Source organism: Atractosteus spatula, unplaced genomic scaffold, assembly GCF_055471065.1.
Source record: "Atractosteus spatula isolate fAtrSpa1 unplaced genomic scaffold, fAtrSpa1.hap1 Scaffold_60, whole genome shotgun sequence".
In the NCBI taxonomy this organism is placed as follows: domain Eukaryota; kingdom Metazoa; phylum Chordata; class Actinopteri; order Semionotiformes; family Lepisosteidae; genus Atractosteus; species Atractosteus spatula.
Window position 1 is genome coordinate 31,011 of NW_028296891.1, and position 134,323 is coordinate 165,333.

At 54.9% G+C, this 134,323-nt stretch overlaps 3 protein-coding genes and 1 long non-coding RNA gene across 7 annotated transcripts; all 4 read left to right on the forward strand.

Moving 5' to 3' along the window:
• Window positions 1-11,568: 11,568 nt before the first annotated feature.
• Window positions 11,569-23,419, forward strand: LOC148806032 (uncharacterized). Its single transcript, XR_016089845.1, has 5 exons — window positions 11,569-11,799; window positions 12,737-12,793; window positions 13,743-13,838; window positions 19,170-19,231; window positions 22,188-23,419. It is a non-coding gene; the product is annotated as an uncharacterized LOC148806032 (long non-coding RNA).
• Window positions 23,420-23,489: 70 nt separating this feature from the next.
• LOC148806033 (uncharacterized) lies at window positions 23,490-39,082 on the forward strand. The gene is made up of 8 exons (XM_088909678.1): window positions 23,490-23,606; window positions 27,638-27,696; window positions 29,298-29,368; window positions 32,078-32,122; window positions 35,512-35,844; window positions 35,954-35,998; window positions 36,325-36,381; window positions 36,794-39,082. The coding sequence occupies exons 1-8, from the start codon at window positions 23,490-23,492 to the stop codon at window positions 37,078-37,080; spliced, it is 1,014 nt and encodes a 337-aa protein (XP_088765804.1). The 3' UTR covers window positions 37,081-39,082.
• A 5,602-nt stretch (window positions 39,083-44,684) lies between these two features.
• Window positions 44,685-96,014, forward strand: LOC148806034 (RING finger protein 112-like). 4 transcript variants are annotated; one of them, XM_088909682.1, is made up of 15 exons: window positions 44,685-44,738; window positions 47,892-48,185; window positions 48,668-48,718; window positions 49,011-49,275; window positions 49,897-50,091; window positions 65,902-66,033; window positions 67,551-67,655; window positions 73,462-73,512; window positions 73,978-74,025; window positions 74,147-74,233; window positions 79,543-79,666; window positions 80,890-81,002; window positions 81,096-81,149; window positions 86,583-86,645; window positions 92,394-96,014. In XM_088909682.1, the coding sequence occupies exons 3-15, from the start codon at window positions 48,687-48,689 to the stop codon at window positions 92,796-92,798; spliced, it is 1,674 nt and encodes a 557-aa protein (XP_088765808.1). In that variant the 5' UTR covers window positions 44,685-44,738; window positions 47,892-48,185; window positions 48,668-48,686; the 3' UTR covers window positions 92,799-96,014. The 4 variants fall into 4 exon arrangements, with proteins under 4 accessions (XP_088765808.1, XP_088765807.1, XP_088765809.1 ...); XM_088909681.1 differs by having other exon boundaries at window positions 44,693-44,738; window positions 47,892-47,988; XM_088909683.1 differs by lacking the exon at window positions 47,892-48,185 and having other exon boundaries at window positions 44,716-44,738.
• A 7,424-nt stretch (window positions 96,015-103,438) lies between these two features.
• On the forward strand, window positions 103,439-106,611 carry LOC148806035 (fibrinogen-like protein 1-like protein). The gene is made up of 3 exons (XM_088909680.1): window positions 103,439-103,501; window positions 104,727-104,879; window positions 105,213-106,611. Exons 1-3 carry the CDS (start codon window positions 103,495-103,497, stop codon window positions 105,827-105,829), a joined length of 777 nt encoding a protein of 258 aa, XP_088765806.1. The 5' UTR covers window positions 103,439-103,494; the 3' UTR covers window positions 105,830-106,611.
• The last annotated feature ends 27,712 nt before the right edge of the window (window positions 106,612-134,323 follow it).

Consider the following 134,323-nt stretch of genomic DNA (forward strand, 5'->3'; position numbering starts at 1 on the left):
ACCACAGTGAATATCTCAATATCTCACTTTATACCACACTGAATATCTCAATATCTCACTTTATACCACGCTGAATATCTCACTTTATACCACGCTGAATATCTCAGTATCTCACTTTATACCACACTGAATATACCACACTGAATATCTCAATATCTCACTTTATGCCACACTGAATATCTCAATATCTCACTTTATACCACACTGAATATCTCACTTTATACCACACTGAATATCTCAATATCTCACTTTATACCACACTGAATATCTCAATATCTCACTTTATACCACACTGAATATCTCACTTTATACCACAGTGAATATATCACTTTATACCACACTGAATATCTCAATATCTCACTTTATACCACACTGAATATCTCACTTTATACCACACTGAATATCTCAATATCTCACTTTATACCACACTGAATATCTCACTTTATACCACAGTAAATATCTCACTTTATACCACAGTGAATATCTCAGTATCTCACTTTATACCACACTGAATATCTCACTTTATACCACACTGAATATCTCAATATCTCACTTTATACCACACTGAATATCTCACTTTATACCACACTGAATATCTCAATATCTCACTTTATACCACAGTGAATATCTCACTTTATACCACACTGAATATCTCAATATCTCACTTTATACCACACTGAGTATCTCACTTTATACCACACTGAATATCTCAGTATCTCACTTTATACCACACTGAATATCTCAATATCTCACTTTATACCACACTGAATATCTCACTTTTTACCACACTGCATATCTCAATATCTCACTTTATACCACACTGAATATCTCACTTTATACCACACTGAATATCTCAATATCTCACTTTATACCACACTGAATATCTCACTTTATACCACACTGAATATCTCACTTTATACCACACTGAATATCTCAATATCTCACTTTATACCACACTGAATATCTCACTTTATACCACACTGAATATCTCACTTTATACCACAGTGAATATCTCAGTATCTCACTTTATACCACACTGAATATTTCACTTTATACCACAGTGAATATCTCACTTTATACCACACTGAATATCTCAATATCTCACTTTATACCACAGTGAATATCTCACTTTATACCACACTGAATATCTCACTTTATACCACACTGAATATCTCAATATCTCACTTTATACCACACTGAATATCTCACTTTATACCACAGTGAATATCTCAATATCTCACTTTATACCACAGTGAATATCTCACTTTATACCACACTGAATATCTCAATATCTCACTTTATACCACAGTGAATATCTCACTTTATACCACACTGAATATCTCACTTTATACCACACTGAATATCTCAATATCTCACTTTATACCACACTGAATATCTCACTTTATACCACAGTGAATATCTCACTTTATACCACACTGAATATCTCACTTTATACCACAGTGAATATCTTAGTATCTCACTTTATACCACACTGAATATCTCACTTTATACCACACTGAATATCTCAGTATCTCACTTTATACCACAGTGAATATCTCACTTTATACCACAGTGAATATCTCACTTTATACCACAGTGAATATCTCAGTATCTCACTTTATACCACACTGAATATCTCACTTTATACCACACTGAATATCTCACTTTATACCACAGTGAATATCTCAATATCTCACTTTATACCACAGTGAATATCTCACTTTATACCACAGTGAATATCTCAGTATCTCACTTTATACCACACTGAATATCTCACTTTATACCACAGTGAATATCTCAATATCTCACTTTATACCACACTGAATATCTCACTTTATACCACAGTGAATATCTCACTTTATACCACACTGAATATCTCAATATCTCACTTTATACCACAGTGAATATCTCACTTTATACCACACTGAATATCTCAGTATCTCACTTTATACCACACTGAATATCTCACTTTATACCACAGTGAATATCTCAATATCTCACTTTATACCACACTGAATATCTCACTTTATACCACACTGAATATCTCAATAGCTCATATTTGAATATCTGAATATCTCACACTTCATCTCACACTGTGTATCCAATTTTATATCACACTGCCTATTTCATGTAATATTACAGTATCTCTTTAGCTCTTGGCATAGTGACTATTGCAGGAAAAAGACCTTAAATGATTTCAGCTAAACATCTGCGTGATAATCACAGACATGACAGACATGTGGAACCACATTCCTCATCTTGATATATGAAAACCTGTCAGGACAGGTTCCTCCTCAGCTACACAAGGATCTGGACTGAGTCCCAGACGTCACTGCCTGCCGTTGAGCGCTCAGACGTCAGAGGAAACCTCACACAAGAGAGAAGCTTCTAGAGCTAGGCAGCTTGCTCCCCCCTCCCACCCCTCTCTGTGTACAGATGTCACGGCCGTGCCTGTCCCCCAGGGTCTGACAGCAGGAAGCGCAGGCAGCCCAGGGCGAAGAGCAGTTTCCCAGCATCGTGGGGCCCCAGGCTGGAGAATGCCGGTCGTTCCTCTCTGTCAGGCGCGGCTGTCTGTGTGGAGTCTGCGTGTTCACAGGGCTTGTGCGCGGTGCTCCGGTTTCCACATCGTTAAGAATGTGTTTGTCTTCTGGGAAAACTGGTGTGTGTGTGTCCTGTGATGGACTGGTGTCCTGTCCAGGGTGTGTGAGTGTGTCCTGTGTGTGTGTCCTGTGATGGACTGGTGTCCTGTCCAGGGTGTGTGAGTGTGTGTGTCCTGTGATGAACTGGTGTCCTTTCCAGGGTGTGTGAGTGTGTGTGTGTGTGTGTGTGTGTGTGTGTGTGTGTGTGTGTGTGTCCTGTGATGGACTGGTGTCCTGTCCAGGGTGTGTGAGTGTGTCCTGTGATGGACTGGTGTCCTGTCCAGGGTGTGCGAGTGTCTGTGTGTGTGTCCTGTGATGAACTGGTGTCCTGTCCAGGGTGTGTGAGTGTGTGTGTGTGTGTGTGTGTGTGTGTGTGTATCCTGTGATGGACTGGTGTCCTGTCCAGGCTGTGTGTGTGTCCTGTGTGTGTGTCCTGTGATGGACTGGTGTCCTGTCCAGGGTGTGTGAGTGTGTCCTGTGATGGACTGGTGTCCTGTCCAGGGTCCGTCTGTGAGTGATCAGAGTGAGTTAACAGCGATCAGGGTGATTGAACACTGATCAGAGCGTTTGAACAGCGATCAGGGCGATTGAACAAGTCCCCACTGGACTGCATCCCAGAAATCCCTGCGCGCTCCCTGTATCCCGGATTCCCACAAGCTCCGAGCCGCGCGCCTGGCTCAGACGAGCTCTCGGACACCCGGACGGTAACAGGAGGCCGGTCAGACACTCCTGTCCGCACCCAGACCCACAAGGCCCCCTCCCCCGCTGACAGCCGCACCCCCCGCGAGCCACGAGCTGCGCTAAAAATAAGTTCTGGGGAAGTGGAAACACGCAGCTCCTGCCTAAAACAAACACACAGAAACCTGCTGGACCGGCCCGCTAGCGCATATACTGTGTGTGTGTGTACACACACAGTGTCTGGACTCCAGGTGTGTGTGTGTATATATATACAGTGTCTGGACTCCAGGTGTGTGTGTGTATATATACAGTGTCTGGACTCCAGGTGTGTGTGTGTATATATATATACAGTGTCTGGACTCCAGGTGTGTGTGTATATATATATACAGTGTCTGGACTCCAGGTGTGTGTGTGTGTGTATATATATACACACAGTGTCTGGACTCCAGGTGTGTGTGTGTATATATATATACATACAGTGTCTGGACTCCAGGTGTGTGTGTGTAGATATATATACATACAGTGTCTGGACTCCAAGTGTGTGTGTATATATATATACAGTGTCTGGACTCCAGGTGTGTGTGTGTATATATACATACAGTGTCTGGACTCCAGGTGTGTGTGTATATATATATACAGTGTCTGGACTCCAGGTGTGTGTGTGTGTGTGTGTATATATATACAGTGTCTGGACTCCAGGTGTGTGTGTGTATATATATATACAGTGTCTGGACTCCAGGTGTGTGTGTGTACAGTGTCTGGACTCCAGGTGTGTGTGTGTGTGTATATATATATACAGTGTCTGGACTCCTGGTGTGTGTGTGTGTGTGTGTGTGTGTGTGTATACACAGTGTCTGGACTCCAGGTGTGTGTGTGTGTGTGTGTGTGTGTGTATATATGTATACAGTGTCTGGACTCCAGGTGTGTGTATATATATATACAGTGTCTGGACTCCAGGTTTGTGTGTGTGTGTATATATACAGTGTCTGGACTCCAGGTGTGTGTGTGTGTATATATATACAGTGTCTGGACTCCATGTGTGTGTGTATATATTTATACAGTGTCTGGACTCTAGGTGTGTGTGTGTATATATATATACAGTGTCTGGACTCCAGGTGTGTGTGTATATACAGTGTCTGGACTCCAGGTGTGTGTGTGTGTATACAGTGTCTGGACTCCAGGTGTGTGTGTGTGTACAGTGTCTGGACTCCAGGTGTGTGTGTGTGTGTGTGTGTGTGTGTGTGTGTGTGTACAGTGTCTGGACTCCAGGTGTGTGTGTGTATATGTGTATACAGTGTCTGGACTCCAGGTGTGTGTGTGTATACAGTGTCTGGACTCCAGGTGTGTGTGTGTATATATATATACAGTGTCTGGACTCCAGGTGTGTGTGTGTACAGTGTCTGGACTCCAGGTGTGTGTGTGTGTATACAGTGTCTGGACTCCAGGTGAGTGTGTGTGTGTGTACAGTGTCTGGACTCCAGGTGTGTGTGTGTGTGTGTGTGTGTGTGTGTACAGTGTCTGGACTCCAGGTGTGTGTGTATATACAGTGTCTGGACTCCAGGTGTGTGTGTGTATACAGTGTCTGGACTCCAGGTGTGTGTGTGTATATATATATACAGTGTCTGGACTCCAGGTGTGTGTGTGTACAGTGTCTGGACTCCAGGTGTGTGTGTGTATATATATATATACAGTGTCTGGACTCCAGGTGTGTGTGTGTGTGTGTGTGTGTGTGTGTGTGTGTATATACACAGTGTCTGGACTCCAGGTTTGTGTGTGTGTGTATATATACAGTGTCTGGACTCCAGGTTTGTGTGTGTGTGTATGTATACAGTGTCTGGACTCCAGGTGTGTGTGTGTGTATATATATACAGTGTCTGGTCTCCATGTGTGTGTGTATATATTTATACAGTGTCTGGACTCTAGGTGTGTGTGTGTGTATATATATATACAGTGTCTGGACTCCAGGTGTGTGTGTATATACAGTGTCTGGACTCCAGGTGTGTGTGTGTGTATACAGTGTCTGGACTCCAGGTGTGTGTGTGTGTGTGTACAGTGTCTGGACTCCAGGTGTGTGTGTGTGTGTGTGTACAGTGTCTGGACTCCAGGTGTGTGTGTGTATATACAGTGTCTGGACTCCAGGTGTGTGTGTGTATACAGTGTCTGGACTCCAGGTGTGTGTGTGTGTATACAGTGTCTGGACTCCAGGTGTGTGTGTGTATATATATATACAGTGTCTGGACTCCAGGTGTGTGTGTATATACAGTGTCTGGACTCCAGGTGTGTGTGTGTGTATATATATATACAGTGTCTGGACTCCAGGTGTGTGTGTGTGTATACAGTGTCTGGACTCCAGGTGTGTGTGTATATACAGTGTCTGGACTCCAGGTGTGTGTGTATATATATATATACAGTGTCTGGACTCCAGGTGTGTGTGTATATACAGTGTCTGGACTCCAGGTGTGTGTGTGTGTATATATATATACAGTGTCTGGACTCCAGGTGTGTGTGTGTGTATATATATATACAGTGTCTGGACTCCAGGTGTGTGTGTGTATATATATATACAGTGTCTGGACTCCAGGTGTGTGTGTGTGTGTGTGTGTGTGTGTGTGTGTGTATATACACAGTGTCAGGAGTCCAGGTGTGTGTGTGTCTGTATATAGTTGTGTGTTTTTTAAGTTGTTTTTTGAGTGATAGTATTTTTCTCAGATACATAGGGGTCGAAATGATTGCCATCCCTAAAGAATATTTAAAGTAAGACCAAACAATGAGGCGTCTGTTACGACACGCTGTGCTTTTCAGCTGGCCTCAGTCTCCAGGAACTGTATTGCTGTCTTTTGCCAGGTTCTGTTTCCCTGGGGGGTCAATAGGAGGTTGCACGCAGGTCAGATCCCTTTGTCGCCCATCACCTTGGCTGAAACCAAAGAGCTCTCAGATGAAAAAGAGACAGGTGCTTGTCGACCTACACAGAGCAGGTAACGGATATTAAAACACACAACTTATGGACATTGGTGGCCTCTAGTGCTCACTATCTGTTACTACAGTCAGACACGTGAAGACTTACTTCACACACTCGCACACAAATGTACACAGACACACACAGACTGGAGAGGAGTCAGGGTATCGGCTTCAACAACAGGGCTGGGCAGCTTGTTCCCCCCTCCTGCCCCTCTCTGTGTACAGTAGAGCCTCCTGTCCTGACTGGAGGAGCTCACCCAGCTGTGTCTGGAGAGAAGCCAGGGTCTCGGCTTGTTCCCCCCTCCCACCCCTCTCTGTGTACAGTAGCGCCTCCTGTCCTGACTGGAGGAGCTCACCCAGCTGTGTGTGGAGAGAAGCCAGGGCCTCGGCTTGTTCCCCCCTCCCACCCCTCTCTGTGTACAGTAGAGCCTCCTGTCCTGACTGGAGGAGCTCACCCAGCTGTGTCTGGAGAGAAGCCAGGGTCTCGGCTTGTTCCCCCCTCCCACCCCTCTCTGTGTACAGTAGAGCCTCCTGTCCTGACTGGAGGAGCTCACCCAGCTGTGTCTGGAGAGAAGCCAGGGTCTCGGCTTCAACAGCAGGGCTGGGCGGCCTGTTCCTCGCCCTGCCCCCCTCTGTGTCAGGCCGGCAGCGTGTGGTCAGAGGCCGGGGGCTCAGCAACTGAAACCACAGTCTGTTCCTCTTCCTGCCCTGTGACGCCTCTCTCCCGCTGGAGTTAGCTCACCGCCCCTGAGCGCCGGTCCAGTCCTGTCCTGAGGCGCAGCGGAGATGGCAGCTCGTCTGCGCGGCGCCCTGGCGGTCCTCGTGATCTGTGCTTCGTCCCTCTGTCCGAGCTGTTCGGGAAATAGCACGTTTCCTTCAGCAGGTATGTGAGGCTCAGCACTGCTCTGGGTTTGATTCCTGTGGGGCTGTCTGGGTGGAGTTTGCGTGTTCTTCTCCCACAGTCCTCAGACATGCTGGTGGATTAATTGGCTTCTGGGAAAATTGACACTGGTGTGTGCACGTGTGTGTGTCTGTATCTGTCTGTCTTGTGATGTACTAGCATCCTGTCCAGGGTGTGTGTGTGTGTCCTGTGCCCATTGCTTGCTGGGATAGTGAATTTGTGTGTGTCAGTGTGTGTATGTCTGTGTTATTGAGTGTTTCTGTCTCAGTGTGAGTGTATCTGTCTGTCCTGCGATGGACTGGTGTGCTGTCCAGTGTGTGTGTGTGTGTGTGTGTGTGTGTGTGTCCTGTGATGGACTGGTGTCCTGTCCAGAGTGTGTGAGTGTTTGTGTGTCCTGTGATGGACTGGTGTCCTATCCAGAGTGTGTGAGTGTGTGTGTGTGTCCTGTGATGGACTGGTGTCCTGTCCAGGGTGTGTGTGTGAGTGTCCTGTGTGTGTGTCCTGTGATGGACTGGTGTCCTGTCCAAGGTGTGTGTGTGTGGGTGTGTGTGTCTGTGTGTCCTGTGATGGACTGGTGTCCTGTCCAGGGTGTTTGTGTGTGTGTCCTGTGTGTGTGTCCTGTGATGGACTGGTGTCCTGTCCCAGGGTGTGTGTGTGTGTCCTGTGATGGACTGGTGTCCTGTCCCAGGGTGTGTGTGTGTGTCCTGTGATGGACTGGTGTCCTGTCCAGGGTGTGTGAGTGTGTGTGTGTCTGTGTGTCTGTGTGTCCTGTGATGGACTGGTGTCCTGTCCCAGGGTGTGTGTGTGTGTCCTGTGATGGACTGGTGTCCTGTCCAGGGTGTGTGAGTGTGTGTGTGTGTCTCCTGTGATGGACTGGTGTCCTGTCCAGGGTGTGTGTGTGTGTGTCCTGTGATGGACTGGTGTCCTGTCCAGGCTGTGTGAGTGTCTGTGTGTGTGTCCTGTGATGGACTGGTGTCCTGTCCAGGGTGTGTGAGTGTCCTGTGATGGACTGGTGTCCTGTCCAGGGTGTGTGTGTGTGTGTGTGTGTGTGTGTGTGTGTGTCCTGTGGGGGGCTGGTGTCCTCTCCAGGGTGTGTGTGTGTGTGTCCTGTGTGTGTGTCCTGTGATGGACTGGTGTCCTGTCCCAGGGTGTGTGTGTGTGTCCTGTGATGGACTGGTGTCCTGTCCAGGGTGTGTGTGTGTGTCCTGTGATGGACTGGTGTCCTGTCCAGGGTGTGTGTGTGTGTGTCCTGTGATGGACTGGTGTCCGGTCCAGGGTGTGTGAGTGAGTGTGTGTGTCTCCTGTGATGGACTGGTGTCCTGTCCAGGATGTGTGAGTGTGACACCTGACCCGCCTCCCTCTCCTGTCCCAGCCTCGGGACCCGCGGCGCTGGAGGAGACGTGCGCGCCCCCGGGCTCCGCCGTGACGCTGCGGTGTGACGTCCCCTCCCACCGCGTCACCTGGTACCGGCTGCCGGCGGACCGGGCGCCCGAGCCCCTGCTGGTCAGCAGCCTCTCGGACCCGGCCGTGGACTACTACCGCTCCGGCCCCCGCGTGTCCGCGCTGCGCTCCCCCGCGGCGCGCTCCGTCCACCTGCGGCTCCACAACCTCACCCGGCGCGACGCGGGCCTGTACGTCTGCTCGGCCGAGCAGGGGGGGAGACCGCGGTTCGGCAACGTCACCCGGCTGCGGGTCCGAGGTGGGTGAGAGCTCCGCTCCCTCGGCCTTCCTTGAGGATGTCGTTCCTTTGCGTTCAGTCCAGTGGCGATTTCTGATTTAGGCACGTTTCAGTCGCGCGCATTTCTGTCACTTAGTTGGCTAGACCCCCGCTAGAATCGTGCTTTTGGGCGACGAAAATGGATTTCGCTGTAGTCGCATTCCAGTTGTGCGGTTCAATTTTGTTATAGTCCTGACCAGCTCTAGTGCAGGAGACCACATCACTCCTGTCCTGGTGTCCCTGCACTGGCTTCCGGTCAAATTCCGCGTGGACTTTAAAATCCTCCTGCTCACCTGTAAGACTCTGCATGGCTTGGCACCTCAGTACCTGTCTGAACTATTATCGCCCTGCTCTCCACCTCGCAACCTTCGCTCTGCTCTCTCTTATAATCAAAGAAGCAAAAACACAGGGAAGCAATACCATTTACAATATTTGTATTTTGATCAGTTAGGTAATATTGAAATTCACCTTTCTACCAGTGAAAGACCAAATTTCCATCGTGTGGAAAAACATTTCTGTATATACAGTTTCGGTAAATAAGATGGTTTATTTTTTTTGTTTTAATTGTTCAACTTTAACTGAGTTACATACACTCTTGGGGTGACAGGGCCTTCTCCTGCTATGCCCCCAAGCTCTGGAACTCTCTGCCCAAGGATATCAGAGAGTCACCGTCTCTAAACTCCTTCAGATCCAGACTCCAAACCCTCTTCTTCAGAAAAGCCTTTACTGAACTGTTCCATTCTTCACCCCTCTGCTCTTCTTAGTACCACCATCCACACTCTGGTCTGTGTATTGTAATTGTGTTTAATTGTGTTTTATCTTGTGTAGTCTTCTTATTTATTGTTATTGTCATCCTGTAAAGCGCTTTGATAAGCCACCTTTAATGCGCTATATAAAATAGTTTATTATTATATTATTATCTAAAATGCATAAACATTCCTCATTCCATCTTAGTCTTCCCATAATCGTGGAAGTTAGTCCCTTTTTACTTTAGAATGAAGACTGTTCTCTAATTTAACTTTAAATCCCTCATTGGCAACTTTTTTAACTGACCCTGTCCAGCGAGAGCAAACCTTTAACTGTAAATCAAAGAAAATGAAAGATTTGTGACCCCATTGGCAAAAATGTACGTTTTCTCCACAGACATACAGCGGATATTTCACAAACGCATAAAGATGAGAGCACAATATCGGAGCTCTTCCCATCCAGGAAGGGTTTCTATTGTTTTATTGATGACAATTATTATTTATTATTGATAATAAAGTAAGTGACAATTTAATAATCCATTTCACTTTAAGTGGCTATTGTCCTGAGCAAAATGATCACGAGGGGCTGGGTTTTTAAGCACTGAGAACACTTGACTTGATTTTGAACTGCTCGCACAATTCGTGATATCCGTGTTTGGCCAAACCTAGTGAGAAATCGAGACTCATTTTTTTAATCATACAAAATTCAAGAAAGGTTTCACAAGCCAAAGCAAGGCTGGGAAAGGTCAGAGGAGCTGCCTAGTGTGTGAAACACTCGCTTGCAGCACTGTGGGTGCTGTGGTTTAAATGCTACTGGCTTGTGAGCAGCATCCCCCTGTCCCAGTGCAGAGTGGGGAAAAAGATTGACAACGCAGAGCTGTGTCAGTCCTCTCTGTGTGTAAACAAGCAGTTTGCACATCATGGGAGCTGTTTTTAATGAGAACACGTGAATCTCCCTGCTGTCAGCAGTGGTGTGAGTATAGCTGAGCCCCACCTGAGTGAAAACAGGACATCAGGAAAGGGTTTCAGAGGTCACACACAGCTGTAGTATTCCTGCTCACAGGCTGGGTGATGGAGACTGCGCTGCTCTGTTCTTCCTATGGTCATATACGGGTTTTTCGCGTGAAACTCTATTGAGTGGTATTTCTTGCATTGTGAAAGTACTGTATGTACACAGCGGTCCCCCAGTGTCCCAGATCATGAGTAATTGCGCATCAATCAAAACCCCGAGTGTCCGGAAAGAATAATTAGCTCACTGATACGTTTCTGGAGGGGTTGTGAACATTTTCACAAGTCGAGGTCTTTAAAACGCATCTGGCTTTCTGTGTTTCCCTTGCGAGGATCTGGACACAAGAATATCCGAGCGTGGGCAAACAGAATGGCACAAAAACCACACAGTGGGGGCTGTTAAAACATTCACAATGGACGTTGTAAACACAGCAGGTGTTCTCGTAGCCCGAGGAGGTTTCGTGAAAGCGCTACAGGCGAGCCGACGTCGTTTTCGAACTTCAAGCTAACTTTACCCCGGTCTTGGCATTATTATTATTATGATTATAAATAATAAACTGTTGCATATAGCGCCTTTCGAAAGCAGCACTCGCGTGTGTTTCATGGCTACTCGTCCAGAGGCAGGTGCCTCTAGAGAACCGCTGTTGCTTTACAAGTCGATGATGTTGTTGTTCCACAGGAAGCGGGATCCGCGGTCGAATTTTTTTTTTAAGAAGGCGACCGCGGTGCAGAAACCCGCTTTGAACAGGACATAAACAAAAAAACATGCGCGCAAATGGAAAATAGACGCGCTGCTCTCTGGTACACTCGGTTCTGGACACGGGGGGGGGGGGGGTGACGAACCGCATGGTCTTCTGCGAGAGCGGAGCGTCGACTGGCCGGTGTGAAAACCGCAGCCGTCCTGAAGCGATCTGGCACTTTCTTTTCACAAGACGCAAAGGCCGTGGTCCCAGTCTGACAGCGCTGGGGGGGGGGGAGATGGGTCACCCCCACAGTGCCCCCCGGTTCCTCGCGGGACGCTGTCTGATGAATGAGATGAAGACCGATGAATAACCGTGTACCCCAGCTTGGCGTTCTGGACTTCTGAAGACAACAGCATCGAATAGTACAGAGCCTTTTAGGATAGGGAATAAATGCGCGAGTAATAAAAAGGTATTATTGATGATAATAATAAATAACAACAATAATAATAATAAATGATAAAACAGACACCGTTTTCAAATTCGTGCTCTTGATGTTCAGACAGCCTCGGGTTCCCGCTGGGAGTGTTGGAGGTGCGGGGTTTTTAAACAGAGCTCTTGCGCTGATGAATAACTCCCCGCGGGGTGTGTGTCGTACACGGCAGATCGACTCCCACGCGTGTCGTTTTAACAGCGCGGGTGAGCTGGGCTGCTGTACTCTGCGCCCGTCTCCTTCAGGTGAAACGGGCCGTCAGTTCTGTCCCGGGACGGACGAGAGGTGTGTGTGGTTTTGGGGGACGTGTGTTGTGTCGCACAGAAGCTTGAATTCCCTTCGTTGCCCTGAACACTTTGACCCCGAGCCGTGTGACCAGGTGTCCCCGGTACCCCCGTTTATAACGGAGCCCCTCGGATTCCCGCGCGCCGGAAGCCCGGGTTCGAGTCCCCAGCGGGGGACCCGTCCCCTCCTGAAATTTACGGACTTGTACAGCATCAGGACACGTCGTCGCCCGGGACTGCAGTATATCACACACCGGGATTCATTTCTAAATTAGAGACCCGGTTCTTGGTTTTTTTTTTACACCGGTCGGAGACGTCTGAAATGAAATTAAAGCGTGCGGAAAAAGGTGTTTTTTTTTTTGTTGTTTTCGTTTCTGTCGTCTGTCTCGTTTAACCTGCGCTTACTGTCGGCGCGTTCAATCGTGTTTCTCAAATCGCAGAAAACGCGTGTGGAAATATTCAAATCGCAGGCCGGATGTTCGCGTATTCATTTCTCCCGGAATCCCGGATTATTCCCGAGACTGAAGCTCTCTCCTCTTCGTGAGGAGAGGACTACGGCTTGCTTTTATAACTTCCTGTCTGCCTCGGCCGGTCTTTTCTCACCAGGAACAATCGTTTTGTTTTTTTTCCAGAGGAGAATTGTACTGGTGACACAACCACGCCGGTGCCCGACAGAGAGACCAGGGGAGGTGAGTGAAGCTTTTATTGTCCGGAGCCCTGCGATTAAATACACGCAGGATAAACGCAGAAAACCCAGCCCCACTGGAGCCCAGCAGGGGGCGCTCTCACCCTGCGGTCTGTGTGGGTCCTGATGCCCCAGTACAGTGACGGGGACACTGGACTGTAAACAGGCGCCGTCCTGCGGATGAGACGTCAAACCAAGGTCCTGACTCTCTGTGCTCATTAACAATCCCAGGGTGTCTCTGGAGAAGAGTAGGGGTGTTACCCCGGTGTCCTGGTCAAATTACTCCCCCGGTCTTTACCCATCATGGCCTCCTAATAACCCCCCTCTCTGAACTGGCTTCATCACTCTGCTCTCCTCCCCACTGAGAGCTGGTGTGTGGGGAGAGGACTGGAGCATCACCCAGGTGGGGCTGCACACTGGTGGTAATAGTGGGATCCCCAGGACCTGTAAAGAGCCGCACACTGGTGGCGGTAGTGGGATCCCCATGACCTGTAAAGCGCTTTGAGAGGAGTGTCCAGGAAAGAGCTATAGAAGTGTAAGGAGTATTATTATTATTTTAATTATTATTATGTGAACATGATGAAAGGAATTTAAAACCATCACCGAAAATTACGTTTTCCTTTTAGGTAAATAAGATCAGTGCTCAGTTTAAATCCCTTTGTTCTAGACACAGCATCAGAAATTGACTTGTCTTGCCCCTTACTCAAGCTTTACTCAAGCTTTACACAAGCTCTCTGGTAGTGTCAGGGAGCTGTGAGACACAGTCATTCACCTGTATGGTGTGTGAGACTGCGTGTATGTCTGTGTGTGTCTCTGTGTCTGTGTGTCTCTGTGTGTCTGTCTCTCAATGTCTCTATGTGTCTCTGTGTGTGTGTGAGACTGTGTGTCTCTGTGCTCTACTGGCTCTCCTTGCGATTTGTATAAAGTTGCTGCTTGGTTGATTTCGCCCGCAGGCCTGCCCGCGCTGCCAGTCCTGCTGCAGTGGATCGTGCTTGTTCTGCTCGTGATCGTCTCTTCGGCGCTTGTGGGGTGTGCTCTGAGACACAGAGGTAGGTTCAGGCTGTGCAGTGCTTCCTAAGGCAGCCTGTCCGCCTGACTGCATCCTAGTTCTTAAGAAGACGAGAAAGGTTTATCCTCCTCAGGGGAAAGAAACGCCTTCTGTTCTTCCCAGTTCTGTTCTTCCCATGTCTACCTTAAACATCGCCTCCCAGTCAGGAATCTTGTTTCTGAATGGCCTTTGCTGCTTCTGCAGTGTTTTTGCTTATTCTCCTGATCTCACTATTTACATCACTGATATAATTAAGACGAGCAGTGGTCCCAGTACAGACCCCTGTGGTACGCCACTAACTACATCACTGATAGAATGAAGAAGAGCAGTGGTCCCAGTACAGACCCCTGTGGTACGCCACTAACTACATCACTGATAGAATGAAGAAGAGCAGTGGTCCCAGTACAGACCCCTGTGGTACGCCACTAACTACATCACTGATATAATTAAGAAGAGCAGTGGTCCCAGTACAGACCCCTGTGGTACGCCACTAACTACATCACTGATAGAATGAAGAAGAGCAGTGGTCCCAGTACAGACCCCTGTGGTACTCCACTGACTACATCACTGATATAATTAAGAGCAGTGGTCCCAGTACAGACCCCTGTGGTACGCCACAAACTACATCACTGATATAATTAAGAAGAGCAGTGGTCCCAGTACAGACCCCTGTGGTACGCCACTAACTACATCACTGATATAATTAAGAAGAGCAGTGGTCCCAGTACAGACCCCTGAGGTACTCCACTAGTTACAGTTCTGCTATTTGAACATTCAACCTTTATCTTAAAGAACTAAATCTCAATCTCTTCATATTGAATTTCAAAAATCAATCCAGATGCTTATGTTTTCTTGCATGACTATCGCCAACCATCTGAGAATCAAAGGTTTGAGTAACTGTATCAAAGGTTTTTGGACACTTCAAGTACACAATATCTTATGCACTGTGTGTTTCCATTAATGATGTTGCTGGTTTACTCTTTTCTAAATCCGTGCTGTTTTTTCAGACATTATTTCAATCTAGTGTACCTCTAATTGTTTCCAAAACCTGACATGTAATAGAAATTGGTTTCTCAGTTTTCTAAGGAGGGGAGCTACAGTCCCCTCTCCCTGGAAGACTAATTGCGAACTAGTTTTCTCTACCAGTATGAGGAAAAGTGAGCTCTTCTATGATGATCTAGTTTCCTCTGGGGCCAAAGACATACTGGGAGGTTAACTGGCCTCTGGGAAATTTGGCTTTGATGTGACAGTGAGTGTGTGTGTGTGTCCTGTGATGGACTGGTGTCCTGTCCAGGGTGTGTGTGTCTGTGTGTGTCCTGTGATGGACTGGTGTCCTGTCCAGGGTGTGTGAGTGTGTGTGTGTCCTGTGATGGACTGGTGTCCTGTCCAGGGTGTGTGTGTCTGTGTGTGTCCTGTGATGGACTGGTGTCCTATCCAGGGTGTGTCCTGTTTTGTGCCTGTTGCTTGCTGGGATAGTGAATTTCTGTGTCTCAGTGTGTGAGTGTGACTGTGTGTAAGTGTGAGTGCGACTGGGTGTGATTGTTTGTGTCAGTGTGTCAGTGTGTGAGAGTACATGTTGTTTTTTACCCTCGACTCAAAGTCTGATTCCTTCTCGGCTCTGTATTCAAGCCACAAACTCCTCTATCTGTCCCGTCTCTCCACTAGCAATGTGTGGGGCGCGTTTCCGGAATTTCATGTGGGGGCCTCGGCTTCTCTGCCCTCCTGGTTGGGTGTGGGGTTTCTCTGTAGGCCCTTGCCAGATCACTGCTGAGGGATCAAGCACTTCCAGTGGCTGGGTCGCTGACGCACGCTTCCCTCAGTGTCCCGGTGTTAAATTCTTGGCATTCTGTACTCCTGTATAAGACGGACTTTAGATATCGGTCATTTCCTTTGGTCCCGGTGGAGGGCTTTTGTTTCTGCGCTCAAAGCTCCGCCACACCTCCCCCTGAGCAGCTGGACCAGAATCGAGATCAGCATCGCCATGCAGATGCTTGTTTCCTGTCCGTCTGCGGTATCCTGTGAGCGGCCAGCTCTGAAGCGATCAGGTTTTCCGTCATCCACCTTGGTGTTGGGCGTCGTCCCGACAGGTGGGGCACGTGATTCGGCACGCTTGTCTGGACTGGATGTGCCCCGGGAGGGGAGTTCACGTCCTTGTCACTTGTGGGGAAGCGATAAGGGCTGAAGAGGGGCGACTCGTTGCACAGTGAAAGTAAAGGGCGATCGGAAATCAAGCGGGCACAATCGCAGGGCAGGAGCTGGGCCACATGAAACTGTGGCCTGTTGCCACGAAAACCAGCTCCAAGTCAGGACAGGAGGCTCTACTGTACACAGAGAGGGGTGGGAGGGGGGAACAAGCCAATACCCTGGCTTCTCTCCAGACACAGCTGGGTGAGCTCCTCCAGTCAGGACAGGAGGCTCTACTGTACACAGAGGGGGGTGGGAGGGGGGAACAAGCCAATACCCTGGCTTCTCTCCAGACACAGCTGGGTGAGCTCCTCCAGTCAGGACAGGAGGCTCTACTGTACACAGAGAGGGGTGGGAGGGGGGAACAAGCTGATACCCTGGCTTCTCTCCAGACACAGCTGGGTGAGCTCCTCCAGTCAGGACAGGAGGCTCTACTGTACACAGAGAGGGGCGGGAGGGGGGAACAAGCCGAGACCCTGGCTTCTCTCCAGACACAGCTGGGTGAGCTCCTCCAGTCAGGACAGGAGGCTCTACTGTACACAGAGAGGGGTGGGAGAGGGGAACAAGCCGATACCCTGGCTTCTCTCCAGACACAGCTGGGTGAGCTCCTCCAGTCAGGACAGGAGGCTCTACTGTACACAGAGAGGGGTGGGAGAGGGGAACAAGCCGATACCCTGGCTTCTCTCCAGACACAGCTGGGTGAGCTCCTCCAGTCAGGACAGGAGGCTCTACTGTACACAGAGAGGGGTGGGAGGGGGGAACAAGCCGATACCCTGTCTTCTCTCCAGACACAGCTGGGTGAGCTCCTCCAGTCAGGACAGGGGGCTCTACTGTACACAGAGAGGGGTGGGAGGGGGGAACAAGCCGAGACCCTGGCTTCTCTCCAGACACAGCTGGGTGAGCTCCTCCAGTCAGGACAGGAGGCTCTATTGTACACAGAGAGGGGCAGGAGGGGGGAACAAGCCGATACCCTGGCTTCTCTCCAGACACAGCTGGGTGAGCTCCTCCAGTCAGGACAGGAGGCTCTACTGTACACAGAGAGGGGCGGGAGGGGGGAACAAGCCGAGACCCTGGCTTCTCTCCAGACACAGCTGGGTGAGCTCCTCCAGTCAGGACAGGAGGCTCTACTGTACACAGAGAGGGGCGGGAGGGGGGAACAAGCCGAGACCCTGGCTTCTCTCCAGACACAGCTGGGTGAGCTCCTCCAGTCAGGACAGGAGGCTCTACTGTACACAGAGAGGGGTGGGAGGGGGGAACAAGCCGATACCCTGGCTTCTCTCCAGACACAGCTGGGTGAGCTCCTCCAGTCAGGACAGGGGGCTCTACTGTACACAGAGAGGGGTGGGAGGGGGGAACAAGCTGATACCCTGGCTTCTCTCCAGACACAGCTGGGTGAGCTTTCTTTATTTCTTTCTTCATTGTGTTTACATTCACTCAGCTGGGGGGGCAAAGGCTTTGGACAGACCTGAGTCAAACCCCTTTACACACCCTTGAGCACAAGGTGAAGCTTTTTTCTTCTGTAGTTCTAAACGTGAGCATTGCTGGGCCCTGGGTCTGCTGCCTGAGTTTCTGTCTCCACTAGGGGGCACACCAGCAGTTCCACCCGAGTCTCTGCGGGGTTAACAGCTCCTGCAGCTGACTTAGCTGAGCGTTGCAAAACCTCTTGATTGAGCTGAAACACTCGTGCCACGCGCTCGCTCGCTCCTAAAACCCTTAAGGCCAACTGCTCCACTCTCTCTCCTTCAGAGATGTCTGACGAGGAATTCTATGGAACTCCCAAAAACCCACATATTGTCCCAGTGCACGTGTCTGTGTGTGTGTGTTTGACTGCGTGTGTGCGTGTGTGTGACTGTGTTTGTGTGTCTGAGTGTGTGACTGCATGTGTCTGCGTGTGTGTGAGTGTCTGTGTGTGTGTGTGTGAGAGAGAGTCTCTGTGTCTGTGTGTGTGTGTGTGTGAGTGTGTGTGTGCGTGAGTCTCCGTGTGTGTGTGTGTGTGTTTGACTGCGTGTGCATGTGTGTGACTGTGTGTCTGAGTGTGTGACTGCATGTGCCTGCGTGTGTGTGAGTGTCTGTGTGTGTGTGTGTGTGTGTGTGTGTGAGAGAGAGTCTCTGTGTCTGTGTGTGTGTGTGTGTGTGCGTGTGCGTGAGTCTCCGTGTGTGTGTGTGTGTGTGTGTGTGAGTCTCTGTGTGTGTGTGTGTGTGTGTGTTTGACTGCGTGTGTGCGTGTGTGTGACTGTGTTTGTGTGTCTGAGTGTGTGACTGCATGTGCCTGCGTGTGTGTGAGTGTCTGTGTGTGTGTGTGTGAGAGAGAGTCTCTGTGTGTGTGTGTGTGTGTGTGTGTGTGTGTGTGAGTGTGTGTGTGCGTGAGTCTCTGTGTGTGTGTGTGTGAGTGAGTCTCTGTGTGTGTGTGTGTTTGACTGCGTGTGTGCGTGTGTGTGACTGTGTTTGTGTGTCTGAGTGTGTGACTGCATGTGCCTGCGTGTGTGTGTGTGTGAGTCTCTGTGTGTGTGTGTGTTTGACTGCGTGTGTGCGTGTGTGTGACTGTGTTTGTGTGTCTGAGTGTGTGACTGCATGTGTCTGTGTGTGTGTGAGTGTCTGTGTGTGTGTGTGAGTCTCTGTCTCTGTGTGTGCGTGTGTGTGACTGTGTTTGTGTGTCTGAGTGTGTGACTGCATGTGCCTGCGTGTGTGTGTGTAAGAGTCTCTGTGTGTGTGTGTGTGTTTGACTGCGTGTGTGCGTGTGTGTGACTGTGTTTGTGTGTCTGAGTGTGTGACTGCATGTTCCTGCGTGTGTGAGAGTCTCTGTGTGTGCATGAGTCTCTGTGTGTGTGTGTGTGTGTGAGTCTCTGTGTGTGTGAGTCTCTGTGTGTGAGAGTCTCTGTGTCTGTGAGTCTCTGTGTCTGTGTGTGTGTGAGTCTCTGTGTGTGTGTGAGTCTCTGTGTGTGCGTGAGTCTCTGTGTGTGTGTGTGTGAGAGTCTCTGTGTGTGTGAGTTTGTCTCCCAGGACCCTGTACTGGATGAGGAGTTTAGAAAAGGCTCACAGGCCTGGGAAAATGATTGTTTTGGTCGGTACCTAACCCTGACCAGCCTGTCTTAACCTGCCAGACGAATTACTGCTTCTTGAGTCAAAGCAAACAATCTTGTTCCAGCAGGTCTGAGGAGGAGGAGGAACAAGGAACCTGCTGTAGACGAGGCCGCAGAAACGCCCAGAGACGTAAGACATTTCACCCTCTGGTTTGAACATTGGACCTGTTCAAACCTCCAGGCCTTGTGACCGCCAGGATTCCTGCAGCTGGTTTACTTATACTTCATCATAATACTTATGATATTACAGGATTGTATAGCACTACATTATAATACACTACTTCACGCAGTCGGGACACTGGGGTCACACCCCTACTCTCACACACAGTGTCCTGATCTGTACTGACCAGCAGTCTGGACACTGGGGTCACACCCCTACTCTCACACACAGTGTCCTGATCTGTACTGACCAGCAGTCGGGACACTGGGGTCCACACCCCTACTCTCACACACAGTGTCCTGATCTGTACTGACCAGCAGTCGGGACACTGGGGTCACACCCCTACTCTCACACACACTGTCCTGATCTGTACTGACCAGCAGTCGGGACACTGGGGTCCACACCCCTACTCTCACACACACTGTCCTGATCTGTACTGACCAGCAGTCGGGACACTGGGGTCCACACCCCTACTCTCACACACAGTGTCCTGATCTGTACTGACCAGCAGTCGGGACACTGGGGTCCACACCCCTACTCTCACACACAGTGTCCTGATCTGTACTGACCAGCAGTCGGGACACTGGGGTCCACACCCCTACTCTCACACACAGTGTCCTGATCTGTACTGACCAGCAGTCTGGACACTGGGGTCCACACCCCTACTCTCACACACAGTGTCCCTATCTCTGCACTGACTAGACCCAGTCTCGCTGAGTTGATGAGTTCTGGCTATCAGATCAGGTTACATTTGCTGCCCACGGTACAGAGTCTAATCTCCTGCAAACTAGGCAATAAATCAGCTTGTGTTGGTAAGCTGTGCTGTGCTGGCAGTGCCCTTTTGTTCCCAGAAGACTTATCTGTGCAACCGTTGCTGACTTGCTGACTTTCAGGAAGTTTCAGCTTTTAAATGCAACAGTCAGCTCAATGGGGGTTTTTTATGAGGCAATCCATGCTAATTGCTAACGTGAGGCCTGGGTTCAATTCCACACCTGAGGTGTTGTCTGTGTGGAGTTTGCGTGTTTGCATGGGTTTCCTCCTGCAGTCCTCTGACATGCTGGGGACTTAGCTAGCTTCTGGGAAAACTGGCACTGGTCTGTGTGTGTGTGAGTCTGTGTGTGTGAGAGTTTGTATGTGTGAATCTGTCTGTGAGTTTATCTATATGTGTGTGTGTGTGAGAGAGAGTCTGTAAGTATGTCTGTCTGTCTGTCTCACTGTGTGTGTGAGAGAGAGAGAGAGAGAGAGAGAGAGAGAGAGAGAGAGTGTCAGTGTTTTCCCAGGAGTCTCCCCTCCAGGTACGGACTAGGGCTGCCAGCTGGGAGATGCAGGTTGCTGCCTCTACCTTGTGACTCCCTGTGTCAGTTGTGCCCAGACCAGTCCAGATCCAGCCCAGATCAGTACCCTGCGCAAGGGCATAACATGCTGTGTGTGGCAGAACAGAAATGAAAGTGAACACTGACTCGCTCAAACCTACTCAAATACCGCCAATGTCATCGTGGTATCCTCTTGTGGCCTCTGGTTTTCATTCTGAAGAAGTGTCGGGGGTTGACTTATAAGCGTTCCGTATCCTCGATGCTCAGGTCGAAAACTCTTGTGTCCCACGGAGGCTGGTATCATGATCTCAGCAGGACTGGTCTGGTCTCTGTTGAGTACTGACGTTTTAAGGCGGCTGAAGTCATGAACAGTCCATCGCTTTAAGTGAGTTAACTGTCAGGAACGCTCCGCGGTGACCTGCGGCTTACAACTGTGTAAATGCAAAAACAACGTTCTTTGACATTTTCAAATTAAGGCAATCAAGCTGATACGAGCCAATCACATATATAATTTAGAAGAGCAGTGGTCCCAGTACAGACCCCTGTGGTACTCCACTAACTACATCACATATATAATTTAGAAGAGCAGTGGTCCCAGTACAGACCCCTGTGGTACTCCACTGACTACATCACTGATATAATTAAGAGCAGTGGTCCCAGTACAGACCCCTGTGGTACGCCACTAACTACATCACTGATAGAATGAAGAAGAGCAGTGGTCCCAGTACAGACCCCTGTGGTACTCCACTAACTACATCACTGATATAATTAAGAGCAGTGGTCCCAGTACAGACCCCTGTGGTACTCCACTGACTACATCACTGATATAATTAAGAGCAGTGGTCCCAGTACAGACCCCTGTGGTACTCCACTGACTACATCACTGATATAATTAAGAGCAGTGGTCCCAGTACAGACCCCTGTGGTACTCCACTGACTACATCACTGATATAATTAAGAGCAGTGGTCCCAGTACAGACCCCTGTGGTACTCCACTGACTACATCACTGATATAATTAAGAGCAGTGGTCCCAGTACAGACCCCTGTGGTACTCCACTGACTACATCACTGATATAATTAAGAGCAGTGGTCCCAGTACAGACCCCTGTGGTACTCCACTGACTACATCACTGATATAATTAAGAGCAGTGGTCCCAGTACAGACCCCTGTGGTACTCCACTAACTACATCACTGATATAATTAAGAGCAGTGGTCCCAGTACAGACCCCTGTGGTACTCCACTAACTACATCACTGATATAATTAAGAGCAGTGGTCCCAGTACAGACCCCTGTGGTACTCCACTAACTACATCACTGATATAATTAAGAGCAGTGGTCCCAGTACAGACCCCTGTGGTACTCCACTAACTACATCACTGATATAATTAAGAGCAGTGGTCCCAGTACAGACCCCTGTGGTACTCCACTAACTACATCACTGATATAATTAAGAGCAGTGGTCCCAGTACAGACCCCTGTGGTACTCTAGAAAATTACATAGCCCCACAACAGAACCCGTAATGTTTAAATTTGCTATTTGCCATCGTAAGTTGTGATTTGCACTGAGCTGAGAAGAGATGATGCCAAGGGTGTTTTTTTTTTTCCTTCAGGGCGAGGAGGAGGAGTTGCAGTACGCCACTGTGAAGGCGTCCAGGAAGTCCAACGTCAGCAGACAGGACAAATTCAATGTGATCTACGCGCAGGTAGCAAATGGAAACGGAAGGCGAAATGGGGGATTGGTCCAGGTGGAAGGCTAAAACAACAGCAGCTGACCTCACTTCCTCTTCCTGTACGGCTAGGATTCGCTCACCTTCCCAGCATGCCTTGCTTCGCCCCCCCCATGACTGCAGCGTGCTCTGTCCCCGCAGACACACACAGGACCCAGTCGCAGTCCCCAACCGGCCCAGAGTGGACAGCGGCGAGCTCTGCTGCACCACAAGACCCGACAGAAGATTCCGCACTCCCGAAAAAACGCTTGATCCCTGACAGTTGTCCAGGAGGAGCAAAAATAAGGAGGCACAGTGAAACAGAGGCAGAGCTGGGCTCTAAAACTAGGAACTTCCTAATAAGAGAACCGGACCTGAGCCACCGGACCAGCTGTCCTCTTGGTGTAACAGGACCGGACCTGACCCGGCTGTCCTCCTGGTGTAACAGGACCGGACCTGAACCACCAGACCGGCTGTCCTCCTGGTGTAACAGGACCGGACCTGACCCGGCTGTCCTCCTGGTGTAACAGGGCCGGACCTGAACCACCAGACCGGCTGTCCTCCTGGTGTAACAGGACCGGACCTGACCCGGCTGTCCTCCTGGTGTAACAGGGCCGGACCTGAACCACCAGACCGGCTGTCCTCCTGGTGTAACAGGACCGGACCTGACCCGGCTGTCCTCCTGGTGTAACAGGACCAGACCTGAACCACCAGACCGGCTGTCCTCCTGGTGTAACAGGACCGGACCTGAACCACCAGATCGGCTGTCCTCCTGGTGTAACAGGACCGGACCTGACCCAGCTGTCCTCCTGGTGTAACAGGACCGGACCTGAACCACCAGACCGGCTGTCCTCCTGGTGTAACAGGACCGGACCTGACCCGGCTGTCCTCCTGGTGTAACAGGACCGGATCAGAACCACTGGACCAGCTGTCCTCCCGGTGTGACAGGACCGGACCTGAGCCACCAGACCAGCTGTCCTCCTGGTGTAACAATCATCCCGGGATAATAACTTTTTTCTTCTTAAACAAAAGATCAGTTAATATATGTTCATTTTGCCTTTTGATTGGGACTGATGTAAATTGAATCAGCACAGGACAAAAAAATAAAAAATGAAAAAAACGGACAGAGAGATCAATACATTCCCCAGCCTTTGTGATTTTTAGTTTTGTTTCATATGCCAGCTACCTGGCACCTAATTGACGAGGATGCCAAATGAGCACACTGATGCCAAGCTCACAGAAGATGCAAAGTCTGCTGCTGGTGGCAGTAATATTCCCCTGACAAAAGTCCTTCAGAAAGTACAGGTTGACTCGCACTCCAAAGTAGGCACAGTATGAGTTTACAGATAAAAACTAAAGGTCTGGTGCGTACACAGCATCCAGTGTGCCGGTGTGAAAGTGCCCCAGTCAGGACAGGTGGCTCTGCTGTACACAGAGAGGGGCGGGAGGGGGGAACAAGCCGAGACCCTGGTTTCTCTCCAGACACAGCTGGGTGAGCTCCTCCAGTCAGGACAGGAGGCTCTACTGTACACAGAGAGGGGTGGGAGGGGGGAACAAGCCGAGACCCTGGCTTCTCTCCAGACACAGCTGGGTGAGCTCCTCCAGTCAGGACAGGAGGCTCTACTGTACACAGAGAGGGGCGGGAGGGGGGAACAAGCCGAGACCCTGGCTTCTCTCCAGACACAGCTGGGTGAGCTCCTCCAGTCAGGACAGGAGGCTCTGCTGTACACAGAGAGGGGTGGGAGGGGGGAACAAGCCGAGACCCTGGCTTCTCTCCAGACACAGCTGGGTGAGCTCCTCCAGTCAGGACAGGGGGCTCTACTGTACACAGAGAGGGGCGGGAGGGGGGAACAAGCCGAGACCCTGGCTTCTCTCCAGACACAGCTGGGTGAGCTCCTCCAGTCAGGACAGGAGGCTCTGCTGTACACAGAGAGGGGTGGGAGGGGGGAACAAGCCGAGACCCTGGCTTCTCTCCAGACACAGCTGGGTGAGCTCCTCCAGTCAGGACAGGGGGCTCTACTGTACACAGAGAGGGGCGGGAGGGGGGAACAAGCCGAGACCCTGGCTTCTCTCCAGACACAGCTGGGTGAGCTCCTCCAGTCAGGACAGGAGGCTCTGCTGTACACAGAGAGGGGTGGGAGGGGGGAACAAGCCGAGACCCTGGCTTCTCTCCAGACACAGCTGGGTGAGCTCCTCCAGTCAGGACAGGAGGCTCTACTGTACACAGAGAGGGGCGGGAGGGGGGAACAAGCCGAGACCCTGGCTTCTCTCCAGACACAGCTGGGTGAGCTCCTCCAGTCAGGACAGGAGGCTCTGCTGTACACAGAGAGGGGCGGGAGGGGGGAACAAGCCGAGACCCTGGCTTCTCTCCAGACACAGCTGGGTGAGCTCCTCCAGTCAGGACAGGGGGCTCTACTGTACACAGAGAAGGGGCGGGAGGGGGGAACAAGCCGAGACCCTGGCTTCTCTCCAGACACAGCTGGGTGAGCTCCTCCAGTCAGGACAGGAGGCTCTGCTGTACACAGAGAGGGGTGGGAGGGGGGAACAAGCCGAGACCCTGGCTTCTCTCCAGACACAGCTGGGTGAGCTCCTCCAGTCAGGACAGGAGGCTCTGCTGTACACAGAGAGGGGTGGGAGGGGGGAACAAGCCGAGACCCTGGCTTCTCTCCAGACACAGCTGGGTGAGCTCCTCCAGTCAGGACAGGAGGCTCTGCTGTACACAGAGAGGAGTGGGAGGGGGGAACAAGCCGATACCCTGGCTTCTCTCCAGACACAGCTGGGTGAGCTCCTCCAGTCAGGACACGAGGCTCTACTGTACACAGAGAGGAGTGGGAGGGGGGAACGAGCTGCCCAGCCCTGTTGTTGACCTTTTGATGAGAACCTCAACCCCCCCCCCCGATCAACCTCGTCTGTCGGCTTTCTTATGTAACTTTATGTAACCTCGCGGGTCACTGCAGAAACTGCAGGCAAGCGTCTGGCCGCGTTTCTGTGGCAGGCGGTTTCTCTGAAAGGCATCCGGGACATCGCGTGATTATTATTCTTTGAAATTTTAAACTGAGAACAGGAACTATGAGAACAGTCCCGCCTTTGTGTGTTGGAGTGCCAGACAAACACACAAAACAGTTCACTTTCGTTTCTCGCGGCGGGCGAGCAGAAACGAAAGCTGGTACGGAAAAACAGAAACTTAAGGACTACGAAGAAGCGTTTCCATTTTACAAGAAGACCGACCGCACGCTCGGGAGAAAAAACAAAACCCGTGTTCGGTCGGCAATCTTTCAGAGGAGTCGAAAAATGCGTTTTAAACACAATGGCGGCAAAGGCGATTCGTAAACAAACGCAAATACTTGTAGAATCTCCTAATATTGTAGGTCGGGGAACAGGAACAGGATAAAAATAAGCATTTTTCTTCTTATTATTATTATAATCATCATCAGACAGTGAGCCCGTCTCTCATTAACGTGGCGTATGTTGTGTGTAAATGCCCCATGATGTTTGTATATACATGTCTGTCGATGTTGTGTTGACTGTATACACTTGGGCAACGTACTGGTCATGTGAATAAGCTGTTTGAATGTGAAAGTGTACGCGCCAGGGTGACACTGGAGCCCAGCAGGGGTGAGCCTGGCCAGTACCTGGAGGGGAGACTGCTGGGAAAACACTGAGGCTGCTGCAGGGGGCAGGGGGCGCTCTCACCCTGCGCTCTGTGTGGGTCCTAATGCCCCAGTATAGTGACGGGGACACTGGACTGTAAACAGGCACCGTCCTGCGGGTGAGACGTCAAACCGAGGTCCTGACTCTCTGTGGTCATTAACAATCCCAGGGTGTCTCTCGAGAAGAGTAGGGGTGTTACCCCGGTGTCTCTGGCCAAATTACCACCCCTGGTGTTTACCCATCATGGCCTCTTAATAACCCCCCTCTCTGAACTGGCTTCATCACTCTGCTCTCCTCCCCACTGAGAGCTGGTGTGTGGGGCTGAGGACTGGAGCTTCATCCAGGTGGGGCTGCACACTGGTGGTGGAAGTGGGATCCCCAGGACCTGTAAAGAGCTGCACACTGGTGGTGGTAGTGGGATCCCCAGGACCTGTAAAGAGCTGCACACTGGTGGTGGTAGTGGGATCCCCTTGACCTGTAAAGAGCTGCACACTGGTGGCGGTAGTGGGATCCCCAGGACCTGTGAAGAGTTTCTGGACCATCTGAGTGGTAAGGATTATTATTATTATTATTAAGGGGGATTCCCTGCAGGTGATCTGAGGACAGTGGGCAGTGCTGGTTGTAGCATGAAAGTTAATCCCTCTTGTATGAAGATCGGCTCACTGTCTGTTCCTCAGGCTGGGACAGGAGATCACACACTGTATTATTATTATTGAGAGACAGGCTCACTGTCTGTTCCTCAGGCTGGGACAGGAGATCACACACTGTATTATTATTATTGAGAGACAGGCTCACTGTCTGTTCCTCAGGCTGGGACAGGAGATCACACACTGTGTTATTATTATTGAGAGACAGGCTCACTGTCTGTTCCTCAGGCTGGGACAGGAGATCACACACTGGATTATTATTATTGAGAGACAGGCTCACTGTCTGTTCCTCAGGCTGGGACAGGAGATCACACACTGTATTATTATTATTGAGAGACAGGCTCACTGTCTGTTCCTCAGGCTGGGACAGGAGATCACACACTGTGTTATTATTATTGAGAGACAGGCTCACTGTCTGTTCCTCAGGCTGGGACAGGAGATCACACACTGGATTATTATTATTGAGAGACAGGCTCACTGTCTGTTCCTCAGGCTGGGACAGGAGATCACACACTGTATTATTATTATTGAGAGACAGGCTCACTGTCTGTTCCTCAGGCTGGGACAGGAGATCACACGCTGTATTATTATTATTGAGAGACAGGCTCACTGTCTGTTCCTCAGGCTGGGACAGGAGATCACACACTGGATTATTATTGAGAGACAGGCTCACTGTCTGTTCCTCAGGCTGGGACAGGAGATCACACACTGGATTATTATTATTGAGAGACAGGCTCACTGTTCCTCAGGCTGGGACAGGAGATCACACACTGGATTATAATTATTGAGAGACAGGCTCACTGTCTGTTCCTCAGGTTGGGACAGGAGATCACACACTGTATTATTATTATTGAGAGACAGACTCACTGTTCCTCAGGCTGGGACAGGAGATCACACACTGTACTATTATTATTGAGAGACGGGCTCACTGTCTGTTCCTCAGGCTGGGACAGGTGAACACATAAAGTCATGTTATAAATTATTGACATATACTGTAGGCGTCTTTCTCTCTCTGAGCGTCTCCCTCCCACCGACACGCGATGTCCACACCCACAGACTACAAGTGCCGTTTTCCCCAGCCCCAGCCCAGTCTCGCAGCGCTTGATCATTTACAGGTAAGCCCTGTGAAGCCGTCGCCTGGCGCTTTCTCTCCAGCGAGCGCCGAGAAACGAGCTCGGAAGCCGTTCGTCCTGAACCGACGCAGCTCGCCGGCTTGCGGTCCGAAAATGCGCGATTTGAGACGGCGAACGCGTAGCAGAGCGCAGGGCAGAGACTCGGGTCGGGTGTGTTTGGGGTTTTTTTCTTTAGAAATTTCCTTGGTATTTGAACAATAACCACAACAACAACAAATACACGACAAGGGGGCATACAACATCTAAAATAACGCATCGTCAGGGGGCACATATTAGAAATACACTGGATGTGATTTTACAATGTTCAAACGACGACTTTCCTGTGTTGACATCTCGAAATCATCCGCAGACAGGCTTTTACGACTATTTCACGATGTTCAAACGACGACTAAGTCAACTTACAAACGATAATTCGGAGTTGTTTCCAATGGCGTTGAAATGCGACGTACTATCGGTTTCTTTCACGCTAAGCTTTTTTTTTTTTTGAATGCACGTTTGCCAATCAGTCCCGAAGGTTTTTCAGCGTGGGACATATGAACTGAAATAAACAGACATTTGCACGGTTTGGTTGTCCTGTGTCTTGTTTGAAACCAACCCCGCTCCAACTACAAACGCTTTCCATGATGTTCCCGGCCGTGTGGGGGGGGGGGCGAGGATCACAGGTCGTGTAAATGAGTTAAAAGCGCATCGTTGCTGTGGAAAGCCAGCCACAGCCGACAAAGCAGCCCCGTTTCCAGCTGCTCTCGGTGTTTGCTTTATTCATCCCAGTGTAATTGGAGCTCAGAAGGGCGACTTGATACGGAGAGACCGAGATAAAGGCTCTTTGTTCGCGTTTCGTGTTGACTAGGCTGCTCCAGCGCGGCACAACGCCAAGGGCGTATCGCCGGTATCGTCATAACGCCCCGCTTTTCCGCGGGTGACAAAGAGCCCTTTGGCTCGGAACCACCCGGCTTCTAGTCTTTGTTCGGTACCATCTGCCTCCGCCGAAGGGGATTTCAATGGCACTACAATTGTTGCCAGGTTTGACTTTGAACGTTTTGCATGTTAGGTGAGCCGGAAGAGAAATTCAAATGCGTGCTTTGCTCTTCAGGGCGGGCGGAGGGGGGGAAGTCAGACGTTCAGTTGAAGGAATAAGGAAACTCGATAGACAGCAGCCAGAACCTGCTTCTTGTTTTGAAACCCAGAGCAACGTTTTTGGACTTTTGAGACGAGAAGCTGGGCAAAAAAAAAACAAAACAAAACATCGCCGGTATGATCGATTTAAAAGCCCTTCAAAAACAGACCTCTGAAAAGCAACAATACCCTCCGTTCGGACTCTTGTAAATAAAATAATAATAACTTGAGTGTATGTGGCGTTCGTCAAATAGGCCCACACCCACGAGATACGAGCCACGTTGTCCCCCGTGACTCTCGCGAAGACGACACACTGGCAGTCCTCCAGACCGCACACGTCCTTGGCTAGTCGTCTTTTTCAAGTTACAGGACCGAAGAGAAAAAACCGGCTGTATCGTCGCTTCGCTGCAGGGAAGTCCGGAGAGTTCTTTCCCTGCTTTCTTCTCAAACGGTTGATTTTTCGCCGCCAGGAATCCCCCGGTGAAACTGCTGCCGGTGGACAGACGCTGGTCGGCCGCTATCTTCGCCATGTCGCCCGGAGGTGAGTTTCCAGACCGCCTGCCCGCCCGCCGGCCTTTAAAGTTTCTCAGGTTTGCTGGAAAATCTGAGAAAAAGAGAGATATTACGTGAAGGGTTTCCATAGAGACCCATCAAAAGAGGACCACCTGGGAAGTTAACTTGTTCAAAGATCTCTCCCAGCTGTGTCTGGAGAGAAGCCAGGGTATCGACTTGTTCCCCCCTCCCGCCTCTCTCTGTGTACAGTAGTGCCTCCTGTCCTGACTGGAGGAGCTCACCCAGCTGTGTCTGGAGAGAAGCAAGGGTATCGGCTTGTTCCCCCCTCCCGCCTCTCTCTGTGTACAGTAGAGCCTCCTGTCCTGACTGGAGGAGCTCACCCAGCTGTGTCTGGAGAGAAGCCAGGGTATCGGCTTGTTCCCCCCTCCCGCCCCTCTCTGTGTACAGTAGAGCCTCCTGTCCTGACTGGAGGAGCTCACCCAGCTGTGTCTGGAGAGAAGCCAGGGTATCGGCTTGTTCCCCTCTCCCACCCCTCTCTGTGTACAGTAGAGCCTCCTGTCCTGACTGGAGGAGCTCACCCAGCTGTGTCTGGAGAGAAGCCAGGGTCTCGGCTTGTTCCCCCCTCCCACCCCTCTCTGTGTACAGTAGAGCCTCCTGTCCTGACTGGAGGAGCTCACCCAGCTGTGTCTGGAGAGAAGCCAGGGTATTGGCTTGTTCCCCCCTCCCACCCCTCTCTGTGTACAGTAGAGCCTCCTGTCCTGACTGGAGGAGCTCACCCAGCTGTGTCTGGAGAGAAGCCAGGGTATCGGCTTGTTCCCCCCTCCCGCCCCTCTCTGTGTACAGTAGAGCCTCCTGTCCTGACTGGAGGAGCTCACCCAGCTGTGTCTGGAGAGAAGCCAGGGTATCGGCTTGTTCCCCCCTCCCACCCCTCTCTGTGTACAGTAGAGCCTCCTGTCCTGACTGGAGGAGCTCACCCAGCTGTGTCTGGAGAGAAGCCAGGGTCTCGGCTTGTTCCCCCCTCCCACCCCTCTCTGTGTACAGTAGAGCCTCCTGTCCTGACTGGAGGAGCTCACCCAGCTGTGTCTGGAGAGAAGCCAGGGTATCGGCTTGTTCCCCCCTCCCACCCCTCTCTGTGTACAGTAGAGCCTCCTGTCCTGACTGGAGGAGCTCACCCAGCTGTGTCTGGAGAGAAGCAAGGGTATCGGCTTGTTCCCCCCTCCCGCCTCTCTCTGTGTACAGTAGAGCCTCCTGTCCTGACTGGAGGAGCTCACCCAGCTGTGTCTGGAGAGAAGCCAGGGTATCGGCTTGTTCCCCCCTCCCGCCCCTCTCTGTGTACAGTAGAGCCTCCTGTCCTGACTGGAGGAGCTCACCCAGCTGTGTCTGGAGAGAAGCCAGGGTATCGGCTTGTTCCCCCCTCCCGCCCCTCTCTGTGTACAGTAGAGCCTCCTGTCCTGACTGGAGGAGCTCACCCAGCTGTGTCTGGAGAGAAGCCAGGGTATCGGCTTGTTCCCCCCTCCCGCCCCTCTCTGTGTACAGTAGAGCCTCCTGTCCTGACTGGAGGAGCTCACCCAGCTGTGTCTGGAGAGAAGCCAGGGTCTCGGCTTGTTCCCCCCTCCCACCCCTCTCTGTGTACAGTAGAGCCTCCTGTCCTGACTGGAGGAGCTCACCCAGCTGTGTCTGGAGAGAAGCCAGGGTATCGGCTTGTTCCCCCCTCCCACCCCTCTCTGTGTACAGTAGAGCCTCCTGTCCTGACTGGAGGAGCTCACCCAGCTGTGTCTGGAGAGAAGCCAGGGTATCGGCTTGTTCCCCCCTCCCGCCCCTCTCTGTGTACAGTAGAGCCTCCTGTCCTGACTGGAGGAGCTCACCCAGCTGTGTCTGGAGAGAAGCCAGGGTCTCGGCTTGTTCCCCCCTCCCACCCCTCTCTGTGTACAGTAGAGCCTCCTGTCCTGACTGGAGGAGCTCACCCAGCTGTGTCTGGAGAGAAGCCAGGGTATCGGCTTGTTCCCCCCTCCCACCCCTCTCTGTGTACAGTAGAGCCTCCTGTCCTGACTGGAGGAGCTCACCCAGCTGTGTCTGGAGAGAAGCCAGGGTATCGGCTTGTTCCCCCCTCCCGCCCCTCTCTGTGTACAGTAGAGCCCCCTGTCCTGACTGGAGGAGCTCACCCAGCTGTGTCTGGAGAGAAGCCAGGGTATCAGCTTCAACAACAGGGCCCTGTTAACATCCCCACTAAACGCATTGTTTTTGAACCATTTTAATCCCCAAGCTGACCGTGTTAAGCAATATGACTTTAGGAGTCGTCTGTGGTAATGTGTGAATAAAGCTTTCTGCACACGCAAATTCTATCCTTCGCCCTGACATTACGCAACACCAGCTACATGCCTTGGCTAGGGATCTGTGCCTGTGGCTGGGAGGTTTGCCAGTTCAGATCCCGCAGCCAGCTGAGGAATCCTCCTGCGTTGGGCCCCTGAGCAAGGCCCTGAACCCCAGCTGCTCCAGGGGTGCTGTATAAATGGCCGATCCTGCGCTCTGACCCCCAGCTTCTCTCTCCCTGTCTGTGTGTCTCATGGAGAGCAGGCTGGGCTCTGCGAAAGCTAGATTCTTTATTGATCCTGTGAGGGGAACTGCAGAAAGCTTACAGCACCTGGTATTCCCAGGCTTGTCTCCCATCCAAGTACTAGCCAGGCCTCTCTCTCTCTCTCTCTCTCTCTCTCTCTCTCTCTCCCTCCCTCCCTGACAGGTCGCCTGTACGCGCTGCTGCTCTGTCTGTGTCCCACCTTGCAAGGTAAGGACAGTCTCGCCCGAACGCCTCTGAGCCCCTCGTCCCCCCCCCCGCAACCCGCTCGGTTCAGAATGCACCCAGATATAGCGCCTCGCAGCCCATTTCTGCACCCTAAGAAACCAAACCGGGGTGGGCACAGACAAAATCTGGGTGTTTGAGAATGGAAAGTGAAGGGCAGGCTTTGCAGCCGTCGGCGGAGGGCGTAGATTTGATCGGGGACGTGCTGGCGCCCGCGAGGTCAGCAGGAGAATTTTCCAGGTCCATCCCGGTAGAGACTGGGGAGCAGGCGTTTCGTAGGAGGAATTTTTTTCGGAACCACACAGGAGTGTCTGAAGTCGATCCAGCTGGCAGAGCGCTGCAGGAGTTTAGTCCAGGAGGAGAAACGGGACGTGTTTGACGATTCGGAGTGAAACTCGGTTACATGTGATATGGTCCGCTGATCGGACCGTGCTTATGCTTAGAAACATTGAGAAAGTCATGACGTCCCTCGGATCAGATTGAGAAAATGGTCTTCTGCTGTGGTTCATCTTTCACTCCTCATTCTCAAGTTGCTGGGATTTTGCATACTTGTCAGGTACTCAGGTAGTCTTTTCTGTTCAAGACTGAAGAGACTCAGTTCCCTCAGCCTGTCAGTGTGGGACGCTCCCTTCAGACTGAAGAGACTCAGTTCCCTCAGCCTGTCAGTGTGGGACACTCCCTCCAGACTAAAGAGACTCAGTTCCCTCAGCCTGTCAGTGTGGGACGCTCCCTTCAGACTGAAGAGACCCAGTTCCCTCAGCCTGTCAGTGTGGGACACTCCCTCCAGACTGAAGAGACTCAGTTCCCTCAGCCTGTCAGTGTGGGACACTCCCTTCAGACTGAAGAGACCCAGTTCCCTCAGCCTGTCAGTGTGGGACACTCCCTCCAGACTGAAGAGACTCAGTTCTCTCAGCCTGTCCATGTGGGACACTCCCTTCAGACTGAAGAGACTCAGTTCCCTCAGCCTGTCAGTGTGGGACGCTCCCTTCAGACTGAAGAGACTCAGTTCCTCCAGTCCCCCAGTGTGGGACACTCCCTCCAGACTAAAGAGACTCAGTTCCCTCAGCCTGTCAGTGTGGGGACGCTCCCTTCAGACTGAAGAGACCCAGTTCCCTCAGCCTGTCAGTGTGGGACACTCCCTCCAGACTAAAGAGACTCAGTTCCCTCAGCCTGTCAGTGTGGGACGCTCCCTTCAGACTGAAGAGACCCAGTTCCCTCAGCCTGTCAGTGTGGGACACTCCCTCCAGACTGAAGAGACTCAGTTCCCTCAGCCTGTCAGTGTGGGACACTCCCTTCAGACTGAAGAGACCCAGTTCCCTCAGCCTGTCAGTGTGGGACACTCCCTCCAGACTGAAGAGACTCAGTTCTCTCAGCCTGTCCATGTGGGACACTCCCTTCAGACTGAAGAGACTCAGTTCCCTCAGCCTGTCAGTGTGGGACGCTCCCTTCAGACTGAAGAGACTCAGTTCCCTCAGCCTGTCCGTGTGTGTCAGTCCCAGATTTCCTGGAAACCACAGTTGGCCACTGCTTGCGGCATCTTCATCATCCTCATTGGCTGGTCGTTCTTTTGGGCTGGTCGATCATCACCTTGGCCCAATTTATAGCGTCCAGATCCGCCTTGCAGCCTGCTTTTTTTGCGTGTGATCGAGCTCGAAGGAGAACGAAGACGACCGTGGAGGAGAGGAAGGACCCCACTGAAGTCTTGTCGTTTTCGCCTCATCGTTTTCTGCTACAGAAGGGGCTCTGTTCCCTTCTGCACGACGAAATGCTTCTGCGATCATCGGCAAACCTGAATAAACCGTTCTTCTGCTGTGACGTGTCTCTGTGTCTGTTTTGTCTGCAAGCTGCCCTTGAAAATCGTTAGTCGTCATATTTCCAGTGAGACTGACCCTCACTGACACGTGTGTTAGGAGAGGAGGAGTGTATTGCCATATATACGTGTGCATTGAGCTTCTGACTCGCACTCCTCTCTCAGGACACACTCAGTACAGCAGAGCTCCGTATGACTGTGCCATACTGTGTTTTAACCTTGATCTCACTGGGCTGTACTGTGTTTTTACCTTGATCTCACTGGGCTCTACTGCACTGTCCTGTGTTTTTACCCTGATCTCACTGGGCTCTACTGAGCTGTCCTGTGTTTTTACTCTGATCTCACTGCGCTGCCCTGTGTTTTTACCCTGATCTCACTGTGCTGCCCTGTGTTTTTACCCTGATCTCACTGCGCTGTCCTGTGTTTTTACCCTGATCTCACTGCGCTGTCCTGTGTTTTTACCCTGATCTCACTGGGCTGTACTGCACTGTCCTGTGTTTTTACCCTGATCTCACTGCGCTGTCCTGTGTTTTTACCCTGGTCTCCCTGGGATTCCAATTCCCTCTGATCTCTCAGGACACACAGTACACCACACAACCCCACACAGTGTAGACAGCACATTCCAGACCTAATAAGTAACAGCAACGGGAACGTGAAACGTCACCTGTCCTGGCCAGACAGGGGTGGCAGTTACGTGTGAAGCAGCTGACAGTTTCTAAACAACCACGATTAGTCTGGCTTTTCTTTCCAGTCTAAAAAGCCAGACTTCCCTCTGACGCACAGTGTACTCAAATAGATACAAATATTCATTAGTGCCTTTCGAAATGTGCACTTTATTTTCCTAAAGCAATTAATACATAGGTGTGGGCCAGTCATGCTCAAACAAACTGTGTGCTCCTGCACATGTGGCGACATGAGCTTTTCTGTAGAGATGTGATGTGTAATGTTGTGCGTTGTGTGTCCCTAAAAAAACATTCCCTGAGGCGAGGAAAGGTTTTGCGCCCCCTGGTGGCAGTTCAGCTCACTACAGTCCTGCTCTGCACAGGGGGTGTGAGCAGAGAGATCCAAAACGCAACCACACAAGCTCCCGCCCGCTGCTCGGCTCTCCAGATGGGCACCGGTGCCCCTTTGGTGTCTTCGAGCTCTTCCACGACAGAAACACAGTGACACACACAAATGCCCTATCCCAGCATGCAACAGGCACAAGGCAGGACACAGTCTGGACAGGACACCAGTCCATCACAGGACACACACACACACCCACCCACCCTGGACAGGACACCAGCCCATCACAACACATACACACACACACCCTGGACAGGACACCAGTCCATCACAGGACACACACACACACACACACACACACACACCCTGGACAGGACATCAGTCCATCACAGGACACACACACACACCCTGGACAGGACACCAGCCCATCACAGGACACACACAGACAGGTCACTTTGAGTTTGCACTCATGGGTCATGAGACGATCTCACAGTTGTTGTTGCTGTGATTGTTGGAGCCCCTGTGAGTAAGAAAACGCTCTCTCGTGTCTCTTCCACAGCCCGGTCGGAGACTCCCGTCTTCGTCAGGGTAACAGAGGGGCAGGGGGCCACTCTGCCCTGTGAGATAAAGCAGCGCGTCTCCAGGGAGGAGCTCAGCGTGATCTGGGAGACCCCCGAGGAGAGGGTCTTCACCCTGATCAAGGGGACGCCTCGATATGGCGCAGGGTTCGAGAACCGAGTGAACTTTGAAAGTGTGAACAGAGTCGCCGAAGGGGACCTCTCCCTCAACATCAGTCGGATACAAGTGGCGGACAGAGGAGTCTACAGCTGCTACTGGACTCGGGACAGCCACACTCTGCAGTTCGCGTGCAGCGTCGTGGTGGCAGTCGCAGGTAAGGGGCTTTCTTCTTCGTCCAGGCCCGTCTCAGCGAAGCAGTCTGCCCTTCCTGCGCCAGGAGAGACGGTTCATTCCGATTTTCAGCTTGTGTCTTTGTGTTTCAGAGAGAGGCCATTTGGATGGCGATTCCACTTCAAATCTTGGATCAGGTAAATCTGTGCTTTTTTTCCATTTATACTCATAGTGTTCTGAAGCATCACCCGTCTCATGGCCCTCCTGAGGCAAGTCAGGTGACCAAGGGCAGCAGCCTTCTGGGAACTGTAGTTCAGGCCAGAGCCGCCATCTTGCCCGAACCTGCTGTCCTCATGTTGTGTGGAGGAAAGGGCTCAGCTGAGCTCCTGCTCTCTACTTCCAGTCCATGAACATCTGGCGGATCTGGGATTGAGGAAAATGACACAAACCGATTAATTTGAAACAGTTTAAAAAAAGGTTCTCACGTGTGTATTACAGCACAGTAATGTTTTGTGTCGTTCAGTTTCAGAGGCAGAGAGCTTTACTCCAAGCAATCCAACCACCCCCCCTGCAGAAACAGGTACTGTTGATAGAAGAGTATCCCGCTACTCACCGGCTCTTTGTCCCAGCCCTGAGCCGGGTCTGATCCGCGTTCAGCTCTTGGACGTGACGGAGCTCGTCCGTCCACTGGGACTGCTCCACTCGCGCAGAATCGCCAGTGTCAGAGCAGAGCAGAAAAAAAAACATTAAATATTCAAATCGAGCAGGTGGTTAGTTCGCTCTCCGGGGTTGGAGTGAAAACCAGGAGAGGCGGCAGGACCAGGGCTGGAGCCCCAGAACCACAGAGGTCGCGCGTCAGTTGATAAAATCTTGAGCACCTCCGTGGTCTTTCTCTGAGGACATCGCTACATCAGAACAAGACCTGTAAACAGCAGAGGGCTTCTTATTTATCTTCCAGAAAGCAAACCCTAATTCTGTCCTTTTCTCCCTAGGTGTGGGAAACGGAGAAAACCACCGGATCATTCTTGCAGTTGCTGCTACAGCAGTAGCTACGCTGGTCCTCACTCTTGTGTTCGTGGTGCTGATGAAGAAGAAGATGATCACAAAGCTGTGGGAACTGAAACAGCAGAGAGGACTTACAGGCGTGACAGTTGTATCCCATGAAGATTCCTGTGCCATTAAAAAGAATCTGCTCTCCAACGGACACCTCCCTTCGTCTGGGCCTGCAGAGCTCTCCAGTGGACACCTCACTGCTACCAAAGACCCCCTCCTGTCGTGACTGTGTGCTGAGGCTCTGTCCCCTGTCCAGCTCCAGACTCTCAGCTGTCCAGCTCCTCTAGACTGGTCACTCTGTGTGACGGTCAGCTCCCTGCTGTCCTCTGTCCAGCTCCAGACTCTCAGCTCTCCACTGGACACTACAGCTCCTCTAGACTGGTCACGCTGTGTGACGGTCAGCTCCCTGCTGTCCCCTGTCCAGCTCCAGACTCTCAGCTGTCCAGCTCCTCTAGACTGGTCACTCTGTGTTACGGTCAGCTCTCTGCTGTCCTCTGTCCAGCTCCAGACTCTCAGCTGTCCACTGGACACTACAGCTCCTCTAGACTGGTCACTCTGTGTGACGGTCAGCTCCCTGCTGTCCTCTGTCCAGCTCCAGACTCTCAGCTGTCCACTGGACACTACTGCTCCTCTAGACTGGTCACTCTGTGTGGTGGACAGCTCCCTGCTGTCCTCTGTCCAGCTCCAGACTCTCAGCTCTCCACAGGACACTACTGCTCCTCTAGACTGGTCACGCTGTGTGACGGTCAGCTCCCTGCTGTCCCCTGTCCAGCTCCAGACTCTCAGCAGTCCAGCTCCTCTAGACTGGTCACTCTGTGTGACGGTCAGCTCCCTGCTGTCCCCTGTCCAGCTCCAGACTCTCAGCTGTCCAGCTCCTCTAGACTGGTCACTCTGTGTTACGGTCAGCTCTCTGCTGTCCTCTGTCCAGCTCCAGACTCTCAGCTGTCCAGCTCCTCTAGACTGGTCACTCTGTGTGGTGGACAGCTCCCTGCTGTCCTCTGTCCAGCTCCAGACTCTCAGCTGTCCAGCTCCTCTAGACTGGTCACTCTGTGTGACGGTCAGCTCCCTGCTGTCCCCTGTCCAGCTCCAGACTCTCAGCTGTCCACAGGACACTACTGCTCCTCTAGACTGGTCACGCTGTGTGACGGTCAGCTCCCTGCTGTCCCCTGTCCAGCTCCAGACTCTCAGCAGTCCAGCTCCTCTAGACTGGTCACTCTGTGTGACGGTCAGCTCCCTGCTGTCCCCTGTCCAGCTCCAGACTCTCAGCTGTCCAGCTCCTCTAGACTGGTCACTCTGTGTTACGGTCAGCTCTCTGCTGTCCTCTGTCCAGCTCCAGACTCTCAGCTGTCCAGCTCCTCTAGACTGGTCACTCTGTGTTACGGTCAGCTCTCTGCTGTCCTCTGTCCAGCTCCAGACTCTCAGCTGTCCAGCTCCTCTAGACTGGTCACTCTGTGTGACGGTCAGCTCCCTGCTGTCCCCTGTCCTCTGCTCCGGAGTGGACACTCGTAACTCGCCATCGGAGCCCTGCTGCCTGCCCCAGGGCATGCTGGGACGGCGGCCCCCTGACCGAGGAGGAGGAGGAGGAGGAGGGGTCAGAGTGCGGGCCGCAGCCTGGCTGCCCGGGTGCTGTTTAACTCCGCCGGGCCGCGTCCCGCCGGTCCCAAGCCCGGATGAAGGAGGAGGGAGGGCGGCAAAGGCGATGTAGCGGGAGAACGAGTGGAAGACGGGGGAGCGTTTGGGGGGCAGTGCGGACCACCATACACTCTCGCTGAGCGCCACTTCAGCCTTTTTATTGTCGATATTAGCCACTTGACTCCGGGGCTGTCGGACCCAGCGCCGTCCTGCTGTTCCTGTTTCTGTCACAAACCCCTTTCTACTGCAATCAAAACAGTGAGGTTTGTCCTTCGATATCTGCTGGGGTGGAACAGGATACGGGTATACAAGTGCTTTGTTTTCTAAGGCGTCTGATTTTATGTTGAATAATTGCATTATTACACTTGTGTGTGTATATACAGTATGTAACCAAATAAGCATTTCACTGCACTTGTGCAAATGACAAGAAACTGAACTCTGAACTCTGAACTCTGAACTCTGTGTATTTTAGTTTTATGTTGTTCTGGGAGGTTTTTCCCCTCAGGGAATTGCTGGGATGGACGTTATCCTGTGTGCCGACTTAAACCGCCTTTCCTCTCCCAGGCAGTGTGCGATTAAAGGATCTTCCTTGCGAAGTGGCCCTCTGTGTGCGTTATTTCAGCCCGAGCCCCCCAGCCCCCAAGAGTGCGAGCTCCGCAGGTCAGAGGTCAAGCTGCAGGCTCTCGGTGATCGATCGATTCGGTCTGGGCATGTCTAGGTCACTGTGGGCCACAGCAGGAGTGTTGACGGGATTGATCTTCCTGCTGATCATTAGCATGCAGGGTTGGACTCTTTCCTCCCGAATCGTCGCAGTGGTGCTTTTCTGTAGTAATTAATAAGAATGATAATTAATGATAATGATAATTAATGATAATGATAGGCCCCGCTGGTTTTTGAGTTCGGAACCCTGATAGACAAGTAGGAGTAACCTTTCGGAAAGAGAGGCACACTCAAACACCCGCACAGACGCTATACAGAACATGCAGACTCCACCCAGATGTTGCCCTTGTCGTTGTCTTTATGACGCGCGGTGATCGTCACTCTGCTGATCCGCCTGAACTGAACTGGGCTTGAAGTCTGTTTCTCTGAGAACTGCGAGCCACCCCCCGCCCCACCCCATCAAGAGCAACACTTTCAGAGACCTTGACTGGAGAGGAGTCATGCCAACCCCTTTTACACTGTGTTTTTACTGCGCTGTCTTGTGTTTTTACCCTGAGATCTCACTGGGCTGTACTGCGCTGTCCTGTGTTTATACCCTGATCTCACTGGGCTGGACTGTGTTTTTACCCTGATCTCACTGAGCTGTACTGCACTGTCCTGTGTTTATACCCTGATCTCACTGGGCTGTCCTGTGTTTTTACCCTGATCTCACTGGGCTCTACTGCGCTGTCCTGTGTTTTTACCCTGATCTCACTGGGCTCTACTGCACTGTCCTGTGTTTTTACCCTGATCTCACTGGGCTGTCCTGTGTTTTTAACCTGATCTCACTGGGCTGTACTGCAGTGTCCTGTGTTTTTACCCTGAGATATCACTGGGCTCTACTGCACTGTCCTGTGTTTTTACCCTGATCTCACTGGGTTCTACTGCACTGTCCTGTGTTTTTACCCTGAGATATCACTGGGCTGTACTGCACTGTCCTGTGTTTTTACCCTGATCTCACTGGGCTGTACTGCACTGTCCTGTGTTTTTACCCTGAGATCTCACTGGGCTGTACTGTGTTTTTAACCTGATCTCACTGGGCTGTGTTTTTACCCTGATCTCACTGGGCTGTACTTTGCCACAAATAAACATGAGTTCCAAGATGGACAACATTCTCTCTACAATGCGTGTTACTACAACACCTCATTCCTGCTTGTCTAGCTCTGGGGGTTTCTCTCTGCTTGTCTCTGCATGCCTCTGTAACGCTGTCTGCTTTCTGAGGGTGGAACAGTATTTGAGCTCCAGTCAGGAGCGAAGACCTGGGGGGTGATCTTCGATCCAGCCCCGACCTCGGACCCTCACAAGCAACACGCTGTCAGACCCTCGTTCTTCCAGCTCAGGAACTTCGCTCAGGAACTTCGCCCGACCACATCCTGTGGCTGAAAAGCTGGACCAACCCCCTGACACCCTCCTGGCTGGGGTTTCCAAACCCACACTGAGCAAACTCCAGTCTGCCCAGAATCCACACCAGCTCGAGTGCAGGAGACCACATCACTCCTGTCCTGGAGTCCCTGCCCTGGCTGCCAGTCAGGTGTCAGAATCCTCCTGCTCTGCGTGGCTCGGCCCCTCCGGCTCCGTCTGAGTCACTGTCGCCCTGCTCCCCATCTCCCAGCCTCCCTTCCTCTGACTCTGGACTCCTGTCTGTCTACACTCTGGGGGTGACGGGGCCGTCTCCTCCTGCTGGAACTGTCAGAGAGCGTCTCCTGCCCATCCAGACTCCAGCCCTTCCTCTGACTCTGGGCTCCTGTCTGTCTACACTCTGGGGGTGACGGGGCCGTCTCCTCCTGCTGGAACTGTCGGAGAGCGTCTCCTGCCCATCCCGACTCCAGCCCTTCCTCTGACTCTGGGCTCCTGTCTGTCGACACTCTGGGGGTGACGGGGCCGTCTCCTCCTGCTGGAACTGTCGGAGAGCGTCTCCTGCCCATCCAGACTCCAGCCCTTCCTCTGACTCTGGGCTCCTGTCTGTCTACACTCTGGGGGTGACGGGGCCGTCTCCTCCTGCTGGAACTGTCGGAGAGCGTCTCCTGCCCATCCCGACTCCAGCCCTTCCTCTGACTCTGGGCTCCTGTCTGTCGACACTCTGGGGGTGACGGGGCCGTCTCCTCCTGCTGGAACTGTCGGAGAGCGTCTCCTGCCCATCCAGACTCCAGCCCTTCCTCTGACTCTGGGCTCCTGTCTGTCGACACTCTGGGGGTGACGGGGCCGTCTCCTCCTGCTGGAACTGTCGGAGAGCGTCTCCTGCCCATCCAGACTCCAGCCCTTCCTCTGACTCTGGGCTCCTGTCTGTCGACACTCTGGGGGTGACGGGGCCGTCTCCTCCTGCTGGAACTGTCGGAGAGCGTCTCCTGCCCATCCAGACTCCAGCCCTTCCTCTGACTCTGGGCTCCTGTCTGTCGACACTCTGGGGGTGACGGGGCCGTCTCCTCCTGCTGGAACTGTCGGAGAGCGTCTCCTGCCCATCCAGACTCCAGCCCTTCCTCTGACTCTGGGCTCCTGTCTGTCGACACTCTGGGGGTGACGGGGCCGTCTCCTCCTGCTGGAACTGTCGGAGAGAGTCTCCTGCCCAGCCAGACTCCAGCCCTTCCTCTGACTCTGGGCTCCTGTCTGTCGACACTCTGGGGGTGACGGGGCCGTCTCCTCCTGCTGGAACTGTCGGAGAGCGTCTCCTGCCCATCCAGACTCCAGCCCTTCCTCTGACTCTGGGCTCCTGTCTGTCTACACTCTGGGGGTGACAGGGCCCTTCTCCTCCTGCTGGAGCTATCGGAGAGAGTCTCCTGCCCATCCAGACTCCAGCCCTTCCTCTGACTCTGGGCTCCTGTCTGTCTACACTCTGGGGGTGACAGGGCCGTCTCCTCCTGCTGGAACTGTCGGAGAGCGTCTCCTGCCCATCCAGACTCCAGCCCTTCCTCTGACTCTGGGCTCCTGTCTGTCGACACTCTGGGGGTGACAGGGCCGTCTCCTCCTGCTGGAACTGTCGGAGAGAGTCTCCTGCCCATCCAGACTCCAGCCCTTCCTCTGACTCTGGGCTCCTGTCTGTCTACACTCTGGGGGTGACGGGGCCGTCTCCTCCTGCTGGAACTGTCGGAGAGCGTCTCCTGCCCATCCAGACTCCAGCCCTTCCTCTGACTCTGGGCTCCTGTCTGTCTACACTCTGGGGGTGACGGGGCCGTCTCCTCCTGCTGGAACTGTCGGAGAGAGTCTCCTGCCCAGCCAGACTCCAGCCCTTCCTCTGACTCTGGGCTCCTGTCTGTCGACACTCTGGGGGTGACGGGGCCGTCTCCTCCTGCTGGAACTGTCGGAGAGAGTCTCCTGCCCATCCAGACTCCAGCCCTTCCTCTGACTCTGGGCTCCTGTCTGTCGACACTCTGGGGGTGACGGGGCCGTCTCCTCCTGCTGGAACTGTCGGAGAGCGTCTCCTGCCCATCCAGACTCCAGCCCTTCCTCTGACTCTGGGCTCCTGTCTGTCGACACTCTGGGGGTGACGGGGCCGTCTCCTCCTGCTGGAACTGTCGGAGAGAGTCTCCTGCCCATCCCGACTCCAGCCCTTCCTCTGCAGTGTTGAACTGGCTCTGCCTGTTGTGAAGTCACTCTGGAAAGCGTTTTGAGAAGGCGCTCTGAAAGGCGCAATATGAAATGAAGCTTCGTCCCTCAGGCTGTCAGGCTCTACCGGCGCGCACCCCAGTTCCAGAAACGGGGTTGAAGTTCCCCCAGTGTGTTGTGTAGCTTGTATGTATTTTACCTTCTGATTTGCACTGTGTGTATCCTGTCGGCGACGTCGGTGTCCTGCCCGTATTTGTTCTCCTGTCTCTCTGTGTCACTGTCTCCTCTCGTCCTGCTGCTCTTCTGTCACTCTGTCGCCTCTCCTCCTGCTGCTCTCCTGTCTCTCTGTGTCACTTTGTCTCCTCTCGTCCTGCTGCTCTCCTGTCTCTCTGTGTCACTGTGTCTCCTCTCGCCTGCTGCTCTCCTGTCTCTCTGTCTCCTCTCGTTCTGCTGCTCTCCTGTCTCTGTGTCTCCCCTCTCCTCCTGCTCTCCTGTCTCTCTCTGTCTCCCCTCTCCTGCTGCTCCGATCCTGTCTGTCTCCTCTCGTCCTGCGGCTCTCCTGTCACTCTGTCTCCTCTCGTCCTGCTGCTCTCCTGTCTCTGTGTGTCACTGCCCGTATTTGCACGGTGGACCAGGAGGAAGGATGTGTCTTTCCACTGTGTGCCTGTACGTGGCTGGAGTGACACATAAACGTCAACTTGACCTGAAGGGCCCATTTCGATCGTAGCAGCGCATCTTGTCCAGAAGAGGGCAGGCTGTTCCTCGTTATGGGCCTCGTCTTGGAAAATCTGCCGCTGTCTGAACTGGGGAATTCTGGGACCTGGCCTTTAACTCACAGGCGGCAAATTCAGGAGAAGCCATATTTACGTCATGTGGAAGGTTACAATTATTCTTTCTATGTGCGTTCTGGACCTCCACTGCCGGACCAGCTGTCTTAACGGAACCGGACCTGAACCACCGGACCGGCTGTCCTCCTGGTGTAACAGGACCGGATCAGGACCATCGGTCCATCCAGTATGTCAGTGTTCATTGCAGGTTTTCTTCACAACTTCTTAAGATGCAAATTCAACTGCTTTTGATCTGCCCCTGCTCTAGCCCTCAGAAAGCAGGACTGGGGTGCTCATGAGCGTTTCCGATCATCAGAAACCACAGAGGACGGGGAGTGTTCTGCCACTCCTTCGCTGCAGGTCCGGCTGTGTCTCGTGCGAAGGAGGAGCTCTCGGGCTGTGCACTGGAGGGAAGGGGGTTGCAGGTTCAAAGCCGGGGAGCCCTTTTGCAGGGCACAGCTCTGCCGCCTGCCCCTCGAGCGAAGTGCCTGACAGACGTCAAGGGATGACAGAGCCAGTAGCGTGAGGAGTGAGTAAATTGAGTCAGTAATGAGCTGAGGCCCCCGGCCAGTACTGCAGTAAAAACACAGGACAGCCCAGTGAGATCAGGGTAAAAACACAGGACAGCGCAGTAGAGCCCAGTGAGATCGGGGTAAAAACACAGGACAGTGCAGTAGAGCCCAGTGAGATCAGGGTAAAAACACAGTAGAGCCCAGTGAGATCAGGGTAAAAACACAGGACAGCGCAGTGAGATCAGGGTAAAAACACAGGACATCCCAGTGAGATCAGGGTAAAAACACAGGACAGCGCAGTAGAGCCCAGTGAGACCAGGGTAAAAACACAGTACAGTCCAGTGAGATCAGGGTAAAAACACAGGACAGCGCAGTAGAGCCCAGTGAGATCAGGGTAAAAACACAGTACAGCCCAGTGAGATCGGGGTAAAAACACAGTACAGTGCAGTACAGCCCAGTGAGATCGGGGTAAAAACACAGGACAGCGCAGTCCAGCCCAGTGAGATCAGGGTAAAAACACAGTCCAGCCCAGTGAGATCAGGGTAAAAACACAGGACAGTGTGGTAATAAGTGCTCTGGGTGCTGGTCTGATGAGTCAGCTGCTCATGGTGTCTCACTTCCTCCTGCTGGAAACTCTTTCTCTTTCTCTACAGGACAGCTGAGCTCCGAGCTGGGTGAGTAAAGACAGATCCCGAGTGATTATTTAATCAACAGAGAGAGAGAGGGAGAGAGAGAGAGAGAGAGGCTCAGGTTGGCTCAGGTTAGCTGTGGGACTTCAGCACAGCCCTGGGAGACAAGAGTACCTGTCGGACAGACAGACAGCGGTCGGGTCCCGCTGCCGGTCCGGCGCTTCCTGTAGTCAGAGCTGTTTCAGCGGCCCAAACCGGCCCGGTTCTCCGACGACGTTGTGGGGGGGCTTTATTTTCTAATTAGGCGATAAACGCGTCATCTGGCAGTCGGGCGACAGCGGCGAGGACCTCAGGGTGCGCACCTGCGGCGGAGAAGCGCCCGTCAACTCGGAGCCGCTTTTTTTTCAGTGCATGAAAGAGCGTGGAGTAACAGTTCAAGACAAACCCCATCGTCAAGGGGGTACAAAGCGCGAAATAAAAACAATTTCTGAGAAGGGTTCAAGCAAATTGGAGTCTGCACCGCTTTCGCAGTTGAAACAGTCTGCAGATACTGCTTCCCACCCGGTTTCAAGTGCTCAGACTCAGGACGTTCATTACCAGCGAGATTTTAGTGTCGTTTTCGACGGGGCTGAAACGCAACGTGACGACTTTTTCTCCACAGCAAACACCAGCCTCGGTCTCTCTCTCTCTTTTTATTAATATCAAGGTTGCAGCTCGGTCCAGAAAGGGACATGGCCGACATAAACGGGGGAATCGTTTCAGGGCTCCAGTTTTTCACACACGGAAAAAGAAAACCACAACGTGCTTCCGCTTCCGGCTTCACGACCGCTTGGCGAGGGGAATAAAAAGATCAAACCAATGCGTTCGCGCGTGTCAGACGAGAGGGGCCCCCAGTGTTGTTTCTGCAACAGCAGTACCTGGATCAACTCGGTGTATAGCGCCCTGCAGCTCCCAGCTGGCCGCCCCACCGGAGCCCAGCAGGGGTGAGCCTGGCCAGTACCTGGAGGGGAGACTCCTGGGAAAACACTAAGGTTGCTGCTGGGAGAGGTGTGAGTGGGGCCAGCAGGGGGCGCTCTCACCCTGCGCTCTGTGGGGGTCCTGATGCCCCAGTATAGTGACGGGGACACTGGACTGTAAACAGGCGCCGTCCTGCGGATGAGACGTCAAACCAAGGTCTTGACTCTCTGTGGTCATTAACAATCCCAGGGTGTCACTCGAGAAGAGTAGGGGTGTCACCCCGGTGTCCTGGTCTTTACCCATCATGGCCTCCTAATAACCCCCCTCTCTGAACTGGCTTCATCCCTCTGCTCTCCTCCCGACTGAGAGCTGGTGTGTGGGGAGAGGACTGGAGTGTCACCCAGGTGGGGCTGCACACTGGTGGTGGTAGTGGGATCCCCAGGACCTGTAAAGAGCTGCACACTGGTGGCGTTAGTGGGATCCCCATGACCTGTCAAGAGTTGCACACTGGTGGCGGTAGTGGGATCCCCAGGACCTGTCAAGAGCCGCACACTGGTGGCGGTAGTGGGATCCCCAGGACCTGTAAAGAGCCGCACACTGGTGGCGGTAGTGGGATCCCCAGGACCTGTAAAGAGCCGCACACTGGTGGCGGTAGTGGGATCCCCAGGACCTGTAAAGAGCCGCACACTGGTGGCGGTAGTGGGATCCCCAGGACCTGTAAAGAGTTGCACACTGGTGGCGGTAGTGGGATCCCCATGACCTGTAAAGAGCTGCACACTGGTGGCGGTAGTGGGATCCCCATGACCTGTCAAGAGTTGCACACTGGTGGCGGTAGTGGGATCCCCAGGACCTGTAAAGAGCTGCACACTGGTGGCGGTAGTGGGATCCCCAGGACCTGTCAAGAGTTGCACACTGGTGGCGGTAGTGGGATCCCCATGACCTGTAAAGAGCTGCACACTGGTGGCGGTAGTGGGATCCCCATGACCTGTCAAGAGTTGCACACTGGTGGCGGTAGTGGGATCCCCAGGACCTGTAAAGAGCTGCACACTGGTGGCGGCAGTGGGATCCCCAGGACATGTAAAGAGCTGCACACTGGTGGCGGCAGTGGGATCCCCATGACCTGTAAAGAGCTGCACACTGGTGGCGGCAGTGGGATCCCCATGACCTGTCAAGAGCTGCACACTGGTGGCGGCAGTGGGATCCCCATGACCTGTAAAGAGCTGCACACTGGTGGCGGTAGTGGGATCCCCATGACCTGTCAAGAGCTGCACACTGGTGGCGGTAGTGGGATCCCCAGGACATGTAAAGAGCTGCACACTGGTGGCGGTAGTGGGATCCCCATGACCTGTCAAGAGTTGCACACTGGTGGCGGTAGTGGGATCCCCATGACCTGTAAAGAGCTGCACACTGGTGGCGGTAGTGGGATCCCCAGGACCTGTAAAGAGCTGCACACTGGTGGCGGCAGTGGGATCCCCATGACCTGTAAAGAGCTGCACACTGGTGGCGGCAGTGGGATCCCCATGACCTGTAAAGAGCTGCACACTGGTGGCGGTAGTGGGATCCCCATGACCTGTAAAGAGCTGCACACTGGTGGCGGTAGTGGGATCCCCATGACCTGTAAAGAGCTGCACACTGGTGGCGGTAGTGGGATCCCCAGGACCTGTAAAGAGCTGCACACTGGTGGCGGTAGTGGGATCCCCAGGACCTGTAAAGAGCTGCACACTGGTGGCGGCAGTGGGATCCCCATGACCTGTAAAGAGCTGCACACTGGTGGCGGCAGTGGGATCCCCATGACCTGTAAAGAGCTGCACACTGGTGGCGGTAGTGGGATCCCCATGACCTGTAAAGAGCTGCACACTGGTGGCGGTAGTGGGATCCCCATGACCTGTAAAGAGCTGCACACTGGTGGCGGTAGTGGGATCCCCAGGACCTGTAAAGAGCTGCACACTGGTGGCGGTAGTGGGATCCCCAGGACCTGTAAAGAGCTGCACACTGGTGGCGGTAGTGGGATCCCCATGACCTGTAAAGAGCTGCACACTGGTGGTGGTAGTGGGATCCCCAGGACCTGTAAAGAGCTGCACACTGGTGGTGGTAGTGGGATCCCCATGACCTCTAAAGAGCTGCACACTGGTGGCGGCAGTGGGATCCCCATGACCTGTGAAGAGCTCCGAGTGGAGTGTCCAGAAAAAGCGCTATGTAAGTGTAAGGAGTTATTAATTATTATGATTATTATTTCTTCAGCTGTTTTTTCAAAAGGACGGCAGTGTGACGCGCTCGTTAAGCTCTCTTGGTGAGGACGTGCGATTGTACGACGACACCCGCAGCTCTTCTGATCAGGGTACGAGATCTTCCTGCTCACACAGACGCGCAGAAGACACCGATATTAAACACAGAATCCACCGCCCCCCACCCGGGCACACAGAGGACCACAGCTACAGAGCTGTTCCTCTCGCACCGGTAACAGAGCGCCTGAACTGGGCAGACTGGGGTCACTGGATCACCCGAGAGACGACACCCGCAGCTCTTCTGATCAGGGTACGAGATCTTCCTGCTCACACAGAGGCGCAGAAGACACCGATATTAAACACAGAATCCACTGCCCCCCACCCGGGCACACAGAGGACCACAGCTACAGAGCTGTTCCTCTCGCACCGGTAACAGAGTGCCTGAACTGGGCAGACTGGGGTCACTGGGGGCCAGAGTCGCCGTGCACGGTCACAGGATCACCCGAGAGACAAAGCGCTATCTCTCCCGAGCGAGACCGGCACAAACGAATGAGGGGGGGTCTTCCTCGACTTCCTGCTGCAGAGAAACGTCAGAACTCCTGCCCCCCGCCCCACCCCACCCCGTACCCCAGTAACCCGATCGGAACAGGACGGCGCCGATCCATACCGTGTGGTTACCGTGCTCGGATCTGTCGGTGTGGTCGACACACACACACACACACACACACACACTGTGAGGATTTGTGTGAGATAATGCCATTCATGTTTATGTTTTTCCCGTTGTCCGGACAGGATCGTGGTGACTGCAGGCATGGGGAATTCGCAGAGCCTCCCAGACAAAAGGTTGTCCTATTTATTAATTATTATTATTATTATTATTATTATTAATGTTGTTGTTAGACCAGGAGGACAGGCGGTCCAGTGGTTTAGGTCCAGTCCTGCTAGACCAGGAGGACAGCCGGTCCAGTAGTTCAGGTCCAGTCCTGTTAGACCAGGAGGACAGCCGGTCCAGTGGTTTAGGTCCAGTCCTGTTAGACCAGGAGGACAGCCGGTCCGCTGGTTCTGGTCCAGTCCAGCCGGTCCGGTGGCTCAGGCCCGGTCCAGTTACACCAGGAGTGTGCTCGTCTCCCCTCAGCGCCAGCATGTCCTCCGCCTGCCTGCTCCCGGAGGAGGAGGAGAGCTACCCGCTGGCCCGGCTCCAGCAGGAGGCGGAGGTGAGCTCCCTGTGCTCCGAGCCCGCCTGCTCCATCTGCCTGGGCGGCTTCTCCGACCCGGTGCGCACCGAGTGCGGCCACGAGTTCTGCCGGTGCTGCATCGAGACCTACTGGGCCGACCACGAGCCCACCTGCCCCCAGTGCCGCCGGGTCTGTGACCCGGCCAGGACCGTGAGCAGAGAGGAGGTGAGCCAGAGGGGGCGCTGTAGGCCGCCGAACCCATCCGGATGGGCAGCTTGTTCCCCCCTCCCACCCCTCTCTGTGTACAGTAGAGCCCCCTGTCCTGACTGGAGGAGCTCACCCAGCTGTGTCTGGAGAGAAGCCAGGGCCTCGGCTTGTTCCCCCCTTCCACCCCTCTCTGTGTACAGTAGAGCCTCCTGTCCTGACTGGAGGAGCTCACCCAGCTGTGTCTGGAGAGAAGCCAGGGTATCAGCTTGTTCCCCCCTCCCACCTCCCTCTGTGTACAGTAGAGCCTCCTGTCCTGACTGGAGGAGCTCACCCAGCGGCGTGTAGAGAGAAGACAGGGTATCTGCTTGTTCCCCCCTCCCACCCCTCTCTGTGTACAGTAGAGCCTCCTGTCCTGACTGGAGGATCTCACCCAGCTGTGTCTGGAGAGAAGCCAGGGTATCGACTTGTTCCCCCCTCCCACCCCTCTCTGTGTACAGTAGAGCCTCCTGTCCTGACTGGAGGAGCTCACCCAGCTGTGTCTGGAGAGAAGCCAGGGTCTCGGCTTGTTCCCCCCTCCCACCCCTCTCTGTGTACAGTAGAGCCCCTGTCCTCAGTGGTTAACGCCCGGTGTGTCCCCAGGGCCCTGGGAGGCCCGTCCAGCTGGTCAAGGTCGGCGCCGATGGCTCCCTGCTGCTCCACCAGGACGTCCTGCAGAACTGCTTCCTGCGCCAGGACGTGAGGCAGACTCCGGTCTGCGTGGTGGCCATCGTCGGGGAGAGGAGGATGGGCAAGTCCTTCCTCCTGAACTACCTCCTGCGCAAGCTGTCCAGAATGGTGAGCACTCCCCTCCCCCGCCACTCTCTGTGTAGAGCACTGTCTCCTGTCACCCTCCCCCGCCACTCTCTGTGTAGAGCACTGTCTCCCGTCACCCTCCCCCGCCACTCTCTGTGTAGAGCACTGTCTCCCGTCACCCTCCCCCGCCACTCTCTGTGTAGACCAGTCTCCTGTCACCCTCCCCCGCCACTCTCTGTGTAGAGCACTGTCTCCTGTCACCCTCCCCCGCCACTCTCTGTGTAGAGCACTGTCTCCTGTCATCCTCCCCCGCCACTCTCTGTGTAGAGCACTGTCTCCTGTCACCCTCCCCCGCCACTCTCTGTGTAGACCAGTCTCCTGTCACCCTCCCCCGCCACTCTCTGTGTAGACCAGTCTCCCGTCACCCTCCCCCGCCACTCTCTGTGTAGATCACTCTCTCCCGTCACCCTCCCCCGCCACTCTCTGTGTAGAGCACTGTCTCCCGTCACCCTCCCCCGCCACTCTCTGTGTAGATCACTCTCTCCCGTCACCCTCCCCCGCCACTCTCTGTGTAGAGCACTGTCTCCCGTCACCCTCCCCCGCCACTCTCTGTGTAGAGCAGTCTCCCGTCACCCTCCCCCGCCACTCTCTGTGTAGAGCACTGTCTCCAGTGACCCTCCCCCGCCTCTCTCTGTGTAGATCACTGTCTCCCGTCACCCTCCCCCGCCACTCTCTGTGTAGAGCACTGTCTCCCGTCACCCTCCCCCGCCACTCTCTGTGTAGAGCACTGTCTCCCGTCACCCTCCCCCGCCACTCTCTGTGTAGAGCACTGTCTCCCGTCACCCTCCCCCGCCACTCTCTGTGTAGAGCGGTCTCCCGTCACCCTACCCCGCCACACTCTGTGTAGAGCACTGTCTCCCGTCACCCTCCCCCGCCACTCTCTGTGTAGAGCACTGTCTCCCGTCACCCTCCCCCGCCACTCTCTGTGTAGAGCACTCTCTCCCGTCACCCTCCCCCGCCACTCTCTGTGTAGAGCACTCTCTCCCGTCACCCTCCCCCGCCACTCTCTGTGTAGAGCACTGTCTCCCGTCACCCTCCCCCGCCACTCTCTGTGTAGAGCACTCTCTCCCGTCACCCTCCCCCGCCACTCTCTGTGTAGAGCACTCTCTCCCGTCATCCTCCCCCGCCACTCTCTGTGTAGATCACTGTCTCCCGTCACCCTCCCCCGCCACTCTCTGTGTAGAGCACTGTCTCCCGTCACCCTCCCCCGCCACTCTCTGTGTAGAGCAGTCTCCCGTCACCCTCCCCCGCCACTCTCTGTGTAGATCACTGTCTCCCGTCACCCTCCCCCGCCACTCTCTGTGTAGAGCACTGTCTACCGTCACCCTCCCCCGCCACTCTCTGTGTAGATCACTGTCTCCCGTCACCCTCCCCCGCCACTCTCTGTGTAGAGCACTGTCTCCCGTCACCCTCCCCCGCCACTCTCTGTGTAGAGCAGTCTCCCGTCATCCTCCCCCGCCACTCTCTGTGTAGAGCACTGTCTCCCGTCACCCTCCCCCGCCACTCTCTGTGTAGAGCACTGTCTCCCGTCACCCTCCCCCGCCACTCTCTGTGTAGAGCACTGTCTCCCGTCACCCTCCCCCGCCACTCTCTGTGTAGAGCACTGTCTCCCGTCACCCTCCCCCGCCACTCTCTGTGTAGAGCACTGTCTCCCGTCATCCTCCCCCGCCACTCTCTGTGTAGAGCACTGTCTCCCGTCACCCTCCCCCGCCACTCTCTGTGTAGAGCACTGTCTCCCGTCACCCTCCCCCGCCACTCTCTGTGTAGAGCAGTCTCCCGTCACCCTCCCCCGCCACTCTCTGTGTAGAGCACTGTCTCCCGTCACCCTCCCCCGCCACTCTCTGTGTAGAGCAGTCTCCCGTCACCCTCCCCCGCCACTCTCTGTGTAGAGCACTGTCTCCCGTCACCCTCCCCCGCCACTCTCTGTGTAGAGCACTGTCTCCCGTCACCCTCCCCCGCCACTCTCTGTGTAGAGCAGTCTCCCGTCACCCTCCCCCGCCACTCTCTGTGTAGAGCAGTCTCCCGTCACCCTCCCCCGTCACTCTCTGTGTAGAGCACTGTCTCCCGTCACCCTCCCCCGCCACTCTCTGTGTAGAGCACTGTCTCCCGTCACCCTCCCCCGCCACTCTCTGTGTAGAGCACTGTCTCCCGTCACCCTCCCCCGCCACTCTCTGTGTAGAGCACTGTCTCCCGTCACCCTCCCCCGCCACTCTCTGTGTAGAGCAGTCTCCCGTCACCCTCCCCCGCCACTCTCTGTGTAGAGCACTGTCTCCCGTCACCCTCCCCCGCCACTCTCTGTGTAGATCACTGTCTCCCGTCACCCTCCCCCGCCACTCTCTGTGTAGAGCACTGTCTCCCGTCACCCTCCCCCGCCACTCTCTGTGTAGAGCAGTCTCCCGTCACCCTCCCCCGCCACTCTCTGTGTAGAGCACTGTCTCCCGTCATCCTCCCCCGCCACTCTCTGTGTAGACCAGTCTCCCGTCACCCTCCCCCGCCACTCTCTGTGTAGAGCACTGTCTCCCGTCACCCTCCCCCGCCACTCTCTGTGTAGAGCACTGTCTCCCGTCACCCTCCCCCGCCACTCTCTGTGTAGAGCACTGTCTCCCGTCACCCTCCCCCGCCACTCTCTGTGTAGAGCACTCTCTCCCGTCACCCTCCCCCGCCACTCTCTGTGTAGATCACTGTCTCCCGTCATCCTCCCCCGCCACTCTGTGTAGATCACTGTCTCCCGTCATCCTCCCCCGCCACTCTCTGTGTAGATCACTGTCTCCCGTCACCCTCCCCCGCCACTCTCTGTGTAGAGCACTGTCTCCCGTCACCCTCCCCCGCCACTCTCTGTGTAGAGCAGTCTCCCGTCACCCTCCCCCGCCACTCTCTGTGTAGAGCACTGTCTCCCGTCACCCTCCCCCGCCACTCTCTGTGTAGAGCACTGTCTACTGTCACCCTCCCCCGCCACTCTCTGTGTAGAGCACTGTCTCCTGTCACCCTCCCCCGCCACTCTCTGTGTAGAGCAGTCTCCCGTCAACCTCCCCCGCCACTCTCTGTGTAGATCACTGTCTCCCGTCATCCTCCCCCGCCACTCTCTGTGTAGACCAGTCTCCCGTCACCCTCCCCCGCCACTCTCTGTGTAGAGCACTGTCTCCCGTCACCCTCCCCCGCCACTCTCTGTGTAGAGCACTGTCTCCCGTCACCCTCCCCCGCCACTCTCTGTGTAGAGCACTGTCTCCCGTCACCCTCCCCCGCCACTCTCTGTGTAGAGCACTGTCTCCCGTCACCCTCCCCCGCCACTCTCTGTGTAGAGCACTGTCTCCCGTCACCCTCCCCCGCCACTCTCTGTGTAGACCAGTCTCCCGTCACCCTCTGCCGCCACTCTCTGTGTAGATCACTGTCTCCCGTCACCCTCCCCCGCCACTCTCTGTGTAGAGCACTGTCTCCCGTCACCCTCCCCCGCCACTCTCTGTGTAGAGCACTGTCTCCCGTCACCCTCCCCCGCCACTCTCTGTGTAGAGCACTGTCTCCCGTCACCCTCCCCCGCCACTCTCTGTGTAGAGCACTGTCTCCCGTCACCCTCCCCCGCCACTCTCTGTGTAGATCACTGTCTCCCGTCATCCTCCCCCGCCACTCTCTGTGTAGATCACTGTCTCCCGTCATCCTCCCCCGCCACTCTCTGTGTAGAGCACTGTCTCCCGTCACCCTCCCCCGCCACTCTCTGTGTAGAGCACTGTCTCCCGTCACCCTCCCCCGCCACTCTCTGTGTAGAGCAGTCTCCTGTCACCCTCCCCCGCCACTCTCTGTGTAGAGCACTGTCTCCCGTCACCCTCCCCCGCCACTCTCTGTGTAGATCACTGTCTCCCGTCACCCTCCCCCGCCACTCTCTGTGTAGAGCACTGTCTCCCGTCACCCTCCCCCGCCACTCTCTGTGTAGAGCACTCTCTCCCGTCACCCTCCCCCGCCACTCTCTGTGTAGAGCACTCTCTCCCGTCACCCTCCCCCGCCACTCTCTGTGTAGAGCACTGTCTCCCGTCACCCTCCCCCGCCACTCTCTGTGTAGAGCACTGTCTCCCGTCACCCTCCCCCGCCACTCTCTGTGTAGAGCACTCTCTCCCGTCACCCTCCCCCGCCACTCTCTGTGTAGAGCACTCTCTCCCGTCATCCTCCCCCGCCACTCTCTGTGTAGATCACTGTCTCCCGTCACCCTCCCCCGCCACTCTCTGTGTAGAGCACTGTCTCCCGTCACCCTCCCCCGCCACTCTCTGTGTAGATCACTGTCTCCCGTCACCCTCCCCCGCCACTCTCTGTGTAGAGCACTGTCTACCGTCACCCTCCCCCGCCACTCTCTGTGTAGATCACTGTCTCCCGTCACCCTCCCCCGCCACTCTCTGTGTAGAGCACTGTCTCCCGTCACCCTCCCCCGCCACTCTCTGTGTAGAGCAGTCTCCCGTCATCCTCCCCCGCCACTCTCTGTGTAGAGCACTGTCTCCCGTCACCCTCCCCCGCCACTCTCTGTGTAGAGCACTGTCTCCCGTCACCCTCCCCCGCCACTCTCTGTGTAGAGCAGTCTCCCGTCACCCTCCCCCGCCACTCTCTGTGTAGAGCACTGTCTCCCGTCACCCTCCCCCGCCACTCTCTGTGTAGAGCACTGTCTCCCGTCACCCTCCCCCGCCACTCTCTGTGTAGAGCACTGTCTCCCGTCACCCTCCCCCGCCACTCTCTGTGTAGAGCACTGTCTCCCGTCACCCTCCCCCGCCACTCTCTGTGTAGAGCAGTCTCCCGTCACCCTCCCCCGCCACTCTCTGTGTAGAGCACTGTCTCCCGTCACCCTCCCCCGCCACTCTCTGTGTAGAGCAGTCTCCCGTCACCCTCCCCCGTCACTCTCTGTGTAGAGCACTGTCTCCCGTCACCCTCCCCCGCCACTCTCTGTGTAGATCACTGTCTCCCGTCACCCTCCCCCGCCACTCTCTGTGTAGAGCACTGTCTCCCGTCACCCTCCCCCGCCACTCTCTGTGTAGAGCACTGTCTCCCGTCACCCTCCCCCGCCACTCTCTGTGTAGAGCACTGTCTCCCGTCACCCTCCCCCGCCACTCTCTGTGTAGAGCAGTCTCCCGTCACCCTCCCCCGCCACTCTCTGTGTAGAGCACTGTCTCCCGTCACCCTCCCCCGCCACTCTCTCTGTAGATCACTGTCTCCCGTCATCCTCCCCCGCCACTCTCTGTGTAGAGCACTGTCTCCCGTCACCCTCCCCCGCCACTCTCTGTGTAGAGCAGTCTCCCGTCACCCTCCCCCGCCACTCTCTGTGTAGAGCACTGTCTCCCGTCATCCTCCCCCGCCACTCTCTGTGTAGACCAGTCTCCCGTCACCCTCCCCCGCCACTCTCTGTGTAGAGCACTGTCTCCCGTCACCCTCCCCCGCCACTCTCTGTGTAGAGCACTGTCTCCCGTCACCCTCCCCCGCCACTCTCTGTGTAGAGCACTGTCTCCCGTCATCCTCCCCCGCCACTCTGTGTAGATCACTGTCTCCCGTCATCCTCCCCCGCCACTCTCTGTGTAGATCACTGTCTCCCGTCACCCTCCCCCGCCACTCTCTGTGTAGAGCACTGTCTCCCGTCACCCTCCCCCGCCACTCTCTGTGTAGAGCAGTCTCCCGTCACCCTCCCCCGCCACTCTCTGTGTAGAGCACTGTCTCCCGTCACCCTCCCCCGCCACTCTCTGTGTAGATCACTGTCTCCTGTCACCCTCCCCCGCCACTCTCTGTGTAGAGCACTGTCTACTGTCACCCTCCCCCGCCACTCTCTGTGTAGAGCACTGTCTCCTGTCACCCTCCCCCGCCACTCTCTGTGTAGAGCAGTCTCCCGTCAACCTCCCCCGCCACTCTCTGTGTAGATCACTGTCTCCCGTCATCCTCCCCCGCCACTCTCTGTGTAGACCAGTCTCCTGTCACCCTCCCCCGCCACTCTCTGTGTAGAGCACTGTCTCCCGTCATCCTCCCCCGCCACTCTCTGTGTAGAGCACTGTCTCCCGTCACCCTCCCCCGCCACTCTCTGTGTAGATCACTGTCTCCCGTCATCCTCCCCCGCCACTCTCTGTGTAGAGCACTGTCTCCCGTCACCCTCCCCCGCCACTCTCTGTGTAGAGCACTGTCTCCCGTCACCCTCCCCCGCCACTCTCTGTGTAGATCACTGTCTCCCGTCATCCTCCCCCGCCACTCTCTGTGTAGATCACTGTCTCCCGTCATCCTCCCCCGCCACTCTCTGTGTAGAGCACTGTCTCCTGTCACCCTCCCCCGCCACTCTCTGTGTAGAGCACTGTCTCCCGTCACCCTCCCCCGCCACTCTCTGTGTAGAGCAGTCTCCTGTCACCCTCCCCCGCCACTCTCTGTGTAGAGCACTGTCTCCCGTCACCCTCCCCCGCCACTCTCTGTGTAGATCACTGTCTCCCGTCACCCTCCCCCGCCACTCTCTGTGTAGAGCAGTCTCCTGTCACCCTCCCCCGCCACTCTCTGTGTAGAGCACTGTCTCCCGTCACCCTCCCCCGCCACTCTCTGTGTAGAGCACTGTCTCCCGTCACCCTCCCCCGCCACTCTCTGTGTAGAGCACTGTCTCCCGTCACCCTCCCCCGCCACTCTCTGTGTAGAGCAGTCTCCTGTCACCCTCCCCCGCCACTCTCTGTGTAGATCACTGTCTCCTGTCACCCTCCCCCGCCACTCTCTGTGTAGAGCACTGTCTCCCGTCACCCTCCCCCGCCACTCTCTGTGTAGAGCACTCTCTCCCGTCACCCTCCCCCGCCACTCTCTGTGTAGATCACTGTCTCCCGTCATCCTCCCCCGCCACTCTCTCTGTAGAGCACTGTCTCCCGTCATCCTCCCCCGCCACTCTCTGTGTAGAGCACTGTCTCCCGTCATCCTCCCCCGCCACTCTCTGTGTAGAGCACTGTCTCCCGTCACCCTCCCCCGCCACTCTCTGTGTAGATCACTGTCTCCCGTCACCCTCCCCCGCCACTCTCTGTGTAGAGCACTGTCTCCCGTCACCCTCCCCCGCCACTCTCTGTGTAGAGCAGTCTCCTGTCACCCTCCCCCGCCACTCTCTGTGTAGATCACTGTCTCCCGTCACCCTCCCCCGCCACTCTCTGTGTAGAGCACTGTCTCCCGTCATCCTCCCACGCCACTCTCTGTGTAGAGCACTGTCTCCCGTCACCCTCCCCCGCCACTCTCTGTGTAGAGCGGTCTCCTGTCACCCTCCCCCGCCACTCTCTGTGTAGAGCACTGTCTCCCGTCACCCTCCCCCGCCACTCTCTCTGTAGATCACTGTCTCCTGTCATCCTCCCCCGCCACTCTCTGTGTAGAGCACTGTCTCCTGTCACCCTCCCCCGCCACTCTCTGTGTAGAGCACTGTCTCCCGTCACCCTCCCCCGCCACTCTCTGTGTAGAGCACTGTCTCCCGTCACCCTCCCCCGCCACTCTCTGTGTAGAGCACTGTCTCCCGTCACCCTCCCCCGCCACTCTCTGTGTAGATCACTGTCTCCCGTCACCCTCCCCCGCCACTCTCTGTGTAGACCAGTCTCCCGTCACCCTCCCCCGCCACTCTCTGTGTAGACCAGTCTCCCGTCACCCTCCCCCGCCACTCTCTGTGTAGATCACTGTCTCCTGTCACCCTCCCCCGCCACTCTCTGTGTAGAGCACTGTCTCCCGTCACCCTCCCCCGCCACTCTCTGTGTAGAGCACTGTCTCCCGTCACCCTCCCCCGCCACTCTCTGTGTAGACCAGTCTCCTGTCACCCTCCGCCGCCACTCTCTGTGTAGATCACTGTCTCCCGTCACCCTCCCCCGCCACTCTCTGTGTAGAGCACTGTCTCCCGTCACCCTCCCCCGCCACTCTCTGTGTAGAGCACTGTCTCCCGTCACCCTCCCCCGCCACTCTCTGTGTAGATCACTGTCTCCCGTCATCCTCCCCCGCCACTCTTTGTGTAGAGCACTGTCTCCCGTCACCCTCCCCCGCCACTCTCTGTGTAGAGCACTGTCTCCCGTCACCCTCCCCCGCCACTCTCTGTGTAGAGCACTGTCTCCCGTCACCCTCCCCCGCCACTCTCTGTGTAGAGCACTGTCTCCCGTCACCCTCCCCCGCCACTCTCTGTGTAGATCACTCTCTCCCGTCACCCTCCCCCGCCACTCTCTGTGTAGATCACTGTCTCCCGTCACCCTCCCCCGCCACTCTCTGTGTAGATCACTGTCTCCCGTCACCCTCCCCCGCCACTCTCTGTGTAGAGCACTGTCTCCCGTCACCCTCCCCCGCCACTCTCTGTGTAGATCACTGTCTCCCGTCACCCTCCCCCGCCACTCTCTGTGTAGATCACTGTCTCCCGTCACCCTCCCCCGCCACTCTCTGTGTAGAGCAGTCTCCTGTCACCCTCCCCCGCCACTCTCTGTGTAGAGCACTGTCTCCCGTCACCCTCTCCCGCCACTCTCTGTGTAGATCACTGTCTCCTGTCATCCTCCCCCGCCACTCTCTGTGTAGAGCACTGTCTCCTGTCACCCTCCCCCGCCACTCTCTGTGTAGATCACTGTCTCCCGTCACCCTCCCCCGCCACTCTCTGTGTAGAGCACTGTCTCCCGTCACCCTCCCCCGCCACTCTCTGTGTAGAGCAGTCTCCTGTCACCCTCCCCCGCCACTCTCTGTGTAGAGCACTGTCTCCTGTCATCCTCCCCCGCCACTCTCTGTGTAGACCAGTCTCCTGTCACCCTCCCCCGCCACTCTCTGTGTAGATCACTGTCTCCCGTCATCCTCCCCCGCCACTCTCTGTGTAGAGCACTGTCTCCCGTCACCCTCCCCCGCCACTCTCTGTGTAGAGCACTGTCTCCTGTCACCCTCCCCCGCCACTCTCTGTGTAGAGCACTGTCTCCCGTCACCCTCCCCCGCCACTCTCTGTGTAGAGCACTGTCTCCCGTCACCCTCCCCCGCCACTCTCTGTGTAGAGCACTGTCTCCCGTCACCCTCCCCCGCCACTCTCTGTGTAGAGCAGTCTCCTGTCACCCTCCCCCGCCACTCTCTGTGTAGATCACTGTCTCCTGTCACCCTCCCCCGCCACTCTCTGTGTAGAGCACTGTCTCCCGTCACCCTCCCCCGCCACTCTCTGTGTAGAGCACTCTCTCCCGTCACCCTCCCCCGCCACTCTCTGTGTAGATCACTGTCTCCCGTCATCCTCCCCCGCCACTCTCTCTGTAGAGCACTGTCTCCCGTCATCCTCCCCCGCCACTCTCTGTGTAGAGCACTGTCTCCCGTCATCCTCCCCCGCCACTCTCTGTGTAGAGCACTGTCTCCCGTCACCCTCCCCCGCCACTCTCTGTGTAGATCACTGTCTCCCGTCACCCTCCCCCGCCACTCTCTGTGTAGAGCACTGTCTCCCGTCACCCTCCCCCGCCACTCTCTGTGTAGAGCAGTCTCCTGTCACCCTCCCCCGCCACTCTCTGTGTAGATCACTGTCTCCCGTCACCCTCCCCCGCCACTCTCTGTGTAGAGCACTGTCTCCCGTCATCCTCCCACGCCACTCTCTGTGTAGAGCACTGTCTCCCGTCACCCTCCCCCGCCACTCTCTGTGTAGAGCGGTCTCCTGTCACCCTCCCCCGCCACTCTCTGTGTAGAGCACTGTCTCCCGTCACCCTCCCCCGCCACTCTCTCTGTAGATCACTGTCTCCTGTCATCCTCCCCCGCCACTCTCTGTGTAGAGCACTGTCTCCTGTCACCCTCCCCCGCCACTCTCTGTGTAGAGCACTGTCTCCCGTCACCCTCCCCCGCCACTCTCTGTGTAGAGCACTGTCTCCCGTCACCCTCCCCCGCCACTCTCTGTGTAGAGCACTGTCTCCCGTCACCCTCCCCCGCCACTCTCTGTGTAGATCACTGTCTCCCGTCACCCTCCCCCGCCACTCTCTGTGTAGACCAGTCTCCCGTCACCCTCCCCCGCCACTCTCTGTGTAGACCAGTCTCCCGTCACCCTCCCCCGCCACTCTCTGTGTAGATCACTGTCTCCTGTCACCCTCCCCCGCCACTCTCTGTGTAGAGCACTGTCTCCCGTCACCCTCCCCCGCCACTCTCTGTGTAGAGCACTGTCTCCCGTCACCCTCCCCCGCCACTCTCTGTGTAGACCAGTCTCCTGTCACCCTCCGCCGCCACTCTCTGTGTAGATCACTGTCTCCCGTCACCCTCCCCCGCCACTCTCTGTGTAGAGCACTGTCTCCCGTCACCCTCCCCCGCCACTCTCTGTGTAGAGCACTGTCTCCCGTCACCCTCCCCCGCCACTCTCTGTGTAGATCACTGTCTCCCGTCATCCTCCCCCGCCACTCTTTGTGTAGAGCACTGTCTCCCGTCACCCTCCCCCGCCACTCTCTGTGTAGAGCACTGTCTCCCGTCACCCTCCCCCGCCACTCTCTGTGTAGAGCACTGTCTCCCGTCACCCTCCCCCGCCACTCTCTGTGTAGAGCACTGTCTCCCGTCACCCTCCCCCGCCACTCTCTGTGTAGATCACTCTCTCCCGTCACCCTCCCCCGCCACTCTCTGTGTAGATCACTGTCTCCCGTCACCCTCCCCCGCCACTCTCTGTGTAGATCACTGTCTCCCGTCACCCTCCCCCGCCACTCTCTGTGTAGAGCACTGTCTCCCGTCACCCTCCCCCGCCACTCTCTGTGTAGATCACTGTCTCCCGTCACCCTCCCCCGCCACTCTCTGTGTAGATCACTGTCTCCCGTCACCCTCCCCCGCCACTCTCTGTGTAGAGCAGTCTCCTGTCACCCTCCCCCGCCACTCTCTGTGTAGAGCACTGTCTCCCGTCACCCTCTCCCGCCACTCTCTGTGTAGATCACTGTCTCCTGTCATCCTCCCCCGCCACTCTCTGTGTAGAGCACTGTCTCCTGTCACCCTCCCCCGCCACTCTCTGTGTAGATCACTGTCTCCCGTCACCCTCCCCCGCCACTCTCTGTGTAGAGCACTGTCTCCCGTCACCCTCCCCCGCCACTCTCTGTGTAGAGCAGTCTCCTGTCACCCTCCCCCGCCACTCTCTGTGTAGAGCACTGTCTCCTGTCATCCTCCCCCGCCACTCTCTGTGTAGACCAGTCTCCTGTCACCCTCCCCCGCCACTCTCTGTGTAGATCACTGTCTCCCGTCATCCTCCCCCGCCACTCTCTGTGTAGAGCACTGTCTCCCGTCACCCTCCCCCGCCACTCTCTGTGTAGAGCACTGTCTCCCGTCACCCTCCCCCGCCACTCTCTGTGTAGAGCACTGTCTCTCGTCACCCTCCCCCGCCACTCTCTGTGTAGAGCACTCTCTCCCGTCACCCTCCCCCGCCACTCTCTGTGTAGAGCACTGTCTCCCGTCACCCTCCCCCGCCACTCTCTGTGTAGAGCACTGTCTCCCGTCACCCTCCCCCGCCACTTGCTGTGTAGAGCACTGTCTCCCGTCACCCTCCCCCGCCACTCTCTGTGTAGATCACTGTCTCCTGTCATCCTCCCCCGCCACTCTCTGTGTAGAGCACTGTCTCCTGTCACCCTCCCCCGCCACTCTCTGTGTAGACCAGTCTCCTGTCACCCTCCCCCGCCACTCTCTGTGTAGATCACTGTCTCCTGTCACCCTCCCCCGCCACTCTCTGTGTAGATCACTGTCTCCTGTCACCCTCCCCCGCCACTCTCTGTGTAGAGCACTGTCTCCCGTCACCCTCCCCCGCCACTCTCTGTGTAGATCACTGTCTCCTGTCATCCTCCCCCGCCACTCTCTGTGTACAGCACTGTCTCCCTGTCACCCTCCCCCGCCACTCTCTGTGTAGAGCACTGTCTCCTGTCACCCTCCCCCGCCACTCTCTGTGTAGACCAGTCTCCTGTCACCCTCCCCCGCCACTCTCTGTGTAGATCACTCTCTCTTGTCACCCTCCCCCGCCACTCTCTGTGTAGAGCACTGTCTCCTGTCACCCTCCCCCACCACTCTCTGTGTAGATCACTGTCTCCTGTCACCCTCCCCCGCCACTCTCTGTGTAGAGCACTGTCTCCCGTCACCCTCCCCCACCACTCTCTGTGTAGACCAGTCTCCCGTCACCCTCCCCCGCCACTCTCTGTGTAGAGCACTGTCTCCCGTCACCCTCCCCCGCCACTCTCTGTGTAGATCACTGTCTCCCGTCACCCTCCCCCGCCACTCTCTGTGTAGACCAGTCTCCTGTCACCCTCTGCCGCCACTCTCTGTGTAGATCACTGTCTCCCGTCACCCTCCCCCGCCACTCTCTGTGTAGAGCACTGTCTCCCGTCACCCTCCCCCGCCACTCTCTGTGTAGACCAGTCTCCTGTCACCCTCCCCCGCCACTCTCTGTGTAGATCACTGTCTCCCGTCATCCTCCCCCGCCACTCTTTGTGTAGAGCACTGTCTCCCGTCACCCTCCCCCGCCACTCTCTGTGTAGAGCACTGTCTCCCGTCACCCTCCCCCGCCACTCTCTGTGTAGAGCACTGTCTCCCGTCACCCTCCCCCGCCACTCTCTGTGTAGAGCACTGTCTCCCGTCACCCTCCCCCGCCACTCTCTGTGTAGATCACTGTCTCCCGTCACCCTCCCCCGCCACTCTCTGTGTAGAGCATGTCTCCCGTCACCCTCCCCCGCCACTCTCTGTGTAGAGCACTCTCTCCCGTCACCCTCCCCCGCCACTCTCTGTGTAGAGCACTGTCTCCCGTCACCCTCCCCCGCCACTCTCTGTGTAGAGCAGTCTCCCGTCACCCTCCCCCGCCACTCTCTGTGTAGATCACTGTCTCCCGTCACCCTCCCCCGCCACTCTCTGTGTAGAGCACTGTCTCCTGTCACCCTCCCCCGCCACTCTCTGTGTAGACCAGTCTCCCGTCACCCTCTGCCGCCACTCTCTGTGTAGATCACTGTCTCCTGTCACCCTCCCCCGCCACTCTCTGTGTAGAGCACTGTCTCCCGTCACCCTCCCCCGCCACTCTCTGTGTAGAGCAGTCTCCTGTCACCCTCCCCCGCCACTCTCTGTGTAGAGCACTGTCTCCTGTCGTCCTCCCCCGCCACTCTCTGTGTAGACCAGTCTCCTGTCACCCTCCCCCGCCACTCTCTGTGTAGATCACTGTCTCCCGTCACCCTCCCCCGCCACTCTCTGTGTAGATCACTGTCTCCTGTCATCCTCCCCCGCCACTCTCTGTGTAGATCACTGTCTCCTGTCATCCTCCCCCGCCACTCTCTGTGTAGAGCACTGTCTCCCGTCACCCTCCCCCGCCACTCTCTGTGTAGATCACTGTCTCCCGTCACCCTCCCCCACCACTCTCTGTGTAGAGCAGTCTCCTGTCACCCTCCCCCGCCACTCTCTGTGTAGACCAGTCTCCCGTCACCCTCCCCCGCCACTCTCTGTGTAGAGCAGTCTCCTGTCACCCTCCCCCGCCACTCTCTGTGTAGACCAGTCTCCTGTCACCCTCCCCCGCCACTCTCTGTGTAGATCACTGTCTCCCGTCACCCTCCCCCGCCACTCTCTGTGTAGATCACTGTCTCCTGTCATCCTCCCCCGCCACTCTCTGTGTAGAGCACTGTCTCCTGTCACCCTCCCCCGCCACTCTCTGTGTAGAGCACTGTCTCCTGTCACCCTCCCCCGCCACTCTCTGTGTAGAGCAGTCTCCTGTCACCCTCCCCCGCCACTCTCTGTGTAGAGCACTGTTCCCGTCACCCTCCCCCGCCACTCTCTGTGTAGAGCACTGTCTCCTGTCATCCTCCCCCGCCACTCTCTGTGTAGAGCACTGTCTCCTGTCACCCTCCCCCGCCACTCTCTGTGTAGATCACTGTCTCCCGTCACCCTCCCCCGCCACTCTCTGTGTAGAGCACTGTCTCCCGTCACCCTCCCCCGCCACTCTCTGTGTAGACCAGTCTCCCGTCACCCTCCCCCGCCACTCTCTGTGTAGAGCACTGTCTCCCGTCACCCTCCCCCGCCACTCTCTGTGTAGACCAGTCTCCCGTCACCCTCTGCCGCCACTCTCTGTGTAGATCACTGTCTCCTGTCACCCTCCCCCGCCACTCTCTGTGTAGAGCACTGTCTCCCGTCACCCTCCCCCGCCACTCTCTGTGTAGAGCAGTCTCCTGTCACCCTCCCCCGCCACTCTCTGTGTAGAGCACTGTCTCCTGTCGTCCTCCCCCGCCACTCTCTGTGTAGACCAGTCTCCTGTCACCCTCCCCCGCCACTCTCTGTGTAGATCACTGTCTCCCGTCACCCTCCCCCGCCACTCTCTGTGTAGATCACTGTCTCCTGTCATCCTCCCCCGCCACTCTCTGTGTAGATCACTGTCTCCTGTCATCCTCCCCCGCCACTCTCTGTGTAGAGCACTGTCTCCCGTCACCCTCCCCCGCCACTCTCTGTGTAGATCACTGTCTCCCGTCACCCTCCCCCACCACTCTCTGTGTAGAGCAGTCTCCTGTCACCCTCCCCCGCCACTCTCTGTGTAGACCAGTCTCCCGTCACCCTCCCCCGCCACTCTCTGTGTAGAGCAGTCTCCTGTCACCCTCCCCCGCCACTCTCTGTGTAGACCAGTCTCCTGTCACCCTCCCCCGCCACTCTCTGTGTAGATCACTGTCTCCCGTCACCCTCCCCCGCCACTCTCTGTGTAGATCACTGTCTCCTGTCATCCTCCCCCGCCACTCTCTGTGTAGAGCACTGTCTCCTGTCACCCTCCCCCGCCACTCTCTGTGTAGAGCACTGTCTCCTGTCACCCTCCCCCGCCACTCTCTGTGTAGAGCAGTCTCCTGTCACCCTCCCCCGCCACTCTCTGTGTAGAGCACTGTTCCCGTCACCCTCCCCCGCCACTCTCTGTGTAGAGCACTGTCTCCTGTCATCCTCCCCCGCCACTCTCTGTGTAGAGCACTGTCTCCTGTCACCCTCCCCCGCCACTCTCTGTGTAGATCACTGTCTCCCGTCACCCTCCCCCGCCACTCTCTGTGTAGAGCACTGTCTCCCGTCACCCTCCCCCGCCACTCTCTGTGTAGACCAGTCTCCCGTCACCCTCCCCCGCCACTCTCTGTGTAGAGCACTGTCTCCCGTCACCCTCCCCCGCCACTCTCTGTGTAGAGCACTGTCTCCCGTCACCCTCCCCCGCCACTCTCTATGTAGAGCACTGTCTCCCGTCACCCTCCCCCGCCACTCTCTGTGTAGAGCACTGTCTCCCGTCACCCTCCCCCGCCACTCTCTGTGTAGAGCACTGTCTCCCGTCACCCTCCCCAGCCACTCGCTGTGTAGAGCACTGTCTCCCGTCACCCTCCCCCGCCACTCTCTGTGTAGATCACTGTCTCCTGTCACCCTCCCCCGCCACTCTCTGTGTAGAGCACTGTCTCCCGTCACCCTCCCCCGCCACTCTCTGTGTAGATCACTCTCTCCCGTCACCCTCCCCCGCCACTCTCTGTGTAGAGCACTGTCTCCCGTCACCCTCCCCCGCCACTCTCTGTGTAGAGCACTGTCTCCCGTCACCCTCCCCCGCCACTCTCTGTGTAGAGCACTGTCTCCCGTCACCCTCCCCCGCCACTCTCTGTGTACATCACTGTCTCCCGTCACCCTCCCCCGCCACTCTCTGTGTAGATCACTGTCTCCCGTCACCCTCCCCCGCCACTCTCTGTGTAGATCACTGTCTCCTGTCACCCTCCCCCGCCACTCTCTGTGTAGATCACTGTCTCCCGTCACCCTCCCCCGCCACTCTCTGTGTAGATCACTGTCTCCTGTCACCCTCCCCCGCCACTCTCTGTGTAGAGCAGTCTCCTGTCCCGTTGCTTGGTTCTGACCCGTGAGCTTGTGCCCCAGGAGCGTGTGGAGGACTGGATGGATGACGAGGGGCCTCTGCGCGGGTTCGAGTGGCAGCCGGGAACCAACAGCACCACAAGGGGCATCTTCATCTGGGACCGGCCCCTGTTTCTGGAGACGCTGGAGGGCAGGGTGAGGGGGGACAGGGGGGTCCCTGGTCTCTGTGCTGACTGTCTCTGTCTCTGTCTCTCAGACGGCCGTGTTCCTGCTGGACTCTGAGGGCAGGGTGAGGGGGGCTCTGGGGGTCCAGGGGGACAGGGGGGTCCCTGGTCTCTGTGCTGACTGTCTCTGTCTCTGTCTCTCAGACGGCCGTGTTCCTGCTGGACTCTGAGGGCAGGGTGAGGGGGGCTCTGGGGGTCCAGGGGGACAGGGGGGTCCCTGGTCTCTGTGCTGACTGTCTCTGTCTCTGTCTCTCAGACGGCCGTGTTCCTGCTGGACTCCGAGGGCAGGGTTATGGGGGCTCTGGGGGTCCAGGGGGACAGGGGGGTCCCTGGTCTCTGTGCTGACTGTCTCTGTCTCTGTCTCTCAGACGGCCGTGTTCCTGCTGGACTCTGAGGGCAGGGTGAGGGGGGCTCTGGGGGTCCAGGGGGACAGGGGGGTCCCTGGTCTCTGTGCTGACTGTCTCTGTCTCTGTCTATCAGACGGCCGTGTTCCTGCTGGACTCTGAGGGCAGGGTGAGGGGGGCTCTGGGGGTCCAGGGGGACAGGGGGGTCCCTGGTCTCTGTGCTGACTGTCTCTGTCTCTGTCTCTCAGACGGCCGTGTTCCTGCTGGACTCTGAGGGCAGGGTGAGGGGGGCTCTGGGGGTCCAGGGGGACAGGGGGGTCCCTGGTCTCTGTGCTGACTGTCTCTGTCTCTGTCTCTCAGACGGCCGTGTTCCTGCTGGACTCTGAGGGCAGGGTGAGGGGGGCTCTGGGGGTCCAGGGGGACAGGGGGGTCCCTGGTCTCTGTGCTGACTGTCTCTGTCTCTGTCTCTCAGACGGCCGTGTTCCTGCTGGACTCTGAGGGCAGGGTTATGGGGGCTCTGGGGGTCCAGGGGGACAGGGGGGTCCCTGGTCTCTGTGCTGACTGTCTCTGTCTCTGTCTCTCAGACGGCCGTGTTCCTGCTGGACTCTGAGGGCAGGGTGAGGGGGGCTCTGGGGGTCCAGGGGGACAGGGGGGTCCCTGGTCTCTGTGCTGACTGTCTCTGTCTCTGTCTCTCAGACGGCCGTGTTCCTGCTGGACTCTGAGGGCAGGGTGAGGGGGGCTCTGGGGGTCCAGGGGGACAGGGGGGTCCCTGGTCTCTGTGCTGACTGTCTCTGTCTCTGTCTCTCAGACGGCCGTGTTCCTGCTGGACTCTGAGGGCAGGGTGAGGGGGGCTCTGGGGGTCCAGGGGGACAGGGGGGTCCCTGGTCTCTGTGCTGACTGTCTCTGTCTCTGTCTCTCAGACGGCCGTGTTCCTGCTGGACTCTGAGGGCAGGGTGAGGGGGGCTCTGGGGGTCCAGGGGGACAGGGGGGTCCCTGGTCTCTGTGCTGACTGTCTCTGTCTCTGTCTCTCAGACGGCCGTGTTCCTGCTGGACTCCGAGGGCAGGGTGAGGGGGGCTCTGGGGGTCCAGGGGGACAGGGGGGTCCCTGGTCTCTGTGCTGACTGTCTCTGTCTCTGTCTCTCAGACGGCCGTGTTCCTGCTGGACTCCGAGGGCTGTATGGATCTGAATCGAAAGCCTGAGCTCAGTGTGAAGCTGTTGGCCCTGAGTGTCCTCCTGAGCTCCCACCTGGTGAGCCCCGCTGACCAGTACTGACCCTACTGAATCTCACTGAGCCCCGCTGACCCCTACTGACCCCACTGAATCTCACTGAGCCCTGCTGACCCCTACTGAACACCACTGAATCTCACTGAGCCCTGCTGACCCCTACTGAACCCCACTGAATCTCACTGAGCCCTGCTGACCCCTACTGACCCCACTGAATCTCACTGAGCCTTGCTGACCCCTACTGAACCCCACTGAACCTCACTGAGCCCTGCTGACCCCTACTGACCCCACTGAATCTCACTGAGCCTTGCTGACCCCTACTGAACCCCACTGAATCTCACTGAGCCCCGCTGACCAGTACTGACCCTACTGAATCTCACTGAGCCCCGCTGACCAGTACTGACCCCACTGAATCTCACTGAGCCCTGCTGACCCCTACTGAACCCCACTGAACCTCACTGAGCCCTGCTGACCCCTACTGACCCCTACTGAACCCCACTGAATCTCACTGAGCCTTGCTGACCCCTACTGACCCCACTGAATCTCACTGAGCCCTGCTGACCCCTACTGACCCCACTGAATCTCACTGAGCCCCGCTGACCCCTACTGACCCCTACTGAATCTCACTGAGCCCCGCTGACCCGTACTGACCCCACTGAATCTCACTGAGCCTTGCTGACCCCTACTGACCCCACTGAATCTCACTGAGCCCCGCTGACCCGTACTAACCCCACTGAATCTCACTGAGCCCTGCTGACCCCTACTGACCCCACTGAACCTCACTGAGCCCTGCTGACCCCTACTGACCCCTACTGAATCTCACTGAGCCCTGCTGACCCCTACTGACCCCACTGAATCTCACTGAGCCCTGCTGACCCCTACTGACCCCCACTGAACCTCACTGAGCCCTGCTGACCCCTACTGACCCCACTGAATCTCACTGAGCCCTGCTGACCTCTACTGAACCCCACTGAATCTCACTGAGCCCTGCTGACCCCTACTGACCCCACTGAATCTCACTGAGCCCTGCTGACCCCTACTGACCCCACTGAATCTCACTGAGCCCTGCTGACCCCTACTGACCCCACTGAACCTCACTGAGCCCTGCTGACCCCTACTGACCCCACTGAATCTCACTGAGCCCTGCTGACCCCTACTGACCCCACTGAATCTCACTGAGCCTCGCTGACCCCTACTGACCCCACTGAACCTCACTGAGCCCTGCTGACCCCTACTGACCCCTACTGAATCTCACTGAGCCCTGCTGACCCCTACTGAACCCCACTGAATCTCACTGAGCCCTGCTGACCCCTACTGACCCCACTGAATCTCACTGAGCCCCGCTGACCCGTACTAACCCCCACTGAATCTCACTGAGCCCTGCTGACCCCTACTGAACCCCACTGAATCTCACTGAGCCCTGCTGACCCCTACTGACCCCTACTGAATCTCACTGAGCCCTGCTGACCCCTACTGACCCCCACTGAACCTCACTGAGCCCTGCTGACCCCTACTGACCCCACTGAATCTCACTGAGCCCCGCTGACCCCTAATGACCCCACTGAATCTCACTGAGCCCTGCTGACCCCTACTGACCCCACTGAATCTCACTGAGCCCCGCTGACCCCTACTGAACCCCACTGAATCTCACTGAGCCCTGCTGACCCCTACTGACCCCACTGAATCTCACTGAGCCCTGCTGAACCTCACTGAGCCCTGCTGACCTCTACTGACCCCTACTGAACCTCACTGAGCCCCGCTGACCAGTACTGACCCCACTGAATCTCACTGAGCCCTGCTGACCCCTACTGAACCCCACTGAATCTCACTGAGCCCTGCTGACCCCTACTGACCCCACTGAATCTCACTGAGCCTTGCTGACCCCTACTGAACCCCACTGAATCTCACTGAGCCCTGCTGACCCCTACTGACCCCCACTGAACCTCAATGAGCCCCGCTGACCCGTACTGACCCCACTGAATCTCACTGAGCCCTGCTGACCCCTACTGAACCCCACTGAATCTCACTGAGCCCTGCTGAGCCCTGCTGACCCCACTGAATCTCACTGAGCCCTGCTGACCTCTACTGAACCCCACTGAATCTCACTGAGCCCTACTGACCCCTACTGACCCCTACTGAACCTCACTGAGCCCTGCTGACCCCTACTGAACCCCACTGAATCTCACTGACCCCTGCTGACCCCTGCTGACCACTACTGACCCCTACTGAACCTCACTGAGCCCTGCTGACCCCTACTGACCCCTACTGAACCTCACTGAGCCCCGCTGACCAGTACTGACCCCAGTGAATCTCACTGAGCCCTGCTGACCCCTGCTGAACCCCACTGAATCTCACTGAGCCCCGCTGACCCGTACTGACCCCACTGAATCTCACTGAGCCCTGCTGACCCCTACTGAACCCCACTGAATCTCACTGAGCCCTGCTGACCCCTACTGACCCCTACTGAACCTCACTGAGCCCTGCTGACCTCTACTGAACCCCACTGAATCTCACTGAGCCCTGCTGACCCCTACTGAACCCCACTGAATCTCACTGAGCCCTGCTGACCCCTACTGAACCCCACTGAATCTCACTGAGCCCTGCTGACCCCTACTGAACCCCACTGAATCTCACTGAGCCCTGCTGACCCGTACTGACCCCACTGAATCTCACTGAGCCCTGCTGACCTCTACTGAACCCCACTGAATCTCACTGAGCCCTGCTGACCCCTACTGACCCCTACTGAACCTCACTGAGCCCTGCTGACCCCTACTGACCCCACTGAATCTCACTGAGCCCCGCTGACCCGTACTGACCCCCACTGAATCTCACTGAGCCCCGCTGACCCCTACTGACCCCTACTGAACCTCACTGAGCCCTGCTGACCCCCACTGAATCTCACTGAGCCCTGCTGACCCCTACTGAACCCCACTGAATCTCACTGAGCCCTGCTGAGCCCTGCTGACCCCACTGAATCTCACTGAGCCCTGCTGACCTCTACTGAGCCCCACTGAATCTCACTGAGCCCTGCTGACCCCTACTGACCCCTACTGAACCTCACTGAGCCCTGCTGACCCCTACTGAACCCCACTGAATCTCACTGATCCCTGCTGACCCCTGCTGACCCCTACTGACCCCTACTGAACCTCACTGAGCCCTGCTGACCCCTACTGACCCCTACTGAACCTCACTGAGCCCCGCTGACCAGTACTGACCCCAGTGAATCTCACTGAGCCCTGCTGACCCCTACTGAACCCCACTGAATCTCACTGAGCCCCGCTGACCCGTACTGACCCCACTGAATCTCACTGAGCCCTGCTGACCCCTACTGAACCCCACTGAATCTCACTGAGCCCTGCTGACCCCTACTGACCCCTACTGAATTTCACTGAGCCCTGCTGACCCCTACTGACCCCTACTGAACCTCACTGAGCCCTGCTGACCTCTACTGACCCCTACTGAACCTCACTGAGCCCCGCTGACCAGTACTGACCCCACTGAATCTCACTGAGCCCTGCTGACCCCTACTGAACCCCACTGAATCTCACTGAGCCCTGCTGACCCCTACTGAACCCCACTGAACCTCACTGAGCCCTGCTGACCCCTACTGACCCCCACTGAATCTCACTGAGCCCCGCTGACCCCTACTGACCCCACTGAATCTCACTGAGCCCCGCTGACCCCTACTGACCCCTACTGAACCTCACTGAGCCCCGCTGACCCGTACTGACCCCACTGAATCTCACTGAGCCCTGCTGACCCCTACTGAACCCCACTGAATCTCACTGAGCCCTGCTGACCCCTACTGAACCCCACTGAATCTCACTGAGCCCTGCTGACCTCTACTGAACCCCACTGAATCTCACTGAGCCCTGCTGACCCCTACTGACCCCTACTGAACCTCACTGAGCCCTGCTGACCCCTACTGACCCCACTGAATCTCACTGAGCCCCGCTGACCCGTACTGACCCCCACTGAATCTCACTGAGCCCCGCTGACCCCTACTGACCCCTACTGAACCTCACTGAGCCCTGCTGACCCCCACTGAATCTCACTGAGCCCTGCTGACCCCTACTGACCCCACTGAATCTCACTGAGCCCCGCTGACCCCTACTGACCCCTACTGAACCTCACTGAGCCCCGCTGACCCGTACTGACCCCACTGAATCTCACTGAGCCCTGCTGACCCCTACTGAACCCCACTGAATCTCACTGAGCCCTGCTGACCCCTACTGAACCCCACTGAATCTCACTGAGCCCTGCTGACCCCTACTGACCCCTACTGAACCTCACTGAGCCCTGCTGACCCCTACTGACCCCACTGAATCTCACTGAGCCCCGCTGACCCGTACTGACCCCCACTGAATCTCACTGAGCCCCGCTGACCCCTACTGACCCCTACTGAACCTCACTGAGCCCTGCTGACCCCCACTGAATCTCATTGAGCCCTGCTGACCCGTACTGACCCCACTGAATCTCACTGAGCCCTGCTGACCCCTACTGACCCCTACTGAACCTCACTGAGCCCCGCTGACCCCTACTGACCCCTACTGAACCTCACTGAGCCCTGCTGACCCCTACTGAACCCCACTGAACCTCACTGAGCCCTGCTGACCCCTACTGAACCCCACTGAACCTCACTGAGCCCTGCTGACCCCTACTGACCCCTACTGAACCTCACTGAGCCCTGCTGACCCCTACTGACCCCACTGAATCTCACTGAGCCCCGCTGACCCGTACTGACCCCCACTGAATCTCACTGAGCCCCGCTGACCCCTACTGACCCCTACTGAACCTCACTGAGCCCTGCTGACCCCCACTGAATCTCATTGAGCCCTGCTGACCCGTACTGACCCCACTGAATCTCACTGAGCCCTGCTGACCTCTACTGAACCCCACTGAATCTCACTGAGCCCTGCTGACCCCTACTGACCCCTACTGAACCTCACTGAGCCCCGCTGACCCCTACTGACCCCTACTGAACCTCACTGAGCCCTGCTGACCCCTACTGAACCCCACTGAACCTCACTGACCCCTGCTGACCCCTACTGAACCTCACTGAGCCCTGCTGACCCCTAATGACCCCACTGAATCTCACTGAGCCCCGCTGACCACTACTGACCCCACTGAATCTCACTGAGCCCTGCTGACCCCTAATGACCCCACTGAATCTCACTGAGCCCCGCTGACCACTACTGACCCCACTGAATCTCACTGAGCCCTGCTGACCCCTACTGACCCCCACTGCCTGTCCCTGCCTGTACCCCTCTGCCCCTTACTGTACCCCTCTGCCCCTGACTGTCCCTGCCTGTACCCCACTGCCCCTGACTGTCCCTGCCTGTACCCCTCTGCCCCTGACTGCCCTTGCTTGTACCCCACTGCCCCCCACTGCCCCCCACTGCCCCTGCCTGTCCCTGCCTGTACCCCTCTGCCCCTGACTGCGCCTGACTGCACCTGCCTGTACCCCACTGCCCCTGACTGCCCCTGCCTGTACCCCTCTGTCCCTGCCTGTACCCCACTGCCCCTGACTGTCCCTGCCTGTACCCCTCTGCCCCTGACTGCCCTTGCTTGTACCCCACTGCCCCCCACTGCCCCCCACTGCCCCTGCCTGTCCCTGCCTGTACCCCACTGCCCCTGCCTGTACCCCTCTGCCCCTGACTGCGCCAGACTGCACCTGCCTGTACCCCACTGCTCCTGACTGTCCCTGCCTGTACCCCACTGTCCCTGGCTGTACCCCACTGCCCCTGACTGCCCCTGCCTGTACCCCACTGTACCCCACTGCCCCTGCCTGTACCCCACTGCCCCTGACCGCACCTCTCCTCTCTCCCAGATCTTCAACGTGCGTGGCGATGTGAAGACGTCAGAACTGGAATACCTGGAGGTACAGCTCACGGGGCGCGGTCTGGGCTCGGGACTTGAACCGGGGACCACCCCTTCCCCCAGGCAATAGACACCAGTGGGCACCCCGTGACCCAGACATGTGCGCCCCCTGCTGGTGACTTGCGATGTGGCCGGGGCTCTGCAGGTCTCCTGGTGCTGGGTGTGCTGATCAGGCAGGCTGGGGAGCTGCTGTCCCTGTATCTGTGTGTGAGAGGATTCTGTCTCTGTCTCTGTCTCTGTCTCTGTCTCTGTCTCTGTCTCTGTCTCTCTCTCTCCTGTCTCCTGTCTCTGTCTCTGTCTCTGCCTCTGTCTCTCTCCTGTCTCATGTCTCTGTCTCTGCTCTCTCTCTCTCCTCTGTCTCTGCTCTCTCTCTCCCTCTCTCTCTCCCCTGTCTCTCTCTCTCTCTCTCTCCCCTCTCTCTGACTCTGCTCTCTCTATCTCTCTCTCTCTCTCTCTCTTCCTGCAGCTCCTGGGTCAGGTGCTGGAACCGGGTGGAGATCTACTGACACTGCAGGTAAACCCCCTCCTCTCCGATCTCTCATGTCGAGGTGTCCAAGCGTCCGCGTCTGACTGGGGCTCTACGGGCGGACATGTTGCGTGAGTCTCCCTGAGACCTCTCTCCATCTCCGGTCCAGGGCTTCGACTTCCTGGTGCGGGACTGGAGCCAGTCTGCGGAGCTGGGCCTGAGGGGGGGAGCCCAGCACCTGGGCAAGATCGTCCAGGTAAGAGGACAGGAGCCAGCGCCCCCTACAGGCTGGGGCACAGATACTCCAGACTGGTCAGAGCACTCCTACAGGCTGGGGTACAGATACTGCAGACTGGTCAGAGCGCCCCTACAGGCTGGGGTACAGATACTCCAGACTGGTCAGAGCCCCCTACAGGCTGGGGTACAGATACTGCAGACTGGTCAGAGCACCCCTACAGGCTGGGGTACAGATACTGCAGACTGGTCAGAGCGCCCCTACAGGCTGGGGTACAGATACTGCAGACTGGTCAGAGCACTCCTACAGGCTGGGGTACAGATACTGCAGACTGGTCAGAGCGCCCCTACAGGCTGGGGTACAGATACTGCAGACTGGTCAGAGCACTCCTACAGGCTGGGGTACAGATACTGCAGACTGGTCAGAGCACCCCTACAGGCTGGGGTACAGCCCCCTACAGGCTGGGGTACAGATACTCCAGACTGGTCAGAGCGCCCCTACAGGCTGGGGTACAGATACTGCAGACTGGTCAGAGCCCCCTACAGGCTGGGGTACAGATACTGCAGACTGGTCAGAGCGCCCCCTACAGGCTGGGGCACAGATACTGCAGACTGGTCAGAGCACCCCTACAGGCTGGGGTACAGATACTGCAGACTGGTCAGAGCACTCCTACAGGCTGGGGTACAGATACTGCAGACTGGTCAGAGCGCCCCCTACAGGCTGGGGCACAGATACTGCAGACTGGTCAGAGCACCCCTACAGGCTGGGGTACAGATACTGCAGACTGGTCAGAGCACTCCTACAGGCTGGGGTACAGATACTGCAGACTGGTCAGAGCACCCCTACAGGCTGGGGTACAGCCCCCTACAGGCTGGGGCACAGATACTGCAGACTGGTCAGAGCGCCCCTACAGGCTGGGGAACAGATACTGCAGACTGGTCAGAGCCCCCTACAGGCTGGGGTACAGATACTGCAGACTGGTCAGAGCGCCCCCTACAGGCTGGGGCACAGATACTGCAGACTGGTCAGAGCACCCCTACAGGCTGGGGCACAGATACTGCAGACTGGTCAGAGCGCCCCCTACAGGCTGGGGTACAGATACTGCAGACTGGTCAGAGCACCCCTACAGGCTGGGGTACAGATACTGCAGACTGGTCAGAGCACCCCTACAGGCTGGGGCACAGATACTGCAGACTGGTCAGAGCGCCCCCTACAGGCTGGGATACAGATACTGCAGACTGGTCAGAGCACCCCTACAGGCTGGGGTACAGATACTGCAGACTGGTCAGAGCGCCCCTACAGGCTGGGGTACAGCCCCCTACAGGCTGGGGTACAGATACTCCAGGCTGGTCAGAGCACCCCTACAGGCTGGGGTACAAATACTGCAGACTGGTCAGAGCACCCCTACAGGCTGGGGTACAGATACTGCAGACTGGTCAGAGCACCCCTACAGGCTGGGGTACAGCCCCCTACAGGCTGGGGTACAGATACTCTAGACTGGTCAGAGCCCCCTACAGGCTGGGGTACAGATACTGCAGACTGGTCAGAGCGCCCCCTACAGGCTGGGGTACAGATACTGCAGACTGGTCAGAGCCCCCTACAGGCTGGGGTACAGATACTGCAGACTGGTCAGAGCCCCCTACAGGCTGGGGTACAGATACTGCAGACTGGTCAGAGCGCCCCCTACAGGCTGGGGTACAGATACTGCAGACTGGTCAGAGCCCCCTACAGGCTGGGGTACAGATACTGCAGACTGGTCAGAGCGCCCCCTACAGGCTGGGGTACAGATACTGCAGACTGGTCAGAGCCCCCTACAGGCTGGGGTACAGATACTGCAGACTGGTCAGAGCCCCCTACAGGCTGGGGTACAGCCCCCTACAGGCTGGGGTACAGATACTCCAGACTGGTCAGAGCACTCCTACAGGCTGGGGCACAGATACTGCAGACTGGTCAGAGCGCCCCCTACAGGCTGGGGTACAGATACTGCAGACTGGTCAGAGCACCCCTACAGGCTGGGGTACAGATACTGCAGACTGGTCAGAGCACCCCTACAGGCTGGGGTACAGATACTCCAGACTGGTCAGAGTGCCCCTACAGGCTGGGGCACAGATACTGCAGACTGGTCAGAGCACCCCTACAGGCTGGGGTACAGATACTGCAGACTGGTCAGAGCACCCCTACAGGCTGGGGTACAGATACTCCAGACTGGTCAGAGTGCCCCTACAGGCTGGGGCACAGATACTGCAGACTGGTCAGAGCGCCCCCAACAGGCTGGGGTACAGATACTGCAGACTGGTCAGAGCCCCCTACAGGCTGGGGTACAGATACTGCAGACTGGTCAGAGCGCCCCTACAGGCTGGGGTACAGCCCCCTACAGGCTGGGGTACAGATACTCCAGGCTGGTCAGAGCCCCCCTACAGGCTGGGGTACAGCCCCCTACAGGCTGGGGTACAGATACTGCAGACTGGTCAGAGCACCCCTACAGGCTGGGGTACAAATACTCCAGACTGGTCAGAGTGCCCCTACAGGCTGGGGTACAGCCCCCTACAGGCTGGGGCACAGATACTGCAGACTGGTCAGAGCGCCCCTACAGGCGGGGGTACAGCCCCCTACAGGCTGGGGCACAGATACTGCAGACTGGTCAGAGCACCCCTACAGGCTGGGGTACAGATACTGCAGACTGGTCAGAGCACCCCTACAGGCTGGGGTACAGATACTGCAGACTGGTCAGAGCACCCCCTACAGGCTGGGGTACAGATACTGCAGACTGGTCAGAGCGCCCCCTACAGGCTGGGGCACAGATACTGCAGACTGGTCAGAGCACCCCTACAGGCTGGGGTACAGATACTGCAGACTGGTCAGAGCGCCCCCTACAGGCTGGGGTACAGATACTGCAGACTGGTCAGAGCACCCCCTACAGGCTGGGGTACAGATACTGCAGACTGGTCAGAGCACCCCTACAGGCTGGGGTACAGATACTCCAGACTGGTCAGAGCACCCCTACAGGCTGGGGTACAGATACTGCAGACTGGTCAGAGCACCCCTACAGGCTGGGGTACAGATACTCCAGACTGGTCAGAGCACCCCTACAGGCTGGGGTACAGATACTGCAGACTGGTCAGAGCACCCCTACAGGCTGGGGTACAGATACTCCAGACTGGTCAGAGCACCCCTACAGGCTGGGGTACAGATACTCCAGACTGGTCAGAGCACCCCTACAGGCTGGGGTACAGCCTCCTACAGGCTGGGGTACAGATACTGCAGACTGGTCAGAGCACCCCTACAGGCTGGGGTACAGCCTCCTACAGGCTGGGGTACAGATACTGCAGACTGGTCAGAGCACCCCTACAGGCTGGGGTACAGATACTCCAGACTGGTCAGAGCACCCCTACAGGCTGGGGTACAGATACTGCAGACTGGTCAGAGCACCCCTACAGGCTGGGGTACAGATACTGCAGACTGGTCAGAGCACCCTACAGGCTGGGGTACAGATACTGCAGACTGGTCAGAGCACCCCTACAGGCTGGGGTACAGCCTCCTACAGGCTGGGGTACAGATACTGCAGACTGGTCAGAGCACCCCTACAGGCTGGGGTACAGATACTGCAGACTGGTCAGAGCACCCCTACAGGCTGGGGTACAGATACTGCAGACTGGTCAGAGCACCCTACAGGCTGGGGTACAGATACTGCAGACTGGTCAGAGCACCCCTACAGGCTGGGGTACAGATACTCCAGACTGGTCAGAGCACCCCTACAGGCTGGGGTACAGATACTGCAGACTGGTCAGAGCACCCCTACAGGCTGGGGTACAGATACTGCAGACTGGTCAGAGCACCCTACAGGCTGGGGTACAGATGCTGCAGACTGGTCAGAGCACCCTACAGGCTGGGGTACAGATACTGCAGACTGGTCAGAGCACTCCTACAGGCTGGGGTACAGCCCCCTACAGGCTGGGGCACAGATACTGCAGACTGGTCAGAGCACCCCTACAGGCTGGGGTACAGATACTCCAGACTGGTCAGAGCCCCCTACAGGCTGGGGTACAGCCCCCTACAGGCTGGGGTACAGATACTGCAGACTGGTCAGAGCACCCCTACAGGCTGGGGTACAGATACTGCAGACTGGTCAGAGCGCCCCCTACAGGCTGGGGTACAGATACTCCAGACTGGTCAGAGCACCCTACAGGCTGGGGTACAGATACTGCAGACTGGTCAGAGCGCCCCCTACAGGCTGGGGCACAGATACTGCAGACTGGTCAGAGCGCCCCCTACAGGCTGGGGTACAGCCCCCTACAGGCTGGGGTACAGATACTCCAGACTGTTCAGAGCACCCCTACAGGCTGGGGTACAGCCCCCTACAGGCTGGGGTACAGATGCTGCAGACTGGTCAGAGCACCCCTACAGGCTGGGGCACAGATACTCCAGACTGGTCAGAGCCCCCTACAGGCTGGGGTACAGATACTGCAGACTGGTCAGAGCACTCCTACAGGCTGGGGTACAGATACTGCAGACTGGTCAGAGCACCCCTACAGGCTGGGGCACAGATACTCCAGACTGGTCAGAGCACCCCTACAGGCTGGGGTACAGCCCCCTACAGGCTGGGGCACAGATACTCCAGACTGGTCAGAGCCCCCTACAGGCTGGGGCACAGATACTGCAGACTGGTCAGAGCCCCCTACAGGCTGGGGTACAGCCCCCTACAGGCTGGGGTACAGATACTGCAGACTGGTCAGAGCACCCCCTACAGGCTGGGGTACAGCCCCCTACAGGCTGGGGCACAGATACTGCAGACTGGTCAGAGCCCCCTACAGGCTGGGGTACAGATACTGCAGACTGGTCAGAGCACCCCTACAGGCTGGGGTACAGCCCCCTACAGGCTGGGGTACAGATGCTGCAGACTGGTCAGAGCACCCCTACAGGCTGGGGTACAGATGCTGCAGACTGGTCAGAGCACCCCTACAGGCTGGGGCACAGATACTCCAGACTGGTCAGAGCACCCCTACAGGCTGGAGTACAGCCCCCTACAGGCTGGGGCACAGATACTCCAGACTGGTCAGAGCCCCCTACAGGCTGGGGTACAGATACTGCAGACTGGTCAGAGCACCCCCTACAGGCTGGGGTACAGCCCCCTACAGGCTGGGGCACAGATACTGCAGACTGGTCAGAGCCCCCTACAGGCTGGGGTACAGATACTGCAGACTGGTCAGAGCACCCCTACAGGCTGGGGTACAGCCCCCTACAGGCTGGAGTACAGATACTCCAGACTGGTCAGAGCCCCCTACAGGCTGGGGTACAGCCCCTACAGGGTGTCATGTCCTCCTGTGTTTCAGCGCCTGCAGGACTCCGGCACGTACGAACAGGCTCTGAGGATCCTGAGGGAGAAGAGGCCGAGCTGCTTCCTGCTGCCCTTCCCTGGGAACAAGCTGGTCTGGAGCCAGCGAGGGTCGGTCCAAGGTCAGACTCCTAAACACCTGCCAGTTCCCCCCTCCCGCCCCTCTGTGTGTACAGTAGAGCCTCCTGTCCTGACTGGAGGAGCTCACCCAGCCTGTTCCCCACCCCCACCCCCCTCTGTGTACAGAAGAGCCTCCTGTCCTGACTGGAGGAGCTCACCCAGCTGTGTCTGGAGAGAAGCCAGGGTATCGGCTTGTTCCCCCCTCCCACCCCTCTGTGTGTACAGTAGAGCCTCCTGTCCTGACTGGAGGAGCTCACCCAGCTGTGTCTGGAGAGAAGCCAGGGTATCAGCTTGTTCCCCCCTCCCACCCCTCTCTGTGTACAGTAGAGCCTCCTGTCCTGACTGGAGGAGCTCACCCAGCTGTGTCTGGAGAGAAGCCAGGGTATTGGCTTGTTCCCCCCTCCCACCCCTCTCTGTGTACAGTAGAGCCTCCTGTCCTGACTGGAGGAGCTCACCCAGCTGTGTCTGGAGAGAAGCCAGGGTATCGGCTTGTTCCCCCCTCCCACCCCTCTGTGTGTACAGTAGAGCCTCCTGTCCTGACTGGAGGAGCTCACCCAGCTGTGTCTGGAGAGAAGCCAGGGTATCAGCTTGTTCCCCCCTCCCACCCCTCTCTGTGTACAGTAGAGCCTCCTGTCCTGACTGGAGGAGCTCACCCAGCTGTGTCTGGAGAGAAGCCAGGGTATTGGCTTGTTCCCCCCTCCCACCCCTCTCTGTGTACAGTAGAGCCTCCTGTCCTGACTGGAGGAGCTCACCCAGCTGTGTCTGGAGAGAAGCCAGGGTATCGGCTTGTTCCCCCCTCCCACCTCTCTCAGTGTACAGTAGAGCCTCCTGTCCTGACTGGAGGAGCTCACCCAGCTGTGTCTGGAGAGAAGCCAGGGTATCGGCTTGTTCCCCCCTCCCACCCCTCTGTGTGTACAGTAGAGCCTCCTGTCCTGACTGGAGGAGCTCACCCAGCTGTGTCTGGAGAGAAGCCAGGGTATCGGCCTGTTCCCCCCTCCCACCCCTCTCTGTGTACAGTAGAGCCTCCTGTCCTGACTGGAGGAGCTCATCCAGCTGTGTCTGGAGAGAAGCCAGGGTATCAGCTTGTTCCCCCCTCCCACCCCTCTCTGTGTACAGCAGAGTGTCTGTGAATACCAGGTCCCCTTGCAGCCTCTGTCCAAGACGACAGAGGTTTAGGAAGTTTAGCTCTCTTGACATCTCTGGCTTCTCGCTGTGTTTTTCTAAGACATGGATGAGGAGTTTCAGCTCCACCTGATGGACTATATCAACCACACTGCCCAGGTCCTGGAGGGAAGGCAGCCCACCGAGACTGGAGCAACACTGGCAGGGAAGTTCAAGGTAAGACTGGACCAGCAGATCCACACACTGACTTGTCACCCCTCACCCACCGAGACCCATGAGCCGGAACTGAGCTCATTCTTGTCTTGGCAGGAAGCAGCGCATGTCATTGTTCAAGGCAAATACAGCATTTCCTCCCCTGCAGAGGTGAGTCTCCCTGAAGCACAGGAAAAACTACTCAACTGTCTGTCAGTGTGGGACCCTCCCTCCAGACTGAAGAGACTCAGTTCCTCCAGCCTGTCAGTGTGGGACCCTCCCTCCAGACTGAAGAGACTCAGTTCCTCCAGCCTGTCAGTGCGGGACAGACAAAGATATCAGTACAGTATAGTTACAGTATCGGTGTCAGTACAGAAACAGTATCAGTGTGGATACCAGTACAGTATAGTTACAGTATCAGTGTCAGTACAGTAGCAGTATCAGTGTAGATATCAGTACAGTATAGTTACAGTATCAGTGTCAGTACTGTACCAGTATCAGTGTGGATATCAGTACAGTATAGTTACAGTATCGGTGTCAGTACAGAAACAGTATCAGTGTAGATACCAGTACAGTATAGTTACAGTATCAGTGTCAGTACTGTACCAGTATCAGTGTGGATACCGGTACAGTACAGTTACAGTATCAGTGTCAGTACAGAATCAGTATCAGTGTGGATACCAGTACAGTACAGTTACAGTATCAGTGTCAGTACAGAAACAGTATCAGTGTAGATACCAGTACAGTATAGTTACAGTATCAGTGTCAGTACTGTACCAGTATCAGTGTGGATACCGGTACAGTACAGTTACAGTATCAGTGTCAGTACAGTATCAGTATCAGTGTGGATACCAGTACAGTACAGTTACAGTATCAGTGTCAGTACAGAATCAGTATCAGTGTAGATACTGGTACAGTATAGTTACAGTATCAGTGTCAGTACTCTAGCAGTATCAGTGTGGATACCGGTACAGTACAGTTACAGTATCAGTGTCAGTACAGTAGCAGTATCAGTGTGGATACCGGTACAGTATAGTTACAGTATCAGTGTCAGTACAGTAGCAGTATCAGTGTGGATACCGGTACAGTACAGTTACAGTATCAGTGTCAGTACAGTAGCAGTATCAGTGTGGATACCGGTACAGTACAGTTACAGTATCAGTGTCAGTACAGAATCAGTATCAGTGTGGATACCAGTACAGTACAGTAGCAGTATCAGTGTGGATACCAGTACAGTACAGTTACAGTATCAGTGTCAGTACTCTAGCAGTATCAGTGTGGATACCGGTACAGTACAGTTACAGTATCAGTGTCAGTACAGTAGCAGTATCAGTGTGGATACCGGTACAGTACAGTTACAGTATCAGTGTCAGTACTGTAGCAGTATCAGTGCAGATATCAGTACAGTATAGTTACAGTATCAGTGTCAGTACAGTAGCAGTATCAGTGTGGATACCGGTACAGTACAGTTACAGTATCAGTGTCAGTACAGTAGCAGTATCAGTGTGGATACCGGTACAGTACAGTTACAGTATCAGTGTCAGTACAGAATCAGTATCAGTGTAGATACCGGTACAGTATAGTTACAGTATCAGTGTCAGTACAGTAGCAGTATCAGTGTGGATACCGGTACAGTACAGTTACAGTATCAGTGTCAGTACAGAATCAGTATCAGTGTAGATACCGGTACAGTATAGTTACAGTATCAGTGTCAGTACAGTAGCAGTATCAGTGTGGATACCAGTACAGTATAGTTACAGTATCAGTGTCAGTACAGTAGCAGTATCAGTGTGGATACCGGTACAGTATAGTTACAGTATCAGTGTCAGTACAGTAGCAGTATCAGTGTGGATACCGGTACAGTACAGTTACAGTATCAGTGTCAGTACTCTAGCAGTATCAGTGTGGATACCGGTACAGTATAGTTACAGTATCAGTGTCAGTACAGTAGCAGTATCAGTGTAGATATCAGTACAGTATAGTTACAATATCAGTGTCAGTACAGTAGCAGTATCAGTGTGGATACCAGTACAGTACAGTTACAGTATCAGTGTCAGTACTCTAGCAGTATCAGTGTGGATACCGGTACAGTATAGTTACAGTATCAGTGTCAGTACAGAATCAGTATCAGTGCGGATACCAGTACAGTATAGTTCCAGTATCAGTGTCAGTACAGTAGCAGTATCAGTGTGGATACCGGTACAGTACAGTTACAGTATCAGTGTCAGTACAGTAGCAGTATCAGTGTGGATACCGGTACAGTACAGTTACAGTATCAGTGTCAGTACTCTAGCAGTATCAGTGTGGATACCGGTACAGTATAGTTACAGTATCAGTGTCAGTACAGTAGCAGTATCAGTGTGGATACCGGTACAGTATAGTTACAGTATCAGTGTCAGTACAGAATCAGTATCAGTGTGGATACCAGTACAGTATAGTTACAGTATCAGTGTCAGTACAGTAGCAGTATCAGTGTGGATACCGGTACAGTACAGTTACAGTATCAGTGTCAGTACTCTAGCAGTATCAGTGTGGATACCGGTACAGTATAGTTACAGTATCAGTGTCAGTACTGTAGCAGTATCAGTGTGGATATCGGTACAGTATAGTTACAGTATCAGTGTCAGTACAGTAGCAGTATCAGTGTAGATATCAGTACAGTACAGTTACAGTATCAGTGTCAGTACTCTAGCAGTATCAGTGTGGATACCGGTACAGTATAGTTACAGTATCAGTGTCAGTACAGAATCAGTATCAGTGTGGATACCAGTACAGTATAGTTCCAGTATCAGTGTCAGTACAGTAGCAGTATCGGTGTGGATACCGGTACAGTACAGTTACAGTATCAGTGTCAGTACTCTAGCAGTATCAGTGTGGATACCGGTACAGTACAGTTACAGTATCAGTGTCAGTACTCTAGCAGTATCAGTGTGGATACCGGTACAGTATAGTTACAGTATCAGTGTCAGTACAGTAGCAGTATCAGTGTGGATATCAGTACAGTACAGTTACAGTATCAGTGTCAGTACAGAATCAGTATCAGTGTGGATACCAGTACAGTATAGTTACAGTATCAGTGTCAGTACAGTAGCAGTATCAGTGTGGATATCAGTACAGTACAGTTACAGTATCAGTGTCAGTACAGAATCAGTATCAGTGTGGATACCGGTACAGTACAGTTACAGTATCCGTAGCAGTATCAGTGTAGATATCGGTACAGTATAGTTACAGTATCAGTGTCAGTACTGTACCAGTATCAGTGTAGATATCAGTACAGTTACAGTATCAGTGTCAGTACAGTAGTAGTATCAGTGTAGATACCAGTACAGTATAGTTACAGTATCAGTGTCAGTACAGAATCAGTATCAGTGTAGATACCGGTACAGTATAGTTACAGTATCAGTGTCAGTACAGTAGCAGTATCAGTGTGGATACCGGTACAGTACAGTTACAGTATCAGTGTCAGTACAGAATCAGTATCAGTGTAGATACCGGTACAGTATAGTTACAGTATCAGTGTCAGTACAGTAGCAGTATCAGTGTGGATACCAGTACAGTATAGTTACAGTATCAGTGTCAGTACAGTAGCAGTATCAGTGTGGATACCGGTACAGTATAGTTACAGTATCAGTGTCAGTACAGTAGCAGTATCAGTGTGGATACCGGTACAGTACAGTTACAGTATCAGTGTCAGTACTCTAGCAGTATCAGTGTGGATACCGGTACAGTATAGTTACAGTATCAGTGTCAGTACAGTAGCAGTATCAGTGTAGATATCAGTACAGTATAGTTACAATATCAGTGTCAGTACAGTAGCAGTATCAGTGTGGATACCAGTACAGTACAGTTACAGTATCAGTGTCAGTACTCTAGCAGTATCAGTGTGGATACCGGTACAGTATAGTTACAGTATCAGTGTCAGTACAGAATCAGTATCAGTGCGGATACCAGTACAGTATAGTTCCAGTATCAGTGTCAGTACAGTAGCAGTATCAGTGTGGATACCGGTACAGTACAGTTACAGTATCAGTGTCAGTACAGTAGCAGTATCAGTGTGGATACCGGTACAGTACAGTTACAGTATCAGTGTCAGTACTCTAGCAGTATCAGTGTGGATACCGGTACAGTATAGTTACAGTATCAGTGTCAGTACAGTAGCAGTATCAGTGTGGATACCGGTACAGTATAGTTACAGTATCAGTGTCAGTACAGAATCAGTATCAGTGTGGATACCAGTACAGTATAGTTACAGTATCAGTGTCAGTACAGTAGCAGTATCAGTGTGGATACCGGTACAGTACAGTTACAGTATCAGTGTCAGTACTCTAGCAGTATCAGTGTGGATACCGGTACAGTACAGTTACAGTATCAGTGTCAGTACTGTAGCAGTATCAGTGTGGATATCGGTACAGTATAGTTACAGTATCAGTGTCAGTACAGTAGCAGTATCAGTGTAGATATCAGTACAGTACAGTTACAGTATCAGTGTCAGTACTCTAGCAGTATCAGTGTGGATACCGGTACAGTATAGTTACAGTATCAGTGTCAGTACAGAATCAGTATCAGTGTGGATACCAGTACAGTATAGTTCCAGTATCAGTGTCAGTACAGTAGCAGTATCAGTGTGGATACCGGTACAGTACAGTTACAGTATCAGTGTCAGTACTCTAGCAGTATCAGTGTGGATACCGGTACAGTACAGTTACAGTATCAGTGTCAGTACTCTAGCAGTATCAGTGTGGATACCGGTACAGTATAGTTACAGTATCAGTGTCAGTACAGTAGCAGTATCAGTGTGGTTACCGGTACAGTATAGTAACAGTATCAGTGTCAGTACAGAATCAGTATCAGTGTGGATACCAGTACAGTATAGTTACAGTATCAGTGTCAGTACAGTAGCAGTATCAGTGTGGATATCAGTACAGTACAGTTACAGTATCAGTGTCAGTACAGAATCAGTATCAGTGTGGATACCGGTACAGTACAGTTACAGTATCCGTAGCAGTATCAGTGTAGATATCGGTACAGTATAGTTACAGTATCAGTGTCAGTACTGTACCAGTATCAGTGTAGATATCAGTACAGTTACAGTATCAGTGTCAGTACAGTAGTAGTATCAGTGTAGATACCAGTACAGTATAGTTACAGTATCAGTGTCAGTACTCTAGCAGTATCAGTGTGGATACCGGTACAGTATAGTTACAGTATCAGTGTCAGTACAGTAGCAGTATCAGTGTGGATACCGGTACAGTACAGTTCCAGTATCAGTGTCAGTACTGTACCAGTATCAGTGTGGATACCGGTACAGTACAGTTACAGTATCAGTGTCAGTACAGAATCAGTATCAGTGTGGATACCAGTACAGTACAGTTACAGTATCAGTGTCAGTACAGTAGCAGTATCAGTGTGGATACCAGTACAGTATAGTTACAGTATCCGTGTCAGTACAGTAGCAGTATCAGTGTAGATATCAGTACAGTATAGTTACAGTATCAGTGTCAGTACAGTAGCAGTATCAGTGTGGATACCAGTACAGTACAGTTACAGTATCAGTGTCGGTACTGTAGCAGTGTCCTGTCTGTGATCTCTCTCTCTCTTGCCCAGCTCATCGCTGCCCTCAAACTCCAGAAAGCAGAGCAGGAGTTCACCAACTTTCTGCAGGAGCAGGTGAGAGAGACTGAGTGTGTGTGTGTCTGAGACAGTGCATTTGACAGTATGTGTGTGCTTGTGTGAGGGTGTATGAGTGTGTGTTTTGGCGTGTCCTGTGTCTCACTCCTGCTTGTTTCTGGAGTGTCCTGTGTCACTCCTGTTGTTTCTGGGGTGTCCTGTGTTTCACTCCTGCTTGTTTCTGGGGTGTCCTGTGTTTCACTCTTGTTGTTTCTGGGGTGTCCTGTGTCTTGTTTCTGGAGTGTCCTGTGTCACTCCTGTTGTTTCTGGGGTGTCCTGTGTCTTGTTCCTGGGGTGTCCTGTGTTTCACTCCTGCCTTTTTCTGGGGTGTCCTGTGTCACTCCTGTTGTTTCTGGGGTGTCCTGTGTCTTGTTTCTGGGGTGTCCTGTGTGTCACTCCTGCTGGTTCCTGGGGTGTCCTGTGTTTCACTCCTGCTTGTTTCTGGGGTGTCCTGTGTTTCACTCTTGTTGTTTCTGGGGTGTCCTGTGTTTCACTCCTGTTGTTTCTGGGGTGTCCTGGGTCTTGTTTCTGAGGTGTCCTGTCTTTCACTCCTGTTGTTTCTGGGGTGTCCTGTGTCTTGTTTTTGGGGTGTCCTGTCTTTCACTACTGCTTGTTTCTGGGGTGTCCTGTGTTTCACTCCTGCTTGTTTCTGGGGTGTCCTGTGTCTTGTTTCTGGGGTGTCCTGTGTTTCACTCCTGCTTGTTTCTGGGGTGTCCTGTGTCTTGTTTCTGGGGTGTCCTGTGTTTCACTCCTGCTTGTTTCTGGGGTGTCCTGTTTCTTGTTTCTGGGGTGTCCTGTGTCACTCCTGCTTGTTTCTGGGGTGTCCTGTGTCTTGTTTCTGGGGTGTCCTGTGTTTCACTCCTGCTTGTTTCTGGGGTGTCCTGTTTCTTGTTTCTGGGGTGTCCTGTGTCACTCCTGCTTGTTTCTGGGGTGTCCTGTGTCTTGTTTCTGGGGTGTCCTGTGTGTCACTCCTGTTGTTTCTGGGGTGTCCTGGGTCTTGTTTCTGGGGTGTCCTGTGTTTCACTCCTGTTGTTTCTGGGGTGTCCTGTGTCTTGTTTCTGGGGTATCCTGTGTCACTCCTGCTGGTTCCTGGGGTGTCCTGTGTTTCACTCCTGCTTGTTTCTGGGGTGTCCTGTGTTTCACTCTTGTTGTTTCTGGGGTGTCCTGTGTCTTGTTTCTGGGGTGTCCTGTGTTTCACTCCTGTTGTTTCTGGGGTGTCCTGGGTCTTGTTTCTGGGGTGTCCTGTGTTTCACTCCTGCTTGTTTCTGGGGTGTCCTGTGTCTTGTTTCTGGGGTGTCCTGTGTCACTCCTGCTTGTTTCTGGGGTGTCCTGTGTCTTGTTTCTGGGGTGTCCTGTGTGTCACTCCTGTTGTTTCTGGGGTGTCCTGTGTCTTGTTTCTGGGGTGTCCTGTGTTTCACTCCTGCTTGTTTCTGGGGTGTCCTGTTTCTTGTTTCTGGGGTGTCCTGTGTGTCACTCCTGTTGTTTCTGGGGTGTCCTGTTTCTTGTTTCTGGGGTGTCCTGTGTCACTCCTGCTTGTTTCTGGGGTGTCCTGTGTCTTGTTTCTGGGGTGTCCTGTGTGTCACTCCTGTTGTTTCTGGGGTGTCCTGTTTCTTGTTTCTGGGGTGTCCTGTGTTTCACTCCTGCTTGTTTCTGGGGTGTCCTGGGTCTTGTTTCTGGGGTGTCCTGTGTTTCACTCCTGCTTGTTTCTGGGGTGTCCTGTGTCTTGTTTCTGGGGTGTCCTGTGTTTCACTCCTGCTTGTTTCTGGGGTGTCCTGTTTCTTGTTTCTGGGGTGTCCTGTGTCACTCCTGCTTGTTTCTGGGGTGTCCTGTGTCTTGTTTCTGGGGTGTCCTGTGTGTCACTCCTGTTGTTTCTGGGGTGTCCTGTGTCTTGTTTCTGGGGTGTCCTGTGTTTCACTCCTGCTTGTTTCTGGGGTGTCCTGTTTCTTGTTTCTGGGGTGTCCTGTGTTTCACTCCTGCTTGTTTCTGGGGTGTCCTGTGTCTTGTTTCTGGGGCTTCCTGTGTTTCACTCCTGCTTGTTTCTGGGGTGTCCTGTGTCTTGTTTCTGGGGTGTCCTGTCTTTCACTCCTGCTTGTTTCTGGGGTGTCCTGTGCTTCACTCCTGTTGTTTCTGGGGTGTCCTGGGTCTTGTTTCTGGGGTGTCCTGTGTTTCACTCCTGCTTGTTTCTGGGGTGTCCTGTGTCTTGTTTCTGGGGTGTCCTGTCTTTCACTCCTGCTTGTTTCTGGGGTGTCCTGTGTTTCACTCCTGCTTGTTTCTGGGGTGTCCTGTGTCTTGTTTCTGGGGTGTCCTGTGTCACTCCTGCTTGTTTCTGGGGTGTCCTGTGTCTTGTTTCTGGGGTGTCCTGTGTGTCACTCCTGTTGTTTCTGGGGTGTCCTGTGTCTTGTTTCTGGGGTGTCCTGTGTTTCACTCCTGCTTGTTTCTGGGGTGTCCTGTTTCTTGTTTCTGGGGTGTCCTGTGTGTCACTCCTGTTGTTTCTGGGGTGTCCTGTTTCTTGTTTCTGGGGTGTCCTGTGTCACTCCTGCTTGTTTCTGGGGTGTCCTGTGTCTTGTTTCTGGGGTGTCCTGTGTGTCACTCCTGTTGTTTCTGGGGTGTCCTGTTTCTTGTTTCTGGGGTGTCCTGTGTTTCACTCCTGCTTGTTTCTGGGGTGTCCTGGGTCTTGTTTCTGGGGTGTCCTGTGTCTAGTTTCTGGGGTGTCCTGTCTTTCACTCCTGCTTGTTTCTGGGGTGTCCTGTGTTTCACTCCTGCTTGTTTCTGGGGTGTCCTGTGTCTTGTTTCTGGGGTGTCCTGTGTCACTCCTGCTTGTTTCTGGGGTGTCCTGTGTCTTGTTTCTGGGGTGTCCTGTGTGTCACTCCTGTTGTTTCTGGGGTGTCCTGTGTCTTGTTTCTGGGGTGTCCTGTGTTTCACTCCTGCTTGTTTCTGGGGTGTCCTGTTTCTTGTTTCTGGGGTGTCCTGTGTGTCACTCCTGTTGTTTCTGGGGTGTCCTGTTTCTTGTTTCTGGGGTGTCCTGTGTCACTCCTGCTTGTTTCTGGGGTGTCCTGTGTCTTGTTTCTGGGGTGTCCTGTGTGTCACTCCTGTTGTTTCTGGGGTGTCCTGTGTCTTGTTTCTGGGGTGTCCTGTGTTTCACTCCTGCTTGTTTCTGGGGTGTCCTGTTTCTTGTTTCTGGGGTGTCCTGTGTTTCACTCCTGCTTGTTTCTGGGGTGTCCTGTGTCTTGTTTCTGGGGCTTCCTGTGTTTCACTCCTGCTTGTTTCTGGGGTGTCCTGTGTCTTGTTTCTGGGGTGTCCTGTCTTTCACTCCTGTTGTTTCTGGGGTGTCCTGTGTCTTGTTTTTGGGGTGTCCTGTCTTTCACTACTGCTTGTTTCTGGGGTGTCCTGTGTTTCACTCCTGCTTGTTTCTGGGGTGTCCTGTGTCTTGTTTCTGGGGTGTCCTGTGTTTCACTCCTGCTTGTTTCTGGGGTGTCCTGTGTCTTGTTTCTGGGGTGTCCTGTGTTTCACTCCTGCTTGTTTCTGGGGTGTCCTGTTTCTTGTTTCTGGGGTGTCCTGTGTCACTCCTGCTTGTTTCTGGGGTGTCCTGTGTCTTGTTTCTGGGGTGTCCTGTGTTTCACTCCTGCTTGTTTCTGGGGTGTCCTGTTTCTTGTTTCTGGGGTGTCCTGTGTCACTCCTGCTTGTTTCTGGGGTGTCCTGTGTCTTGTTTCTGGGGTGTCCTGTGTGTCACTCCTGTTGTTTCTGGGGTGTCCTGGGTCTTGTTTCTGGGGTGTCCTGTGTTTCACTCCTGTTGTTTCTGGGGTGTCCTGTGTCTTGTTTCTGGGGTATCCTGTGTCACTCCTGCTGGTTCCTGGGGTGTCCTGTGTTTCACTCCTGCTTGTTTCTGGGGTGTCCTGTGTTTCACTCTTGTTGTTTCTGGGGTGTCCTGTGTCTTGTTTCTGGGGTGTCCTGTGTTTCACTCCTGTTGTTTCTGGGGTGTCCTGGGTCTTGTTTCTGGGGTGTCCTGTGTTTCACTCCTGCTTGTTTCTGGGGTGTCCTGTGTCTTGTTTCTGGGGTGTCCTGTGTCACTCCTGCTTGTTTCTGGGGTGTCCTGTGTCTTGTTTCTGGGGTGTCCTGTGTGTCACTCCTGTTGTTTCTGGGGTGTCCTGTGTCTTGTTTCTGGGGTGTCCTGTGTTTCACTCCTGCTTGTTTCTGGGGTGTCCTGTTTCTTGTTTCTGGGGTGTCCTGTGTGTCACTCCTGTTGTTTCTGGGGTGTCCTGTTTCTTGTTTCTGGGGTGTCCTGTGTCACTCCTGCTTGTTTCTGGGGTGTCCTGTGTCTTGTTTCTGGGGTGTCCTGTGTGTCACTCCTGTTGTTTCTGGGGTGTCCTGTTTCTTGTTTCTGGGGTGTCCTGTGTTTCACTCCTGCTTGTTTCTGGGGTGTCCTGGGTCTTGTTTCTGGGGTGTCCTGTGTTTCACTCCTGCTTGTTTCTGGGGTGTCCTGTGTCTTGTTTCTGGGGTGTCCTGTGTTTCACTCCTGCTTGTTTCTGGGGTGTCCTGTTTCTTGTTTCTGGGGTGTCCTGTGTCACTCCTGCTTGTTTCTGGGGTGTCCTGTGTCTTGTTTCTGGGGTGTCCTGTGTGTCACTCCTGTTGTTTCTGGGGTGTCCTGTGTCTTGTTTCTGGGGTGTCCTGTGTTTCACTCCTGCTTGTTTCTGGGGTGTCCTGTTTCTTGTTTCTGGGGTGTCCTGTGTTTCACTCCTGCTTGTTTCTGGGGTGTCCTGTGTCTTGTTTCTGGGGCTTCCTGTGTTTCACTCCTGCTTGTTTCTGGGGTGTCCTGTGTCTTGTTTCTGGGGTGTCCTGTCTTTCACTCCTGCTTGTTTCTGGGGTGTCCTGTGCTTCACTCCTGTTGTTTCTGGGGTGTCCTGGGTCTTGTTTCTGGGGTGTCCTGTGTTTCACTCCTGCTTGTTTCTGGGGTGTCCTGTGTCTTGTTTCTGGGGTGTCCTGTCTTTCACTCCTGCTTGTTTCTGGGGTGTCCTGTGTTTCACTCCTGCTTGTTTCTGGGGTGTCCTGTGTCTTGTTTCTGGGGTGTCCTGTGTCACTCCTGCTTGTTTCTGGGGTGTCCTGTGTCTTGTTTCTGGGGTGTCCTGTGTGTCACTCCTGTTGTTTCTGGGGTGTCCTGTGTCTTGTTTCTGGGGTGTCCTGTGTTTCACTCCTGCTTGTTTCTGGGGTGTCCTGTTTCTTGTTTCTGGGGTGTCCTGTGTCACTCCTGCTTGTTTCTGGGGTGTCCTGTGTCTTGTTTCTGGGGTGTCCTGTGTGTCACTCCTGTTGTTTCTGGGGTGTCCTGTGTCTTGTTTCTGGGGTGTCCTGTGTTTCACTCCTGCTTGTTTCTGGGGTGTCCTGTTTCTTGTTTCTGGGGTGTCCTGTGTTTCACTCCTGCTTGTTTCTGGGGTGTCCTGTGTCTTGTTTCTGGGGCTTCCTGTGTTTCACTCCTGCTTGTTTCTGGGGTGTCCTGTGTCTTGTTTCTGGGGTGTCCTGTCTTTCACTCCTGCTTGTTTCTGGGGTGTCCTGTGTTTCACTCCTGGTTGTTTCTGGGGTGTCCTGGGTCTTGTTTCTGGGGTGTCCTGTCTTTCACTCCTGCTTGTTTCTGGGGTGTCCTGTGCTTCACTCCTGTTGTTTCTGGGGTCTCCTGGGTCTTGTTTCTGGGGTGTCCTGGGTCTCGTGACTGCTGGTCTCTGGGGCGCCCCGGGGTGACCTTGCGCCCCCTGTCCCCAGGGCATGACCATGATGGTTTCCCCGGCGAAGATGGAGGAGAGGGTGAGGCGGAAGGAGGACGAGGTGCTGAAGGGGGCGCAGTGCGGGGCCCTCCCGCGGGATATGGAGGTGCTGCGGGAGTCTGTGGGCGCCGCGCGCGCCGAGTTCCTGCAGATCCACCGGATCAAGTTCGGGCTGACGGTGGGCGGGCTGGTGGCCGTGCCCCTGCTGGGCGTGGCCGGGGGCGTGGCCGGGGGCGTGGTCGCCGGGGCCGCCGTGGCCGCGGAGGCAGGGGTCGTCGCCGCGGGAACCGCCATCGGCGCCACGGCCGGCATGGGGGTGGGTGGCATGACGACAGCTGCCGCCACGGCGATCTACAGGAGGTTCGGCGGGAAGCCCTCGAACCCTGAGCCCGGGGAGCACTGAGCCCTCAACACCGGGGCGCTGCAGCCTCTCGTGGCCCCCCGCCGGCCAGATTCGCACCCCGTCCTGCGGCCCCTCGAAACTCAGTCCCCCAGGTGGACTTAATTAGTCCAGATTACGCCTCTCCTCAGATCTGCTGTTAATTGAGTCTTAATTAGTCCAGATTACTCCTCTCCTCAGATCTGCTGTCAATTGAGTCTTAATTAGTCCAGATTACTCCTCTCCTCAGATCTGCTGTCAATTGAGTCTTAATTAGTCCAGATTACTCCTCTCCTCAGATCTGCAGTTAATTGAGTCTTAATTAGTCCAGATTACTCCTCTCCTCAGATCTGCTGTCAATTGAGTCTTAATTAGTCCAGATTACTCCTCTCCTCAGATCTGCTGTCAATTGAGTCTTAATTAGTCCAGATTACTCCTCTCCTCAGATCTGCTGTCAATTGAGTCTTAATTAGTCCAGATTACTCCTCTCCTCAGATCTGCAGTTAATTGAGTCTTAATTAGTCCAGATTACTCCTCTCCTCAGATCTGCTGTCAATTGAGTCTTAATTAGTCCAGATTACTCCTCTCCTCAGATCTGCTGTCAATTGAGTCTTAATTAGTCCAGATTACTCCTCTCCTCAGATCTGCTGTTAATTGAGTCTTAATTAGTCCAGATTACTCCTCTCCTCAGATCTGCTGTCAATTGAGTCTTAATTAGTCCAGATTACTCCTCTCCTCAGATCTGCAGTTAATTGAGTCTTAATTAGTCCAGATTACTCCTCTCCTCAGATCTGCAGTTAATTGAGTCTTAATTAGTCCAGATTACTCCTCTCCTCAGATCTGCTGTCAATTGAGTCTTAATTAGTCCAGATTACTCCTCTCCTCAGATCTGCTGTCAATTGAGTCTTAATTAGTCCAGATTACTCCTCTCCTCAGATCTGCTGTTAATTGAGTCTTAATTAGTCCAGATTACTCCTCTCCTCAGATCTGCTGTCAATTGAGTCTTAATTAGTCCAGATTACTCCTCTCCTCAGATCTGCTGTTAATTGAGTCTTAATTAGTCCAGAATAACTCCTCTCCTCAGATCTGCTGTCAATTGAGTCTTAATTAGTCCAGATTACTCCTCTCCTCAGATCTGCTGTCAATTGAGTCTTAATTAGTCCAGATTACTCCTCTCCTCAGATCTGCTGTCAATTGAGTCTTAATTAGTCCAGATTACTCCTCTCCTCAGATCTGCAGTTAATTGAGTCTTAATTAGTCCAGATTACTCCTCTCCTCAGATCTGCAGTTAATTGAGTCTTAATTAGTCCAGATTACTCCTCTCCTCAGATCTGCAGTTAATTGAGTCTTAATTAGTCCAGATTACTCCTCTCCTCAGATCTGCAGTTAATTGAGTCTTAATTAGTCCAGATTACTCCTCTCCTCAGATCTGCAGTTAATTGAGTCTTAATTAGTCCAGATTACTCCTCTCCTCAGATCTGCTGTTAATTGAGTCTTAATTAGTCCAGATTACTCCTCTCCTCAGATCTGCAGTTAATTGAGTCTTAATTAGTCCAGATTACTCCTCTCCTCAGATCTGCTGTCAATTGAGTCTTAATTAGTCCAGATTACTCCTCTCCTCGGATCTGCTGTCAATTGAGTCTTAATTAGTCCAGATTACTCCTCTCCTCGGATCTGCTGTCAATTGAGTCTTAATTAGTCCAGATTACTCCTCTCCTCAGATCTGCAGTTAATTGAGTCTTAATTAGTCCAGATTACTCCTCTCCTCAGATCTGCAGTTAATTGAGTCTTAATTAGTCCAGATTACTCCTCTCCTCAGATCTGCTGTCAATTGAGTCTTAATTAGTCCAGATTACTCCTCTCCTCAGATCTGCTGTCAATTGAGTCTTAATTAGTCCAGATTACTCCTCTCCTCAGATCTGCTGTTAATTGAGTCTTAATTAGTCCAGATTACTCCTCTCCTCAGATCTGCTGTCAATTGAGTCTTAATTAGTCCAGATTACTCCTCTCCTCAGATCTGCTGTTAATTGAGTCTTAATTAGTCCAGAATAACTCCTCTCCTCAGATCTGCTGTCAATTGAGTCTTAATTAGTCCAGATTACTCCTCTCCTCAGATCTGCTGTCAATTGAGTCTTAATTAGTCCAGATTACTCCTCTCCTCAGATCTGCTGTCAATTGAGTCTTAATTAGTCCAGATTACTCCTCTCCTCAGATCTGCAGTTAATTGAGTCTTAATTAGTCCAGATTACTCCTCTCCTCAGATCTGCAGTTAATTGAGTCTTAATTAGTCCAGATTACTCCTCTCCTCAGATCTGCAGTTAATTGAGTCTTAATTAGTCCAGATTACTCCTCTCCTCAGATCTGCTGTCAATTGAGTCTTAATTAGTCCAGATTACTCCTCTCCTCAGATCTGCAGTTAATTGAGTCTTAATTAGTCCAGATTACTCCTCTCCTCAGATCTGCAGTTAATTGAGTCTTAATTAGTCCAGATTACTCCTCTCCTCAGATCTGCAGTTAATTGAGTCTTAATTAGTCCAGATTACTCCTCTCCTCAGATCTGCTGTCAATTGAGTCTTAATTAGTCCAGATGAACTCCTCTCCTCAGATCTGCAGTTAATTGAGTCTTAATTAGTCCAGATTACTCCTCTCCTCAGATCTGCTGTTAATTGAGTCTTAATTAGTCCAGATTACTCCTCTCCTCAGATCTGCAGTTAATTGAGTCTTAATTAGTCCAGATTACTCCTCTCCTCAGATCTGCTGTTAATTGAGTCTTAATTAGTCCAGATTACTCCTCTCCTCAGATCTGCTGTTAATTGAGTCTTAATTAGTCCAGATTACTCCTCTCCTCAGATCTGCTGTCAATTGAGTCTTAATTAGTCCAGATTACTCCTCTCCTCAGATCTGCTGTCAATTGAGTCTTAATCAGTCCAGACGAAGAAAGCTGCCTTCTGCCTGTCAGGGGTGAGAGACCAGCAGCAGCTGTGATGAACACAGCACGGACTGGAGCTCGTTAACGGAGTCCGGGCTCGTCCGCGTCTCGAATGAAACAGAACCGCCCGCACGTCCGGTCCGAACCTGCATGGTTTTGTACGTCTTCCTCAGTTCCTGCCTGGGATAACGACTTGAAAGTGGTTTTGAACAAATGATGTTTGTTTGTTTTTTTTTGACGAATGGAATGGTTTTCTCAGGCCAGGGAAACGAGAGTGATGGAATCAAAATAAAACCCATTTTCAATTTTGACTGCTGTGTTTCACTACTGCGGCTCCGAGAGAGAGAGGCTCTTTATGATGGACGTTCTTGGGTGACTTGTTCTGCACCTGCGGTGTTCGCCCGAGAGGAGTGATACTGCTGAGGAACAGGAGTTTCGTCCGCCCAGCCCTGTCAGACTTCGCTCCCCTGAGCACGCGGTTTCGTTATGAGTTTCTCAAGCGCTGTTATCTTCCTCTGCGATTGAGCTGTTCCCAGAACCGATAAGTTATCGCTGGATTGGCTGCCTCTCTGACCTGACGCCCGGGGTGAGTTTCAGAGGTTCACCTGCCTGCTGCTGGTGTGTCCAGTCACGAGACGCACTGCAGGAACGCTCGGGTGTTTTGTGGGTTTTTATATATATATACACAGTCTGTGGTGTCATGTGTTGAATTTGCTGTTAAAAATATATATCATTCATGTGTTGTGCAGTTTCTGTCTGGAGAGCTGGTGTTACACTACTAGTTTATTACAAAATGCCTGTCAGTCGTCATGCCAGATTGTTCCCCCCTCCTGCCCCCCTCTGTGTACAGTAGAGCCTCTTGTCCTGACTCACTGGGCTGTCCAAACACAGGACAGCCCAGTGAGATCAGAGTAAAAACTCAGGACAGTGCAGTACAGCCCAGTGAGATCAGGGTAAAAAAACAGGACAGCGCAGTACAGCCCAGTGAGATCGGGGTAAAAACACAGGACAGCCCAGTGAGATCAGGGTAAGAACACAGGACAGTGCAGTACAGCCCAGTGAGATCAGGGAAAAAACACAGTAGAGCCCAGTGAGATCAGGGTAAAAACACAGGACAGTGCAGTACAGCCCAGTGAGATCAGGGTAAAAAAACAGGACAGCGCAGTACAGCCCAGTGAGATCAGGGAAAAAACACAGTAGAGCCCAGTGAGATCAGGGTAAAAACACAGGACAGCACAGTGCAGCCCAGTGAGATCAGGGTAAAAACAGTAGAGCCCAGTGAGATCAGGGTAAAAAAACAGGACAGCGCAGTACAGCCCAGTGAGATCGGGGTAAAAACACAGGACAGCCCAGTGAGATCAGGGTAAAAACACAGGACAGTGCAGTACAGCCCAGTGAGATCAGGGTAAAAACACGTTACGGCGCAGTACAGCCCAGTGAGATCAGGGTAAAAGCACAGGACAGCGCAGTACAGCCCAGTGAGATCAGGGTAAAAACACAGTCCAGCCCAGTGAGATCAGGGTAAAAACACAGGACAGTGTGGTAATAAGTGCTCTGGGTGCTGGTCTGATGAGTCAGCTGCTCATGGGGTCTCACTTCCTCCTGCTGGAAACTCTTTCTCTTTCTCTACAGGACAGCTGAGCTCCGAGCTGGGTGAGTAAAGACAGATCCCGAGTGATTATTTAATCAATCAAGAGAGAGAGGGAGAGAGAGAGAGAGAGAGGCTCAGGTTAGCTCGGGTTAGCTGTGGGACTTCAGCACAGAGGCGGAGTATCTGTCGGACACCCTAAGACCTAGAAACGTGAACAGGGCTCTCGTGTCGCACCAGCGGTAATCCGGAAACTGGCGTCTCTGCACCAGTGGAAGGAGCACACAAGCAGAACGTGGGGAAAAATCCAAAGAAAGCACCCCACTCCCCCCTAAAGGTCCGACTGTTGTTCTGCATGAAGGCTGCAGAGTCTGGGGTCAACTGATCAGATCTGGGGGTCGTGGCTGCGCTGTTTTGTACGACACAGAGTGACGTCACAGCCAGGAAAAGAAGGCGCTATATTGAAATGTAGTGAAACACCCACCCCACCTGCCCAGACAGACTCGGGGAAACTTGTTTTCATCGCGATTTTGAGGTCAGGCACCGAGTTTGTTGGTACCTTGTAGACAGTCACGTGATCACCCACAAAAACAAGGCGCTATATCTGGGAAACACAGGTCCGGGTCGTTACACTGCAGACGGCAGATGACTCGACTTACCTACTATTTTACTGCGTTAGTTGCTACCCCTGACAGCTTTGGACGTAGCTCCCCTTGAAAAAACACGCTGACGCGCGCGCTTTGCCACAGCGGTCTTGAGGCTGCAGGTTCGAGTCTTTGTCCCTCAGCGCGCCTGTTTACTGAAGGAGACAGTTGACACTGATCACTTCTTCAGATTTGTAAAAAAGCAGACCGCTGCGAGGCTCTGGGTGAGAACATGCAGTTGTTTGCTCGTGTTTTGAGACGACACCCGCAGCTCTTCTGATCAGGGTACGTGATCTTCCTGCTCACACAGAGGCGCAGAAGACACCGATATTAAACACAGAATCCACCGCCCCCCACCCGGGCACACAGAGGACCACAGCTACAGAGCTGTTCCTCTCGCACCGGTAACAGAGCGCCTGAACTGGGCAGACTGGGGTCACTGGATCACCCGAGAGACGACACCCGCAGCTCTTCTGATCAGGGTACGAGATCTTCCTGCTCACACAGAGGCGCAGAAGACACCGATATTAAACACAGAATCCACCGCCCCCCACCCGGGCACACAGAGGACCACAGCTACAGAGCTGTTCCTCTCGCACCGGTAACAGAGCGCCTGAACTGGGCAGACTGGGGTCACTGGATCACCCGAGAGACGACACCCGCAGCTCTTCTGATCAGGGTACGTGATCTTCCTGCTCACACAGAGGCGCAGAAGACACCGATATTAAACACAGAATCCACCGCCCCCCACCCGGGCACACAGAGGACCACAGCTACAGAGCTGTTCCTCTCGCACCGGTAACAGAGCGCCTGAACTGGGCAGACTGGGGTCACTGGATCACCCGAGAGACGACACCCGCAGCTCTTCTGATCAGGGTACGAGATCTTCCTGCTCACACAGAGGCGCAGAAGACACCGATATTAAACACAGAATCCACCGCCCCCCACCCGGGCACACAGAGGACCACAGCTACAGAGCTGTTCCTCTCGCACCGGTAACAGAGCGCCTGAACTGGGCAGACTGGGGTCACTGGATCACTCGAGAGACGACACCCGCAGCTCTTCTGATCAGGGTACGTGATCTTCCTGCTCACACAGAGGCGCAGAAGACACCGATATTAAACACAGAATCCACCGCCCCCCACCCGGGCACACAGAGGACCACAGCTACAGAGCTGTTCCTCTCGCACCGGTAACAGAGCGCCTGAACTGGGCAGACTGGGGTCACTGGATCACCCGAGAGACGACACCCGCAGCTCTTCTGATCAGGGTACGAGATCTTCCTGCTCACACAGAGGCGCAGAAGACACCGATATTAAACACAGAATCCACCGCCCCCCACCCGGGCACACAGAGGACCACAGCTACAGAGCTGTTCCTCTCGCACCGGTAACAGAGCGCCTGAACTGGGCAGACTGGGGTCACTGGATCACCCGAGAGACGACACCCGCAGCTCTTCTGATCAGGGTACGTGATCTTCCTGCTCACACAGAGGCGCAGAAGACACCGATATTAAACACAGAATCCACCGCCCCCCACCCGGGCACACAGAGGACCACAGCTACAGAGCTGTTCCTCTCGCACCGGTAACAGAGCGCCTGAACTGGGCAGACTGGGGTCACTGGATCACCCGAGAGACGACACCCGCAGCTCTTCTGATCAGGGTACGTGATCTTCCTGCTCACACAAAGGCGCAGAAGACACCGATATTAAACACAGAATCCACCGCCCCCCACCCGGGCACACAGAGGACCACAGCTACAGAGCTGTTCCTCTCGCACCGGTAACAGAGCGCCTGAACTGGGCAGACTGGGGTCACTGGATCACCCGAGAGACGACACCCGCAGCTCTTCTGATCAGGGTACGTGATCTTCCTGCTCACACAGAGGCGCAGAAGACACCGATATTAAACACAGAATCCACCGCCCCCCACCCGGGCACACAGAGGACCACAGCTACAGAGCTGTTCCTCTCGCACCGGTAACAGAGCGCCTGAACTGGGCAGACTGGGGTCACTGGATCACCCGAGAGACGACACCCGCAGCTCTTCTGATCAGGGTACGAGATCTTCCTGCTCACACAGAGGCGCAGAAGACACCGATATTAAACACAGAATCCACCGCCCCCCACCCGGGCACACAGAGGACCACAGCTACAGAGCTGTTCCTCTCGCACCGGTAACAGAGCGCCTGAACTGGGCAGACTGGGGTCACTGGATCACCCGAGAGACGACACCCGCAGCTCTTCTGATCAGGGTACGTGATCTTCCTGCTCACACAGAGGCGCAGAAGACACCGATATTAAACACAGAATCCACCGCCCCCCACCCGGGCACACAGAGGACCACAGCTACAGAGCTGTTCCTCTCGCACCGGTAACAGAGCGCCTGAACTGGGCAGACTGGGGTCACTGGATCACCCGAGAGACGACACCCGCAGCTCTTCTGATCAGGGTACGAGATCTTCCTGCTCACACAGAGGCGCAGAAGACACCGATATTAAACACAGAATCCACCGCCCCCCACCCGGGCACACAGAGGACCACAGCTACAGAGCTGTTCCTCTCGCACCGGTAACAGAGCGCCTGAACTGGGCAGACTGGGGTCACTGGATCACTCGAGAGACGACACCCGCAGCTCTTCTGATCAGGGTACGTGATCTTCCTGCTCACACAGAGGCGCAGAAGACACCGATATTAAACACAGAATCCACCGCCCCCCACCCGGGCACACAGAGGACCACAGCTACAGAGCTGTTCCTCTCGCACCGGTAACAGAGCGCCTGAACTGGGCAGACTGGGGTCACTGGATCACCCGAGAGACGACACCCGCAGCTCTTCTGATCAGGGTACGAGATCTTCCTGCTCACACAGAGGCGCAGAAGACACCGATATTAAACACAGAATCCACCGCCCCCCACCCGGGCACACAGAGGACCACAGCTACAGAGCTGTTCCTCTCGCACCGGTAACAGAGCGCCTGAACTGGGCAGACTGGGGTCACTGGATCACCTGAGAGACGACACCCGCAGCTCTTCTGATCAGGGTACGTGATCTTCCTGCTCACACAGAGGCGCAGAAGACACCGATATTAAACACAGAATCCACCGCCCCCCACCCGGGCACACAGAGGACCACAGCTACAGAGCTGTTCCTCTCGCACCGGTAACAGAGCGCCTGAACTGGGCAGACTGGGGTCACTGGATCACCCGAGAGACGACACCCGCAGCTCTTCTGATCAGGGTACGAGATCTTCCTGCTCACACAGAGGCGCAGAAGACACCGATATTAAACACAGAATCCACCGCCCCCCACCCGGGCACACAGAGGACCACAGCTACAGAGCTGTTCCTCTCGCACCGGTAACAGAGCGCCTGAACTGGGCAGACTGGGGTCACTGGATCACCCGAGAGACGACACCCGCAGCTCTTCTGATCAGGGTACGTGATCTTCCTGCTCACACAGACGCGCAGAAGACACCGATATTAAACACAGAATCCACCGCCCCCCACCCGGGCACACAGAGGACCACAGCTACAGAGCTGTTCCTCTCGCACCGGTAACAGAGCGCCTGAACTGGGCAGACTGGGGTCACTGGATCACCCGAGAGACGACACCCGCAGCTCTTCTGATCAGGGTACGAGATCTTCCTGCTCACACAGAGGCGCAGAAGACACCGATATTAAACACAGAATCCACCGCCCCCCACCCGGGCACACAGAGGACCACAGCTACAGAGCTGTTCCTCTTGCACCGGTAACAGAGCGCCTGAACTGGGCAGACTGGGGTCACTGGATCACCCGAGAGACGACACCCGCAGCTCTTCTGATCAGGGTACGAGATCTTCCTGCTCACACAGAGGCGCAGAAGACACCGATATTAAACACAGAATCCACCGCCCCCCACCCGGGCACACAGAGGACCACAGCTACAGAGCTGTTCCTCTCGCACCGGTAACAGAGCGCCTGAACTGGGCAGACTGGGGTCACTGGATCACCCGAGAGACGACACCCGCAGCTCTTCTGATCAGGGTACGTGATCTTCCTGCTCACACAGAGGCGCAGAAGACACCGATATTAAACACAGAATCCACCGCCCCCCACCCGGGCACACAGAGGACCACAGCTACAGAGCTGTTCCTCTCGCACCGGTAACAGAGCGCCTGAACTGGGCAGACTGGGGTCACTGGATCACCCGAGAGACGACACCCGCAGCTCTTCGGATCAGGGTACGTGATCTTCCTGCTCACACAGAGGCGCAGAAGACACCGATATTAAACACAGAATCCACCGCCCCCCACCCGGGCACACAGAGGACCACAGCTACAGAGCTGTTCCTCTCGCACCGGTAACAGAGCGCCTGAACTGGGCAGACTGGGGTCACTGGGGGCCGGAGTCACCGTGCACGGTCACAGGATCACCCGAGAGACAAAGCGCTATATCTCGCGAGCGAGACCGGCACAAACGAATGAGGGGGGTCTTCCTCGACTTACTGCTGCAGAGAAACGTCAGAACTCCTGCCCCCCGCCCCACCCCACCCCATACCCCAGTAACCCGACCAGAACAGGACGGCGCCGATCCATACCGTGTGGTTACCGTGCTCGGATCTGTCGGTGTGGTCGACACACACGTTGTGTGGATTTTTGGAAGATTAATGACTGTTCATGTCTTTTATTTTTGTTGTTGTCTAAACAGGCTTCAACAGCATGGCTGGGCAGCTTGTTCCCCCCTCCCGCCCCTCTCTGTGTACAGTAGAGCCTCCTGTCCTGACTGGAGGAGCTCATCCAGCTGTGTCTGGAGAGAAGCCAGGGTATCAGCTTGTTCCCCCCTCCCGCCCCTCTCTGTGTACAGTAGAGCCTCCTGTCCTGACTGGAGGAGCTCATCCAGCTGTGTCTGGAGAGAAGCCAGGGTATCAGCTTGTTCCCCCCTCCCGCCCCTCTCTGTGTACAGTAGAGCCTCCTGTCCTGACTGGAGGATCTCACCCAGCTGTGTCTGGAGAGAAGCCAGGGTATCGACTTGTTCCCCCCTCCCACCCCTCTCTGTGTACAGTAGAGCCTCCTGTCCTGACTGGAGGAGCTCACCCAGCTGTGTCTGGAGAGAAGCCAGGGTATCGGCTTGTTCCCCCCTCCCACCTCTCTCAGTGTACAGCAGAGCCCCGAGAGGCTCTTCCTCTCCGCAGGCCTGAGGGTCTCCTGGGGTTCAGGGAGAGTCGGACTGGGGGTCTCTGCGGGGGCCAGGGGGGGTGACCCGAGAGACGGAGGCAGACAGGGGCGTGGGGACAACACTCCTGGCTCACCCCCTGGTCCAATCTGCCCGTCTGTGGGGAGTCTGCGTGGACTCCGGCTCCAGGTGCTCCAGGAAGCTCTCCGGCTGATGATTCCCGTCAGGAACGTTCTGGGGGCAGGAAGAGGCCCCGCTGTTCCCGGACGGCGCAGATAAGGCGGCGCGGTGACCTTCGAGCTCGGTCCCGCCCTCAGCCGGGACTATAAAGCAGGCCGGGCCGGCGCTGGGGCTCAAGCGACTCGGGACGAGAGAGAGAGAGAGAAGACTGCGACGCTCTGCCATGATGGGTGAGTCTCTCTCACACACCCGGGGTCTGTCTGTGTGGAGTCTGCATGTTCTCCCCCGCTTCTGGCATGGGCCTCTGGGAGAACTGGCCCTTGTGTGTCGCTGCCTGAGCGTCTGTGTGTGTATCAGTGTGTGAGTGTGTGTCTCTGGCTGTATATTATCAGTGTGTGAGTGTCTGTGTGTGTCTCTGTGTGTATCAGTGTGTGAGTGTGTCTGTGTATATCAGTGTGTGAGTGTGTCTCTGTGTATATCAGTGTGTGAGTGAGTGTGTGTCTCTGTCTGTATATTATCAGTGTGTGAGTGTCTGTGTGTGTCTCTGTGTGCATTAGTGTGTGAATATCAGTGTGTGTGTCTCTGTGTGTATCAGTGTGTGAGTGTGTCTGTGTATATCAGTGTGTGAGTGTCTGTGTGTGTCTCTGTCTGTATATTATTTGTGTGTGTGTCTCTCTGGCTGTATGTTATCAGTGTGTGAGTGTCTGTGTGTGTATCAGTGTGTGAGTGTGTCTCTGTGTATATCAGTGCGTGAGTGTGTGTGTGTCTCTGGCTGTGTATATTGGTGAGTGTGAGTGATTGTGTGTCTCTGTCTGTGTATATTGGTGAGTGTGAGTGATTGTGTGTCTCTGTCTGTGTATATTGGTGAGTGTGAGTGATTGTGTGTCTCTGGCTGTGTATATTGGTGAGTGTGAGTGATTGTGTGTCTCTGTCTGTGTATATTGGTGAGTGTGTGTGTGTCTCTGTCTGTGTATATTGGTGAGTGTGAGTGTCTGTGTGTGTCTCTGTGTATATCAGTGTGTGAGTGTGTGTGTGTCTCTGGCTGTGTATATTGGTGAGTGTGTGTGTGTCTCTGGCTGTGTATATTGGTGAGTGTGAGTGATTGTGTGTCTCTGTCTGTGTATATTGGTGTGTGTGTGTGTCTCTGTCTGTGTATATTGGTGAGTGTGTGTGTGTCTCTGTCTGTGTATATTGGTGAGTGTGAGTCTCTCCTGCTCCTCTGGAGCTGCAGTCCTGCTCTCTGTGTTGATCAGGGCTTCGCTCATGATGATGGATAATCACGATCAGAACTATTGATACAGTGATCAATACTTCAGTGTCACTCCATTAATCACTCCTTCCCAGCTGTGAGCTCAGGGTTCGATTTCCCTGCTGTGTCCGAGCTCTTTCCCCCCGAAGTCCGGTCTCTGCCCCACGAGCAGGAGCTGCTGCCTCACCTCCCCCCCCCTCTCCTAGATACCCTGAGGACCCTGCTGTTGGCCGCGGCGTGCCTGACCGCGCTGGCGACCTCTGAACCCCCGGCGCCGTCCGAGCCCGACATCGGGAACGCCCAGCAGCTCAACGTCTCCCTGGCAGGAGTGCTGAACCTGAGCGCGGTGAACTCAAGAAGTAAGTGGGTTGCCAATGGCTTTGGCCTAGAAATGCTGGCCCCTCCTCCCCCCTCAGGCGAGACCAGCCGCACCCCGAGCTGCCGATCGCCTCCTCCTGAGTGCGCCTCGGCCCCCAGTCCCGCCCCGTCCGCGCCTCCGCAGGCGAGACCAGTCGCACCCCGAGCTGCCGATCACCTCCTCCTGAGTGCGCCTCCGCAGGCGAGACCAGCCGCGCCCCGAGCTGCCGATCGCCTCCTCCTCCTGAGTGCGCCTCCGCAGGCGAGACCAGCCGCGCCCCGAGCTGCCGATCGCCTCCTCCGGAGCGCGCCTCACGCCCCTCCTCCCCCCACAGGCACCCCCCACGACTGCAGCAGCCTCCCGGCCAACAGCGTCAGCGGCGTGTATCTGGTGCAGCCCGTGGGCGGGCCCAACCTGATGGTGTACTGCCTGAATAAGGGCCGGGACCGGTGGACGGTGATCCAGAGGAACTCCGCCACCACCACGCTGGCCTGGGACCAGACCTGGGCCGCCTACAAGACCGGCTTCGGCACCGTGAGCGGCGACCACTGGCTGGGCAACGAGTACATCCACCTGCTGACCGCCCAGCGCACCTACAAGGTCCGCTTCGCGCTCGTCGACTCCAGCGGCCGGGAGAGCGTCGCCGACTACGACACCTTCCGCGTGGAGGCGGAGGGCCAGGGCTACGCCCTGCGGCTGGGCCAGCACTCGGGCAGCGCCGCCAACCGCCTGCAGGTGGGCAGCACCTCCGGCCTGCAGGACAACATGAAGTTCTCCACGCGCGACCGCGACCAGGACCTGACCAGCTCCAACTGCGCCTCCTCGCACGGCGGCGGCTTCTGGTTCAACAGCTGCTACTCCGCCCACCTGAACCGCCGCGGGGCGCTCTACTGGGACGGCAACGTGCAGGCCTCCACCATCATGATCGCGCCCACCGACATCTGCCACTAGGGGGCGCCACTGGGGGAGCACCAGGGCCCCACACACACACACACACACACGGGCTGATTAATCACACAGCGGATAACGTGCAGGCCTCCACCATCATGATCGCGCCCACCGACATCTGCCACTAGGGGGCGCCACTGGGGGAGCACCAGGGCCCCACACACACACACACACACACGGGCTGATTAATCACACAGCGGATACCCACAGCCAGGGGGCGCCACTGTGACAACACCAGGGCCACACACACACACACACACACACACACACACACACACACACACGCTGATTAATCACACAGCGGATACCCACAGCCAGGGGGCGCCACTGTGACAACACCAGGGCCACACACACACACACACGGGCTGATTAATCACACAGCGGATACCCACAGCCAGGGGGCGCCACTGTGACAACACCAGGGCCACACACACACACACACACACACACACACACACACACACACACACGCTGATTAATCACACAGCGGATACCCACAGCCAGGGGGCGCCACTGTGACAACACCAGGGCCACACACACACACACACGGGCTGATTAATCACACAGCGGATACCCACAGCCAGGGGGCGCCACTGTGACAACACCAGGGCCACACACACACACACACGGGCTGATTAATCACACAGCGGATACCCACAGCCAGGGGGCGCCACTGTGACAACACCAGGGCCACACACACACACACACGGGCTGATTAATCACACAGCGGATACCCACAGCCAGGGGGCGCCACTGTGACAACACCAGGGCCAAACACACACACACACACACACACACACGGGCTGATTAATCACACAGCGGATACCCACAGCCAGGGGGCGCCACTGTGACAACACCAGGGCCCCACACACACACACACACACACGGGCTGATTAATCACACAGCGGATACCCACAGCCAGGGGGCGCCACTGTGACAACACCAGGGCCAAACACACACACACACACACACACACACACACACACGGGCTGATTAATCACACAGCGGATACCCACAGCCAGGGGGCGCCACTGTGACAACACCAGGGCCACACACACACACACACACACACGGGCTGATTAATCACACAGCGGATACCCACAGCCAGGGGGCGCCACTGTGACAACACCAGGGCCACACACACACACACTGATGTCTCAGATGAGACAAGAGGTTTCTGGAGCTGCTGAATAAAAGTTGTGCTTCCCAGAGATGAGCGCGTCTGTGTTTTTTCTCTGCCCTGGGCAGCGGCACGGCCACCACCTGCCTGCGCGTGGGCCTGCCCCCAGAGTGACCCTGTTCTCTGTCCCCCTGCTTGTGCGATGCACAAAGAGCTCTCCAGTCTGCTGTAGACACCAGCATCGAGTCGGTTTTCACTGCTGTTTATTCTGGAATAAACTAGTTGATAAACTAATAAACTAACCCTAACCCTAACGCTGACAGGTGGATAATGTTAAAATGTCGCCCGATGGCCAGAGTGGGGCTCCGTCGCACGTGACACAAGTGCAGTCCCCCACACCAGAGCACACAACCAAACTGATTCCTCAGATGAAGATACACCCTCCTTCCTGCGTTGTCTCTGTCTTCAGTTGCACTACCTGCCCTAACAGCCAGCCCCGGGATCGATCTGACCGGTTTTTCTGCCTGTGGTCTAGGGCCTCTGCTCTATCCACCTGCGGACAGACGCTGAGCGTCCGCCCGGGCCCACTCACACCTCTGGGTGCTCGGGGTCAGCCCCGCTGGGCGGATCTTCGCAAGGCCCTGTCGGGTCTGATCTTACCGGGTGTCGCTGAAGATGACGACGGCACCATACGCATCACGTCCCCCCAGTACGCGGCCCATGAGTCGCCGAAACGGGGCAGAGGATACGCGTCGAGCGTCGATACCGCCTCGAGCTTCCGAAAATCCCCGCACATCCGTGGAGAAGCCTCTCTCTGTGGCACGATCGCCATGGGGCTGCTCCGTTCACTAGTCGATGGTTCGGTAACCCCTCAGTCTCTCTGGCACAGAGCGAAACCCTGTCGATTTCGCTTCACAGCAAATTCAACACACAACACCACAGACTGCGTATCCTCTTGTCTCTTTAGCCACTGTCCGCCTGGAATTCCCTGCCCTTAAACATATTCGTCTATCTCTGCAGCAGAACACAGCAGGAGCCCGGTTCAGGTCTTAAACTGAAGCTAACCCCCTTGGCTTTGAGGGTGGACAGAAAGTCACTTTTCTGGTATGTCTTGAAAAAACATATGGAAAAAACAGCAGGCGGCAATGTTGTTTTGGTCTTCAGAGGTCGGAATTGTCACTTCTAGGTCCTGGGAATGATGTGAAGGCCTTGTCCTAGGTGACTACTAGCTTGGATAACAATCTGGGACAAATGGATCAATCAGAAAAAATTCTACATCCTGTTTTGTGAAGACTGGACCCGGAATGAAATTTCACGTCTAACAATAATAACAATAAAAACCTTTAGACACTGCTAGAGAGCCTTTATCTGCTAACAAAACCTCAGAGTTGCCCTCTGGTGTGAAAAAAAGGAGCACTGATAAGAAACTGATAAGAAACCGATCGATTACCCCTTCTGAGTCAATGATTGACAGCTGAAAGGCGGGCGGAACACAGCCCGAGGCTTCCGGAGGAAGTCTCACCCCCTCAGGGCTCCGAATGGCTGGAAACACAGTGAATGGCGGCGCCGTTGACCAATCAGATCGCTTGATCTGTGGCGGCCCTGCTTCAAACATGTACTACAGAGTCGATAGCGTGCAGGTGTGGAGAGGAGCAGGTCTGGGGGCTGTGGATATATATCAGCTTCGGAGTAAGGTAAAAACATGGGATATGTGTTTTTTTTTTTGCTGGGTTTTGCTTTTGCGGTCTTGTTTTGCTGGCTTATTGATTGCCTTGTCGATGCATACTGGAAGTTTGGAAGTGCCTCATCAGATAGAAAGTGACTTTGTGATCGATAGTCTTGGTTTTTTTAAAAAAAAACACGTTTTTTTTAAAGCTCCGGTTGTCCTTTTTCGATTGATAAGATGGTTTTGTGGTTTTGTTGGATGAAAAATGAAAGGTGGATATCGATTCCCCCCGCGGACGTGCACGACCACGCCGGGGACAGCACACGCGTGGCCCCGTGGAGGGTCCGATGCGGTTTTGTGAAAAACAGTTTTTACACTGTCCGCCTGATACAAGCTTTTCTGTAAAGGGCTTGTGGTTTCGGTGATGTGAGACGAGATGTTTTTATCACGCTCGGATATTCTTGTGTCCAGATCCTCGCAAGGGAAACACAGAAAGCCTTCAGACCAAACGCATCTTAAAGAGCCCGACTTGTGGAAATGTCCCCAGCCTCCACATCAAGCTGTCAGTGAGCTCTTTCTCTCTGTTTAAACCTGTGTGATGACACAGGGTCACAGCGAGAGAAATACAGCCAGAGGAGGAGCAGTCTCCATCACCCAGCCTGTGAGCAGGAATACCACAGCTGTGTGTGACCTCTGAAACCCTTTCCTGATGTCCTGTTTTCACTCAGGTGAGGCTCAGCTATACTCACACCACTGCTGACAGCAGGGAGATTCACGTGTTCTCATTAAAAACAGCTCCCATGATGTGCAAACTGCTTGTTTACACACAGAGAGGACTGACACAGCTCTGCGTTGTCAATCTTTTTCCCCACTCTGCTCTGGGACAGGGGGATGCTGCTCACAAGCCAGTAGCATTTAAACCACAGCACCCACAGTGCTGCAAGCGAGTGTTTCACACACTAGGCAGCTCCTCTGACCTTTCCCAGCCTTGCTTTGGCTTGTGAAACCTCTATTATTTATTTTTTCAAGATGGCACCATTAGACATGCAATACACTGGGGGATAGGAGGTTTTCTTCATGACTCGATAGCTCTTCAAGCACAGCACCCACAGTGCTGCAAGCGAGTGTCTTCAAGTTCAAGTCTGCTGTCATCCTGCTCATAGACGGGTATATGGTATAACGAAATGCGCTGTAGCTAGCTCTCGGACGCTGCGTAGTACAAAACAACAACAACAACAACAACACAAGTGTATAATAAAAGAAAGCCAGAGACAACAGGTAACAGGCAGTGTGCAAAACAACATCAGATGTGCAGACACACGCATCAGCAGAATGAAATAAAAGGACAGAAATGCTGGGGGTGAGCTTCTTGACATGCGAGGTGGAGGTAGATTTCACTGTGTGTTTGAGTTTTTGGTCAGAGAGAAGGCGCTGTGAGGTTCAGGTCGTAGGTGAGAGAGGCTGGGAGTTTAATGGTTTGACAGCGCGGGGGTAAACACTGTCTCCGAGTCTGGTAGTCCGGGCCCGGATGCTCCGGTACCGTTTTCCAGATGGTAGAGGGTCATGCAGTCTGTAGCTGGGGTGTGGGGGGTCTTTGATGATGCTCAGAGCTGTCCTCAAGCACCGTCTGTCATCAGTGTCCTGTATGGATGGGAGGGCAGCCCCAGTGATGGACTGGGCAGTGTCCACCGCCCGCTGTGGGGCTCTGCGGTCAGCAGCACTGCAGTTGCCATACCACACTGTGATGCAGCCTGTCAGTGTGCTTTCTGTAGTGCCTCTGTAAAAGTTCGTGAGGATCTGGGGACATATCGTAGCCTTCTTCAACCGTCTGAGGAAGTACAGGCGCTGTGGCACTTTCTTGATCAGACAGGTGGCGCTGACAGACCATGTGAGGTCCTCGGTGATATGGACGCCAAGGAATCTGAAGTTACTGACCCTTTCCACTTCAGTCCCGTTGATGTGGATAGGGGCGTGTCCGGTTTGCAGTTTCCTGCAATCACCGATCAGCTCCCTGGTTCTGCTGACGTTGAGGGTGAGGTTGTTGTCATCACACCACGCTGTAAGGCGATGAGCTCCTCCCTGTCGGCCCTCTCATCACTGTCTGTGATCAGACCCACAACCGCAGTGCCATCGGCAAACCTGCTGATGGGGTTGGTGTCGTTTGGCCTTGCAGTCGTGGGTGTAGAGGGAGTCGAGCAATGGACTAAGCACACACCCCTGGGGGACCCCAGTGTTCAGAGTGAGTGTGCCGGAGGTGTGGTTCCCAAGCCTGAGCGCCTGAGGTCTGCCCGTCAGGAAGTCCAGGCTCCGGTTGCAGAGGGTGGTGTCGAGACCCAGCGCACTGAGTTTCTTGACTAGTTTCTCTGGGATGATGGTGTTAGAAGCCGAGCTGAAGTGGATGAATAGTAGTCTTGTGTACGTGTTCTGTGTGTCCAGATGGGACAGGGCAGTGGAGACTGCGTCACCTGTGGATCTGTTGGGCAGGGAGGTGAATGGGTACAGGTCCAGTAGTGTGTCTGGACTGGTGTCCTTAACGTGCCCCATGACCAGCCTCTGGAAGCACTTCCTGAGGACAGGGGTTAGTGCCCCCGGGCGGCAGTCATGAAGACATGTCTCTGGGGTCTTCCTCGCTCCTGGGATGATGGCGGTTGTCTTGAGGCAGGTGGGGACTACGGCTCGGGCCAGAGACATGCTGACAATGTCTGCGAACGCCCCCGCCAGCCGATGGGCGCGGGCTCCGAGTCCTGCAGCCTTGCGTGTGGTCACTCCGAGCAGAGATCTCCTCGCCTCACCTGCAGACAGCGGGGCCGCTCTGAGGGCTGGTTCTGTGTTGCTGGCTTCAAACTGGGCGTAGAAGGCGTTGAGCTCGTTGGGCAGGGAGGCATCGTGGGCAGGTGCACAGATGATCTTCCTCTTGTCGTCTGTGAGGGCCTGTGTACCTTGCCACCTGCGCCATGTTCCTCCAGTTCCTGTTTCAGTGTGATTTTTTCCGCCTGATGATTGAGGCTGGCTGACTTCAGTTCTGATTTATTGCCTGATTTGAATGCTGCAGACCTCACTGTTCATCCGTGGTTTCTGTTTAGGAAAAGCTCTTTTACTTTTGTGTCCCACCGCCAGCACGTGTCCTGATGGAGCTAGTGACTGATGTATATTCCTGTGTGGCTGTCTCTTTAAACACACCCCAGTCAGTGCCTTCAAACCAGTCCTGCAGGAGTGATTCAGCTCCTTCAGGCCCCACTTTCCCTGTCCTGACTGCTGGTTTCACTCACCTGTGCGGCTGTCGGTGTGCGGGGAGGAGAAATGGTGATTGTGGTCTGTGTCCACAGTGGGGGAGGGGTCCGGTCTTGTGAGCGTTCTGAATGTTGGTGTAAACGTGGTCCAGAGTGTTTTCCCCTCTCGGTGGGAAGGAGACTTGCTGGTATGGCATTTCGGGAGAAGGGAGTTCGGGTTTGTAGGATTAAACTCGCCCGAGACGACGAAGGTTGTCGGGATGTGCAGACTCCTGCTTATTGCAGTGTACAGTACCTCTAGCGCCTCTCTGCCCTTAGTCGGGGATGGCTGTAGATGGCAGTCAGAAACCGTCTGAACAGTAAACTGCTACATCTGTTTTTACAACTGTTTTGTGCAATATGCCGGGGACTTGTGCAATACAACTTTTTGTGTACTGTTCTGGACTGTGAGTAACTCTACTTAGTGCACCCCTCACTGTACTGATTGTGTTATTGTATTATTATTATTATTATTATTGTATCATTCGTCACACTGTGGCTGTGTTGTGTGTGTTTAGCTGCTGTCGCCCTGCGATTTCCCGCACGGGATCAATCAAGTATCTCTCTATCAGCAGTTTTAAACGCCCTGGGCAGATGAAAGGGGTGGCAGTTGATCGTGAGGTGACGGTAGATGTGTCGCACCACGTGTTCATGAAAAAGCACACACTGCCCCACCTCTGGGTTAGTCCTGTCCTGTAATACTGTCTGCTCGCCGTGTTTCGGAGAAAACTCTTTCTCTTGAGTCTTTCAGTCTGAGATCGCCGAGTTTGTTGTCGAGGGGAATGGTGGGTAAGGGATGCTTGTTCCCAGACAGCCCCCCTCACCTCACGCAACCTTGCTCTGGGCTGTGGAACGTTTCCTAATTTTTTAATGGTTTTTTGAAGAAGGCACGACAGGTGATACACTGGGATGGGGGGGTGCTCTTCACGACATCTGAAAATGTTAGATTTGACGTTGTTGTTTTCCGAATTTCGCATTTTTAAATCAGCTGGATCTGTACCAATCGCACCGAAGGTATGTGGTGGTATGTGGTCTCGATGATGTGGCTGGGGAACCGCCGGGCACGAAGGAGAGAGAAGCACATCTCTGGGGGTCCAGGTCCTGGCGGTGTGTGACCGGTAGCTACTAGAGACAGTTCACATGCACAACCAGGCGGATCGACACGACGAATTCGATCTCATGTATTATGTGAGACGAGGTGTTGATGTTGTGGGTGTGTGTGTGGTGTGTGTGGTGTGTGTGGTGTGTGTGGTGTGTGTGGTGTGTGTGTGGTGTGTGTGTGGTGTGTGTGTGGTGTGTGTGGTGTGTGTGTGGTGTGTGTGTGGGGTGTGTGTGGGGTGTGTGGGGTGTGTGGGGTGTGTGGGGTGTGGGGTGTGTGGGGTGTGGGGTGTGTGGGGTGTGTGGGGTGTGGGGTGTGTGGGGTGTGGGGGTGTGGGGTGTGGGGGGGTGGTGTGTGGTGTGTGTGGTGTGTGGGGTGTGTGGGGGGTGGGGTGTGGTGTGTGGGGGTGGGGGTGGGGGTGCGTGGGGTGTGTGGTGGGTGTGTGGTGTGTGGGGTGTGGGTGTGTGTGGTGTGGGGGGTGGTGTGTGTGGGTGTGTGGGTGTGTGGGGTGTGTGGGGTGTGTGGGGTGTGTGGTGTGTGGGGGGTGTGTGGGGTGCGTGGGGTGTGGGGTGTGTGGGGTGTGGGTTGTGTGGGGTGTGTGGGTGTGTGGGGTGTGGGGTGTGGGGTGTGTGGGTGTGTGTGGTGCGTGGTGTGTGTGGTGTGTGGTGTGTGGTGTGTGGTGTGTGGTGTGTGGGGTGTGGGGTGTGTGGTGTGTGGGGTGTGTGGTGTGTGGTGTGTGGGGTGTGGGGTGTGGTGTGTGGGGTGTGGGGTGTGGGGTGTGGGGTGTGTGTGTGTGGTGTGGGGTGTGTGGTGTGTGGTGCGTGGTGTGCGTGGTGTGTGTGGGTGTGTGGGGTGTGGGGTGTGGGGTGTGTGTGGGGTGTGTGGGGTGTGGGGTGTGGGGTGTGTGTGTGTGGTGTTTGGTGTGGGGTGTGGGGTGTGTGGGGTGTGTGGGGTGTGTGTGTGTGGTGTGTGGTGTGTGGTGTGTGGTGTGTGGTGTGTGGGGTGTGTGGTGTGGGGGTGTGGGGTGTGTGGTGTGTGGGGTGTGGTGTGTGTGGGGTGTGTGGGGTGTGGGGTGTGGGGTGTGTGGTGTGTGTGGGGTGTGTGGTGTGTGGTGTGTGGTGTGTGGGGTGTGGGGTGTGTGGGTGTGGGGTGTGTGGGGTGTGTGGGGGTGGGGGTGCGTGGGGTGTGGGGTGTGGGGTGCGTGGTGCGTGGTGCGTGGTGTGTGTGGGTGTGTGGGTGTGTGGTGCGTGGTGCGTGGTGCGTGGTGTGTGTGGGTGTGTGGGGTGTGTGGTGTGTGTGGGGTGTGTGGGTGTGTGTGTGGTGTGTGTGTGTGGTGTGTGGGGGTGCGTGGGGTGTGGGGTGTGGGGTGTGGTGTGTGTGGGTGTGTGGGGTGTGTGGGGTGTGTGTGTGTGTGTGGGGTGTGGGGGTGTGTGGGTGTGTGGGGTGTGGGGTGTGTGGGTGTGTGGTGCGTGGTGCGTGGTGCGTGGTGTGTGTGGTGTGTGTGGGTGTGTGGGGTGTGGGGTGTGTGTGTGGTGTGTGGGGGTGTGTGGTGTGTGGGGTGTGTGTGTGTGGTGTTTGGTGTGGGGTGTGGGGTGTGTGGGGGTGTGTGGGGTGTGGGGTGTGTGTGTGTGGTGTTTGGTGTGGGGTGTGGTGTGTGGTGTGTGTGGGTGTGTGGGGGTGTGGGGTGTGTGGGGGGTGGGGTGTGGGGGGTGTGGGGTGTGTGGTGTGTATGGTGTGTGGTGTGTGGTGTGTGGTGTGTGGTGTGTGGGGTGTGGGGTGTGTGGTGTGTGGGGTGTGGGGTGTGGGGGTGTGGTGTGTGGGGTGTGGTGTGTGTGGGGTGTGTGGGGTGTGGGGTGTGTGGTGTGTGTGGGGTGTGGGGTGTGGGGTGTGTGTGGGGTGTGGGGGGTGGGGTGTGTGGGTGTGTGTGGTGTGTGGTGTGTGGTGTGTGTGGGGTGTGGGGTGTGTGGTGTGTGGGGTGTGTGTGTGGTGTGTGGTGTGTGGTGTGTGGTGTGTGGTGTGTGGTGTGGGGGTGTGGTGTGTGGTGTGTGTGGGGTGTGTGTGGGGGGGTGTGTGGTGCGTGGGGTGTGGGGTGTGTGTGGGTGTGTGTGGTGTGTGGTGTGTGGGGTGTGTGTGGGTGTGTGTGGTGTGTGGTGTGTGGTGTGTGGGGGTGTGTGTGGGTGTGTGTGGTGTGTGGGGGTGTGGTGTGTGGGGGTGTGTGTGGGTGTGTGTGGTGTGTGGGGGTGTGGTGTGTGTGGTGTGTGGTGTGTGGTGTGTGGGGGGGGTGGGGTGGGGTGTGTGGGTAGGTGTGGTGTGTGGGGTGTGGGGTGTGGTGTGTGTGGGGTGTGGGGTGTGTGGTGGGTGTGTGTGGGGTGTGGGGTGTGTGGGGGTGTGTGGGGGTGTGGTGTGTGTGGTGTGTGTGGGTGTGTGTGGTGGGTGTGTGTGGGGTGTGTGGTGTGTGGGGTGTGGGGTGTGTGGGGGGTGGGGTGTGTGGTGGGTGTGTGTGGGTGTGTGTGGTGTGTGGTGTGTGGTGTGTGGTGGGTGTGTGTGGGGTGTGGGGTGTGTGGTGTGTGGGGTGTGGGGTGTGTGGGGTGTGGGGTGTGTGTGGGTGTGTGGGGTGTGTGGGGTGTGGGGTGTGTGTGGGGTGTGTGGGGTGTGGGGGTGTGGGTGGGTGTGGTGTCTGGTGTGTGGGGTGTGTGGTGTGTGGGGTGTGTGGTGTGTGTGTGTGTGTGGGGGTGTGGTGTGGGGTGTGTGGGTGTGGGGGGTGTGGGGGGTGTGGGTGTGTGGGTGTGTGTGTGGTGTGTGGTGTGTGGGGTGTGTGGTGTGTGGGGGTGTGTGTGTGGTGTGTGGGGTGTGGGTGTGGTGTGTGGGGTGGGTGTGTGTGGTGTGTGGTGTGTGTGGGGGGTGTGTGGGGTGTGGGGTGTGTGGTGTGTGGGGTGTGTGGTGTGGGGTGTGTGGGGTGTGTGGTGTGTGGGGTGTGGGGTGTGGGGTGTGTGGGGTGTGTGGGTGTGGGGTGTGGGGTGTGTGGGGTGTGGGGTGTGTGGTGTGTGTGGTGTGGGGTGTGTGGGGTGTGTGGGGTGTGGGTGTGGGGTGTGTGTGGGGTGTGGGGTGTGTGGTGTGTGGGGTGTGTGGGTGTGTGTGTGGTGTGTGTGTGTGGTGTGTGTGCGTGGGGTGTGGGGTGCGTGGGGTGTGGGGTGTGTGGGGTGTGGGGTGTGTGTGGGTGTGTGGGGTGTGGGGTGTGTGGGGTGTGGTGCGTGGTGCGTGGTGTGTGTGGTGTGTGGTGTGTGTGGGGGGTGTGGGGTGTGGGGTGTGTGGGTGTGTGGTGCGTGGTGTGTGTGGGTGTGTGGGGTGTGTGTGGGGTGTGTGGTGTGTGGGGTGTGTGTGTGGTGTGTGGTGTGTGGTGTGTGTGGGTGTGTGGGGGTGTGGGGGTGTGGGGTGTGTGGTGGGTGTGTGTGGGTGTGTGTGGTGTGTGGTGTGTGGTGTGTGGTGTGTGGGGGGTGGGGTGTGGTGTGTGGGTGTGTGGGGTGTGGGGTGTGTGGTGTGTGTGGGGTGTGTGGTGTGTGTGTGGTGTGTGGTGTGTGGGGGGTGGGGTGTGGTGTGTGGTGTGTGGGTGTGTGGGGTGTGGGGTGTGGGGTGTGTGGTGTGTGTGGGGTGTGTGGTGTGTGGGGTGTGTGTGGTGTGTGGGGTGTGTGTGGGGTGTGGGGTGTGTGGTGTGTGTGGTGTGTGGTGTGTGGTGTGTGTGGTGTGTGGGGGGTGGGGTGTGGGGGGTGTGGTGTGTGGTGTGGGTGTGTGTGGTGTGTGGGGGGTGGGGTGGGGTGTGGTGTGGGGTGTGTGTGGTGTGTGGGGTGTGGGGTGTGGTGTGTGTGGTGTGTGGGTGTGTGGGGTGTGGTGTGTGGGGTGTGTGGTGTGTGGGGTGTGGTGTGGGGTGTGTGTGGGGTGTGTGGGGTGTGGGGTGTGTGGGTGTGTGGTGTGGGGTGTGTGGTGTGTGGTGTGTGGGGTGTGGGGTGTGTGGTGTGTGTGGGGTGTGGTGTGTGGGGTGTGGTGTGTGGTGTGTGGGGTGTGTGTGTGGTGTGGGGGTGTGGGGTGTGTGTGGTGTGTGGGGTGTGTGTGGGGTGTGGGGTGTGGGGTGTGTGGTGTGTGGGGTGTGTGTGGGGTGTGGGGTGTGGTGTGGGGTGTGTGGGGTGTGGGGTGTGGGGTGTGGTGTGTGTGGGTGTGGGGTGTGTGGTGTGTGGTGTGTGGGGTGTGTGGTGTGTGGGGTGTGGGGTGTGTGGGGTGTGGGGTGTGTGGTGTGGGGGTGTGGGGTGTGGGGGGGTGGTGTGTGGGGTGTGGGGTGTGTGGTGTGTGGGGTGTGGTGTGTGTGGTGTGTGTGGGGTGTGGTGTGTGGGGTGTGGGGTGTGTGGTGTGTGTGGTGTGTGGTGTGTGGTGTGTGGGGTGTGTGTGGGGTGTGGGGTGTGGGGTGTGTGGTGTGTGTGGGGTGTGGGGTGTGGGGTGTGGGGTGTGTGGTGCGTGGTGTGGGGTGTGTGGTGTGTGGGGTGTGGGGGGTGGGGTGTGGGGTGTGGTGTGGGTGTGTGGGGTGTGGGGTGTGGTGTGGGGTGTGGGGTGTGGTGTGTGTGGGGTGTGTGGGGTGTGTGGGGTGTGGGGTGCGTGGGGTGTGGTGTGTGGGGTGTGGTGTGTGGGGTGGGTGTGGGTCGGTGTGGTGTGTGGGGTGTGTGTGTGTGGTGTGTGGGGGTGGGGGTGTGTGGTGTGTGGTGTGTGGGTGTGGGTTGGTGTGTGGGTGTGTGGTGTGGGGGTGTGTGGGGGTGTGGTGTGTGTGGGTGTGTGGGTGTGTGGGGTGTGTGTGGTGTGTGGGTGTGGGGTGTGGTGTGTGTGGGGGGTGGGGTGTGTGTGGGTGTGTGTGGTGTGTGGGGTGTGGGGTGTGGGGTGAGTGGGTGAGTGGGTGTGTGTGGTGTGTGGTGTGTGGTGGGTGTGTGTGGTGTGTGGTGTGTGGGGGGTGGGGTGTGGGGTGTGTGGGGTGTGTGGTGTGTGGGGGGTGGGGGGTGGGGTGTGGGGTGTGGTGTGTGGTGTGGGTGTGTGGGGTGTGGGGTGTGGGGTGTGTGGGGTGTGGGGTGTGGTGTGTGTGGGTGTGTGGGTGTGTGGGGTGTGGGGTGTGGGGTGTGTGGGGTGTGGGGTGCGTGGGGTGTGGGGTGTGGTGTGTGGGGTGTGGGGTGTGGTGTGTGGGGTGGGTGTGGGTCGGTGTGGTGTGTGGGGTGTGTGTGTGTGTGGTGTGTGGTGTGTGGGTGTGGGGGTTGGTGTGGGGGTGTGTGGGTGTGTGGGTGTGTGTGTGGTGGGTGTGTGGGTGTGTGGGGTGTGTGTGGTGTGTGGTGTGTGGTGTGTGGGTGTGTGGGTGTGGGGGGTGGGGTGTGTGGGGGTGTGGTGTGTGTGGGTGTGTGTGGGGTGTGGGGTGTGGGGTGTGGGGTGAGTGGGTGTGTGGGGTGTGTGGGGTGTGTGGGGTGTGTGTGGGTGTGTGGGTGAGTGGGTGTGGGGGTGGGGGTGGGGGTGGGGTGTGTGTGTGTGTGTGTGTGGGGTGTGGGGTGTGGTGTGTGAGTGAGTTATCCACAGGATGACGGGACTCCAGTCGGCAGTGTTTCCTTTCCACAGAAATCAGCAGGATCCTTTTCTTGAGATGTGTGGTGTGTGTGGGGTGTGGGGTGTGTGTCCATGTCCATCCGTGTCTCATGCACTGGGTTGATAGTTACGGGTCTTGAGGCTTGTAGGGACTCCTGTCGGCTGGGTTCCTTGCCTCAGAAATCCAGCAGGATCCCTTGTCTTGAGATGTGTGGTGTGTGTGGGTGTATCGTGTGTGTGCGTCCATGTCCATCCGTGTCTCATGCACTGGGTTGATAGTTACAGGGTCTTGAGGCTTGTAGGGACTCCTGTCGGCTGGGTTCCTTGCCTCAGAAATCCAGCAGGATCCCTTGTCTTGAGATGTGTGGTGTGTGTGTGGGTGTATCGTGTGTGTGCGTCCATGTCCATCCGTGTCTCATGCACTGGGTTGATAGTTACAGGGTCTTGAGGCTTGTAGGGACTCCTGTCGGCTGGGTTCCTTGCCTCAGAAATCCAGCAGGATCCCTTGTCTTGAGATGTGTGGTGTGTGGGTGTATTGTGTGTGTGTGTCCATGTCCATCCGTGTCTCATGCACTGGGTTGATAGTTACAGGGTCTTGAGGCTTGTAGGGACTCCTGTCGGCTGGGTTCCTTGCCTCAGAAATCCAGCAGGATCCCTTGTCTTGAGATGTGTGGTGTGTGTGGGTGTATCGTGTGTGTGTGTCCATGTCCATCCGTGTCTCATGCACTGGGTTGATAGTTACAGGGTCTTGAGGCTTGTAGGGACTCCTGTCGGCTGGGTTCCTTGCCTCAGAAATCCAGCAGGATCCCTTGTCTTGAGATGTGTGGTGTGTGTGGGTGTATTGTGTGTGTGTGTCCATGTCCATCCGTGTCTCATGCACTGGGTTGATAGTTACGGGTCTTGAGGCTTGTAGGGACTCCTGTCGGCTGGGTTCCTTGCCTCAGAAATCCAGCAGGATCCCTTGTCTTGAGATGTGTTGTGTGTGTGTGGGTGTATCGTGTGTGTGCGTCCATGTCCATCCGTGTCTCATGCACTGGGTTGATAGTTACAGGGTCTTGAGGCTTGTAGGGACTCCTGTCGGCTGGGTTCCTTGCCTCAGAAATCCAGCAGGATCCCTTGTCTTGAGATGTGTGGTGTGTGTGGGTGTATCGTGTGTGTGCGTCCATGTCCATCCGTGTCTCATGCACTGGGTTGATAGTTACAGGGTCTTGAGGCTTGTAGGGACTCCTGTCGGCTGGGTTCCTTGCCTCAGAAATCCAGCAGGATCCCTTGTCTTGAGATGTGTGGTGTGTGTGTGGGTGTATCGTGTGTGTGCGTCCATGTCCATCCGTGTCTCATGCACTGGGTTGATAGTTACAGGGTCTTGAGGCTTGTAGGGACTCCTGTCGGCTGGGTTCCTTGCCTCAGAAATCCAGCAGGATCCCTTGTCTTGAGATGTGTGGTGTGTGGGTGTATTGTGTGTGTGTGTCCATGTCCATCCGTGTCTCATGCACTGGGTTGATAGTTACAGGGTCTTGAGGCTTGTAGGGACTCCTGTCGGCTGGGTTCCTTGCCTCAGAAATCCAGCAGGATCCCTTGTCTTGAGATGTGTGGTGTGTGTGGGTGTATCGTGTGTGTGTGTCCATGTCCATCCGTGTCTCATGCACTGGGTTGATAGTTACAGGGTCTTGAGGCTTGTAGGGACTCCTGTCGGCTGGGTTCCTTGCCTCAGAAATCCAGCAGGATCCCTTGTCTTGAGATGTGTGGTGTGTGTGGGTGTATCGTGTGTGTGCGTCCATGTCCATCTGTGTCTCATGCACTGGGTTGATAGTTACAGGGTCTTGAGGCTTGTAGGGACTCCTGTCGGCTGGGTTCCTTGCCTCAGAAATCCAGCAGGATCCCTTGTCTTGAGATGTGTGGTGTGTGTGTGGGTGTATCGTGTGTGTGTGTCCATGTCCATCCGTGTCTCATGCACTGGGTTGATAGTTACGGGTCTTGAGGCTTGTAGGGACTCCTGTCGGCTGGGTTCCTTGCCTCAGAAATCCAGCAGGATCCCTTGTCTTGAGATGTGTGGTGTGTGTGGGTGTATCGTGTGTGTGTGTCCATGTCCATCCGTGTCTCATGCACTGGGTTGATAGTTACGGGTCTTGAGGCTTGTAGGGACTCCTGTCGGCTGGGTTCCTTGCCTCAGAAATCCAGCAGGATCCCTTGTCTTGAGATGTGTGGTGTGTGTGTGGGTGTATTGTGTGTGTGCGTCCATGTCCATCCGTGTCTCATGCACTGGGTTGATAGTTACAGGGTCTTGAGGCTTGTAGGGACTCCTGTCGGCTGGGTTCCTTGCCTCAGAAATCCAGCAGGATCCCTTGTCTTGAGATGTGTGGTGTGTGTGGGTGTATTGTGTGTGTGTGTCCATGTCCATCCATGTCTCATGCACTGGGTTGATAGTTACGGGTCTTGAGGCTTGTAGGGACTCCTGTCGGCTGGGTTCCTTGCCTCAGAAATCCAGCAGGATCCCTTGTTTTGAGATGTGTTGTGTGTGTGTGGGTGTATCGTGTGTGTGCGTCCATGTCCATCCGTGTCTCATGCACTGGGTTGATAGTTACAGGGTCTTGAGGCTTGTAGGGACTCCTGTCGGCTGGGTTCCTTGCCTCAGAAATCCAGCAGGATCCCTTGTCTTGAGATGTGTGGTGTGTGTGGGTGTATCGTGTGTGTGTGTCCATGTCCATCCGTGTCTCATGCACTGGGTTGATAGTTACGGGTCTTGAGGCTTGTAGGGACTCCTGTCGGCTGGGTTCCTTGCCTCAGAAATCCAGCAGGATCCCTTGTCTTGAGATGTGTGGTGTGTGTGTGGGTGTATTGTGTGTGTGCGTCCATGTCCATCCGTGTCTCATGCACTGGGTTGATAGTTACAGGGTCTTGAGGCTTGTAGGGACTCCTGTCGGCTGGGTTCCTTGCCTCAGAAATCCAGCAGGATCCCTTGTCTTGAGATGTGTGGTGTGTGGGTGTATTGTGTGTGTGCGTCCATGTCCATCCGTGTCTCATGCACTGGGTTGATAGTTACGGGGTCTTGAGGCTTGTAGGGACTCCTGTCGGCTGGGTTCCTTGCCTCAGAAATCCAGCAGGATCCCTTGTCTTGAGATGTGTGGTGTGTGTGGGTGTATCGTGTGTGTGCGTCCATGTCCATCCGTGTCTCATGCACTGGGTTGATAGTTACGGGTCTTGAGGCTTGTAGGGACTCCTGTCGGCTGGGTTCCTTGCCTCAGAAATCCAGCAGGATCCCTTGTCTTGAGATGTGTGGTGTGTGTGGGTGTATCGTGTGTGTGCGTCCATGTCCATCCGTGTCTCATGCACTGGGTTGATAGTTACAGGGTCTTGAGGCTTGTAGGGACTCCTGTCGGCTGGGTTCCTTGCCTCAGAAATCCAGCAGGATCCCTTGTCTTGAGATGTGTGGTGTGTGTGTGGGTGTATCGTGTGTGTGCGTCCATGTCCATCCGTGTCTCATGCACTGGGTTGATAGTTACAGGGTCTTGAGGCTTGTAGGGACTCCTGTCGGCTGGGTTCCTTGCCTCAGAAATCCAGCAGGATCCCTTGTCTTGAGATGTGTGGTGTGTGGGTGTATTGTGTGTGTGTGTCCATGTCCATCCGTGTCTCATGCACTGGGTTGATAGTTACAGGGTCTTGAGGCTTGTAGGGACTCCTGTCGGCTGGGTTCCTTGCCTCAGAAATCCAGCAGGATCCCTTGTCTTGAGATGTGTGGTGTGTGTGGGTGTATCGTGTGTGTGTGTCCATGTCCATCCGTGTCTCATGCACTGGGTTGATAGTTACAGGGTCTTGAGGCTTGTAGGGACTCCTGTCGGCTGGGTTCCTTGCCTCAGAAATCCAGCAGGATCCCTTGTCTTGAGATGTGTGGTGTGTGTGGGTGTATTGTGTGTGTGTGTCCATGTCCATCCGTGTCTCATGCACTGGGTTGATAGTTACGGGTCTTGAGGCTTGTAGGGACTCCTGTCGGCTGGGTTCCTTGCCTCAGAAATCCAGCAGGATCCCTTGTCTTGAGATGTGTTGTGTGTGTGTGGGTGTATCGTGTGTGTGCGTCCATGTCCATCCGTGTCTCATGCACTGGGTTGATAGTTACAGGGTCTTGAGGCTTGTAGGGACTCCTGTCGGCTGGGTTCCTTGCCTCAGAAATCCAGCAGGATCCCTTGTCTTGAGATGTGTGGTGTGTGTGGGTGTATCGTGTGTGTGCGTCCATGTCCATCCGTGTCTCATGCACTGGGTTGATAGTTACAGGGTCTTGAGGCTTGTAGGGACTCCTGTCGGCTGGGTTCCTTGCCTCAGAAATCCAGCAGGATCCCTTGTCTTGAGATGTGTGGTGTGTGTGTGGGTGTATCGTGTGTGTGCGTCCATGTCCATCCGTGTCTCATGCACTGGGTTGATAGTTACAGGGTCTTGAGGCTTGTAGGGACTCCTGTCGGCTGGGTTCCTTGCCTCAGAAATCCAGCAGGATCCCTTGTCTTGAGATGTGTGGTGTGTGGGTGTATTGTGTGTGTGTGTCCATGTCCATCCGTGTCTCATGCACTGGGTTGATAGTTACAGGGTCTTGAGGCTTGTAGGGACTCCTGTCGGCTGGGTTCCTTGCCTCAGAAATCCAGCAGGATCCCTTGTCTTGAGATGTGTGGTGTGTGTGGGTGTATCGTGTGTGTGTGTCCATGTCCATCCGTGTCTCATGCACTGGGTTGATAGTTACAGGGTCTTGAGGCTTGTAGGGACTCCTGTCGGCTGGGTTCCTTGCCTCAGAAATCCAGCAGGATCCCTTGTCTTGAGATGTGTGGTGTGTGTGGGTGTATCGTGTGTGTGCGTCCATGTCCATCTGTGTCTCATGCACTGGGTTGATAGTTACAGGGTCTTGAGGCTTGTAGGGACTCCTGTCGGCTGGGTTCCTTGCCTCAGAAATCCAGCAGGATCCCTTGTCTTGAGATGTGTGGTGTGTGTGTGGGTGTATCGTGTGTGTGTGTCCATGTCCATCCGTGTCTCATGCACTGGGTTGATAGTTACGGGTCTTGAGGCTTGTAGGGACTCCTGTCGGCTGGGTTCCTTGCCTCAGAAATCCAGCAGGATCCCTTGTCTTGAGATGTGTGGTGTGTGTGGGTGTATCGTGTGTGTGTGTCCATGTCCATCCGTGTCTCATGCACTGGGTTGATAGTTACGGGTCTTGAGGCTTGTAGGGACTCCTGTCGGCTGGGTTCCTTGCCTCAGAAATCCAGCAGGATCCCTTGTCTTGAGATGTGTGGTGTGTGTGTGGGTGTATTGTGTGTGTGCGTCCATGTCCATCCGTGTCTCATGCACTGGGTTGATAGTTACAGGGTCTTGAGGCTTGTAGGGACTCCTGTCGGCTGGGTTCCTTGCCTCAGAAATCCAGCAGGATCCCTTGTCTTGAGATGTGTGGTGTGTGTGGGTGTATTGTGTGTGTGTGTCCATGTCCATCCATGTCTCATGCACTGGGTTGATAGTTACGGGTCTTGAGGCTTGTAGGGACTCCTGTCGGCTGGGTTCCTTGCCTCAGAAATCCAGCAGGATCCCTTGTCTTGAGATGTGTTGTGTGTGTGTGGGTGTATCGTGTGTGTGCGTCCATGTCCATCCGTGTCTCATGCACTGGGTTGATAGTTACAGGGTCTTGAGGCTTGTAGGGACTCCTGTCGGCTGGGTTCCTTGCCTCAGAAATCCAGCAGGATCCCTTGTCTTGAGATGTGTGGTGTGTGTGGGTGTATCGTGTGTGTGTGTCCATGTCCATCCGTGTCTCATGCACTGGGTTGATAGTTACGGGTCTTGAGGCTTGTAGGGACTCCTGTCGGCTGGGTTCCTTGCCTCAGAAATCCAGCAGGATCCCTTGTCTTGAGATGTGTGGTGTGTGTGTGGGTGTATTGTGTGTGTGCGTCCATGTCCATCCGTGTCTCATGCACTGGGTTGATAGTTACAGGGTCTTGAGGCTTGTAGGGACTCCTGTCGGCTGGGTTCCTTGCCTCAGAAATCCAGCAGGATCCCTTGTCTTGAGATGTGTGGTGTGTGTGGGTGTATTGTGTGTGTGTGTCCATGTCCATCCGTGTCTCATGCACTGGGTTGATAGTTACGGGTCTTGAGGCTTGTAGGGACTCCTGTCGGCTGGGTTCCTTGCCTCAGAAATCCAGCAGGATCCCTTGTCTTGAGATGTGTTGTGTGTGTGTGGGTGTATCGTGTGTGTGCGTCCATGTCCATCCGTGTCTCATGCACTGGGTTGATAGTTACAGGGTCTTGAGGCTTGTAGGGACTCCTGTCGGCTGGGTTCCTTGCCTCAGAAATCCAGCAGGATCCCTTGTCTTGAGATGTGTGGTGTGTGTGGGTGTATCGTGTGTGTGTGTCCATGTCCATCCGTGTCTCATGCACTGGGTTGATAGTTACGGGTCTTGAGGCTTGTAGGGACTCCTGTCGGCTGGGTTCCTTGCCTCAGAAATCCAGCAGGATCCCTTGTCTTGAGATGTGTGGTGTGTGGGTGTATTGTGTGTGTGTGTCCATGTCCATCCGTGTCTCATGCACTGGGTTGATAGTTACAGGGTCTTGAGGCTTGTAGGGACTCCTGTCGGCTGGGTTCCTTGCCTCAGAAATCCAGCAGGATCCCTTGTCTTGAGATGTGTGGTGTGTGTGGGTGTATCGTGTGTGTGTGTCCATGTCCATCCGTGTCTCATGCACTGGGTTGATAGTTACGGGTCTTGAGGCTTGTAGGGACTCCTGTCGGCTGGGTTCCTTGCCTCAGAAATCCAGCAGGATCCCTTGTCTTGAGATCACCCGAAAGCACCGCATGGCGTGGAGGAAAAAACTGGGTTAGACACAGACAAAACAATTGCTCCTTACCCACTTGATATCTGTTTCTGCACCTCCTAACGAATTCGATCACTCAGGATGAGGAAGACTACAGAGACGACGTAGGAGACGACAGCATCGTTCAAGATGCTTGTAGGTAGAGTGTGGGGCATCCTTAATAAGGTCTGACATACTGTATACATTTCCACAGGCTCGGCTACCTGCGCGCGCTGCCGTTAGTGCAGTCTGTTCACTGATCTAGACAGCATCTCACTGGAGGAAAAGGATCACTTCGGTGTCCAAGCCTGCAGATGATGTACATGGTGTGATCGGGCTTCGATGATGGGATTGATTGTGTCCGGGTGTTCCTGTTATAATCCTTGTCTGAAGGTTTGGGAAACCTAACAATGAGGAATCATCACGCTAGACACACCTCTGTTTGATAGAAGCCAGTCTTCCTTTGGTCTTTCTGACAGCGGAGTGGGATGTCTTGATCAATCCGTCTTTCTAGGATGGATCCAGTTTCAGCTGGAAACACGCTTTCACAGAAATCATGTCATGGTGATTTACCATTTTGCCATGATTTACAATTCCTTGCACTGCTACTGTGATAATAATAATAAACTTTATTTTATATAGCGCATTAAAGGTGGCTTCTCAAAGTGCTTTACAGGATGACAATAACAATAAATAAGAAGAACACACAAGATAAAACACAATTACAGTACACAGAGGAGACTTTGGAAGGTGGTACTAAGAAGAGCAGAGGGGTGAAGAATGGAACAGTTCAGTAAAGGCTTTTCTGAAGAAGAGGGTTTGGAGTCTGGATCTGAAGGAGTTTAGAGAAGGTGACTCTCTGATATCCTTGGGGAGAGAGTTCCAGAGCTTGGGGGCAGAACAGGAGAAGACCCTGTCACCCCAAGAGTGTAGAGGGGCTTGGGGGACAGTAAAGAGAGGAGAATTAGCAGAGCGAAGGTTGCGAGGTGGGGAGTAGGGCGATAATAGTTCAGACAGGTACTGAGGTGCCAAGCCATGCAGAGCCTTATAGGTGAGCAGGAGGATTTTAAAGTCCACACAGAATTTAACTGGATGCCAGTGCAGGGACTCCAGGATAGGAGTGATGTGGTCTCTTGCACTAGAGCTGGTCGGGATCCTGGCTGCCGAGGTTTGGACATACTGCAGTTTGTTCAGAGTAGATTTAGATACCCCAGCGAGTAGAGCATTACAGTAGTCAATTCGGGAGAACACAAATGTGTTGATCAGCTTTTCAGCCACAGTTAGTGATAGCACAGGGGGTAGTCTAGCGATATTTCTAAGGTGAAAAAAACATGTTTTGACGATATGCTGCACATGTGGGTCGAATGTTAAGCCAGAATCGAATATAACTCCAAGGTTTTTCAGTTTTGATTGAAGCTCGAGTACAGAGCCATCTACAGACAGGGTTACAGGACTGGCTTTACGAAGTTGATGGGGGTGCCAATAAGCATGACTTCAGTCTTGTCGCAGTTAAGATGACGGACGCTTTGAGTCATCCAACTCTTTACGTCAGAGATGCAATCAGATAGAATAGAGACAGCCACATCAGTGTCAGGTTTGGTATGGATGTATAGTTGAGTATCGTCAGCGTAAAACTGTGATCTTAAAAGCTGACCAAGTGGGAACGTGTAAGTGCTGAAGAGCAAGGGGCCCAGTGATGTTAACAGTGTGCGGTGATCGTGTTTAAAAGGGGCTGCGTTGTGTTCCGATGAATGTATTACGATTTTTACTGTTTTCATACAGACTTGGTTTGGTTTCTAGCGATTTTGTGTTCTAGTGTTTGGGGGGGGAGATTGAAACTTGTACTTGCGTGTCTTTTGGAGGCGAATCCTGCTGAGCACAGGCTGACGGTCTTCTTGACTTTCCAGCCGGTCTCTTATGTCCTGCCCAGGAGTAGGGCTGGCTGCTCGTTCGTCAGCGGCGCCTGGAACAGAAACCCCTAAGGAGGGTTACGAACTGCAAGGGATCCGAGGAGTGTAAACAGGTCACAGATCAAGATCGAAGTATTTGCAGAATTCGCCCGATCTCTCTTAATCGCACTCCTTTTTCTTCTTTTGTGCTTTCACAGCAAGGCATCAGAGTTCATGATCGTGCCGTTGTTTCTATACTATTGGAAAGCAATCCAATAATGGATGCGATGCATCCAGATCTAATCATCAGTCTGACACGCAGCAATTCTGTCTTGGAGGTGCCCGTGTCGTGTAATAAATCACACAGGTTATCGGTCATCTTTTATGTGTGCCTTCTAACAATGTGTGTTTTTTTGAAAAGTTCGCTCTCATTTATAGAACCCTTAACGGCAGAAGATAACCCCGCAATCCAGCCTTCCTGACGATGACAGCCACTTACAACGGCCACTGGAATATGTCACAGCCTGTGTTTCTGTTGAGTCGAGCGCTACATGTCCTGCTCGGAAAAGCCCTTTCAGAGTGATGGTTTGCAAGCGGAGCATACCCACCAGCCTGGGGCTGGCGAAACGTACCAGCCCCTGCTACTTCATACTCTTCTTTCGAGACGCACCATTCGTGGAACCAGTTTTCACAGCTGGCACACTGAGCCTACACGGACAGCAAGCCTCACGTCGGTTCAGCCATCACGCTTCTCCGGCACGTTTTGTTATCATGCGCGAACATCACGCATACAGATGGAGGCGACGTTCACTTCCCCAGCTTGTCTGCCTCACCGGCGTTGCTCCACACATCAGGCAACACATCGGTGTCCTGGAGAGGAGCTGTAATAAACATGCCACTTAGATTGGTTTTTCGTATCCACTCTCCTGATAGTGCTTCTTAAACCGCACGTTGTCATGTCTCAGAATAATAATAATAATTATTATTATTATAATAATAATTGCTTACACTTATATAGCGCTTTTCTGGACACTCCACTCAGAGCTCTTGACAGGTGATGGGGATCCCACTACCGCCACCAGTGTGCAGCTCTTGACAGGTCATGGGGATCCCACTACCGCCACCAGTGTGCAGCTCTTTACAGGTCATGGGGATCCCACTACCGCCACCAGTGTGCAGCTCTTTACAGGTCCTGGGGATCCCACTACCACCACCAGTGTGCAGCCCCACCTGGGTGATGCTCCAGTCCGCTCCCCACACACCAGCTCTCAGTGGGGAGGAGAGCAGAGTGATGGAGCCAGTTCAGAGAGGGGGGTTATTAGGAGGTCATGATGGGTAAAGACCAGGGGGGTAATTTGGCCAGGACGCCGGGGTGACACCCCTACTCTTCTCGAGAAACGCCCTCCACAATGCCAAACCAGGTCTCAACATGACCGTTAGTGGCTCTTGTGTGTGCTGCCTCTGACGTTGATCTGTCTCTTTCGCTGTCTGGAGCAGATCTTGCCAGGTCACCCTCCACAGGGGAAATAACGCCCTGTGTCTTTGCGACAGAAATCTGATGATGTCTTCGCAGAAACGGGGGTTCACACTGTAGTCCTCCTGTCCTTGCGCGGATGTGCCGTCTTCAGAAATACCTCTAAACTCCACGGGGAGAGGAGAGCAGCCCCTCATCTCTGGGACCAGTACCTCGCCTGTGACTCGGACTCCTGCTTCCTCTTCCATCTGGCCTGGCAGCGTTGTTTTGAGAAATGCAGGCGTTCGGGAGGCAGCCCCCAGCTTGGACTTCAGTTGTGAACCTCCGGCTTGAGAGCTCGTGTGTTTTGGCTGTATGTTGTGGGACATCGTTCATCAGAGGAGCAGCACGCGTGGGTCTCGCGTGGATTCAGCGGTTTTCTTGAGCTCGATAATGACATCGACGCGCGCCGGGTCTGACAGCCTGCAAGGGTCTCCCTGCTCTTCTATTCGGACAGGAGAAAGTTGGTTTCACAATCCGAGCGCTTGTCCTGCTCTGTGAGATGCGATTAGCTCTTGTCCTGCTCTGTCTTGCTCCAGGTTCTGTCCTTTGAGAGGCAGCAGACATTGGTCTGCTCTGTCCTGTTTCTGGGTGTTGTTCCTGTCTTTTATTTTGTCGCGTGAAGCTTCTGGAGCTGCTAAAGCAGGTCAGCTTTATGGCATCTTAGTGTGGCTTGTGTTTGAGGCCCCCAGCGACAGCCCTCACAGTGTGCTTCAGTGGCGATACTGGATACGTGTCCCACTTCAGCCACACTTATTGCTTGAGAGACGGCCTTGGTGACGAAGGTGCAGAGCGGTGGCGTGTACTCCGGTTTGCCTTGGCCGACTTCTGTGGACGTGTCCCCCATCGAAGGCAGGAAGACCACTGTGAATCGGGGCCCAGCTGTAGTCGGCTTGGACCGCCGCTCTCTCTGGGTAGTGCGTGTGGAGACGTCAAGCGTGAAGTTCCAGAGCCAGCCTTGTGCGTAGCGACTACGGTGTCGGATACTGGTGTCGCAGCTGGGGGAAGGCTGACTTTCTCCTCCGTCTTGAGAGGGGCAGTGAGGATCCGCACGAAGTGTCTGTCTGCCGAGTCTGCCCCTGTCCCGCAGGACGGACAGTGTCCAAGCCGCGTGCTTTCGTGACTGTGTGTGTGTCGTCTGTCTTTCAGTCACGGTGAGGGCGTCTGCCGCTCCTGAGCCCCGACGACGTGGCCTAGAGAAACCTGATTCCTCCTGGGAGGGCACGGGCGGTCTCCTGGCGACAACGCTGACGGGCCTGTCAAAATGTCCTGTCTCCCTTTCATTGTGCTGTTTGCCCTCCTGTGCAAGATGTCGTCACTGCCCCTTGGGTGTGTCTTGTTGTCATCATGTGTCTTACGGTACAGGCGGCTTTTGTTCTCCTATCTCAAGGGTTCCTCTTCCTGAACTCGCTCTATAAGACCTGGGTCCGTGCTCGTCTTGGTTTAGAGGCGCTGTTCGGACGTGCCTGGAAGGTTTCAGGCCTCTTATCTCGAGGTGATGTCCCAGACAGGCTGGGGAATACTCGCTGTGCTCTTGGGGCGTTTGTTCGGATTGTTTCTCCTTCAGACGCGTCACCGCTGTCTGTGCTGCCCACGCCTCTGCCCCTGGAGCAGCTGGGGTTCAGGGCCTTGCTCAGGGGCCCAGTGGAGGACTCGAACCAGCAACCCTCCAGCCGCAGGCGCAGATCCTGAGCCACAGAGCCTCCGCTCCGCCCCATCAGTCATGACATCAGTCGTGACAGGGACTAGTGAGCAGGAAGGGTCGCTCCCGCCGGCGGTGAGCCCAGGGGTTTGCAGCAACATGGTGATTTACAGCCCTTACACTGAGTTCACACTGAGTTTGTGCTTAATACAGAATTTGTGAAATGTTGCGATTCTGGCAATGAATTAATTTTGCTGCGAAGACTGAATACCCGGTCTGGGAGAAACTGGGACTGCAGTTCCCCTCGGTTCCCCACTTCCTGTTTAGCGAAGGAGTTTCTAGCTCAGCCCGCAACAAAGGTCACAGCCCGGACTCTGTCACTGCAAATGTTGTTTCTCACTTCTTATCTTAAAGTTCTTATCTTGAGCTTTCTGATCACCCTGCTGCTCTCTTTGATCTAGAATTCCCTGTCTCCTCCCCCCCACGTAATATTAATTAATCATTAATAATTAAATAGCTTACACTTCTATAGAGCTCTCCTGGACACTCCACTCCGAAGACCCTCGCTTCCTGGTTTTTAAACTTCCTTCTGACCAATCACCTTGCGCCAGACGGTCAGGTGACAGGGGAAAGCGGAAGGGAGAGGGGGCGTCTTCCACCGCACTGCCTTGTGGGGAATGTAGTCCGGGCTGGGTCCGCCATCTTGTGGGAGTGCCCACTGTCTCTCTTTCCTGCGGGGCGATTACAGGGGTTAAATCTTCGGGGGTCTGATATCTTCATTTTCCCCGACTTCTAGTATCTGGAATGGGTTTTTTATGGATTGTGCATCTGTACTGAAATCTGTCCCCACTCGTCAGCTTTGGGATGAGAGATTCTGTCCACTGTATAAGAAACCAGCTTATTAAACACACTTCGAATGCAAACCACACACCACGAACACTTGAAACATGTTCAGGGGACAGGAAAGTTGTTAGAGAGGTGAGTGGGATTCCTGAAGCATTCCCAGCCCGTTTAACGTTTGTCAGACAGGTTGAGTCAGGTGGGTGTCTCTCAGGCTGGAAACGCAGCTCTTCCAGTAAGAACAAACAGCCTGGTGATCCGTCCTCCACCCTGGACATGGTGTTAAATTCGCTGTTCATTCCGTACGGGAGCAGGCAGCACTGCCCTGCCACACGGAGGAGGGAGAGCTCGTCAGTGTTGTGCACTGCAGCTGCCACGAGTCAGACCAGATGGCACCGGTTCGCGACCGATGGACAGCTCAGCTGCGTCGCGGATGTCTCGGAGTACGCCAGCTTGACTGCTGTAAAAGTATTAAAAACACCACCATAGCTCTTGGCTGTATGACATTGCGAGCTCCGAGTGTCACTGATATTCCGCAGGCGAGAGGTTTATTCCTGCTGAGAAGAGATGGAGGAAGACACAGCTTCTCCAGCTGGTTTACAGCCCTGGTGCGTCTGTACCCCTCTGGACGGATGTGTCCAGGCCACAGGGAAACCGGGCTTGTCCCACCATGCTGCTGTTCACCCTGTCTGGCCACGGGCCTGTTGTGCTTTGAGGGTGTGGAGCTGGTACACTTGCTCCAGCTTTGTGTTTGGGAAACCCAAGGGATGTTGGTCGTTTTTTTTTATAGACAATTCAAAAATGTTCCCTTTTTAAGAGTTGGTACCATAGTCCGATCCCCCGGGAGCCCCAGGTGATTCTGGTTTGGCCAATGAGCTTCACGATACCAGGGGGAGGACTGTGGGTGCTCAGGTCGCCCCTGAACCATGTCTCCTGTCAGGTTCTGATGTCAGGCTGTTTAATAATGGTGCTGAACTCTCTTCAGCGCGGATACAGAGGAGCCCAGGCCCAGGGTGTCTCACACACTGACGGAGAGTGATCTCGTTACGCGTGTCTGGACTTGAGCAGCTAGTATTAGTGTCTGCACAATCCGACACAGATCTGTGCGAGACGTTTTCATCTTCGGCTCAAAACTCCGACCCTGTGTGCTGTAAAAAAGGGTTGGTTCAGCTCGTGGGCTGCTGGCGTGACCGGAGCTGCAGGACAGCCCCTCTGTCTGGTGGGGGTCAGGTCGGCTGTCCTGCTGGAGCGAACAGGGGGACGAGGTGCAGGCTCGTGTCCCCTCCTGCTCTTGGTCCAGGTTGGAGGGTGCACCGCTGCTGGTATAGATGGGTCTGGGGGTGTCGATGCCGGAGTGGTCCAGGAGTCTTGGGGGGCGTTCTTGCGTTTCTGTGAGTTCAGGTTGATCCTGTTGGTTCGGCGTGTCTTGGGTACGTCCGTGTGTGTGTGTGTGTGTGTACAGATGAAGAAGAGCAGCCCACCCGTGTTCAGAAACTCCTAAAAGGAGAAGTGAAGTTTCACCCATCAGGGCCCGAGACTGGGGAAGGCCAGGAGGCCTGCCTAGCCTGCACAACACTTGGTTACAGTCAAAAAATCCTAAAACAACCAGGAGACGTTTCACAACCCAAAGAGAGGTTGTGTGAGGTGAGGGGGGCTGTCTGGGGTGTAAGACACCTGGTTGCAGCTTTGTGAATGTTGTGCTTGGAGAGCTATTGAGCCATGAAGCAGACTCTACGATCCCCCTGTATTACCTGTTGTGTTATCTTCACAAAATCATACAAAATTCAAGAAAGGTTTCACAAGCCAACGCAAGGCTGGGAAAGGTCAGAGGAGCTGCCTAGTGTGTGAAACACGCGCTTGCAGCACTGTGGGTGCTGTGGTTTAAATGCTACTGGCTTGTGAGCAGCATCCCCCTGTCCCAGTGCAGAGTGGGGAAAAAGATTGACAACGCAGAGCTGTGTCAGTCCTCTCTGTGTGTAAACAAGCAGTTTGCACATCATGGGAGCTGTTTTTAATGAGAACACGTGAATCTCCCTGCTGTCAGCAGTGGTGTGAGTATAGCTGAGCCTCACCTGAGTGAAAACAGGACATCAGGAAAGGGTTTCAGAGGTCACACACAGCTGTAGTATTCCTGCTCACAGGCTGGGTGATGGAGACTGCTCCTCCTCTGGCTGTATTTCTCTCGCTGTGACTCTGTGTCATCACACAGGTTTAAACAGAGAGAAAGAGCTCACTGACAGCTTGATGTGGAGGCTGGGGACATTTCCACAAGTCGGGCTCTTTAAGATGCGTTTGGTCTGAAGGCTTTCTGTGTTTCCCTTGCGAGGATCTGGACACAAGAATATCCGAGCGTGGGCAAACAGAATGGCACAAAAACCACACAGTGGGGGCTGTTAAAACATTCACAATGGACGTTGTAAACACAGCAGGTGTTCTCGTAGCCCGAGGAGGTTTCGTGAAAGCGCTACAGGCGGGCCGACGTCGTTTTCGAACTTCAAGCTAACTTTACCCCGGTCATCATATAGAAAAACCCAGCAAGCACCGAGCTTTCCCGAAGCGCGTTCCGCGGCCGGACACGCCAGCGGCGAGCAGGTGCCACGCCCCGTGCGTCCGCTCGGAAGCCCAGCGATGCCCGATCGCTCCTCCGGAGGCGTGCCCTTGCAGGAGGGGAGACTTGACCCTGAAACCGCTCATCTGCCAGGGGGACCTCCGAGCCTCACTGGGAGCAGCAGTGCCATGCCAGATCCGGTCGTGGGAACAAGCTCGTACAGGTGTATGTATGGGGAGCAGACGTCTTCCACAGGCTCTAGAGGAAGAACTGGACAGGGCGGGAAAGGCGTATAGAAACCTGCAGCTCCTGAGCCGAGCCGGCCTGCGTGCGCCGTCCTGGAGGACAGCGAGTCTGACCTCCGCCCGAGCTCAACGAGGGGAACCCAGGGGCTGCGGGAGGATTCAAGCAGGATACCCCCCACGTACACCCCCCAGATATACAACAGGATACACACCCCATCCACCCCACATACTGTACACCCCAGATATACAACAGGATAC

What these genes read in the sequence shown, in the direction of transcription:
- LOC148806033 (XM_088909678.1), top strand. Translation starts at nt 23,490, where the DNA reads ATGCCAAATGAGCACACTGATGCCAAGCTCACAGAAGATGCAAAGTCT. An exon ending in AGGTTGACTCGCACTCCAAA is followed by an intron (nt 23,607 to 27,637) that starts GTAGGCACAGTA and finishes CCACACCCACAG; the next exon opens with ACTACAAGTGCCGTTTTCCC. An exon ending in CGTCGTGGTGGCAGTCGCAG is followed by an intron (nt 35,845 to 35,953) that starts GTAAGGGGCTTT and finishes TTTGTGTTTCAG; the next exon opens with AGAGAGGCCATTTGGATGGC.
- LOC148806034 (XM_088909682.1), top strand. Translation starts at nt 48,687, where the DNA reads ATGGGGAATTCGCAGAGCCTCCCAGACAAAAG. An exon ending in TGGAGACGCTGGAGGGCAGG is followed by an intron (nt 66,034 to 67,550) that starts GTGAGGGGGGAC and finishes TCTGTCTCTCAG; the next exon opens with ACGGCCGTGTTCCTGCTGGA. An exon ending in CAGAACTGGAATACCTGGAG is followed by an intron (nt 73,513 to 73,977) that starts GTACAGCTCACG and finishes CTCTTCCTGCAG; the next exon opens with CTCCTGGGTCAGGTGCTGGA.
- LOC148806035 (XM_088909680.1), top strand. An exon ending in GAGCGCGGTGAACTCAAGAA is followed by an intron (nt 104,880 to 105,212) that starts GTAAGTGGGTTG and finishes CTCCCCCCACAG; the next exon opens with GCACCCCCCACGACTGCAGC.